The sequence below is a fragment of the Phragmites australis genome, chromosome 22 (genome assembly GCF_958298935.1).
Source record: "Phragmites australis chromosome 22, lpPhrAust1.1, whole genome shotgun sequence".
NCBI lineage: Eukaryota > Viridiplantae > Streptophyta > Magnoliopsida > Poales > Poaceae > Phragmites > Phragmites australis.
In genome coordinates, this window is record NC_084942.1 from 559,759 (window position 1) to 666,004 (window position 106,246).

At 44.4% G+C, this 106,246-nt stretch overlaps 12 protein-coding genes and 2 long non-coding RNA genes across 24 annotated transcripts; 9 read left to right on the forward strand and 5 right to left on the reverse strand.

Moving 5' to 3' along the window:
* The first annotated feature begins 3,067 nt into the window (after positions 1-3,067).
* Positions 3,068-5,693, forward strand: LOC133904224 (xylan O-acetyltransferase 12-like). The gene is made up of 5 exons (XM_062345684.1): positions 3,068-3,800; positions 4,288-4,462; positions 4,547-4,755; positions 4,901-5,059; positions 5,177-5,693. The coding sequence occupies exons 1-5, from the start codon at positions 3,391-3,393 to the stop codon at positions 5,523-5,525; spliced, it is 1,302 nt and encodes a 433-aa protein (XP_062201668.1). The 5' UTR covers positions 3,068-3,390; the 3' UTR covers positions 5,526-5,693.
* Positions 5,694-13,509: 7,816 nt separating this feature from the next.
* On the forward strand, positions 13,510-17,749 carry LOC133904763 (protein NUCLEAR FUSION DEFECTIVE 4-like). Its single transcript, XM_062346291.1, is given in 4 exon segments — positions 13,510-13,942; positions 16,032-16,909; positions 16,996-17,455; positions 17,457-17,749. Coding segments are annotated over 4 exon segments (1,761 nt in total). The 5' UTR covers positions 13,510-13,573; the 3' UTR covers positions 17,511-17,749.
* Positions 17,750-19,880: 2,131 nt separating this feature from the next.
* On the forward strand, positions 19,881-22,117 carry LOC133904764 (uncharacterized). 2 transcript variants are annotated; one of them, XM_062346292.1, is made up of 3 exons: positions 19,881-20,069; positions 21,412-21,612; positions 21,701-21,856. In XM_062346292.1, exons 1-3 carry the CDS (start codon positions 19,959-19,961, stop codon positions 21,752-21,754), a joined length of 366 nt encoding a protein of 121 aa, XP_062202276.1. In that variant the 5' UTR covers positions 19,881-19,958; the 3' UTR covers positions 21,755-21,856. The 2 variants fall into 2 exon arrangements, with proteins under 2 accessions (XP_062202276.1, XP_062202277.1); XM_062346293.1 differs by lacking the exon at positions 21,701-21,856 and adding an exon at positions 21,902-22,117 and having other exon boundaries at positions 19,883-20,069.
* Positions 22,118-24,298: 2,181 nt separating this feature from the next.
* Positions 24,299-28,128, forward strand: LOC133904225 (probable leucine-rich repeat receptor-like protein kinase IMK3). The gene is made up of 2 exons (XM_062345685.1): positions 24,299-26,346; positions 27,252-28,128. The coding sequence occupies exons 1-2, from the start codon at positions 24,609-24,611 to the stop codon at positions 27,872-27,874; spliced, it is 2,361 nt and encodes a 786-aa protein (XP_062201669.1). The 5' UTR covers positions 24,299-24,608; the 3' UTR covers positions 27,875-28,128.
* An 8,790-nt stretch (positions 28,129-36,918) lies between these two features.
* On the forward strand, positions 36,919-43,130 carry LOC133904233 (laccase-23-like). The gene is made up of 4 exons (XM_062345691.1): positions 36,919-37,247; positions 37,333-37,738; positions 41,643-41,771; positions 41,854-43,130. Exons 1-4 carry the CDS (start codon positions 37,116-37,118, stop codon positions 42,915-42,917), a joined length of 1,731 nt encoding a protein of 576 aa, XP_062201675.1. The 5' UTR covers positions 36,919-37,115; the 3' UTR covers positions 42,918-43,130.
* Positions 43,131-43,231: 101 nt separating this feature from the next.
* Positions 43,232-44,876, reverse strand: LOC133904234 (uncharacterized). Its single transcript, XR_009907440.1, has 2 exons — positions 44,744-44,876; positions 43,232-43,737 (listed from the first exon to the last, which is right to left on the reverse strand). It is a non-coding gene; the product is annotated as an uncharacterized LOC133904234 (long non-coding RNA).
* A 999-nt stretch (positions 44,877-45,875) lies between these two features.
* Positions 45,876-49,375, forward strand: LOC133905231 (uncharacterized). Its single transcript, XM_062346966.1, has 3 exons — positions 45,876-46,744; positions 48,109-48,184; positions 48,885-49,375. The coding sequence occupies exons 1-2, from the start codon at positions 45,968-45,970 to the stop codon at positions 48,154-48,156; spliced, it is 825 nt and encodes a 274-aa protein (XP_062202950.1). The 5' UTR covers positions 45,876-45,967; the 3' UTR covers positions 48,157-48,184; positions 48,885-49,375.
* A 487-nt stretch (positions 49,376-49,862) lies between these two features.
* On the reverse strand, positions 49,863-51,611 carry LOC133905232 (uncharacterized). Its single transcript, XR_009907588.1, has 3 exons — positions 51,399-51,611; positions 50,542-50,753; positions 49,863-50,433 (listed from the first exon to the last, which is right to left on the reverse strand). It is a non-coding gene; the product is annotated as an uncharacterized LOC133905232 (long non-coding RNA).
* Positions 51,612-52,988: 1,377 nt separating this feature from the next.
* LOC133905413 (RNA-directed DNA methylation 4-like) lies at positions 52,989-57,693 on the forward strand. 2 transcript variants are annotated; one of them, XM_062347175.1, is made up of 10 exons: positions 53,000-53,433; positions 53,544-53,639; positions 53,966-54,060; positions 54,461-54,532; positions 54,973-55,014; positions 56,074-56,222; positions 56,308-56,426; positions 56,998-57,079; positions 57,164-57,234; positions 57,326-57,693. In XM_062347175.1, the coding sequence occupies exons 1-10, from the start codon at positions 53,319-53,321 to the stop codon at positions 57,469-57,471; spliced, it is 987 nt and encodes a 328-aa protein (XP_062203159.1). In that variant the 5' UTR covers positions 53,000-53,318; the 3' UTR covers positions 57,472-57,693. The 2 variants fall into 2 exon arrangements, with proteins under 2 accessions (XP_062203160.1, XP_062203159.1); XM_062347176.1 differs by lacking the exon at positions 56,998-57,079 and having other exon boundaries at positions 52,989-53,433.
* Positions 57,694-59,244: 1,551 nt separating this feature from the next.
* Positions 59,245-69,384, reverse strand: LOC133904290 (regulatory-associated protein of TOR 1-like). 2 transcript variants are annotated; one of them, XM_062345754.1, is made up of 23 exons: positions 68,842-69,384; positions 67,139-67,241; positions 66,423-66,505; positions 66,181-66,339; positions 65,973-66,089; positions 65,615-65,772; positions 65,352-65,506; positions 65,088-65,232; positions 64,933-65,011; positions 64,712-64,813; positions 64,419-64,502; positions 64,212-64,322; positions 63,770-64,123; positions 63,510-63,690; positions 62,783-63,394; positions 62,344-62,670; positions 62,115-62,235; positions 61,904-62,028; positions 61,689-61,828; positions 61,488-61,589; positions 60,565-60,650; positions 60,345-60,429; positions 59,245-60,204 (listed from the first exon to the last, which is right to left on the reverse strand). In XM_062345754.1, the coding sequence occupies exons 1-23, from the start codon at positions 69,145-69,147 to the stop codon at positions 59,869-59,871; spliced, it is 4,071 nt and encodes a 1,356-aa protein (XP_062201738.1). In that variant the 5' UTR covers positions 69,148-69,384; the 3' UTR covers positions 59,245-59,868. The 2 variants fall into 2 exon arrangements, with proteins under 2 accessions (XP_062201738.1, XP_062201737.1); XM_062345753.1 differs by having other exon boundaries at positions 62,115-62,238.
* A 3,527-nt stretch (positions 69,385-72,911) lies between these two features.
* Positions 72,912-76,581, reverse strand: LOC133904731 (uncharacterized). 8 transcript variants are annotated; one of them, XM_062346238.1, is made up of 9 exons: positions 76,319-76,581; positions 75,708-75,785; positions 75,129-75,267; positions 74,808-75,012; positions 74,381-74,509; positions 74,223-74,272; positions 74,048-74,145; positions 73,684-73,971; positions 72,912-73,598 (listed from the first exon to the last, which is right to left on the reverse strand). In XM_062346238.1, the coding sequence occupies exons 1-9, from the start codon at positions 76,502-76,504 to the stop codon at positions 73,116-73,118; spliced, it is 1,656 nt and encodes a 551-aa protein (XP_062202222.1). In that variant the 5' UTR covers positions 76,505-76,581; the 3' UTR covers positions 72,912-73,115. The 8 variants fall into 8 exon arrangements, with proteins under 8 accessions (XP_062202222.1, XP_062202221.1, XP_062202226.1 ...); XM_062346237.1 differs by having other exon boundaries at positions 75,708-75,788; XM_062346242.1 differs by having other exon boundaries at positions 76,315-76,451.
* A 915-nt stretch (positions 76,582-77,496) lies between these two features.
* On the forward strand, positions 77,497-80,305 carry LOC133905350 (PLASTID TRANSCRIPTIONALLY ACTIVE protein 6, chloroplastic-like). The gene is made up of 6 exons (XM_062347117.1): positions 77,497-78,089; positions 78,302-78,370; positions 78,462-78,566; positions 79,225-79,344; positions 79,757-79,846; positions 79,937-80,305. Exons 1-6 carry the CDS (start codon positions 77,556-77,558, stop codon positions 80,051-80,053), a joined length of 1,035 nt encoding a protein of 344 aa, XP_062203101.1. The 5' UTR covers positions 77,497-77,555; the 3' UTR covers positions 80,054-80,305.
* A 1,957-nt stretch (positions 80,306-82,262) lies between these two features.
* On the forward strand, positions 82,263-84,923 carry LOC133905561 (transcription factor SCREAM2-like). The gene is made up of 3 exons (XM_062347382.1): positions 82,263-82,383; positions 84,092-84,208; positions 84,418-84,923. The coding sequence occupies exons 1-3, from the start codon at positions 82,309-82,311 to the stop codon at positions 84,718-84,720; spliced, it is 495 nt and encodes a 164-aa protein (XP_062203366.1). The 5' UTR covers positions 82,263-82,308; the 3' UTR covers positions 84,721-84,923.
* A 287-nt stretch (positions 84,924-85,210) lies between these two features.
* LOC133905559 (BTB/POZ domain-containing protein At1g01640) lies at positions 85,211-87,253 on the reverse strand. Its single transcript, XM_062347381.1, has 3 exons — positions 86,883-87,253; positions 86,239-86,415; positions 85,211-85,790 (listed from the first exon to the last, which is right to left on the reverse strand). The coding sequence occupies exons 1-3, from the start codon at positions 87,069-87,071 to the stop codon at positions 85,308-85,310; spliced, it is 849 nt and encodes a 282-aa protein (XP_062203365.1). The 5' UTR covers positions 87,072-87,253; the 3' UTR covers positions 85,211-85,307.
* Between the last annotated feature and the right edge of the window lie 18,993 nt (positions 87,254-106,246).

The window sequence follows — 106,246 nt, forward strand, 5'->3', positions numbered from 1 at the left end:
ATGACGGTTGCGCTGCTTCTTCTTGGACTTGTGCAGGAAGCAAGTCTGACCCTTTAGGGAATCATGTGGACCAGCATTAGGTTGCCAACTACTACTACAGATCTTACCATCCTTCTAAGGCTCAATCAGTTGTTGTACAAAACAGTAACACTTGTACCAATCTCCAGTCGAGCAAGCATGTTAAAGGTTTCGGTGACTTTCTACGAGGGAGTGTGAACTAGGATATTTAAAAATTTAATTGGTTCTAAAAATTTCATAAGATAATTTTATATCAAATTTTATCTAAATGTGTTCTAAATTTATCTAATGTGTCTACTCTACCACTCAGAAGGTTTGTAACCTATAGCTAATTCCAGCCAACTACTTAGAAAAATAAATGAGCAAAGATAGATTGCAAGTATGTAAATACAAAAATATAAATAACGTAAAGAGAGTAAACTCGGTATAAGAGATTTTTATCACGTGGTATCGATGATATAAATACCACTCCTAATCCACATTGTAGCTCCACCAAAGATATGCTCACAGACAGCATCCGTCATGGCTCTTGAGCCACCAAGGCCTCAAACCGGATGAGTCACCAAGCCACCAAGATAAAATCTCACCACAAGACTATCTTCCGATCATTTGCCATCGTGATCACTTCAGAGTTTGAGTCACCAAGGCAAGGATCTTCGCGTCTCTATACACGTATCTTGCCACCGCTCCACACAAAGTCAGAGGATCAACAACCTTGAGCAACTCCGATTCAACTTGTTGGCGAGTCACCAAGACTCCAGATGCTAGCGTACTACTTGATACAAGCTAGTATTACTCCTTGATCCACTCTCTAGGTGGCAACAATTAGTACCAACTCTCTCTAGACCTATTAGCACTAATCACTCACTAATCTTATGCTTAATCATCTTTGATGAAAACTTTAATCACTATAGTGGCTTGGATGTCTTCTCAAGTGTCTAATAGTTCCACTGGACTCCAGCACACTCAGGCCATCCCAAATGATCGAGTGGAGGGATATTTATAATTTCAACCTCATGGACTAGCCGTTACTCTAACGGTCACATTTTGTTGTACTCAGCGGATGATCTGACGCGTGCAACATTACAAGCGTCGGACCATCTGACGTGTACTCTAAAAAAACTAGCCGTTAGAACTCCACTTTCTTTTTGTTAACGTTGAAGTATTTTCTTTGTGAACACCTGGTATGCATACGGTGTTAATCGAGCTATTTTGTAACCCCTCTGTAAAAAATAGTCTGGTATAAACTTCTTGTGAACGCCAGAATATCCGACGTGTATTATACCCCATTTAGAAGCTCTCTGAAAAAAACAAACGGCCAAAAACTTCTTGTGAATGTCGGAATATCCGGCATGTTCATTTTTGTGAACGCTGGAGTATTTTATGCTCTCAAATTGTACATGCCTGAATATCCATCGTGTATATTTTTAGCCGACTAATAATTCGTATTTCAGGCATAACTTTCGCTATGAACTCCGATTTTAATGATCTTGGGTCTATGAAAAGATTATGAAGAGATTTACATGATTATATAGAAATCCATTCCATTTGATCACATCAAAATTTATGAAACAAATTCAATTTATTTCTCTCTTTGTACCGGTTTCGGTAACTTCTCTTTTGTTGTATCCATGTGACATACTAAAATATATACTTGATAAACATGTTAATTTTATTGACTATGTTATCATTAATCATCAAAATCACATACTTACTTAAAAGAACCATGTTCGCTACACATGTTTCCCCAGATTTTATTTTTCGGAATGTTGCTGCTACATTGTTCATGCTTTTCACAGCAATACCTAGCAAATTAGTTGTACGAAATTTTAAGAAAATGGCAAAAGAAAACCAGATTGACACCACACATATTATATTACTCAACTGCCAAGCATTTCTCATTAGATCCCACCAGGATAGGATAGGATACGATACGATACCAGATAAAGCAAATGTCACCGCGGAGTTTCACCTAACCCTTCTTTTGGTCTTTGGAGGCACTCATTTTATTCTATGCAAGATAATGCAATCGAGGCTACTATTTTGCACCGAGTAGGGTAATTTTAAGATTCCGCGCGAAACCAAATTAAAGCTAGAACGTGTTGATTTGTGATGTGTCATTTACCCTCTAGGTACTTCATCAAAATGAATGATCCTAATGCCCTAACCAATTGCAATAATTTTCGTCTGACCGTACTTTTTGTCAAAAGTAGATGGAAAGGAAGGCAAATAAAAAGACGAGACGATAATTGATGTTCCCTTTAAAGGATCTGCTTATCATCTGGTGTTTGGAGATCAAATTCAAAACTTTATGTTTCTCAGAAGAAGAAGAAGAAAATTTATGATTCACACACTACCATGCTGAAATGAGATGCATTCCAATACCAGTTATTCAGATTGATGCACTGATAGGACAATTTTATGGTCCCTTGATGCTTGAACACACATTTAGGCCCTAAAATCTGTAACGGTCGACTCACAAGTACCTTACAGTGCACACCTGAATTTTCTCCGATTGATGCAAGCTGGCAGGCCAATTTGATCATACTAAATTCAAATGATTTAGTAGTCTAGTATTGTTCGACGGAATAGACCACTTGATTTAAAGGGAGTGTTTTCTGCTTAAAGCACTGGGAATGCTAAAACCTCTTCAGTTCTCAGGGAAAAAAAGGCACGTGTTTGTTTAGTACAGTGCAATCAGTAATATAAAAGTATGATTGAAATTGTTTATCTCGAACATTAGAGTGATTTGCATTCAGGATCCTTAATGGCTTCAGAATTTAGATCAGCTTATTGTTCATGCCAGGTAAGGAAGAGTGCAAAAGATTCTTTGGTGGTGCCATCACCTTTTGGGTGCTTGAATTGCAAGTATTATGTTTTCAACGTGATATGATCAATGTTTCTATTCTTTGTCTGTTGGTCTCCTCTATAATGTTTGGTGTGATACTGTGCTGGACTGGCAGAGCACTTGTACCTTCTGTCATATTTTGCCTTCTTTTTCTTTTTTGCTTTTGTTAAACAAACTAGTGGCCTATATTAATATGGAACAAGCATGAATGCATGATACTCCTCTTTAGATAATTTTGCTAAACCAGAGGACAGTCGAACAAACAGTACACCTATATATACGAAACTATTCAGTTCTCGTACTGAAAGGGGCAACATACTCATTCTGGGGATTTCAGTTTCACCACTACATTCCTTTTTGTGGTTAGCCCAAAGGTCAGTGTTCAGATTGCTTGAGTAGTGGAGTACTACTTTTCTAGATCCGGGCCAAGTGCAGGTGCAATGCTCCCATTGTATTTGTAGAGAGGTGCACAATAAGAGAGGGGAGCACCACGGTTTCTGAAGAAAGAAAGAAAGAAAGAAAGAATGAAGGCAGAGGCCACTCACAAGGCAACGGCATCAGGCAGCAAGATGGCGGTGCTCCAAGCTCCTGTTGGAGTGAGGAGCATCGTGAGCTCCATGGTGGCCTTCTTCATCGTAGCCAGCTCCATCACCTTCTTGCTCGACCGAGGCCAGGAAGCGCAGGTGCAAATGGCGGTCGGACAAGAACACCACCGAGAAATGCAGGTGAGAGGGACAACCGAGGCGGGGGACGCCGGCGAGGAGGAGTGCAACTGGTCGAGGGGACGGTGGGTGTACGACAACGTGTCCCGGCCATTGTACTCTGGGCTCCAGTGTGCTTTCATCTTCCCCGAGGTGGCTTGCGACAAATATGGCAGGAAGGATGTCATGTACCAGCAATGGAGATGGCAGCCCCATGGATGCGACCTTCCGAGGTATGATGATTGCAGTTGGAGTATCTCTAGCTCAATTTTGCTCTTGTCAACCCGTAAGTTCCAGCAAATTTGAAGGTACAGTTCTAGAACAACAAGCTGTGTCAGTATCAGAGAGTTAAGTATTTTTCAGGGCAAGCTAATTTTTTTTGTTTTATGGAAGCAGGGAAACATCCACTTAATTTGTAACTGAAATAAAAAAGACACAGGATAGTACTGCAGAGAGAGAACAAACAACTGTTACTTGTTAAGATTGCAAAATTGATCTGATTGGGGTGGTTAACCAGAGGCCAAAAAGAAACCAAACATGCAAGCTGCTTGAAAACTTACTTGCAAAGATTGCAAAATTGACGGTGAAAGACCAGCAGCGAGGAAAAAATCCATCTAGTTTTTATTTTATTATCCGTGCCATTTCATAAACCTGGAAGGCTAGAAAGGAGATCATATGGCATAAAATTTAGTCATTCACCAAAGCATAGTGTCGAAACAGATTCAATGCCACCAAGCTGCTTGAAAAGCTGAGGAACAAGAGATTGGTGTTTGTGGGCGATTCAGTCAACAGGAACCAATGGGTTTCCCTGGTGTGCATGGTGGATGCCTCTATACCTGATACCAGGCACAAGATGCGCGTCTTCAATGGCTCGATCATTTCCTTCAAGGCTTTGGTATGTTTCCCTACATAAATCTACAGGTTACAGAAACCAACAATTTCAGTTTGCTGAAATTATTTGAACACACAATTATTTCAGGAATACAATGCGACGATAGACTTCTACTGGTCGCCGCTGCTGCTGGAGTCCAACAGCGACAACCCCATTATCCACCGTGTAGAGTACCGGATCATTAGGGCAGACAGAATCGAGAAGCACGCCGCTGCCTGGAGGGATGCTGACATCATTGTCTTCAATTCTTACCTGTGGTGGAGGAAGCAGAAGGATGACATGAGGATGAAGGTCATGTAAGCACATTTCTTTCCTCCCTACCTCAATAGGTACCGCATTGTCAGTTCGCATATCAGAAAAAGTTTCAGAACTGATGAAAATACATACTAAAACAAAGTTTCCAGATGCAACGAATTGGTTTAACATCATTTGTATGTGCAGGTATGGTTCATTTGAAGATGGTGATGCAAGGTTAGACGAAGTGGAAATGATTGATGGTTTCGAGATAGCTCTCAAGAAACTAACCGAATGGCTCGGAGAGAATATTGACAAGAACAAGACTAGGATCTTTTTCGCAGGATCATCACCTACACATTCCTGGTGAGATAGATACCCTTGCATCATTTAATTTGTCAACACAAATAGTACAGTGTATACCTACATCTCCGTGACATCGATCAGGTGGTCATGCATATGAAAGTGATGCGTATTTTTCAGGGCTAGCAACTGGGGTGGAGAAGACAGCAACAAATGCCTCAATGAAACGGAGCCGATCTACAAAATCGGATACAAAGCCGCAACTACAGATTACAGCTTGATGGCCAAGGCTAAGTCGTATTTTGCAACATTGGAGAGGAAAGGTATACATGTTGAGATACTGAACATCACGGAGCTGTCCGACTACCGCAAGGACGGGCATCCCACGGTGTTCAGAAGACAGTTTGTTCCTCTGACGAAAGAGCAGATTGCGAACCCAGCCAGCTACGCGGATTGCACGCACTGGTGCCTCCCCGGTGTTCCTGACGTCTGGAACGAGTTTTTGTATGGCTACCTCATGTACAAATGAAATGATCGACATACAATGCCAGATTATCTACTCTATATGATGTAAAAATGACATACTACATCTAGGTTAGGCTGCTTTTGTGCAGAGAATGGTTGGCCTCGTTACAATTACATGCATGCAGAGTGATTGGAGAAAAGTGTAATACCCGGAAATTTTGTAAACTTCAGAAATTGACCGTGGGATTACATGCATTTAGAGGAATTTTGTCGGAGGATTAACTCCTGTCGCAGGGATCCCGAGAGACCCTTTTTTAGAGATTCAGCCGGGAGGATGATCCTGAATAAGTTCGTTGGAGAAATAAATGGGAATGAATGCAACGGCCGGTGGTGGGGGATGATGACCTAGCGCAAGAAGAAGTAAATGCACCGGAATTTAGACAGGTTCGGGCCGCAGGGGGCGTAATACCCTACTCCTGTATGGATGCTATAACTGTCCTGAGGAAGTCCCTCAAGGATGCTGCTGGTTACAAGGACGTTGGCCTAACTAAGAGCTTGAAGCTCCTTGTTCTTCGGCTGGAACTGTGTTCTACGAATTTAGACAGGTTCGTAGGAACGAAGGCGTCGGCAGCGAGTCAAGGTTTGGATGAAGAGGGTCCCGGGCCCCCTTGGCAGCCTTCGACCTCGGCCTGAGCTGAGACCAAGGCCAGGTATGACTGCTCGGCACAGGAGACGGCTCCGCCGGAGTCGGCGGTCACGGAGATGGGGCCGGTTGGGCCCGGCATCTTGACCGCGAGATACGCATAGTGCGCAGCCATCATGAACTTAGTAAGCGCTGGACGCCCGAGGATGGCGTTGTAAGGGAGGGGAAGCTCCACGACGTCGAAGAGGACGTTTTCCGTGCGGAAGTTATCCCGACTCCCGAAGGTCACGGGTAGCTCGACCTGCCCGAGGGGCAGGGAGTGCCCGGGTGTCACTCCGCAGAATGGGCGGGGCCCTGGGCCGGTTCGACGGGAGCGGCTTCGCGCCTTCTTCTCTTTTTCTTTTCCCGCCTGTCGGAGAGGGAAGAACTTGGTTGGTCGGCGGCGGGGCGCTCGGGGCGCGGGGCATGCCAAGCCCGCGCCTCCGCTGCCTTGGCGCACTTGTCGGCCAGCGCGAAGAGTTCCGCAGTGGTCTCGATTTCGTGCGTACCTAACTTCTCGAGCATCCGCTCGTCGCGGACGCCCTGCCGGAAGGAGACGATAACAGCGTGGGGGGCTATCCGCGGGATAGTGTTGCGGACCTGGCTGAAACGCTAAATGAAGCGCCGCAGCGTCTCCCCCTCCTGCTGCTTGACGGCGTGGAGGTCGCACTCCAAGCCGGGACGCGTGAAGGTGCCCTGAAAATTAGCTACGAACTGGTGGCAAAGGTCATCCCAGGAGCTAATAGATCCTGGGGGTAAGTTCATAAGCCAAGAATGGGCAGAGCCCCTCAAGGCAACATGGAAATAATTCGCCATCACCTTTTCACTGCCACCGGCCGCCTGGATGGCCGTAGTGTATATTTGAAGGAACTCAACGGAGTCGATGGACCCGTCGTACTTCTCCGGTAGCTCAGGGCGGAACTTGGAGGGCCATTTGACCCGGCGGAGCTCACTAGTGAAGGCACGGCAGCCGGTGCCGTACCCTGTGGCGCGGGTGGCATTCCTTGGCGGCGAACGCCGGTGAGCCGGGGAATCCTAGCGATCGTGGGCCGGCAAAGAGGAAGCCTGGTCCTCAGCCTCGGCCTCCTGCCGGGTCTCCCGCTGGCGCTCGAGAGTGACACGCGCATCTTCAAGGCCCCTCCGCTCGTTGAGACGTAAGCGGAGGTCTTGGGCTCCGGACGCGGCCAGGGGGGTGGCGCTCCGCCTGGAGGCCCCCCGGCCAGCGCGAATGTTGCCCGTAGATGGGCCGGTTCTGGCGGCGCCACGCTGGGTGGTGGCGCGAGAACTCTCGGCCAACACCTGGCGACGAGCTGTGCCGACCAGGGCAGCGACTTCTGGGAGCCAACGGCCTTCCGGGGTTTCCGCCGTCGCCTGGACAGGCGGATGCCTGAGGAGAGCGTGCGTCGCAAGCAGCGCGCTCCTGGGGCTGGCCTCGCCGAAGGCGAGCCTGCGCCGGATAGGCGCCCGGCACTGTCCGGATGCAGACCTGGCGGCCAGAGTCTCGACCACCTGCTGGGGGTCGGATGGTGCACCGGCGGCGGCCCTGCTGGGCCGAGCGCCTTGGTCCCCTTGGGAGGGGAACGCCGCACGTGCAGATCGCGGCTGCTGCTGGGACGCAGCAGCGGCTGGGGCCTCCTGTGCGAGGGGCTGCATTTCCCCGCTGGAACTGGAGCCGGAACTTTGGAGGCGGTGGCCACCGGCCATTTTTTCTGTGGAAGAAAACAAACAAACAGATTCAGGGATGCTTCCCCCCTACCTGGCGCGCCAGATGTCGGAGGATTAACTCCTGTCGCAGGGATCCCGAGAGACCCCTTTTTAGAGATTCGGCCGGGGGGATGATCCTGAATAAGTTCGTCGGAGAAATAAATGGGAATGAATGCAACGGCCGGTGGTGGGGGATGATGACCTAGCGCAAGAAGAAGTAAATGCACCAGAATTTAGACAGGTTCGGGCCGCACGGGGGCGTAATACCCTACTCCTGTATAGATGCTATAACTGTCCTGAGGAAGTCTTTCAAGGATGCTTCTGGTTACAAGGACGTTGGCCTAACTAAGAGCTTGAGGCTCCTTGTTCTTCGGCTGGAACTATGCTCAACCTTGCTCACAGTGTCTCTCGTTCTTCTTTGTTGACGATGTTCTTGTATTTTCGTTGTGCGTCTCTTCAGGATGGCCCTTCTTCTGTGCCGCCGGCTCTTTTAAGTACTCGCCGGCCGCGACATGCTCCGAACGGAAAGGAGGGGGCTCGAGTTTCGAGACGCCATAAATGGAAAGGGTGTCATCATTTCCTCTAGGTGAAGTGACCGGGGGTGGAAAATGCGTCGCACGCCCGGTCGCCCGTCACCATAAATGCCCTGGCAACGGGCGCCGTGGAGAGGGCCCACCAGGCAGCCGCAGAGCAACCCGGCGTGCTCGCCCTGTCTTGTTCTTCTGCCACAGCAGCGCGGCAGACGGAACGCCTTGGTCCTCACGACGTTATCCCGAGACAAGCCGGATGGCACGGGACGGGACCCGTGCAATTAATGACCCCACGCCTCTCTGCCAAAATGTGGCAGGAACTGACGCTGAGCGCGGCGGGAGCACTTGGAGATGTCAGGCCACGCACGCTCATTAAATGCGACCTCGGACCTCTGGCTGGCTGACACCTCATCGGTAGGCCCCTCGGGGGCCCTTCTGAGTTGTCAGGGTACCGAGTGCTCGGGGGTACTGTTCATATCCCCGAGCACTCTCTCCCGAGAATGCCCAGCCTTGTCTTCGAGGTGCCGGGTGCTCAGGGGTACTGTTCACCTCCCCGAGTACTTCTTGCACGGACCTTCGGGGAACCGAGTGCTCGGGGGCCGCCGCTCGCGGCCCCGAGCACTCTCTCCCGGAACTTAGCTCTTCTGATCGTCGGGGGACTAGGTGCTCGGGGGGGGGGGGACCGGGCACCTCCCTAAGCACTTTCTTCCCGGCACTTGGTCTCCGTGGATCATCGGGGAACTGGGGTACTCAGGGGCCACCGACCGTGGCCCCGAGCACCTTCTCCTGGGACTTGATCTTTCCTCATCTCATAAGAGAGACTTCGCGGGATGGCGCCATGTGGCGGATGGCTGGCCTGGCCTCGGGATTCGAGGACCCCTGGTTCCTGATATACCGACAAATTTAAATTTTGATTTTTTTCCCCGTTACTCAGATGGACGATCGGAGACCGTAGATGTGTAGATCTCGTTGATATGATTCCGTTTTGCTATTTAACGTTCTGTTTGGATGCTCAGTGAAGTCATAGCGATCCCAATAAATCTAGATCGTTGGATAAAAAATTAAAAAAAGATAAGGCCGTGGGGATAGGTCACAACCCCGACCCCATCCATTCCGCCCGATGCCACCTGGGCGCCGCTCTTGGCCGCCACTTGTTGGCTGTCGCCCAACCGGAGCACCGTCGGCCGATGAGCGGGGGTAGGGCCGGGAGGAGCAGAGAGGAAGGGCCCGACCGAGCAAAGAAGAAAGAAGGAAGAAAGGAAAAGAAGAGGAAGAAAGAAGAAAATGAAAAAGGAAGAAGAGGAAGGAGGAAGAGGAAAGGTAAGGAGGAGGAAGAAGAAGGGAGAAGAAGGGGGCTTTTCGTGAGTTCGTTAGATTTTGTCGTCGATTTGCGATTCTGCTCCTAAGGTGATCTCTTCGTTGTCCTTAAATGCCTATGGTTAGTGAGGATCGATCGATTCTCGTTGCTGGGTTGGTGTTTAGATGATCTGTTTCTCATGGAGCAATTTAATTTTGAAGTTGAGGCCTAATCATTGTTGAATTCAACCATAAGCCTAAAATTAAGGTAGTAGGTCTTGCCGTTTTCTTTCCGATGGTGTCAGTCTTGTTCGTGTTGGATGAGCGGTTTATGAGTATTGAGAAATAGTGTTGTTGTCCGATGTGTTTTAGCTCGGGCTTTTATTTTGGTTATTCAGTCCTCGACCTATCTAGAGGAGGATCCCGCCCATCGTCGTGCTAGTCAAATGGTAGGTGTTTTTCCGTAACCATCAGATGTCGTGTTTGCTGGGATTCCGGACGTGGGAGCATGCCTCCTTTTGCTTTTGTTGTTGTGGCGTTTGTTGCTAACTTATGCACTTGTTCATGTGTGGTGCCTCTTCGGGATGCAACTAGTTCATGCCTTCGTCGTCGGTGAAGGAAGTAAATGTAACAGATGGCTATGTTTTAACTTGTTATTTGGTTACATTCCTCTTTTAATTGCCACACTTAAATGTGAGTGTGTTACTTACTTTATGCATTCTGAAGATTGGATGTTTTCTTTGGATTCACTACTACAAAAATGATTTAGTATGACACCTTTGTACAGACGCATATTTGGAGCCGTTTGTGCAAAGGGTATCACAGACGGTTCCAAACTAGAACCGTCTAAAAAATAACGAGGAGTAGTTTCCACGAAGTGGGATGCTTTAGTACAAATGGTTCTAATTTAATAATTGTTTGTACTAGTAATACAGACGGCTCCAAAATATAACCGTCTATATAAATGATGTAGTTCAGACGGCTCTTAACTGGAGTGTCCCGCTTTGGAGCGTCCCGCTTTCCTCTCTGACGAGAGCCCAACGAGTGGAGCCACCTGACTGTATATACAAATCCTCCCACGACGTCCTAGATCTAAAGCGCTCCTCAGATCCGGCCCCATCTCCAGCGAGTTAGGGGCAGGCGCTTCGAGTTTCCTTTTCCTTCTTGATTCCATAATTCTGTTATTGATGCAGTTCCTCGACCACACCTATGGCCCCGGTCGTAACTCCCCCATCGGCGCCTCAGCACGGTGTTCTAGTTCCCCTGTCCACAACAACATCGGCACCGGGAGCACTGGTCGTGGCTCCCGTGCCTACGGAGCAGGTCGTGGAGCCCTTTCTAGTATCTGACCTGCTCTCCCTGGTCACCCGCTTCCCAGCCTCTATCCGCAAGCTAATCGAGGACAAGGAAGAGGCGACCAGCCGATGCGCCGAACTGGAGAGGTAGATGGACAAAGAAAAGGAGGTGGGACTCCTACTTCAATAGAAGTATGGTGAGCTCCAGTGGGAAAAGCCGCGCTTGCGCCGCGCTATAGCCCGCTGTTCGCGATTTAAACCATTGATAGGGTCCAACTTATTCATGGTTGGACCCATGGTCTAATTCTGGCCCCACTCTGGTAATTCGTGTGTGAATTTTTCATGGCCTACAGGCTTTCAGTAACTAGTTGATTATTCCTACTTCACACACAAGAGAAAAACGACTTTTACCTAAAGAAAATGTGTTCTATTTTCATCAAACCTAATAAATTGCGATGTTATGAAAAGTTTTTTCGAGACAAACAACTATAATTTTCAAATAATCAACCCAAAAATTTGCAGAGTTAACTTTCTTTTCTCTATGAATTATAAGATGGCAGTTACATATATTTTGATGAGCGTGAACTTGGTCCGGTTGGCTAATACTATTTATTTATTTATTTTCCCTTCAAGGCATGCTCACAAGAGAGGCATCGGCTCAATTATTATTGATATCTGAATTCCAAGGATTTGAAACTCAATCCTTCTTTTCCGAAGAGGTCTACACAACTCTGCTTAATAGAAAAGAAAAGTACTCTAAGACTAACAACAAAATAATTAACTAAAACTAGATGCTAATGAATGATTATAGACAGGACGTATTGTCATACGTATTCCTTTGTCGACATGCATGTTTGTATATTGGTTGCAGAGCATGTGACCCAGAGCATGAAACTATCAGCAAAGATCAACAAATGCAGCAGTTGTTTTCAATCCTAATTAAACTTATAATTTGGACTGGCAAAATTGTACTGTCATTACTCCATCTGATCTGATAGGTAGAGAGAGAGATGTCCCTCGCGCGCTGTTCTTTTGCCATTATTTCATTCCAGTGGACAGACGCACGATGATACTGCATGCTGCATGGCCACCTGGTTTTGGTGATTTGATTATTTGATTGCGCAGCATATGATCACATGTGTATTTGTCGTGTAATCAAACGAATCAGAATATCTAAACTTACGGCCCCATCATCTGATTAACCTTCGGAAATTAGCTAGGAGCCCCAAACACGCAGTACTACTGATCGATCGATTTGATGATGCATATATTAATTTGTTCATGTTCGCCGTGCGTACAACACTACAACTATAGTAGCCATGCATGATATGATCCTGAGAAAACACAGGGACTGGGAGGAACCACGCAGAATCGCAGCGGGGTATCGCTCTCGTATTTATAGTCAGATTTGTCAGATATGCTACCTTTTTTTTTTTTGCAGATTTGAGGGAAACAAAGGTGTTTGGATATGTTCTAGTATTTAATGCAATATATCTTTGGAGGGATAACCGAGTTATTGAATTTGGTGTTAAATTTAAATCAACCTTTCGAAATTCAAGGAGAATGTAATAGATACATTTTGATTTTATTCCTTGGAATTTTAAACTGGGACATAGTTTTCTAATCTAAAACTAAAAATTAACATGGATTTGAAATTTGGAACCAAGTTTCCAAAACTCAAACAACATGTATCCAAATTTCATTAGCTATTAGCTCCGTAGAAAAGAAATGAAAGAATTACTGCACCATTTGTGTGTGTATAGCATAATGCATACATACGTATGACTGTAGCCGGGACTGTCACAGGTACGTCTTCCTTTGTCGACATGCAGAGCATGAGACCCACCGCATGAAAAACTAGCAGCAATTTGAAACATATATATGCAGCAGCTGTTTTCGCTCCAAATTGTACTACTTTGTATTAGTAAACATTTGGGTTTGAACAGCCAAGTTTGTATTGTGATTACTCCATCCGATGGGTTTAATGTGTCTGCAAGCGCTCTGCACTATCAGAGAGAGAGAGAGAGAGAGAGAGAGAGAGAGAGAGAGAGAGAGAGAGAGAGATGGTGGGCGCGCTATGTCTGTCTACGTGTTCCTCCATTGGGCGGCCATGGTTTTGCTTTCCGCGACGCTGATTTTCATTCTATTACGTACACTCGATACTCCCTCCAGCTATTAAAAAAAATGTCGTTTTAAACATCAACATTGCTATCAATCTACTACTCTGATCACTAATTACTATTATAAAATATACGAACAATATTAGTAGCCGCCATGCGGCCCATGCATGCATTATACACATCCATGTTGCCGAGAGCATCTAATCACATGCACGCAGGCACAGTTTAGCCTGGATTGGATTCGCATGCATGTCTAATCAATTGAATTGATTAAGCAATCGATTGACAAGCTCGTGATTACTCCATAGTATTTAGAGAGGGCCGGGAGATGCAATTGATATCATCGTATGCCACAGAGAGACAAACTAAGCGCCTCGATCATTCGTGTGTTCGTGTGTATATATAGGCCGGCTGCGTCAGCGAGCGACTGACCGGTCGCAGCGAATTTATAGCTACCACACCACACCGGTCGCAGCGCCAGCTAGATGATGGAGGTGGTGGACGGGCGGCGGCGGAGGAGCAGCGACCGGGAGGGGGAGGGGAAGGAATGGCGTCGTTGGGCGGTGCTGGTGGCAACGGTGTGGATCCAGGCGCTGACGGGGACCAACTTCGACTTCTCGGCCTACTCGTCGGCGCTCAAGTCGTCGCTGGGCATCTCCCAGGAGGCGCTCAACTACCTGGCCACCGCCTCCGACCTCGGCAAGGCCTTGGGCTGGTCGTCGGGCCTGGCGCTGCTGTGCATGCCCCTCCACGCCGTGCTGCTCCTCTCCGCCGCGCTGGGCCTCGCCGCCTACGCCGCGCAGTACTACTGCCTCCTCTTCCTCAACGGCGCCCTCACCATCCCATACCCACTCGTAAGTACAGTATATATCAATCATCCCATCCATTTCATTTCACAGTGAATTGAAATTACATGAAATCGATCTCTCTTCTTGCTTGAACATTTATATATTAACCATTCGAATTCATAGATATAAACTTACGCCAATTATAATATGATGCATTGCAAAGCAAAGAAAATGAACGAGATCGATCGATGACGAATAAGGCATTACATGACCACACGTACACTAGATATATACAAGTTAATCATATTAATTAGGATGGGAGTTGGAATGAAGAAGAATCACTGAATGGATGGATATTGGAGATGAAAGAAAGGGAGGCGTCCCTCGATCACGCTTCTTTCCTGTGGCTGCCATCCGCCGACCATTCCTGTGGTTGCAGCAGGACAAGTTAATTTTGGTGCTTTCTTTTATTTTTAGCAGTACAACAGCAGTAGCAGCAGCATGACGTTTTATTAGATCGAGAGGTGTGAGGGAACAAGGCAAAATAATAATAATAATAATAATAATAATAATAATAATAATAATAATAATAATAATAATAATAATAGGAATTTGTGTGGTGTGGCGACCAGCACGCACGAACAAGTTACTTCACTTTCACTGCCGCCTTAATGTTCTTTTGTTTTCTTGGATGGACGATCGAGCAGCAGTGGTCCACATGCAATGCAATGCATGCTTCCTTGTGATATTCTTTGTTCACCACCCAGACACCTACCTCTCAAGTCAAGATTCAGTCAGTCGGTCTGTGCGCATGCATTGCATGTGTTACCAACCCTTCTTCTTCTTTGCAAACGCGGTGGGTGCTGCCCATCCACCCGGGTTTGATGTTGGGCGTCGACGGGTGTTGCAGAAGCCTCGTTAAGTTCGCGTGAAGCTATAATGTCAACCTCTATCAAGGACGTGTTCTTCATTTCTATAACTGAGCAGTTTTTTCTCAGTTTTTATAGTTTTTTTAGCCTCAACACTGGTGAATGAGCTGTAGTACCTGAACGGGTACTCTTATTGTAGTTTACAGACGCTCATGAACTATATAAAAAATTTATTTACGGAGACAAACCCAGTAATTTGCCCATCAGCGAAACGACTAACGCTTTCGCAGAGCTCAGCAGTTACATGACTGGCAGATGGATGAGCCAGCAGCTACCCTTCTATACTTCTTAATAACTCATCTACCTCAAAACAGTAACTTTCTCTGTCAAACTAGTAGTAGTAGTAGTAGTAGTAATAATACAAGCTTGCCAACAGTCACCAGACAGCATCAATAATTAAATATCCTGAGCAATCAATCCTTCCTGACGTTTATCGATCGATCGCTTACAATTTTCTTTATTTTTTCTCTGAGGGGCGTCTTCTAAACAAGAATACCAACGCAAAAACAGTGTGTTATACCCTTCTCTGAAACAACTAACACAAGGAAGCTATTAGCCTATAAAAGAGCCGACACACAAAAACATCACAAGCACGTCAGCCAGATACACCAAGATCACCACAACATCACACACGCCTCTCGCCTTGCATTGCATTCTCAGGACAGCATCACCCACCTGCTCTTCATCTCCTTCCTTCAGCACATCATTCATCAGCAGCACCAAAATAAATAAATTAAAAAAAAAACAAAGTAGGCTAGTTCGATGGAATGTTTACCTCCCTGCGACCAGCAAATTTCATCTTTACCTTTTCTTCAGTGTTTGCCTCAGCCATTTCGTCCGATTCATACCACATGTCTGTCTACCCAGAGTCCTTGCAAAACTGATATAAAATGGCCTCTTCCACAAACGTTTTGAACTAGAAGATCATGATTGATCACTTAATCTATAAAAAGGATTATCACTTAGTTGTACAATGCATAGCAGTTTACATAGCATTTCCAAGAATAGAAATTAATCCTCCCGTCTTGCGTAGATAACCAAACATTCGATTTATGAATTTATCATTGGTGCACAAATTACCTGGAGAGGAACTTAATTTTTGCATACACTTCCATCAAATATATTGAAACCAAGATGTAGAGACAACAGATGTTAAATCGTGAATATGCTACCATATGCAACTAGTGAATTGATTGAGTAATTCTAACCCATGCGTTGCACTGCAGGTGTTCTTGGTCTGCCTGATAGCAGGGTGCAGCATCTGCTGGTTCAACACAGTCTGCTTTGTTCTCTGCATACGCTCCTTCTCCGCAAGCAATCGCTCCCTGGCCCTCTCGCTCTCCATAAGCTTCAATGGGCTGAGTGCTGCCTTCTACACTCTCTTTGCAAACGCCCTTTCCCCCTTCTCTCCATCTGTCTACCTCCTCCTCAATGCCATCCTCCCTCTTGCAGTCTCTATTCTTGCACTCCCAGCGATCCTCCTCTGCCAACCTCATGACAGCCACCTCTGCAGCGTGCTCAAGCATGACAGACGTGTCTTCCTCGGCCTCTACATCCTCGCATTCATCACCGGCATATATCTAGTGATCTTTGGATCTTTCACCACAACCAGCTCCACTGCATGGGTCATCCTCACAGGCGCCATGGTCCTCCTCTTCCTACCTCTCATAGTCCCAGCCTCCTCCAGTTGTTCACAACATGTGGATACACATGGTCCTGCCCCTGGATCGCCACTAAACCATGATGATCCACAGAAGCCACTCCTACTCAATAATGACCATCAGATGGAGTCCGATGGCATGATGCAAAAGACAGTGGAACACGAGATGCAGGGCTGTTGCTGTGGAACAATACTGGAGAAGGGCCGTGTGGTGGTGCTTGGTGAAGAGCATAGTGCAAAGAAGCTCATTCGGTGTGTGGACTTCTGGCTCTACTACACAGCATACTTCTGTGGTGCCACCGTTGGGCTGGTGTACAGCAACAACTTGGGGCAGATTGCGCAGTCATTGCACCAGCAATCACGACTCACCATGCTTCTCGCCGTCTACTCCTCCTGCTCCTTCTTCGGCCGCCTACTCTCTGCGCTCCCTGACTTCCTTCACAGGTCTATGACTTACCTTATATACATACATACACTGTAATCATCATCAAATGGCCTCCTAACTAATTAGATGTGCAATTTTTACACAGGACGGTGTCATTTGCTCGGACAGGGTGGCTTACAGCTGCGTTGGTGCCCATGCCAATGGCCTTTTTCCTTATGTGGAAACTGCAAGATGGAAGCACTCTGGTAGCAGGAACGGCACTAATTGGCCTAAGCTCAGGGTTCATCTTCGCAGCAGCAGTGTCAGTGACCTCCGAGCTCTTTGGACCGAATAGCATTGGTGTGAATCACAACATCCTAATCACCAATATCCCTCTGGGCTCACTCCTCTATGGCCAGATTGCTGCCCTGGTATACGACACAAATGGTCGAAGGATGACAATACTGGATAACCGCACTGGCATCATTGACACCATGGTGGTGTGCATGGGGGCGAAGTGCTACTCGACAACATTCTTCGTGTGGGGTTGCATCACATTGCTGGGGTTGGTGTCAAGCATACTTCTATTCTTAAGAACAAGACCAGCTTATGCTACTGCTGCTGGTGGGACCAGTTGTAAGCACCTTCACCAAGTTTCGAGTTGACAGAGGAACACCTTGATCAGTTCCTTATTGCTTTGAAATCACAGTTAACTTGTACAAATTTTGAGTTAGTTCTATGGGTTCGATACAATACGTGAAATGAATAGCATCGTGAGAGTCATCAAGAGGATAGGAAATTATCAGCTTAGCAGCTGGTGCATAAAGTACAGAACCAGTATCCCATTTATAGGGCATGGATACTAACAAGTTGGCCCAAGATTACATGAAATCAGTTTGGACTGTTTGTTGCTGGTTGAATGGAGTTGTGTGCAAAATCCTCCATATTTATCTGACTAGCATGTTACCTTTCTGCCTAAAATCGAAAATCTAATAACTTCTCTTTCAATCTTTGTCAATGCGATACTGATACAGCAAACAAGCAGGGCATTGAGTTGTCCAAATAGCACAAAATGACACAAAATTTTAAATTCTGGGAAAAAAATGGGCTACATGGATTACTCTAATAAGCTGTAATCGAAAAAAAAATATGTACTTCAGTAAGCTCCATGGAGCATTCAAATATCATGCAAAGAAATAGACCTCTACCACCTTTCTAAACCTATAAATTCGCTGTTACATTGTTAAAATAAATAACATATAGCAAGTGAAATCCAGTCTGGCGTGTACAGTTAAGCACTTTTGCCTATAAAAGTCCATCAATTTCAGAGAAGTAGGACAAAGTATTCACCAAATGCAAAAATTCACAATCATATTACCTCATTCAAGGGGCTACAACTGGAGGATGCGAATGGAAATACTTGACATGAGCCTATGACTACTTCCCCTGTTGTTCGTCATGCTTGCGCCACGGATTCAAGGCTTCTCTTGTAGCTTGGGCCTCTGGACTGCTTTCCCAAGCTCGTTTTTCTGACTCCAAGACAGTTACCTTCTCATCTACAGTATAGAACCATAGAGAAAAATATACGAGGCATCCCTATGCTGAGTGGACAAAACAGAAGCCAAAATGAACTAGACAGGATGAATGGTACTTCTACTAGAAATCACATAAAAATTTGATCTGAACTAGTTGTGTGGCCACCTAAAAATCCGATGTTTGGATCGTTGTTGATGGGAAGAAGCACTGAACAGTCCAATTCAGTTAGTTATAGCTACTTGAGGTAACTTTGGGAATCCTGAGATTTATGAAACTTCCCAACGATTTAAACAGCCAATTAGTTTAATGGTAAACCATCTGCTGGTTAATGCTAGATCTAGATACCGGATTTGGATGGGGGCAAAGTGCAAATTCTAATTGGTCCTAGGAGAGCAGCAATACTGCACTGGAAAAATTTACAATCTGACTGGGCGACATCTAAAGCGAGGACAAAAAAAGAAGAAGATTCATTTCAGTCTGTTTATTAGAAAGCTGAAAAGAAGAATTTGCAAGGGAGTGGGCGGGTTGGATGATTCATGATTGGATGGATGATGAGCAGGGAGTGAGGGGAGGGACGTACAGAAGCCGGTGTGGATCATGAAGAGCTCCATGGCGGCGCCTATAGTCGCTCCGACCGCCGCGATCTTGAGGTACCACCCCGCGAACCTCATAATCTCTCTCTCACCCTGAGCCGTCCAACGCAGAGGCGGAACAGTGATGCGGCATACTGTAGCAACACAATTTACTGTTTGCATGTTACTGTAGCAGTAGATCTAGGCTCGTAGCCTCTCTGCATTGGACTCTCAATCCAAATGGTAGGGCGAAAAAAGCCAAACCGGAGTATCCTGGCCCTTGAAGCATAACTAACGCTCCAGATTTGAAAAAAAATCACAAATTAGATAACATAAATGAACGTATTTATCGAAATAGATAATATGTAGTCGTATTTATTAATTTAGTATCAGTATTCGATACATAGGATATCGAAAATCGATATACTGTGTATCAAAAAGTCATATTCGACACACGGTGTGCGAAAATACTTTTTAATGTGCGGTCACATCGCGGTTCATATTTCAGCAGGAAAAGGAGATATTCGGCACACCGTTTACCGAATACGGTTATTCGGCACACCGTGTGTTAAATATGGCTTTTTTGATATACTATGTATTTTCGGTACATAGTATGTGAACTATGGATACTAAATTAATAAATATGACTATATATTACCTATTTTAGTAAATAGGTGTATATATGTGATCTAATTTAAGATTTTTTTTTAAACAACAGCCTCGTAGTCCGTCGAAACGAAAGCGTACATCTACATGGGCCCGGCCTGGCCCGGCCCAGACCAGCACAAAGGTCCAGATCAGCCCAGCCTAGCCCAAAGGTCCGCATCGCATCGCTATCTCAATCTGATCGCATCGTAGATGTTAGACTAGAGAGACCCGGCCCAGCCCGACCCGGACCAGCCCAGCCCAAAGGCCCGCATCGCAAGCTCAATCTGATCGCATCGTAGATAGATTGAGAGGCCGGAAGAGCCGAAGCCAGGAGAGGAAGGAGGAGCAGGAGAGGAAGCGGAAGCGAGCGAGGATGCCTTGCCTGAACCTGTCGACGAACGTGAACCTGGATGGGGTGGACACCTCCTCCATCCTCGCCGAAGCCTCCAAGACCGTCGCCACCGTCATCGGCAAGCCCGAGGCCGTACGGCTCGCATCTCTCTTCCATTCCCCTTTCGGTTCTATCGTTGCTTCTTCCTTCTCCATGTTGTCTCATATACGAGTTCTTGTGGGAGTGCCTCTCCTCTTGCTTATATTCGATTGGTAATCTGGAATCTGGATGTTATGTTTCCGTTTGCTGATTCGCATCTGCGGACTGCTAGGTTTTTGAGCAAGATAAGCTTGCTCCCTTGCTGTGGGCAATCAATCAGTTAACCATGTTTACCAGTGGTGCTTGAATGATAATTGGTGCAAATCTCCCATCTTTGCGCTATAATAGTTGTTAGAGTGGTTACTTTGGCCTCTAGGCTTATTAATATTGACACTCCGATGTTCATATATTGATGGAAGTAGAGTAAATTTCAAAAACCTACAACTATTTTGACACATGTTGCAAAAAACTATAACTTTTAGTGCTCATATGTCAAAATAATTGTAGGTTTTTGAAATTTACTCACAAAAGTATTAACATGACACATCTGAAAGCCCTAGAATGGGGAATCCAATCTCTAGGTTTTCGCTGCCATTCTTGAGCTGAGTGCATATATCACAGAACCAGCGATTTTGACGAATTCAGCATTAGGATGCCAACCTGATTTCTGAAAGTAGCCGAGACAGCATCCCCACTGTCATCCCTAGTATTGATGTAGTGACCGTTGTAATCACTTGGTACTAAGACATATGAAACCGTTTGTCTAGTAATTTCACTGATCTGCTAATCTAGCTAACATGTAGGTGTGCAGTTTGGATTGACTGGGAATAGAAGCGTATTTACAACAAAATGATTTGTGGGAGTCTTTTTTAGATAATGGACTATAAATCCCAGCCTCTGCATCCTGAGATGCACATAGCCTTCTGATGGGAATTTGTGCTAGTTGTTTTCCTGGACTGGATTTGCGGCAGCCCCCAATGTTGACTATCCATCATGCCGGCTTCAGAACTATTCTCATGTGCCGTTAAATTCTGGAACATGTGTTGTTTAATTTCAGCACCTAACTTTTGACGCTGGAGTGGCCATTTTAGAGGTTAGTTGCTCTCATTATCTTTTAGATGTATGATCCTATCAGTGTTATTCATGTAGCTGCTTTGCTACTAATAGACCAGATATCTTGTCCCAAAATGACTTCTCTGAAACTCGGAAGTCTGAATACTTGAGATTCAAATACTTCATTGAGGTGGCCGTGCTAGTCTCATTCTTATATCATTACTCTTTAGTTTTCTTGTGAGTGACATGTGTTGCCAGACTTGAACCAGTGCTTGATTTATCAAATCAAAGCCATTTCTCCTTATCATTAAGACACTAACTAGAATGCTTTGTTCTTTCACAGTACGTGATGGTTGTTCTCAAGGGTTCAGTGCCTATGGCATTTGGAGGCACCCAGGAGCCTGCAGCTTATGGTGAACTGGTTTCCATTGGAGGGCTGAACCCTGATGTCAATAAGAAGCTGAGTGCCGGCATAGCTTCTATCCTGGAGTCAAAGCTGTCCATTCCCAAGTCTCGCTACTACCTCAAGTTCTACGATTCAAAGGCAAGTAGCCATTCTTTCTTATTTACTGCCCATTCATGGGTCTTTGTTACTGTCGTCACGTTCTCATTAACATCTTGCTATTTGTTAGGCCCATCCGGCACAAGAACATGCTCAGTGTTTGCATGCTTTGCATCAAGAATAGATCATGCCAGCAGTCGTTTCATGCCATCTTCTTAATGTTGCGTCTAGTTCCTTTCTGCTTGCTTACATAGATGGCGTTAGGATCATCAAGTTATCTCAGCATCATGCTGATTGTGGGAACTGATACATCCATTATGTGATTATGCAGCGCTCAGACTTCGGTTGGAACGGCTCCACCTTCTAGATTTGAGGTCTGTGACGTCACCGCAGGAAATTCGAGTTATGTAATGCCTATTAAGGACAGTGTCTTAAGATATCAGTTAAGCAGTGAGAAGTGTTATGTGAAACTGGGTTGTTTGAATGCAACTTATTACCATACTTTGTTTTTACTCAATGTTTATTTTGTTGGTTGGTCCTTTGGCTATGCTAAGCTTGAAATGGTTAGAGCCTTTGATGGTGTGATTTGCTGGCGTTTAGGAAGTCATATCAAGGTATGGTGGAACTTTGCTGGATCCAAGCACTTTGGTACCTGTTTTGCTGCCTAACCTGGAAGGCTTGTTTGTTGTTGAATTTCTTCTAGGTCACCTTGCGTCTGTACCTAACCATTGTTTCAGCTCGACAAGCACTTTGCTGCTTTTCTCCGCAACTGTGGAAATCTGAGGGTTGAAATTCCATTCTAAACGTAGGGTGCGTTTGGTTTCTAATTCTTAACATTTCTGTGGATTGGTTTCTAATTCTTGCGATAAACCAAGATGAATATTTCTGTTTTTGTTTTCACTAGAAGGACTCAATTAAAATGATGTTTCTCATTTGAATCATCTCTTCCTCTCACATAAAATCTTCAGGATTTTCAATCTAATGAATTAGCGAAATGATTGCACAAACTGATTCTAAAATTCACCGTCTCAGAGAGAAACCAAATCCGAAGTGTTTGTAGGAGAATCCGAAACCGTGGAAAAGATGCTGTAATGAAGAATATTTTTTTGTTCTAGTTTTGTTATGTATGAGAAAGGTTGGAACAGACATATTGATCTTGATATTGATGTGACATTTCACATCATTCATTGGGAGAAACATGATATTGGTGTTCTCCGTTTTATTTTGAATTCATGATTTGTGGTCATCTTGGATTTCTTCTGCTCTCCATTGTTGGATCGGATCACTGCTTTCCATTGTTGGTGCATTAGGATCAAGACTGCTATGTCATGTACATTCTTCAACATATGTACAAATGCAATACTATGATAACCTCTGTCAATTGATAGATTTCTATATGGGTGCCTGAAACCCAAATAAACTTTCAGTCACCAGCCTATAAACAAACCCAATAAAAAAGCATAGATAGCACCACAGCAGGCTGAGCAGCCTCAAACGGCATAGTTAATTGATAGATTTCTATTTGGGTGCTGAAAATTCTATCGTAAAGAGATTTTTATTTTCTTTAACGTTTTAACGGTTTTTTCTTCACGGTTCCGTCATGAAAGAATTTCTAAGATCATTCTCTTTAAGATGAGATTCTATCTTATTTCCCTTTGCGATTCCTTTCGAAAGGAAGCTGTTGAAGATGAGAGAAAATAAAAGAATAAAAACAGGAGAAGGAATAGGGAAGAGAACGAAATGAAAAGAATATAGTTAGAGATAGCCTTAAAGATGAAAAAGGAAAGAAAAAAAAATTAGCCTGGTAGCCATTCCGAACTTAGTATACAGCTGCAATTTCAAACGGAGCCTACTGAAACTAATGTGTTTCATGCGAAATGAAGCCCCAGGTATATGGCACAATCCAGAAAGGTTTGCGTCACATAAGCAGTCATCATGTTGGTGAACTTCCTGATACTCTAATTCTAGTTAGAAATGCATCATCCGCCTTGAGATTCTTCATCAAGTGTATCTGATTTCGTTCGAGTCCTAGAGGGCTTGCGAAATGTACGCATGAAATTTTTTTATTTTCTAATTTAGCATAAATACGCTATTGTTTTAAAAAATTGCAAAAATAGGCTCTTTTTACCCTTTCAACGGACGCAATTTCAAAATCTTCCACTGAACGGGCAAGAAATGAGGTGACAGTCTACATATCTGTGCAAAGATTATTTCTCTCCCACCAAAGGGAGATAAATGATTGGGTGATAAATATTTCTCTTCATCTCGGAGGATGAGAAATGTTTCTCTCTCTAGTTGGACAAGAAGGATTTTTTTTAATATAAAATTTGCATCACATACATATATAGAGACCATATCATTCACATCATTTCATGTAAAAACAAGTTAAGTGTGTAATTAAATTTTAACTGCACGATGCGAACACGTTGTACTTAAAGCTCTATAAAAATTCTATAAATTTTTTATCAGATTGATCATATCAAGTCGATTCCGATCCATTCAAAATGCCTCTATTTTCCAGCCATGTGAGAGCACGATTTTTCTAAATCTCACCTTCTCAATAGAGATACATTTACCAGATCTATCAGGAGCACAGCTCCCTCCTCTCTCCCATTGATAGGGAGGTCTCCTCGCCCTCTGGATGGTCCAATGAGAGGATAAAAATGGCCTATTTTTGTAAATTTTTTTTGACACGGGTGCATATTTCTATAAAATTAGAAAATTGCAAAAGAATTCGTTTGTCGCCTTTGTTGGGCCCAAGAATACGAGGCCAGGCCTGCCGATGGAGAGGAGCGAGTCCAACCAAGACGCGCTTCAGTGCAGGACCAGAAGTAGCCGTTGGAGAAATAATAATACTCCATCCCCGTGCAGTGCAGTGCGGACAGACGCTTCTTCCTACTAGCCGTTGCGTTGCTCACTCCCACTCGCCACCATTTCTCTCCATGCTTGCAGCCAGCCATCTCTACTGCTGTTTTCTTCTTCTTCTTCTTCACCTTGCTGCCACCTGAGCTTCTCTTGCCTCCAAATTCACAACCACCATGCCGCCGCCAAAACTTCGCCTCCTACATTGCTGCGCTGCTGCAGCAGCCACGCTCCTCCTGCTCGCGCCGCCGCCGGCCGCCGCTCAGACCCACCGTCACCACCACCCCACCGGAGACGGCGTCGTCATCACCCAGGCTGACTACCAGGGCCTGCAGGCCATCAAGCACGACCTCTCCGACCCCTACGCCTTCCTCCGCTCCTGGAACGACTCCGGCCTCACCGCCTGCTCCGGCGCCTGGGCGGGCATCAAGTGCGTCCGCGGCACCGTCGTCGCCATCACGCTCCCCTGGCGCGGTCTCGGGGGCACCCTCTCCCAGCGCGGCATCGGCCAGCTCACCGGCCTCCGCAGGCTCAGCCTCCACGACAACGCGATCGCGGGCCCCATCCCCGCCGCGCTCGGCTTCCTCCCCGACCTCCGCGGCGTCTACCTCTTCAACAACCGCTTCTCCGGCGCCGTGCCGCCGTCCATCGGCCGATGCATCGCGCTCCAGTCCTTTGATGCCAGCAACAACCGCCTCACCGGTACCATCCCGCCCGCCGTCGCCAACTCCACCAAGCTCATCCGCCTCAACCTCAGCCGCAACGACATCTCCGGTGACATCCCCGCCGAGGTCGCCGCCTCCCCGTCCCTCCTCTTCCTCGACCTCTCCCACAACAACCTCTCCGGCCCCATCCCCGATGCCTTCGCCGGCTCCAAGACAGCGCCTTCTTCGTCGTCCTCGCAAAAGGAGGCCATCACCGGGAGCTACCAGCTCGTCTTCCTCAGCCTCGCGCACAACGCGCTCGATGGGCCCATACCCGACTCACTCACAAAGCTCAGCAAGCTGCAGGAGGTGGACCTCGCCGACAACAAGCTCAACGGCACCATCCCTGACCAGCTCGGCTCGCTCGCCGACCTCAAGACGCTCGACCTCTCCGGCAACGCTCTCACCGGGGAGATCCCGGCGATCCTCGCCAACCTCACCGCCACACTCCAGTCCTTCAACGTCTCCTACAACAACCTCTCCGGCGCGGTGCCAGCCTCGCTCGCCCAGAAGTTTGGGGAACCCTCCTTCACCGGGAACATACTGCTCTGCGGCTACTCTGCTTCGACGCCCTGCCCGGCGGCGCCGTCCCCGGCGCCATCCGCACCGGCGTCACCCGCGCAAGAGTCCACCGGGCGGAGCCACCGCAACTTCAGCAAAAAGGAGCTCATACTGATCATCGTGGGGATTGTCGTCGGCGTCCTAATCTTGCTGCTCCTCTGCTGCCTCCTGCTCTGTTTCTTGACAAGGAAGAGGTCTTCCAGCAGTACAGGAACAAGGAGCGGGAAGCAGGTGGCTAAGGAGGCTGGTGATGCGGGCACCGCGGCGGCCGGGCGCGGCGAGAAGCCAGGGTCGGGCGCGGCGGAGGTGGAGTCAGGCGGCGACGTGGGCGGCAAGCTGGTGCACTTCGACGGGCCGCTGGCGTTCACGGCGGACGACCTGCTGTGCGCGACGGCGGAGATCATGGGGAAGAGCACGTACGGGACGGTGTACAAGGCGACGCTGGAGGACGGCAGCCTGGTGGCCGTCAAGCGACTCAGGGAGAAGATCACCAAGGGCCACAAGGAGTTCGAGGCCGAGGCGGTGGTGCTCGGCAAGATCCGGCACCCCAACCTGCTCGCGCTGAGGGCATACTACCTGGGACCGAAGGGGGAGAAGCTGCTCGTCTTCGATTACATGCCCAAGGGGAGCCTCTCCGCATTCTTGCATGGTCAGACTTCTGTTCCGCTCCTTGTTCTTCTGTTCAGCATTGCTAATTTCTGACGATCATCATAGCTCACGCTTTAGCTAATTCTTTTAGCTAATTGGTATGGCATTTCTGCTTTGCTTATGAGAAAGTAGTTAATTTTCATGTGAAAGGCTTGCGAACTGTTTTGTTTTAGCAAATGCTTGTCTGAACATTTACAGGTTCAGACGTTCGAAAGAGTGATACACTGTAGTTGTGTTAGCAGGTAGAACTGAGAATTTACTGAAGTTTGAATTGCAGTGCTTTTGATTAAGAGCTACCAAAATGAATGCCTTATGTTGGTTTAGACCTTAACATCTGGAAGCATTTCGTTGCAGAAAAGTTCAATAGTACGAACAAACTGCTCGTGTTAGGTTCACTGAAAACAAACTAGCACCACGTGTAATTTTGGGCCTAACAAGTGATGAATATTCGTTGTCCATAAAGGGCAGACTGTTGTTTCAACAGTAATACTTTATCAGAATCATTCTACTTTCTTACTTGAAATCTCTTGATAAAATTGTTCCCAACTCGACATTCCTCAGAATTCAGTACCCTTATAACTGAACTGAAATTCTGCACTTGACACTTGTGAAGTGCAATTCTGAAGCTCTACTAACTGACACTTGGTGTTTTCCTGATGGATGGCATTCATTCTTCTTGGATAGTTGTTGTCCAAGTAATGGGCAAACTGTTGTTTCAGCAGCAGTAGCACGTTATCGACATCAATCAAATCCCTAGCTTGAAATTTCTTCTTTACTGATTTGTTCCCGACTGAATTTCAGTACCTTGCTGAACTAAATGAAACACTCTGCAATTGACACTTGTGAAGTGCAACTCTGAAGCTCTACTAACTAACACTCCTGATGGATGGCATTCATTGAATTCAGCTCGCGCTCCCAACACACCGGTGGACTGGGCGACGCGGATGACAATCGCCAAGGGCACCGCCCGTGGGCTGGCCTACCTCCACGACGACATGAGCATCGTCCACGGCAACCTCACCGCCAGCAACGTCCTCCTCGACGAGCAGTCCAACCCCAAGATCGCCGACTTGGGGCTGTCCCGCCTCATGACGGCCGCCGCCAACTCCAACGTGCTCGCGGCGGCGGGCGCCCTGGGCTACCGCGCGCCGGAGCTGTCGAAGCTGAAGAAGGCGAGCGCTAAGACGGACGTGTACAGCCTGGGCGTGATCATCCTGGAGCTCCTGACGGGCAAGTCCCCCGCGGACAGCACCAACGGCATGGACCTGCCGCAGTGGGTGGCGTCCATCGTGAAGGAGGAGTGGACGAGCGAGGTGTTCGACCTGGAGCTAATGCGGGACGCGGCCGGGGACGAGCTCATGGACACGCTCAAGCTGGCACTGCACTGCGTGGACCCGTCGCCGTCGGTGCGGCCCGAGGCCCGGGAGGTGGTGCGGCAGCTGGAGCAGATCAGGCCGGGGACGGAGGGCGGCGCCGGGCCGAGTGAGGAAGGTGGTGCCACGCATGTTGCAGGAGATGATGATGAGTAGCACCACCAGTTGCAGTGCAGCAACCAGCCGGCAAGAATTACAAGAAGAAAAGAAATGAGGATTTAGCTAGAGAATTCTTTGGTTTATATCTACGAATTCTTTGATTTATTTGATTGCGTAGGGGATCGATCGGATCATCCATCCATTTTCTGCCGTTTTAGTAGGTTGTATAGGCAAATATTATTTGCCCTAGAATCGCTGTACGATCAAGGACGAAAAAGAGAAAAAAAAAAACTTGCTATTCATTTGATTTAGTTGTGTTCATGCCGTCCAACAGTTGTTGATTTGTTGTAAAGCTAGCTAGTGTGAGATTAACACTGTAGCTTGCAGCATGACTATCTACAAATGATCAACGTAATCCTATACTAACTACAATGCGGTAATTGATCTCAGGAAGAAGTAGTGAGCAGCAAGAGAACCAAGCCTCGTCTTGATAGTCAGTGGAGTTGGTTGTACTCTTATTTGGGATTAAGTTTTGTATTTGCTTCTTGTTTATCTTATTAAGGTGGATTTTTTTATGATAGGTAATATACCCGTCGATAGCACGTGATTTTTTAAACTCTGGATCTCCAATTGAAGTACATGTAGTGGGATGATTGTGTGAGCAGCAACGAAGAAATAACTTAACCTCCTTGGTCAGTGAAGAGTAGCCGTTCGGGTGGCAGAACGCACCTACTATCTACTAGTCAACAGAACTGAAGATTCAGTCACTTGTCCCGTAAGCTTATTGGTTAGGCAATGCATGTGGCAGACATTTATTTTACTGCAAAAATCTTTTCAACTAACCATGATTAGGCTATCCTGATCCTGCATGGCAGAAAATGACATGACTACCGTACCCGACCAGTGTTTTTCCTGCAATCAGATAGAGACCCAACATCAACAACTCAATTCCTGAAATTCTAACGGTCACTGAAGAGACTTGACACTGCTCCGTGTTTACTAGTATTTTTTTTTTAAAAAAACGAGACTGCTCCGTGTTTATAGCTGAGTTCCTTGTGTCAACATATGTTCACAAAGGGGAATGGTAAAATGTGTAGGGTGGGGGAATGGGGGATTTAAGTGCTAAATTCTACTGACAATCAGACATGGTCATTCCAGTTTCATTAGTACATAACAGCCTGCTTGCATGACTTTGCAAACACCATTTTGTGATTGCACCAATGCAAACAGACCTTCGTTGGTCACAGATGCCATTAATATGATACCAAAAAAAAATTGTGATGTACTTGCCAATTAGGTAACTGCTTCAAGATGAACACCGAGCGTCTTTTGTTTGCTAAAACAACAAGCACGTAGTATGTATGTACACATCATCTCATAGTTGAGCATTTTTCAGTTTGGGCTTTAGGACGTCCCTTTAATTTTACTTATTGTTTTCTAAAGTACTCTATCAGATGCTACGACTTGTTGCCGGCTTGTCGCTGTTTTAAGTAGCCTACCTCCGGAAGCACGCAAACGGAAAAGAGAAACGAAGAAAAACAACGGAGCAGCGAGTTTTCTCACTTTCTGCAGGTGCCGGTGCCGGTGCTCAGGCTGAATTTGACAGACGTACGCTGAGACAGAAAGACACTGATTGCGTCAGTTTTGTCAAAGCGCACATGCTAGGTTGTTGACAGACGTACGCTGAATTTGACAGGTTAGAGCTGTCTTCGTTTGGTAAGGTGTTCAGACTTGAGCTTAATCTCTAGATTCTCACTTGAGCTTAATCTTATTACCCGAACCTTTGTCTTGCGTATGTCAGGATTGAAGTTAGTTGTTCCCTGAAGAGAAAAGTATGACCAGGCCATGTCTAGAAGAGTATAAGACAACTCGACTTAGCAACTTCATTTTTTCCTTTCCATTGAGATATGGACAAATGAATTCACGTAAAAATAATATAGTTAACCCTGTTCGATCTTTAACATCAGGACTTTGAGTCGAAATTTCTCAAGAGATCTATTGGATGTTGCTACTTGAATTCTACATTGTGTTCCCCCACAAGCTATTATTCTGGCTGACCATCTCTTCCTAACCCTAAAGGCAACGCCCCAACTAGCTACTACTGTTGCATTTTGTCATACAGAATCAATCTGAACTCTGGTATCTGCATTGATCAAAAGGGTTTATAACATAGTGTTCCGTATCCTCATGTTAACATTTTTTTTAAAAAAAAAAGAGACCGGAGCACTACCTATTCTTTTTTTAACAGCGCGACTCCATCTGTATGGCCTTCCTTAGAGACCGAGGTTGGATGAAGGACAAGGGATCGAACCTCCACCGACTCAGCTCCCACCTTTATAGCTTTGCCACCAAGCTCCGTGCTTGTCCTATTCATTAAGTAGGGTGAAAAACAGGAAACTCATGTTAACATTTTTTTTGCGGGGATAAACTCATGTTAACATTAACTACTCAATATCCACCAATAAGGATTCTCTGTCAACTATAGTGTCATGGAGATCAGTTTATTACTTCCAAAACGTATAAGAATTGTTCCATAAGTACAAGCTTAAAAGCCATAAGGCTTAGCCAACTGAAAGGCAAATGATGGCATTCAAAACCACATGAAAGTATGCAACGCTGTCAACCAATTCTGACATTCCAATGCAAGTCTGGAGGAAAGATGTCTCATGAAGACTTGCCAGTAGATCACAGGTTCAAATAAGAGGGGGGAATATCATTGCGTCTAACTTTGAGATACAAATTTTGATATCTAAAGGTTTTTTTATGATTCTTTTGCTTCAATTATTTCCAATTAAAAAGGTTAATAAAGGTGCCTTCTACTCTCTCTCTCTCTCTCTCTCTCTCTCTCTCTCTCTCTCTCTCTCTCTCTCTCTCTCTCTCTGTCTGTGTGTGTGTGTGTGTGTGTGTGTGTGTGTGTGTGTCTGAGATCAGGTGCCTTCTGCTTGATTAGTAGGATTCTCATTACTTTGCGCATTGGGGTGGACGCCGATTGGTGAATGGCATTCAGTTACAACCTGCTTGTTGGTTCCACCACTGCAAAATCTCTTTGTCTCCCAACACCATGCTAACCGTGTGACTCATCATCATTAATTTTCAGGTGTTTCAACCAATCAGTAGCATTATTTTCACTGGGTCAGTGGGCATTTGTGCCGACTATATTTTTTTGTATAATTTGAGATTTGTCTCACGTACATGAGATACCTTCATTACATCGCCAACAAAATTCAGATTTAAGCTTGATCAGTCAAGCAATACTCAAATTAAAACATAAGAAATGGTATCTCGATTATTGAGATTTATCAAAAAAAAAAAAGTAACCATCCAATGTCATTAATCAGGTCTGATTTTTTTTACTTAACATTGATGGAAGTTGAAGAAAACTGTGGGTTGTGCTTGCACCAGCATGTGAAACATCTGTTCGGTTTTCAAAGGACAAGTAGTGGAGCATATGAGTTGTTAGAAACCTCCAAATTAGCATCAAGCTACATCTCAGCCTCGGTTTAAAATATTTCTTTTATGCCAAGCACAACTGATTTAGTCTTTTGCCACCAAGCAAATCTCTCCCTTTTATGCCAAATTGAGTCTTCCTTCCTTCTCAAGATTCTTGCTGTTGTTACGATTTGACTTTATACTTGCTTGAAATGCAAGAAATCATCTGAAGCTAAAGGGAATGGATTCTTGACAACTGAAGCTATGAACGCTCGTTTGCAATTGTGGCGGTTAGCACTTAACATCTAGCATGATTCTTGTTGTACTTTTGCCAACCACAGCTCGTGGAAATGAATCATTTGATGGAACAAAGATTTGACCTTCGTACATATTCAAAATCGGTTCAAATAAATATGTTTGAACAAAAACTAGTTTCTTTTCTTGAAGGGCAAAAAACTTTAGCACCATTCAACCGTTAGAATTATACATGATTTTGATTATCAACAAGTGTCATTTTATAGCAAAATTTCTTTGTAGGAAAATAATATTACAGGTATAATCTATGAACAAAATTCACAGCAAATTATTAGGGCAATCATCCCAGCCTTTGATATCCATGTCACATAACCAAGTTTGCCAGTGGAAGTATACTATAAGGACCTGTAATGTCCTAAGGGGATTATGATTTCTAAAAACTATTTAGCTGAATTAATAGAATAAACCTAAATATATTTCTATCTAAATATGATCTAGGTTTATCTGGTACGGCTACTTTATCACAATAAACTAGTCGTTGGGAAGGAATCTGTGAAATTCCATGTCACTGTAACATGCGATGACCTCACCGCATCATATGGTGACCCCCTATCCAACGTTCCAAATTTCGACCGTCAGAACTGTCAGAACCTCATCACACCCACCACATCATGTGGTGGCCTTCTCTTCTAAAGCCTCAAACCTTTGGGGCATAAAGTATGCCGCATTGTCTTATGATCACCGTATCATGTGGTGAATTAACTTTGGATCTCCTCAGCTTGCAAACTCTCCAGAACAGACATACGGTGCATTGTCCCATAGCCCACTATATCATACGGTGCCATCGCATAATGTGTCGACTTCATCTCCGAAGCCTAGAAAACCTTCTGCACTAGCTTCCCACAGTCATCGTATCATATGGTGCCTGACTGCACCATGCAGTGACCTCACCACATCATGTAGTGACTAGGTTTCCAAGAGGACTTCTTAATTCAAACTTACTCAAGTCCAGATCTTTGTGGCTTCTCTTGCTTGATATCTTAGGTCTTCATTCTAATTTATTAGAGCTAACTAAGCCTAGCGTGCATCACCTACTAAGTAACTAATCTAAAGGCACTAGATCGAGGTACTCAAGCTAAATCCCTCTTCATTGTACAACCAAAGAAAACAAACCTATCTACATAAGTGATGCTTTCAATCACTATGATCATTTGTCTAGATAATTGAAAGTGCATCTAACCCCTATATTTGGTTTTGGTAATTAATGACAATACCTATGGATTAACAATGGTGTTGAGTTTGTTAGTAGGTTGTTTCATAGGTGATGCATGGATGAGAGATATGCATGAGCTCTAGTTAAATGGGGAGATTGAAAATACATCAAGATGAATAAGCTCTAGGTGATGCTCGTAAATGCCACGAGTTCAAAGAATTGCATCAAACGTCATTGAGATTTTAGTGATGCTCATAAAAAGAAGAAGAAGCTCAATAAAATTAGCAATAAGTTTGAAGGCTAAGTTACTTGTGGAGATCAAGTAACTAAAGGTATGACTTGTTAATAGAGTTTTATGGACTAACCCGTGTGCTATGTGTTTAAGAATGAGTGGGGTTAGATTCTATATGAAGATTGACAATATGTATGAAGGCTAATAAGTTACTTGTGGAGATCAAGTAACTTAAGGTATAAATGTTGTCATTTAGGTTTTATGGACTAACCCATGTGCTTTGTGCTTGAGAGTGAGTTGGGGTTAGGATCCATAAGAAGGCATAAGTTGAATTGAAATCATATATGCCAAGAGTGAAGAACAAGAGTGGACTCCATATTTGATAAAATGAATTCCTTGAAGATGTTGAATACAAAGTGGTTTTCTATGGTAAGACGGTGAAGGGCAAGCAAGACTCGGCTGCGATGGACCATCCTTGGTGAAAGGCAAGCAAATGGCTTGGCGCCGAAGGACCAAGATGGTGGTGAAGAGCGAGTGAAGGCTTTGCGCCGATGAACCGTGCAAGGCCATTGAAAGCTATGGATGATTCACATCAATCATATGAAGAATCAAGAAGAGATAGAGTGAAGAATATATGAAAGTTGGCAACCCTCAAGGTTTGAAAGAAAGAAGCGGTACTTGAAAGTTTTCAAATGCTCAAAATGGTTCAAACGAGTTTTATCTTTGAATTTGAGTATAGGTATGCCACACTATTAAGAGGGTGCAACGTGAGCTAATTGTCGCGTCTCAGTGCTCAAGAGTTCCCAACCAAACCTAAAGTGAGAGTTTCTTGTTAAGAGTCAAAAGCGGAAAGTGTGAAAGTGTTCAAAATAGGTTTTAGAGTGTTCCTAATTTGATACTATGTGTTTTAGGTCATGAATTCAGTTGGGATGTGTAGCCCTCTGAATAAGCTTTCTATACAGTCCAAAATCATCGAAATCAGACTCCGAGATCAAAAGTTATCGCCGTTTTTCGGAGGTCAGCTGTGCTGTGCTCGGAGACTCCGGTGAAGTCCAGATACTCCGGTACCTGGAGTGTTCGGAGACTCCGGGAAGTCTCTGGGGCTGTTTTCTGTGTTAAGTGCCGACCGGAGACTCCGGTGTAGGCTGGATACTCCGGTAAAGTCCAGAAAAGAGCCTAACGGCTAGTTCTGACACAGTTCTGTGACCGTTCTGACACCGTTTTGGATTTTAGGCTGAAGACTCCGGTGTTCACCGGATACTCCGGGGTAGGTGTGTCAGAACAGTAACGGCTAGTTGTTTGAAGTGGGCTATTTATATCCCACTCATCCCATCCTTTGGGGCTGCTGCAAGGGCACGAAAAGAACACTAGTGCCAAAAGAACTCCTTCCCACTCCAATCTAGTGTGTGATTTGAGAAGAAAAGATAGTTTGGTTGTGATATTGGAAGATTGAGTGTATGTGAGCTAAAATCCAATCTTGAGCACTTGAGTTCTTGATAAGAAATTCTCGAAGTATTTGTTACTCTTGGAGGTGAAGCCTCCTAGCCAGCTAGGTGTCGCCGATGAGCTCCCGTGCTTGTGGTGAGCCGCGGGAAAGTTTGTGAAGGGCTCGATTTCGCCTCCGCAAGGGAAGAAATCAAGAGTGGATCGAGGAAAGCGGTTGAAAGAGACCCAGCTCGTTGGAGCTTCCTCAACGGAGACGTAGGATTCACGGTGGTGAATCCGAACTTCGGGAAATAAATCTTGTGTCTCCTCTCTTGTTTCTTTACTTTTAAGTTCTTGCTCAAATCTTTGTGCATATTGCTCGATCTACTTATTTGTGTGTATTTGAGTGTAGGTTCTCTATGAATCTACTTGGAATCATCTCCGGAAAAATACGACATCACTTGATTTGAGCTAGAACTCTCTATCCATCCCTTTTATTCAGTTTCGAGCTCTGTTCTGTATAGAAACCGGAGAATCTGGACTTCACCGGAGTTTCCGGACCTGTACAACCCGGAGACTCCGATCTTCACGGGATTATCGGATGAACAGTAATTTCAGGTATATGAACAGTGCTCTCAGCCTTTTCCAATTTAAGTTTTATTGCATATCTCTCGCTAGATTAGAGTAATTTTTGTCTCCTTAGGATTGTAATTTTCACACTTATTTAGGGTGATTATTCACTAGTTGAGCCTAGCATATTTAAGTTTTTCACTTGTGAAAAACCCGTTAGTTTATATTCCGCTGCAAGTTTAGGTCAACGGTAAAAGAGATGAATGAATTAGATTTGTTCCATAAATTCTGATTTGATAAAATGGGATGGATTTTTGTACAATCTTGTAGATCTCTTCACAAGCTTTCCATAGATTCTAAAATCATCAAAACCGGATCTCCAAGCGAAAAGTTATACCCAAAATATATATTGTTGTTTCTGCTGAAATTATACACGCCGGATATTCCAGCGCTCACAAAGAAAAAGCTTCGGTGTTCACAAAAATACTCCGGTATTCACAAAGAAAATACTCTGTCGTTCACAAAAAGTTTGCAGCAAAATCTAATACACGCCGAATGTTTTGGCGTTCACAAAAATGAACATGCTAGACTATTTTTTTCAGAGGGGTTGTAAATGGCTCGGTTGGCATCGTATGCATGTAGGATGTTCTGACGTTCAGAGAGGACATCACGCCAGACCTTCTAGCATTCACAAGAAAGAAAGTGGATTTCCAACGGCTAGTTCGTAGAGAGTACAAGCCGGATGATTCAATGCTTGTAATGTTGCACACGCTAGACCTTCCGGTGAGTATAACGAAATGCGACCTTTCGGTGAGTATAACGAAATGCGATGAGATAAGAGAGGGGCTACTGTGGCGAAGAGATAAGGTAGAGAATGAGTGGCTGAGAGAGAAAGAGCCAGACATAAGCCCTCGAGCTAAAACTAGGAGCTATCAAAATTTTAGATCCGTTCAAGATTATTAGTGTCGGCTCATAATACGAACCAAGTATCAGTGTCGGTTTATGATTACGAGCTAGCACTGCTGACCCGGTGCGGATGGTCAGTTATGTTGTAGTGATAGAAATATTTTATGGTGAGACAGTGACTTATACTGCCATGTAAATTTGGCAACTCAAGTTCAAGTACTCGTACCAACGCAAAGACTCAGTTAGTTATGCTGAGGAAGCATATATGGATTCATGCAGCGTTTAATTTAATAGTCAAAACGAAGAAAGGAAGTTGTTAGAGTAAGCATGAACTCCTTGTTGTCACGCACCTTTATATGTGAAAAAGCTCATGCAGGTACAGCATTAGGAATGAAGCCTTTGATTCTAAAGAAAATAAAACAAAAGCTATGGATTTTTCTTGGCAATGAGGAAACATTTGCGGGACTTGTGGCTCCACCGGCTATTATTCCTTAATTCGTGTACAATGACTGCCCTACTGGAAACATGCTCAGCATGATTTGACATAAAGAACCATGTGATGCAAAATGATAATTCTAAGATGCTAGTTGCAGACAGCTTGGATATTTATTTAATTTCTGATGACTTATATTACTTGTGATGGAAGCATGATCACAGAAGTTGTGATGGACGATCCATGAGAAGTAACGGACATATATATTGATTAAGTGAAGTTGTTTTTATCTTGTTCGACCTTTGATCATTGTGTGTCTCATGCACTGGGTTTTTTGCTTTTTAGATTGTGGATATGTTCATCTTAGTTAGTAGATATTAGAGGTAAACTCTTGTTCGCTCCAACGAGAGTTAATAAAGCTCTCTTCTTCAAATAAATAAATAAAGCTAAGCTCGCAGAGAAAGCAAATGCGAGTGAAATATATAGCTAGGGCAGGCATGTAACGTGAGTTTGAAACAGGCCATGCATTCACCAGAAGATGGAATCGATTAAAGACGTACTGTACCTAACCATGCGAACCACAAAACCACCGACCCTTGTCTACCTCCTATATATCTCTGTAGCTGTAGCTGTAGCTGTAGCGAGCAACCATCTTTTTCTTTTGTACGTGATCTTTATCGATTTCATGGATCCTGGACTAGCTGCCCCTGCCCCTATATAACCAAAACCACCCAGCATTGTTTTGTTGCGCACAACTACTATACGGCCTTGCAAGAGTCATCAGTAGAGCTGAGCTCGCTAGCTACTGGGCAATTAATCAGAGTTCCAGCAGAAAATGCAGATCACATTGGGCATGTCAAGCTCGAGCGGCTCTTGGTTCTCCTCCTCCCTGCTCTTCATGATCAGCCTGCTTGCTCTCCTCTGCAGCTCCCTCACCGTTGCCAAGGAGCAGTACCATGAGTTTGCGGTGGTTAACTTATAGATTCCATATGTATATACTGCGGCACTGCATGCAGATTATGTTGATCTGTCTGATGATGGATCATCTGCAGATCCAGGAGGCGCCAGTGAAGAGGCTGTGCAAGATGCAGAACGTGATGACGGTGAACGGGCAGTTCCCGGGGCCGGCGGTGGAGGTGAGCGAAGGCGACTCCCTGGTCGTGAGGGTGATCAACCGGGGCAGCTACAACGTGACGGTGCACTGGCACGGGGTGCGGCAGATGCGGACGGGGTGGTCGGACGGCCCCGAGTACGTGACGCAGTGCCCCATACGGCCGGGGCAGAGCTACAGCTACAGGTTCACCGTCCAGGCGCAGGAGGGCACGCTGTGGTGGCACGCCCACAGCTCCTGGCTCCGGGCCACCGTCTACGGCGCCCTCATCATCCGTCCCCGCGCCGGCGTCCCCTACCCCTTCAACGACGGCAAGCCGCCCGCCAGGGAGATCCCCATCCTGCTCGGTACGTACGTCACCTCGTCGCGCCATCATGCATGCTTCACTCACTTGGATTAATTGTTTTGCCACAAGACACCGCGTTGGACTAGCTAGTAGCGGCATATATATAGAGAGGCACATATTTATATACTAGCTAACAAAATATATACGAATACAGAGAGTGATGTCATAGTTTGATTTCAGATAGAATTGAAAAGAAAAAAAAGATTATCTGCTAATTTTTTTACTAATTATTCATTTATTTTTATTAATAAAACGAGTTTTATATCCGTAGCCGGTAACGAGGCGGGAAGACTGGAGAATGTTAGTGAATGACAAAAGTTGATGAATTATTCGAATTTTATAATTTTTTATTAGATAAAAAAAAAGTAGAGAAAGAAGTGATACGAGAATTAACTTGTGTTTTATATAGTAAAGATAAGTGCTTTGAGGCGCTTACCGATATAACATACGATCAAGCATGTAGTACTACTGGATAGCATACACTCAATCTTATCATACGTACCAAGGATGACATGAGGTGCTGCCTAATTTTTTTGCGGCATTTGCATAACAATACAATGGCTCAGTATATATTATATCTATCTCATCATGATCTGGTAGTTTGGTCATGCTTATACGACAAATACTAGCTAGGTTGCCCGACCAATACAGATGCCGTTAGTATATATATGTATGCTAGCTAGATGCTCGAGATGCTTCGTCCAATCGCATACAGGTCAAAAGGTTTACACAAATTTGTACTCACGCTCCCCTTAATTTCTTCACAAAATTAACAAGCACAGCTTACCTTGTAGAATGGGGCACGACAGAAATTAATGAACTTAGCGAAGCAGTGATTGGCCGGCAGATTTGAAGTGTGGGCCAAAGAGATGATTAGTGTTACTTTTCCCCTTTTCGCGCATGTTAACTCATGTTATCATTGTCCTAGTCATTCTGTTGGTTGGTTAGTTGGTTGGTACCAGCTTTCATTGCTCGGTAGCTTACCCCTACATCTGCATGCATTAGAGTCAAACATGGAATCTTTATTTTTCAATATTTCTAAAAGTACATGATCATTCTAAAATATTGTATATTTATATTACCTTCCTTTGTTAGTTGAGCGACAACAAGATATCGTACAACCGACGATACCTTTTAAAAAATAAAAATAAAATAAAAACATTATGTTCTATTGTTCTCAAAATTCAAAACACTATCAAAATAGTTATGAAAATTTTTAAATAAAATGTATGTCGTAGAGGATACTATGATTTATCTTTAAAAAAAAGTTTAGACAAAAATATGATTTTTACAATGAGAAAAAAGAGATAAATTTCAAATGAAATTTATCTTTTTTTTGTTTCTTATTGTCAAAGTATTGGTTTGATTTGAAATTGTGTACAATGAAATTTGTCTTTTTTTATTTATCATTGTATAAATCATTTTTTCTTTATTTTTTAGAGTTAGATCATAGTATCTGCTACAACATATATTTTTTCATAATTTTTTATGAATATTTTGATAGGTTTTAATATTTTAAGAGAATAGGATGTAGTGTTTTTTATTTTTTTAAAAGTGTTGTTTGTTGAATGGACGACACCTGATTATCACTCAAAAATAGGCAAATGTAGGCTAGATGCATAATATTTTAAAATAGCCATATATTTTTGCAAATACTAAAAAATAAAAATATAAAAAAGAGGGGCCAAGCTGGCCGCCCATGATCGCCGACCACCAGGCAAATTTGCGGAGGGAGCACACCTAAACAAAACAGTATCATACAACGAAGCTTAGAATACACAGCAAGACCAGAGCCCAGCATTCTATTACAAGTGATGTCATGCTTATCACTGACTATGTTCCCCGCGTTGATGGCGTGGTTGCTTTCTTCACCTTCATCATCGCCCTCTTTTACCTCATGCTTCCTCTCCTCCCTCGTGTCCTCCTCGTCCCCGTTCTATGGTTTCTCCCCATAAGATGACAATAAGAACGTAGGTGCCGCATCGACTAGCTTCACCAGCTAGTCGGTGAATGTCAATGATTAGTAAAATTGATTACGAATATTGGTATAAAATAGAAATATATATGATCTCAATGTGCGTATATATCAAAAATAGAGAAATGAGATTTTACGTCACTATCCTAAACTGATGACAAGCGGATCTCTGTAATACATCGCAGCAGTCGGACCATAAGGAAGATCACAAACTAGAGAAAAAACACATGGCTCTTTCTCCCCATCAGACGACAACAAGAACGTCTGATTAGTAAAATTGATCATACAAATACTATTATAAAATAGAAATACATATGATCTCATCGTTTGTATCAAAAATGGAGATATGAGATTTTACGTCCAATAATCGGCGTATGTCAATGATTAGTAAAATTGATCATACAAATACTTGTATAAAATAGAAATACATATGGTCTTATCGTGCGTATCAAAGATGGAGATATGAGATTTTACGTCACTATCCCAAACTGATGACAAGCGGACCCCTGTCATACATCGCAGCAGTCGGACCGTAAGAGAGACCACAAACTAGAGAAAAAACACATGGGTCCTGTAGCGCAAAACTGAGACGCCAAACAAGAAACAGGCGTGACGCAGCCAACAAAAGCAGGCCATCGCGCGCAGCACACGCGAACAGGCAATGCGAACTCACAATGCACACCCCGGCAAACCGCAACAACCACGACCCAACCAACATATGACAAATGGGTCGCCCCAGGTTCTAAAACACTGACAAGAAATGTCTCATCATTTGGGCTAAATCATGGAGACAGAAATTGATCATGCATGATGCATTTCGTGTGATGTGAGATTCTTCTTCTTGAGAATTGCTGGTATGAGTCATGACACCGGCTATTGGGCCCAACACCTCGCGTGCAGCACAGCGTGCTCAGCTCCCTGTATTTTTCTCAGCACAAATAACATCAGCTTTCACATGTCATAAAGTTTATAGTTGGTTCTGAAACATTCCAAAAGACAAACAAAACCTTCAAAAAAAAAAGCCAAACCAAAACATCACCAGAGGGAGAAAACTAGTTTCATAGTTGTCTGTTGTCTTCCTTTGGAGCCAGAATATCTTCAGTTGACTCAAAGAAAATTCCCTCAAAAGATTTCGTACTATATTAATCATTAACCTATAGGGCTTTATTTATTTATAGTGTACGACTTATGAATTTGCATAATCAAAATCGCATCGTTGAATTTAGCCGCTTCTTTGGGCTGTTATCGTGGCCCACAATCCACAATAGGCCTAACGTGCATGCACTGCATGTTTGCTTTACCAACCTAGGTGTTGAATAGATGGACTAGTCCTTTAGAAGAAAAAGTTAAGCACATGCTATTATATTTTTATTTGTCACCTATTTTTAATCAGAATCATGGTTGCTACAATGTTTCAAAGGATGTTGAAGTTACATAAATCCTTACTAAAAAATGGTATAGCAAGTCAGTCGATTGCATCGGAGCTTTGACAAAGAATTCCATGGATATACCATATGAAACAGAGCATATTGCAGTGTATTTTTCTAGTGACTAAGAGTCTCTTTGGAATGTAGGATTAAAAAATGTAGGAATAGAAAAACATAGAATTGGAGTTAGCTGGTACTTGCAATCCTACATGAATCTAAAATGCAAGAAAACTTTCAATGGACCGTTTTGATGCAATACAGGAATGAGAGGAGAGAGATAGAATTAAAAAAAACTATGAGATTGGACCTCATGCTAGAAATCCTCTAATGGAATAAGTCATTTCATACTTCATAGGAATTCAAAGAGGTCCAATCCTTTGTTTCAAAGAGATCCATAGGATTTTTTTCCTATACAATTAAAATCCTTTAAAATTCCTCTATTTTTACTATGTTCAAAAGGGGCCTAAAATTTGTTTGGTATTGGAACAATGTGGTGGGAACAGGGGAGTGGTGGGACATGAACCCCATCGACGTCGTCCGCGCGGCCACCCGCACCGGCGCCGCGCCCAACATCTCCGACGCCATCACCGTCAACGGCCAGCCCGGCGACCTCTACAAGTGCTCCTCCACAGGTAATGATGGAGCGCATCACCATCTGCTTTGCTTGGGTCATAAGCGTGAATGAATGATCGATGTTGGACAACCTGCCTACAGACACGACGACGTTCCCGGTGAAGTCCGGCGAGACCAACCTACTGCGGTTCATCAACGCGGCGCTCAACACGGAGCTCTTCGTCTCCCTCGCCGGCCACACCATGACCGTCGTCGGCGTTGACGCCTCCTACACCAAGCCCTACGCCACCTCCGTCCTCATGATCGCGCCCGGCCAGACCACCGACGTCCTCGTCACCTTCGACCAGCCCCCCGCCCGTTACTACCTCGCCGCCCGCGCCTACGCCAGCGCCCAGGGCGTCCCCTTCGACAACACCACCACCACCGCCATCTTCGACTACGGCGCCACCTCTAGCAGCAGCCCCGCGATGCCGACCCTCCCGGCCTACAACGACACCGCCACGGCCGCCACGTTCACGACCAGCCTGCGCGGCCTCCGCAAGGCGGAGCTCCCCTCGCAAGTCGACGAGAGCCTCTTCTTCACCGTCGGCGTGGGCCTCTTCAACTGCTCCAGGAACCAGAACTGCGGCGGTCCCAACAACACGCGGTTCGCGGCGAGCATCAACAACGTCTCCTTCGTGCTCCCGTCCACCGTCTCCATCCTCCAGGCGCACTACCACGACGCGCCCGGCGTCTTCACCGACGACTTCCCCGCCAACCCGCCGGTGCAGTTCGACTACACGGCGCAGAACGTCAGCCGCGCGCTCTGGCAGCCCGTGCCGGGCACCAAGGTCTACAAGCTCAAGTACGGCTCCGTCGTGCAGCTCGTGCTCCAGGGCACCAACATCTTCGCGGCCGAGAACCACCCCATCCACATCCACGGCTACGACTTCTACATCCTCGCCGAGGGCTCCGGCAACTTCAACGCCACCACTGACACCGCCAAGTTCAACCTCGAAGACCCGCCGATGAGGAACACGGTCGGCGTGCCGGTGAACGGGTGGGCCGTTATCCGGTTCGTCGCCGACAACCCGGGGGTGTGGCTGATGCACTGCCATCTGGACGTGCACATCACCTGGGGTCTTGCAATGGCGTTCCTGGTGGAGGATGGTGTTGGGGAGCTGCAGTCTCTGGAGGCACCTCCACCAGACCTGCCACTCTGCTGAACTCAAAGGATCAAATTAAGCATTAACACTTGCAGTTTTAAGTTTTGGACATTGGCTTACCTTATGCTGATTATTTGGAATATTTTTATGTACCAATTCAAACTTGTTACCACAGCCAGACTAGCTGTCTGCATTTGATTCATCAAGAAACATTCTCTTCGATGTAATTCAGATATATTGAAACAATGAGCAACTTGCGATGTAATTCAGATATACGGAAACAATGAGCAACTTGCAACAGCACTTCCTAAATTCTCAAGCTAACATAAAGATTGAGCGCTACACAGAAGCATTACAAAGTGCAGAAGGAAGTCGAATAACCACTACAAGTGCATTGAAGTATCTAACTGCTGCTCGTCGCATAACACTTCTTAAGCAAAAATAAAAAATGTTTACAAAAGGTCTAACTAATTTGCTAGTACAACAGCTGAGAAACTGGTCTTCTACCTCCTACCTACCTTCTACAGAGTACACAATATTCACAACAAACATGCATATCCTATTGATCAAAGCTCAGATGACATATCATTATGGACCGGAAGTACATTGGATTTAGCTCGTGGATATCAAGAATTGAATCAAGCCACAAATTTCAGGCAGCGAGTATCAATAACTTGACAGCGGCGTGAACAGAACCATGTCCCACACCTCACGCCGTCACGCGTGTGTAGTTTACAGAACATGATTGTGAGCTATCATAGAACCCTTCTATTTGCCTCTTGTAGCACACCCATGAATGATCTTGCTGCCCTCTTCTCCAAAGCTTTCCCTTGCCTCGCCTTGCGTTTCATATTCTTGGACTGCTTCTTTTACATGAGAACTGCAGAAAGGCAAATAAAACACCACATGTCAACGATATTCAACATTTGAAGTGTCAAAATAAGCAGGTGAATGCAATATTTATACAGAATTGACGAATCCAGACAAAAGAAGGTATATAATACTAGAGTGTTGAACTTAAACACAACTAAAATATATCTAATTTGACTGGCTTTGAAGGCGTTATAGAGGCCATACTCTAATCAACTCATGCATAATTTGGGTTCCTGTTCATCTAATAGAGAGGAACATGCTTTTCAAAGGACAGTTGTTCCGAAGATCATTTGAGCCTTACACATCAATCTGCTTTCAAGAAACAGAAATACTGTTGGACTGTAGTCTAGGCCCAAGAGGCACATGTATGTAATATATGTGTGTATCCAAACAGTGTCAGTGAAGTATTCCAGAAATTTCTCCAAACCGATCTCTACATGGGTGTCAGAGCTAGGCTGAGGAGGCGATCTCCGGCGGTTGCGCGGGGTGGTTCGACGACGAGCTGGGTGACGGCGCGCGTGCAGGCCAGGTGCTGCGATTTGTGTTGGTGGTGGTTGAGAGAGAGAGAGAGAGGAGGAGGAGGATTGAGGAGTGAGGGCACCCGATTGGAGCAGGAGCTGGAGGTCTCGTGTGAACACTCCTGCAAGGAGGAGGTACTGCTTCGGCAGGTGACGGGGAACGGCCGGCTGCTAATCAACATAACTTGATACCAAACACAGATACAAATTCACATGGCGAGATATACTACCAGGGTAGGTGGCGCCATCCACATTTGTGAGTGGCCTATCATATCGATCATCGATGAAGCAAATGGATGCAAATTCCGTGAACAAAACGTACGCACGCAAGCAGATCCAACACAAGCAGCAAACAAATTAAGAAGTTGTGCAGGAGAGGAGACACAACGCCGATGCCAAAGCAAGAGAATGAACTGGATGGAGAATAATCTGAGGAAAAAGTGCTATTCCAGTTGTGCAGGAAGAAGCAACTCCTAGTGCAAGGGTGGTCTTAACTGAGAGCTGAGTAGCTCTTCTTCCGGAATCGAAAATCTGTAAAATGCTGGGCTGTTTTTGTTGCCTGGATTGATGGTGCGAAACTGAACGAGATGAGAATTCCGTGGATGGATATTTCTTACTTGGTAGCCCTGTCATGTTTATTTGACTTTTGTCCGTTGGCCTTTGGCCTTTGCCTTTTTATTCTCGGCCGTTTACTGAAGCAGCATCGTGTGTGTGTTTTCTTTGCCCAAGAAACTCGTGATGATTTGTGAGGTGTGAGGCCCATTGTTGATGAGGAAATTGATAATTTGATATTAAAAGGTTGGGCCCGATAAATTATTAGTACTCTAAAATTTGGTTTTGACAAATTACCCCTTAAAAATAAGCCCTATTGATTTTTTGCCATTATGAAAAACTCTACCTATAGTCCTACTCGACACCTTTTTCTCCTCTCCACTTGGCGCGACATCTAAGAACTCGTCAAATTTAGGGGTCAGGAACCGGTTTCCCACATGCATGCACGAAAGGTAGCCCTCGCTCCTCGCTAGATAACTCAGTTGTCATGCCACTGATGCCACCGGGCATGCCATGGTATGAGAATGGCGGCGCATAGTGGGGGTGGTTGCCAGCGGCGGCGATAGTAGCAGCGAGACACGTGAGGTCGTCGGCGTCACCAGCGGTGGAGCCCTAGGGCTGGGAGCAGGAACTGGCGGCGCTGCCCATCATTCTTGCGATGGAAGTTGCGGTGGCAGCCGCAGGCCACACACTTGAGCGTGTCGTCCCCTGCGCCATCACTGGGCAACTCCCCACATCCGTCTACAATGTGCCCACTCAACGCCGTCGCATGATTCCCTGGGGTCGACGAGGCAGCCAGCGTCCTAGGCACGATAGCGTGGAGCTGTTGTCCATCTCATCATCAGAGATGAGAGGAAGAAGCTGACAGATGGGACTAAGTGCAGAATTGTTAAGTGACAATAAATCAAAGGCTTATTTTTACAGTGATAATTTGTCGAAGTGATAATTTATTGAAACCTAGCCTTTTAAATGTCAAATTATCAATTTCCTTCTTATTCTTTCCATACGATGGTCTCAGATGTTATTTGTTTGTTTTTGTTGTCATTACAATAGAACAGAGATGGTAAAAATCTTGATTTTGGTCAGCGCCGCGCTGCATTTCAGTGAAGAAGAAGAAGAGGAGGAAGTGAACAGAACAGATCTTGGCCAGTACCACCACCGAATCCGATGGACGCTCCGGCGGTGGCCAAGATCTCCATCTCCGGCGCCGCCCTCGCCGCGCTCCTACACCGCTGCGCGGCCGCCAACGGCGACTGCGACGGCCTCCTATTTGGCCGCGCCTCCCGCCTCCCCGCGCCGCCCCCCTCTCTCTCCGACTACGACGACCACGCCGCTGCCCCGCCCGCCCCCGCCCTGACCATATCCATCTCCGGCCACTCCTCCGTCTCCCACCCCTCCTTCCTCTCCGACCCCCTCGGCCGCTTCCAGCCCCGCTCCGCCCCCGAACCCGTCGGTTTCTTCTCCTCCCGCCGCCGCACCCCACTCCGCCCCTCCATGCGCGAGCTCGCCCTCGCCCACTCCCTCTCCAAAACCCTAGCCCCCACCCACCCCCTCCTCTTCCTCCTCGTCTCACCCTCCTTCTCCCCCGACCTCTCCACCCACTCCTACGACTACCGCGCCTTCCTCCTCACCGGCTCCCGCCTCGTCCCAGCCTCGCTCCACGTCGTCAACGTCGGCCCCGGCTTCCGGGACCAGTACCACTCCTTCTCCGCGGAGTCTGCCATGCCCTGCCTGCCGCCGCATCAGCCATCGTCGCCGGCGGCTGGAGAACAGAAGGCGCTGGATGAAATGGTGGATGGGTTTGGGATCGGGAGGCTGCAAGGCGTCGTGGGCTCTGCGGCAGGGCAGGCAGCGGAGATGGATGACATGTATGCAGGGATGCTTAGGAGGCTGGAGAAGCTCGCCAGGGAGGTGGAGAAGAGCAATCTCCGTGTGCTCGAACAGGTTGCCTTTTCATTCTGCAATTCATATCTCTCTACTCTTGTTGTTCATACAGTGACACCATGCAGATCCGCGGATATGAGTAATTGGTTTGTTTCTTAAGCTGCCTAGTGGTAGAATTGTTCAAGGTTGAACAGATAGAGTTAGAATCTGTTGTTGTTTAGGGAAGAAGGGTTCTTGGCTTCTTGTATTGTGGTCGATGCGGCCTGCTTATATACGTCTTGCTTAGTTGCTTAGGTCTGTGTTTGAAAATGATCAATTCAGTTTGATTGTAACTATAATCCATGTTTGCAGTTTCCTAAACTGGCAAGTAACGACAGAGGCCGGTGTTGGGTTCCCCTCAGCATTCATGGCAGATTGCTTGAAATCTTCCATGCACTCTTTGAATTTTCAAACTAGTTGCATAAATTAGTATCATAACGGGCTAAATGGGCACTATCTATTGATAACTCTTGGAATTTTGATAACTTACTAAGTCACATCAGATGGGCATTAGGGATCTGTAATTATTTTATTTCGATGGCCTTAATGTGTTGAGATTGTGTTTCACGTGTGAGGGAAGAAAATGCCATCTGCTGGAGTGAAATATTCTTTTCAAAGCAGGCTAATTAGAATTCAAGAGCAGTGCTCGTATTCATCATGCACCAATGTTTGTCACCTAACAATGGCAAAGAAAATGAACAATTAAGAACAAATAAGGGGAAAAGGAAACACGAATCTCAGTTCCAACACCCCAACACAAATTTCCCATAATGCAGTAGCAAGTCATTGCTTGGCTTGGGTATAGAGGTAATGAATAGGGTTGGGCCAGCTCGGGGTCTGCCAATGTTAGTGCCTGGGAAGATGGTTCGTGCGGGTGGCGCCATAAATGTATTGGTGAGGTGGTGGCAATTGGAGTTTTGGCAAACAACACTGGAGAGGCTTCAGGCCTACAGCTTTTTCTTCTTCATGGCAAGCAAAGGCAGTAGATGGTGAGTGGGAGAAAGAGAGATCGGGAAAAGTGATGGTGGGCTTGGTTATTTGGTTTCAGACTCTTACGTGTAGCTATTTGAATGGTTTGTTACATTATCGCTGTGTACATTCAGGTCCCTGTGAAAATTACGCCATAAGCTGGGCTTCGTAGGGTCCCATAAGTTGGCAGGAGTCAAGGCCTAAATTACCGCAAGTGCGTAGTCTCTCTTATAGATTGTTATTGGAATGGCTTTCTCTGAAAAGATTAATCCTCTGTTGCATCAAAAAGTTTAAGCTCTTAACCTCTTATTAGAAATTGTTGTTTGTTTTGTCCCCTTCCTCAGTTACTGCTCACTCTATTCGTCAATTGCTTTCTGAAGTTGATACCAGTATCTTTTGTTCATATTATTTTGCAGGAGAACCGGAACCTGCTGCTGAGGTCCAGATACGCGGGACTGGAATAGGACCAAAGCGTTTTTTGGTCTTAGCAAGGTATGTATCCTGAATAGGGGGTTCGTTTAGTATCTGATTCAGATTTGTAATGACTAGAAATGTTCTTCATTCTTAGGACCAAGTTTTACTCCCATGTTGGTAATTTCATTTTCGCTCAGCCACCTACTGTTTTGTGATTGATTGCTTTTGTTGTTACAGTAATCGAATCATTTCTGAAGCTATCCGTATTTAAAACTGACAAGTTTCTGATCTTGACTCCACTTCCTATCTAACTTTCTTAGTTCAGTTGCACTGTTGTTCCTATCTAACTTCCTTAGTTCAGTTGCACTATTGTTTTACTTGTGCGGAGTTTGTCCTCCTGCAGTTGTAACGTTCCCGTATTCAATATCAATACTTCTAGCAGGTGCTGTCAGTCGTGTTAAGGGTTGATTCAGTAAAGCCATGCAATCCATCATGAGATTCTAGCTCGTTTACTTATGTGCTAGTTGTGCAACTAGCTATCTATTCCATAGGAGAAGCAAAATTGGTCGTAATACACAGACCAAGAGCGTTTGTTTTGAGATACGATGCATTGGAAAACAAAACCCTGTCATGTGCTCTGCAGTCTGGATTCATTGGCGTTAGTAGTAGTACTGGAAAGAAAGCTTTTGTTAACTACTTGATATTTTGTTTGCATCTTGTGTACTCTGTGTATGTTTAGTATCATGTGCGCTGATCATTGTTTTCAAATCATTTGCAGTGGCATTTAGCTGCGCAATATGTCAGAGGGTTTCAAGTTGGGACTTCACTTGAGGTATGCATAGGAAGGGATGGTGAGAGTCAACAAGAGCATGCGTTTGTTTGGAAGAAGGTGCATGGTGTGAGGATTGGATGATAAGAGACGATGAGTGCAACCAACTGTATAGTGTAGGTGCAAGATGAGAGAGACGAGGGTGGTATGGAAGTGCAGCCAGCGGTCGTCGTGTTGTCTGGTATGCGATGGAGCAGGTTGCTTTGCTTTGCGTCATCATTTCATCATCCTTGTTGAACTCGATCAGTCTGTATTGGAAAAGAGCTTGCTACTCTTGTGCTGTTTTTTTTTTGTTTTTTTTTATAATCTCCCTTTGACAGAAGCAAGTTTTAACTTAATTATCCAGAATATGATGATGATGACAATGATGTTTGAGAGGAGGAGAGGAGAGGTGAGGAGTCTAATAATAATAAGTATAATGTGTCCATTGTGATGGTGAAGACTTGGGCATGTAATTTTGATCTTTTGCCTGGTGCGGTGCGTTGCGTACCGAGGTGGGGTGGTACTGGCACTGGTACCTCCCTGGCCAACGGGGACGGGGTGGACTTAGGGGTGAGTTCGGAGCAAAAATTTTAAGGAAGCTTAATCTCTTTTTCTTCTTCTTTTTTCCTCTTCTTTTTTTATCTTTTCTTGTTCAAATAATCAAACACACCCTCTCACAGCCGATTTCCTCCAGGTGGGTAGGGGCGATCTCGTCAACTCCCCTCTCGCCGCTGAACTGCCTACGTAGGTTCACATACTAACATCTATTTTTTGTTTCCAGAATTTTCTCTAATATGAAAGCTAGCTTCTTTGCGTGTCAATACATTATTACCATTCGAAGGCCATTACATTTTTAGTAGACCACCACAATTTATTTAGTGCTCATATATCTCCTGTGAACTTATTTGTCTCCAGCGATGCATGCATCTCCTGAATTTTGGCCATTCTGCTCATAGACAAATTTGCTTTTCTCAGCCATAGGTTCCATGTTCGGTTGCACCAATTCAGCATTGCTAGGTGGCTCCTGCTTTATGGTTCTCGTTTCCTCAGGTTGCGTCATTGCGGTATTGCCTGGTGGCTCCTCCTTTACATTGTAGCTTCCCCATGAGGTTGCAATGCTACAGAGGTGCTCAGTGACTCCTGCACTATGGTCCTAGCTTCCTCTTTCGGCTTCAGAATGTAGTATCTCTAAGAAGCTCATGTCCTACTCTTCTAGCTTCCTCATCAGGTTGTGCGATTATGGTGTGGGTAGATGGCTCCTCTGGTATTATTGCCTGCATTTGGACATCAGGATCATGAGCATCCTCAGCCACTCTAGATCCATCCTTTTCAGCATCAACTGTTTGGTCAGTCTTCCTCATGAATTTCCTTTTGTTCCATTTCTTCTTGTAACCACCTTTCTTGACTTTAAGTGGTTTTGGGGTTTCAATTGGCCTTTTTTCTATCTCCTTAACCTGCCTTTTGCCAGGAACAAAAATGTAATTTGTGGTGCCATTTGTGCAACCCTCTGATTGACCTGCACCAAAGCATTGCCCACCTGTGACCCAACATCCAAGCCAGCGCCGAAAAGGAGGAATAAAATTTGCACAATGAATGCCCCTGGATTGAATAATAAGGAAATTACCCCTGGATTGCAAGAGGAGCAGCTCGGGTAGCTTTTATCTCTGCCTCCTTTGTTCTAGCTGCAGCACCAATGTATTGTATGCTACCAATCTCAACAGTGCATATGAAAGGAGCTACGCCTGAAGCTTGTTTAGTGCAAATATAAGACGGAATGGCGTAATTCATCTTCTGAGCGTACTCCTAAAGAAGATTCTTGCACAGGCCAGTTTCTTGCTGCAAAGCATAGTAAGATGTATCAAAGAAACAAATCAATCAAGAAGAGACACTGCACTGTTACTGTTATGCTAGTTTCATGCTGATTCAAAGAATCTTCAAATTCTCTAAAGAATATCTTTGGACATGGTAATAAAATTGTAAACCATCCTGTGCGATATGTATGCTTCATGGATGGCTCATAAACTGGGCAGAGCAAGTTTGCAAGCATCCTCATTACTAATTCCCTACTATACCCAGATGAGAGCTTAGCGTAATCGGGAGCTTCAACAAATACAAACAAATAATTACAGCAAAGAACAATATTATCGAACTTGGTGAAATGCCATGAAACCAAATATAAGCTTTCGTGATCGTCTTTACACACTGCTAATCTATCACAGATTCATAGTCTAACTAGTTAGCATTACTCAAAAAGCTAATAACAGCAAAGAACGCAGGAACTATCAGCACATTCTCTGGAGGCTTCCCCATGCCAAGCTTATAAAGCAGATCTCTGATATTTTCACATCACTAGCAATAAAAAGAGGTACAGAAAGCACATCTTGTAGTGCTCAGCCCATGTAATTTAAAGAAGCATGTAAATGGTCTATCTCCATGAGCGCAACCTCGGCGGCGGACACAAAAACAAAAGGAGTAACTTACAACTGCTGGGATGCTTCCAGTCGCTGGTGCGAGCGAGGCGAGGGAAGGAGAGGAGTTTCGACAGAGGGGGACGACGAGGCTCTGGCTCTCCACCGGCGCGGCGGCGGCCATGGCAGCTACAGGCTCCTGCCTGTCCTGTGACGACGACGCTCCATTTTAGTCCTGTTGCCCGACTCCTAAAGCACTAACCCAGCTGCAGCCTCCTCCATGTCTTTTTTTTCTCCAACACTTAAGAGAGTTAAATATTATTATATTAATAAACAGAAAAAAATAGAATACAGAACCGAACCAATGGCTACGTTAATTTTTAGTTACATACGCACTACAAACTTAACTTGCGATCGTAACAAAACACTCACTAACAAAGAGCGCAACCCTATCGCTCCCGCCGCTCCCCAACAACTAGCCTCGTCAAAGATGTCACTCAACAGGGATGCCATATCGGGCCGAATGCCATCGAAGACGCAACGGTTGCGATACCTACAAATGTCCCAAGCCACCAAGATGACGAGAGAGTTGAAAACCTTTCGAGCCTCCTTAGGAACTCTAGTTTGCACTTTCCGTCACCATTCCTGGAAGACGGGCTCAAGCCCGTCCGGCGCCAAAGCCTGCAAGCCAACACGCTGGAGAGCCCTAAACCAGACCTCTCTGGCGAACACACAAACTGCAAGTAGGTGTTGGATTGTTTCGTCCGCCTGGTCACAAAGTGGGCAGCAGGGAGGATGCTGAAGGCCTCGGCGTGCAAGGCGATCTGCCATCCAGCATCTGTTGAGCATGGCTAGCCAGATAAAGAACCTAGCCTGCGACGGCGCCTAGGTCTTCCAGATCCTCCTATACGGCTCGAAGGCAATGTCACCTGTGAAGAACCGGCGATACGTCGAACGGGTGGAGAAAGTGCCAGACGGCTAGGGCAACCACAGATGCTGGTCGGGGCGTCCCTCCAACAGGACCGTCCCGTCAAGAGCATCCCAAACCTGCAGGTAGTCGACCAAAGACAGCCCAGAGAGACCACCATGGATGTCTCGAATCCACGCCTGATTCTGTAAAGCCTGAAAGACAGTTCGCATGGTGATAGCACGCTTCGTAATAAACAACAACTAGTGAGGTGTCGTGTCCGAAATGGAGCGACCATGGAGCCAATGATCCCTACCAGAACAACGTGGACCTCCCGTCACCCACCACGGTAGACACGGACACCGCGAACAGGGCACGGGGTGTTGGCATGAATTGATACCCCAAGCGTCACCCATGGCTGATCGGGATATGTTTTCTGCATCCAAAGCCACCTCATCCGAAGCGACCAACCGAACACGCCCAAGTTATGAATAACAAAGCCACCAAGCTTCCGCGATCGACATACCCACTGCCAAGCTACAGCACAGTGACCACCATAGACATTGCAACGTCCCTTCCACAAGAAAGCCCGTCTTCGCTTATCGATTGCTTTAGTCACCCATCTAGGCACACCCAAGATCAGGAGAATATGGAGAGGAATAGACGTGAGCACCGTACCAACCAGAACTGCTCTGCCAGTGGTATTCAATAACCCCGCTTCCCAACCAGGCAACAGATGGTCAATCTTATCTACAATCGGCTGCAAATTAGCCCTGGATAACTTGTGGATCGACAAGGGAACTCTGAGTTACTTGCACGGGAAATCCAAAACCGTGCAAGGCAACTTTGAGCGCACAAGAACGAGGCTTGTCTCAGGGAACCTAACAGGTATCACCAAGCTCTTATGCATATTACTAGACAGACCAGAGGACTCTCCAAAACAATACAAGATTTTGATGATAGATAGATTCTGGGCGGATGGATGAATGAAGAGCACCACGTCATCTGTATAGAGAGAGACTCGATGACCAGAGTCCAGACCCACCAGACCCTTCTCCTCTAGTTAACCCTACCTCACCGCCGGCCATGGCCTCCGAGGCGGCAGCCGGAGAAGCGTCCACCTCGGAGCCCGCGGCAAAGGAGAAGCCTATCGTCGTCCGGGTCAAGCGCAAGCCCTCGCAAACCCGTCCAGACGCGTTCTGTGAGCTCCCCTTCCCTCTTCCTTTCTCATTGCTCTGTCCCCTTCCTCTTCAATTTGTACTTTTGAAAAAAGGAAGCATTTTTGAGATTCTTTTTGTGTGTTTTTATCAGGGCTGGAGATTAATGAGAGGCCGGTGAAGAAGGCGATGCTCGACTTATCCAGCCTTTCCATCTCCGAACCCTCCTCCTCCGCCGCCGGTGCTAAAGGTATGAGCCAAACAGAGTCTGACCTGTGATAGATGGTTCACACACTATCAATAACTTGCATATGCAAAATCATGCCAAAATGTAGTCGTGTCTGCTAATGCGAAAGTTGAAACATACTTATGTCGCAAAATTTTAAAAGAAAGAATTCAACTCAAGCCGGTTACTTGACACCATGATTCTTGGAAATGTGAGTTTATCCTCGTATTTTTTACGTTTACATAATATGATATCAAAATTTCATTATTAAGACAATAGATAGATCGAAAAAATGGGTGCTTCCTTCACCTGCAAAAAGTTTTACTTTCTTGCTTTGCCTGTGCCTACAGCTTCAGAGGAACCACGAGTTAGGAAGATTCTAGTCCAACACATTGAGACAGTACACCATTCCGAAGCTGTTGAAGATGTTTTGCATTCTCTTTTGGTAATATTCCTTTCTGTGCCATTAGCATCCAGATTTGGTAGCCTCGCATGACATAGTCATGTCTTTAGTCTCCTTTTAATTTCAGTTGCTGTGTCACTAGTCTTCAAAGATATCTCCTACTGTATATGACCTCTTGTTAATTTTCTTTTCTGTGGACTTTATAGAGCTCACAATTAATCTTCATCACAACATTTTAATGCCTTTTCGGAGTTAAAATACTGCAACTAAACAGCTTCTTTGGAATAGAAAAAATATTGTACCTAAGTCTTTACTTGCCTGGAAAAGAGGAATCAACTTCTGTTGTTATACGTCCAAATATGGTTACACGATGGATCAAACAGTACTTGTTCTATACAATTGCTTAAGACTTTTTAGAAATCAATTCCATTTGTTTTTGCAGCTTGCTGACTCAAATACCCAAGAGATAAAGAGCAAGAGAAAGGAGTGGAATGACAGAATCAAGCAAGACAAAGTAAGTGAAACTTTCTGATAGTGTTTACTGGATTATTTACAGGGTGTTTGGTTTGAGGAATGGGGCGATGATGGATCATCCGTTCCAGAGGAACCCACTTGTTTGGTTTGAGGAATGGGATGGGTTGATCCATTTCCACCTCGTTCCTCACAAGCACATGATTAGTTTAAAGAACAGGGATGGTGTCATCCCACCAAAACTCATGGGATGATCCCATGATGGATGATCCCATCTAGGATGAGGTATCCCTCAAACCAAACAGCCTATTAGTGTCTTCGCTGATTCCCATGAGGATTATCCAATCATTGAACCTTTTGGTTTTCTCCTTGAACATTGATGGCGATAGCATTTACAATTCGGCAAATAGTGTTTGCCATATCTAGCTGTTGAAATGAATTTAGTGTTCAAATGCTAAAAATATTCTGTTCATGTGCCAACAGAAACAAGACCAGCTACGATCAGCAGCCAGACAACAGCATGAGGTACGCACATCCTATTATTCTGACTGCCGTCAGTTCTATGTGGTCAAGTTTTTACAAGTTCTAACGAGGCAACAAATTTAATGGATGTCGTAGATCATGAAATATGGCATAACTCAAGGGTATAATTAATGATAGGAGCCAAGTGTTCGAGTGATTATTCCGTGCACATTTAATACATCATTCATCATTGTTGACATGCAAAGCATTTCCCTTTTCTACGTTTTGAGGGTCAAATTGCATTTTCTTTTGCAATATTTATGTGTACTTTATTTTGCGTAGTCCAGTGTTAAGATTTGTTGTGCATGCTCTGATCGGTACGTATTTGACTAGTGCAAGAGTGCATCCCAAAATAATGCCACAGTATGTCCTTTAAGTGTTAACTATGCCATTACTACTACTGCATTCTTCTGTGGCTCTTATATGTCACCTCACGCGGGTATATGTGTAATTGGGTTTAGCTTCACAAATACTGTCCCGGTTGAGCCTGATTACTGCATAACTATATGGGAGCAATCAGGTTAACCAATCTAGGATACCAGTAGTGCATGCCAGTTGTTTTTATTGGTTGAAGTTGGACTCTGGGAGCACATCCCCTTGGCACAAGCACATGGCAAGCTTGGTATGCAAATGTACAGCTACAACATATGCAGGCTAAGTTAACGATTCCATGGTGTACATTGCCAATCCCTGGGCACATGTATGTATATTGATGGATGGTTCTGGGTTGTGTTGAGTAATGTGGTGATCAGGTTCTTTGAGAGCACATATCTGACAGTTTTGAGTGGATAGGATTAGTCCAATATGGATTATTTTAGGTTGTGGCTCACTAGTATACAAATGTCAAGAACCCATTCTTACTGAGTAGGGCTAGTCCCCAGGAGTTGTTATACCCTGGGCCTTGGAGTTTTAGATTATGTGTATTTGGATTTCATCAGGGCAGTACTATTATCTAATTTTCATGAGACTAGAAAATTGTGATCAAGTATTTTATTTTCTTAAATGTCATGGTGTTTTTTTTTCACATTGTTATGCATGGCTTTGTTCATTGATCCTATATAGGATCTGGGAAGAAATGCTCGCTTTGCACAAATATGGAGGAGTCGGAAAGGAGAAAAGAACGAAGTTGATGAATCACTGAGAGAAATATGCCATCTTTATGATGCTGCCCAAGTAGACCCTGATGAAGAGAAGCACCCGGCAGAACCACGGCAAGTCTTGCTTTCTCACAATTTACTAGATCTTCTGGAATCAAAAGTTGTATTGTTGCACGTTTTCTTACGATGTTCTCTGCAGGATTATCTCTTTTGAAGAGGGTGCTGTTTTATGCAACTTTCTTCCGCTTATACGGGAGTACTTGCCATCAGCTGCTGAAGAAATTGAATCAGATATTATTTCACTGGCATCGTCAGAAGGTATGTAAGCTTTCTTGCCTTGAGATGCTCTTCAAAATCTCGACTTTTGAATTAACTTCTTTTAAAAAATGTAGTTGCTCTTCTAGCTATTGATTCATAGCTGAACATGTCAAGGCCCAAGTGCCAAGGCTTAGGTTGTTGATTTTTGGATTGGTTGGATTCAGTTCTCTAATGAGAAGGAAGAAAATAGATATTGTGAAACAATTTCTTCCACTGCTGTTCTAACGGTGTGATTGAAGTAGGACATGAATTTTTGCATGGATCAGTGTATCTGATGCAACATGCCAATTTGTGTGATGCCATAGTTCAGGTCAAAGCCTCATGTGGAATGCTTACTCACTGAAGCATAAAGATAAAACTAAGTATGCTGCATTTTTGTGTCCATGTAGGTTGAGATTTTAAATTTTGTTTTTTGAACAAGTTATATGCTTGAGTTAAGATCCTTGGTGCTTTCAATACTATAGAAATATGTGATCATGAGCTCTATTGATGGTACAAGTAGTAATGTTGTAATGGTGACCAGTTCTGCTCCAGCACTAATTTTGATGAATCTAAATTTGCCGAGGAGCAGATTCAGAAGTTTATGACATATATACTGTTAAGGAGGTGGATGATACAAATATGGATGACACATCAGCAGCTTCATTTCCACTGTAATTGTGATTCACATGTGTTCACTCTGCTCCTTGCTTATGTGTGGATGTTTTGATGTTTTCTAAGCGATCTTCTTACATTAGGTTACAAGTGGCTGATGATGAAGATGAATGCTACGATGATGACTATCCATATGATACAGATGATTCAAATGGTAATTGTCAAATAATTCCACTTGTATAATTAATTGGTTAGATCTTTTGCTATTTAAATTAGGTGAATTTTTTTCCATCTTGAACATGCAGCCGAAGATAATCCAGTATTCGATTATCCTGAAGAGCTGTCGGAGAGTGAAGGTGATGGTAGAGACGGTGAGGATTCTTTTGGGGACATGGAAGGTTCTGATTCGGATTACGAGAAGGAAGAAGTAGAGGTGGAAGAAGATGAGTAGTGGCGATAGGAAATTGTGATGAAGCCGCACAGTAGTAAATGAAAGCTGAATGTAATGTTTGACGATGTGATAGGTTCAGCAGCAGATTAATGGATCTTTCTGTTGCTCATGCTGGAAGAGGAATGTACTGCTCAACCTTGTTTGTCAGTTTGTATAGAACGTAAGTGTATGATGAGAGGGAATTGGGAAGTGTCGGCTAGTCGCCCTCGCTGTTTGGCTGGACACTGCTTGTTTTGTTTTTTCTTCTGTTCCCGTGGGCCTGCCAAACATACGGGCATCCGGAAGGCAGGACTGTTTGTAGAATTTTTAGATTTTGACCTTTTTTTTCAAAAAATTCTACGCATAGATTTATGGAAAAACAATGTCAAAATATAAACTTTTTTTTACGGTGTCGTGATATTTGGTATTATGATTGAATAGTATAGCGTCATGATAATTGCACGATGTCGTTAGCACGGGCGCAAAATGTCAAGTTCAAAATAGAAAGAAAATCACTGTGTTAAATATCACGTGGTGTCAAATATCATGACATCATGCAAAATAGTTTATTTTTAGAAATTAATTTTTGTAGGAGTCTATTTGTAGAATATATTTTTTAATAGTTTATTTTTAGAAATTAATTTTTGTAGGAGTCTATTTGTAGAATATATTTTTTAAAAGATCAAAATGTAAAAATTTCACGGACTATTCGTGGCCCGGTTGCAGCGAATTTAGCCGCGACCCATTTTAATGACTAGAGCATTTGAGACATCGACGTCGGAAACGAGGAAGATTTGTACCGCTCTTCTTTTCCAGACTCTAATGCCCCGGGGCGCGCACTGCACATGATCACATGCAATGTGGCTCTACAGTTTCAAAAAACTATGCTCAGTACATTTGATCACATGCTCAGTGATTGTCAGATAACATAACACTGTGCTTATCACTTCTTAGAGAGAAAGAAAAAAAGGGCGACGACTATAATATTGTGCACGGAACAGTAACAAAACAATAGGGGAGAGAAGACCACACAACACAGTATTGCAATTATCAGCAGATGATTCTCAGTACATTTGATCTTGAGCCCACTGCCCAGAAACAACAGATTCCATCCAGGTAGGTCGTAGGTGTGTATACACACACACAATATATCCCTCAATTGAATTGAATTGTTTACACAACACGCAAGCACAACTAAGCTCTGCTCGACCACCTTTCAGCTCCTGTTGATGGCTCCTCCAACATCTGAATGCTCAAGCACATCCAACGACCAAGCGCACGCAGCTTTATTCTCCGTGCAGTGCAGATGCCACTGGGCGAGACTAGCAACAGAGCAGGCAGACAGCAGTCTCATCAGAGCTCGTATTGCAATTATCAACAGATTGGATTCTCAGTACATCTGATCTTCGACCCACTGCCCGGAAACAACAGATCCATATACATCTATCTCCCTCCTCAATTGTTAACACAAGACGCAAGAATTGAACAATAAAGCTCAACCACCTTTCCACGGTTTGGTTTCATCATGGCTCCTCCTGAAGCACATCCTCCAAGCTGTATTGTATAGCTTCAATTCAATCTCCGTGCAGTGATGAATGCCACTGGGGAGAGGGAGATAATCACCCACAGATGCACATCATCCATCAATCCACCTCCAGTGTCAAGACATCATAGCAGGAAAGTAGTTACATAGATACCACAAGACTTAGCCGCTCATGTTTCTTGTTCTTTCTTTCACTTCTGGATGAAAACTACTGAAACATCCTTGCACGCATTACATATTGAGACCAGATAGCTGACAGCTGTACAAACACGATTCATATATACAGGGGTATGGGCAATCTGTCCAATGATTACAATGCGAGATACAAGATGGCATTGATTCATGCAGACCATCTAGTGCTATATTAGCTGGACAAATGCATCTTTCTGTTCAAGAACATCTATAAGTGAGAGACATCATGTGCATGCATTCTACCTGGGCCCATATGCACAACCACTTGTCCAGGCAGCCCCTATCAAACCTGATTTCATGACATGAAGCGTCTGCAATCTGTTTTTACACTTGGCAAAGGACCATCCAAATGAGGTTACTATTTACATTTTGGTTAACCTATGTATCATTATTTGGGGGAAGCCTCCAAAGTTCAATGACAGGACCAGGGTAGGGTTCAACAACCTTCTGCAAGGAGGCTAATGAATCTTGTGCTGTATCTTACAAATTGTACACATCGTCCAACAGGCAATCTCTCATGCACTGAAAGCCATGGCGCCATCACCAGTTCACCACTGTGTCAGTAACCAGGCTTCACATCATCTTGGATCTTGTAGCAGGGCCATGGCGTGGAGCCATCATCTGGCCAAACATAAGGCCTACCGATTGCATGAGGTCGCATGTCCAAAGATGTAGACCTCATCTTACTTGTAATTTTCCTCCGCATAGATAGACACAAGAGCATTATCACCAGCACCAGCGGCCAAGAGTGATTTGTATGGGTGAAAAGAAAGGCAATTTACACTGCCTATTCTTTGGCCCATAAAAGATGGCTGGTAGCGTATTATCGTCAACTGTTCTCCTTCAAGACTGAACACTTTAATCATCTGCTTGGCTGAGCCACTTGCAACAACTGGGGCATACCGATGAACAGCTAATGCTGTAAGTGAACCCCTGTGTGCCTCGATAGTGAGGTAAGGTTCAGCTGCCCTTCTAACATCAAGAAATTGAATGTCCCCAGCTTGAGATGCACTTACAATCTGTGATACCATAATGATAAAAAGGGAGCATTGTAAAGCTGAAACAAGACTACGCATTTGTAAAATGACTTAGCTAGCTTTAACAACTGAAAATTAAAGGCATAACGAACATAACAATACAAAGAAGTTGTAGTATTTACCTTGTATGGATCAAACCCAGGCTGAAACCCTATGCCCACAACCTTTTCTGTTCTTGGGGCATGTGGCCTGGCCATATAGACGAGCCTACGGCATTGAAAAAGAATATTCAGAGTTAAAACATACATTGGTGGGGGGGAGGGGGGGGGGAGGCAGCAGGACATATGCATGGTATTCATCAAATGGCAGAAGGCCAATGGATGTAGATACTACTTGACTTACCTATCAGGGGTGCGAACATCAAATATCCTGACAGAAGCATCAGCAAAACCAGCAGCAAAATGACCAGAGTGGACCTGAGATGCAGACTGAAACAGAAGTAGCAAGAATAGGTCATGCAAAGAACAGAAGAAGCAGACCTGATTAACATAAAACTTGGTACAATAGCTAGAATCATATACATAAAGCAATCAAACAGCTCATTTCACACCTATGGAACGAAATTCATATGTTCTTGAGAAACAAACCTCCAAAACGTTATAAACAGCTTCCATACACCATTAAGAAAAAGGAGAATAACAAGATAAGTTGACAAAACTAGTACAAGGGAATACACTACTTATTTTTTTTAAAAGCATAGTTTATGATACTACAGGAGCAAATCCTTAGGCAAATTCCTATTTACCTCCCCTCCAGCTCACATTGCTCAACCTACTCGAGACAAGTTGACAGTTTTCCTACAGAAAGTAACGCCAAAAACCACATCCACTCATAAAAAATCTTAGCTATTTGAATTGCACATGCTTACTAGGTTGATGCGTGTGCATGATCATTCTTCATGAAGGAATATTATGATTCCATTTCCTCTCTATTAGCAATTCATACATGGGTAAACCTCAACTCTTTTCTGCCACATTTTAATTGTCACAATTTAACATCAAATATAAACCTTGGATTCCATGATATCCAATGACTAGCGGTGAAATACAGTTGCACAGTATATGTTGTAAGTCATTGATTAATTTGAAAAGGGAAGATCATAAAGTATGTAGCATGAACTGCATAACAGAAAAGAAAACACAGAATCACAGATAAATGATGAGTTCCTCAGTGACAAAGTGCAAGATAGCCTAGTCAAAGAACAAAAATAGGTTATTTAATTAATATTTTGATTATTCAAATAGCAGATGCCAACAATAACTCACCAGAGCAGAAATGGCGCTATCAGCAGATGATTGAATGGTGCTGAGAAGTTGTTCCTTGTCAAGATCCCATACCAGGATGGAAGACATGTCACCAGATGCGTACTATTTTACAACAAAAGGAAGCAAGTCCTTGTATTAGAACAACCTACAATGCATAAAACAAAATTACAGAACTAATAGAAAATGACACCAAAATATCACCAGATAACCAGATTGCTGCTGCCAATCGATCACAATACTGCGACCAGCAGCTCGATGACCCTGAACTGATGAGAAAGCAGTTACAAGTTTCTGTCCTCCCTTTTGAGTAAAATTTTTCCATATACGGACATTTCCATCACCTGCAATATGAAAATTAGATAGCACAATGGTACAAGATAAGTACAAAATGGAACACGTAGACAAGAAAGGCATACTTGAGGCAGCTAAAAGCAAGCTCTCATCAAGCTCATTGATAAGCAAAAGCTTAGTTAGCCCTCTGTCAGATAACTTATGGTTTTCAAAAGTGTTCACCGGTAGCGCATCGTCATAGTTCCACACTCTGACATGACACAGAACTTTATCAACTGCAGCAGTGCATATGAAACACTAGGATTTTCAATTTTCATTTTAATAATATTTTTTCACCTTATTTGCTCATTTTCATCAGCTGCAACGACGATCGGAGAAAATGGCATCAATAATGCTGCTTTTGTACCCAACTCAAACCTCGTATCCCAGCTAGCAATTTGGCTAGTCATCTTGCAAGCTGCTCTTCCCACCAACCACCAAAAAACGGAGAACAAAAAAAAAGAATAGATAAATAAGAATACCAACAACAATAATGTAATGCACAATAATGTATCGGTCCACGTACAGGAACGCTGGCATTTAGCAATGCAATCCAGTGCAATTCGTTCTCTCTCTTCTCGTCTAGCATTTGTGCCCTCGTTGTCATCAGAACCAGTTAGAAGTGGCCTAGAGAAGTGACCACAACTCCAGTTGTAAATTGCTGATTGGGGAAGTATACTTAGTTCAGCATTACTGGGAGCTGCAGCAGGGCTTAAAAGGGGATCAGCTAAGCCCTCAGGTGAATTCATAAGATGTGGTCTGAACTCCATAGAACACACTCGGCGTAATCCTGTAAGATAATCATGCTGAGGGGGGCTAACAGGAGGGGTCCTAAATGCCATTGAGAAGTTTCCTGCAAAATATTGGTAGACTCAATTCAACAATTCTTTTCTTCCCCTGAACATCTAGTGCACAGGAGAAAGTGAGGTTCCAAGCACACAGCAAGGAAAGTGATTATAACTTACCAGAATTCATATCAAACCAGGAAGAAGAGCGTGCCATTCCAAAGTTTGATAGAGGTGCAGATGTCTCTCCTTGATGTGCACCACCACTGTTAAATCTAGTATGTTTCATGACCACTTGCTCAACACCAATGAGGGACAGTGCTCTCCGACCAATAGTTGCAATTCTTGGGTATGGATCTTTAGCAACAGAACACATAGTTGATATAAATTGAGAATAAATTCCACTATCAATAGGCTTTGACCTGGTGTAGCTGAGACCACCATTAGTTGCATTCTCTTTCAGTAATATGCCTGAATCAGAGAGTTGGGAAGAATCATCTGACTGGGGTGAGCCATGCATGATGCTATTTGTCGCAATTGGGCTGCTTGTAGAAATTCTTCCATCACGGCCAGTGGCACTGCTATCACTGCCGACCCTTAGCACAGGACCAATATGAGAAGCAAGGCCACTGCTGCCTTGTAGAATGTTGTTGGGGCTATAAACATTGCTTGGATTGCTTACATTAGCCAATGATGGTAGTGACTTCAGCAAAGAATTGGTTTGAGGTTTCCAATACTCAGCAGCAATAGATTTGAGATGTTTGTTGTGACCCAATGCAAAGCGGGTAAGCGCTGGAAAAACATCAGCTCAACTCAAAATGATTCCCAAAAAGCTAAAGAGAATCTACTATGTTCAACACATTAAAAGATGTGTTGTAGGAAGAACATGTTTTTCTAATGCACATACCTATAGCAACCTCAAATCTAACAAGGGGACTACCATCTGAAGAGACCTGCAGAAGGCTTCGAACAACATTTATTTCAGCTTTCACCTTTTCATCATCATCAGAATCATCATCAGCTCCATTTAATGATGAAGATCCCATATCCAGGAGATTCCCAAGTGCAAAAACAGCAGAAGCTCTGACCTGGACAGACCAAATATTTAATATGTATCTTGTGAAGTAGGCAAAAGAAAGAACTGATACAATATGAAGGCCACTGTACCTCAGATTGAGGCTCCGATAATAGACATATAACAATGTCTGGTGCATTTGATTGCAGACCAAGCAACTGAGCCTCAGGGAAATCTTCCCAGAGTTTGCCGAGGCATAAACAAAGCCACTGCAAAAGCAAAGGCTCTGTCTGTGCATCATGTGGATTCTCAGGTTGAAGATGTCTCAGGCAAACATCTATAAGACCTGCATTAATACAAGCCTCTTGACCCCTCTTATGCCCATCCACAATAACTGCTAAAACGAAAGCGGCCATTGCACGCTGCTCTGGGTAAGCATCCAAACTGTCAAGAAACCTGATAAAATATGCATGCCCTCCATCTTTAACCAAGTCAACCTGACATGACTGTCATCGGTGGGGAAGGATACAGGGTAAACACCTGAACCTAGAAGGACAAAAGGAACTTCGAAAGATTCCAAAGTACAGTGCATACCTTATCAAGAGAGAGAATTTTTGTCCATATGAACACAAGAATTTGACGCAACTCCATTGCACTTGTTTGAAGCAGTTTGAGTACATAAGGGAAGATTCCGACAGACAAGGCCTACAACAATGAATTGTCAGAGGTTGAAAATTCTAAAGAGAATAAACAACAAGCATTTCATAAAAAAAAAGCATGCAGAAGAGGTCAGCTACATACCAAATCAACTGCCCATGGTCCCATGTCAAGAAATCTTCCAAGCAGAACAAGTGCTCTGAATCTGTGAGATTGACTAAGCAGGACCTGCACAAAAAACAAGACGTTAGAGGAAAGAAAAGAAATATAATGGATAGGATAACTAAAGGGAATGCATGTAAAACATTTTCCCAAATTAAAACTGTAGCAGCAAAGAGATAGGCAATGAGGTGCTTGAAAAATAGCTAACAAAGTAAGTTAAAACTGGGTTTTACAAATCATATTGACTTACATGTAACTGTAGCAGAAAGTCTTACCTGAAGAACTATAGGTAACTGTTCAGGGTGTTTCTTCTCCTCAGAGCCATGATCAAGCCATATTTCAAAAGCCGTCAATTGTTCCGTAAAAAATGGGCTCGGCTGGTTTGAATAAGGAGACAAATAAATTGGCAATACCAAAACAATTACATTCAAATGGCACAACAATATCAACAAAAAGTGTTGATATTTCTTGAAGTGCTAAATGACAAGTATAAAACCTGAAACTCCACATTTGGATCAGCAATTAATTGAGGAAGCTTGGAAAGGCAGATCTCAGCAGCCATGTCCCATGCATCCCTGACATTTACCAAGTTACGAAAAATGCATGAAAAGTAGCTAATGCAGAAAGAGAAGGACTAGTCAGATTAGTTACCACATATGGTGTTGATGTGTTGGTGGTAACAATGGGAAACAGATTGGAGAACAATTTGCAGATCGCATGATTCTCTCAGCAAGTAAGAAGTTGCGAAAGAGACTAGCAACCAGAAGATCTTGCCTGAAAAGCCTTTGGAATAGATCTGCACAGTGAAACTTGTATCACAAACCCAATACAGCCAGGAATATTCGTTTTGAACTCAAATGACCTTTGATTTTTCTTGTTCCTAAAAATATTCTATCCATCTCCTAGACTACGTACCATGAGGAAGAACATTCCATGCAATAGTATCAGTAATAGCAGTGAAAATCCAGTTCAGCTCCCCAAGAAGAGTTTTACGGTCATTTTGCCTTCCAGGAATTTGGTCGATAAGAGAATGATCCAGAGAACCACGGAGTAATGATCTCTTACAAAACCTGCATAGTTTATAGACATGCCCACAGGTAAGGACAAGTCAAATAGAAAAGGAGAGAGTATGCGATAAGAGACAGTATAAAAGTAAAGCAAGAGAAAGTACTCCATACCAGTGCAATGCCATTTTGATGGGTGTTGTGAGGCAAGCTGTAAACACGTCAGCAGGATATTCTGCACTCTGGGGGAGAGTTTGATGTGCTTCGCAGGCAGCAAGAAGAATGCAATCCTTCAGTGAAGATGCAGAGCTGCTAGAACTCCAGTCTAGGCGCTGAATTAAATGAGAGTCACAATGAATACACCAGGAAAGATGGAAACAGACACAGAACACATATGCTGAATTAAATGAGAGTCACAATGAATACTAAACAATCCAGGAAAGATGGAAACAGACACAGAACACATAGATCATGATGACCTTCAACTTCAAGCATGAGAGAAACATACACTAATTAGAAGCTTATAACATACCTCAAGAAAAGCTTTAACAACAATTCCAGCAGCTGAGCAGTCAAAGACATAAATTGAAGGTGTTTTTAGCCATGAATCAAGATCAGTAATAGGAAGCGGAATATACTGGGTGTAACTCTGCAACAAATTTGAAAAAAAAGACCACTTCATCAAAGGCATCCATGATAAGTACATGCAGCAACCAATGCAGTGTATTAATAAAATTTACCTTGTTAAACACCCAAATCTCACCATTGGCTGTAGGTTTTGGTACACCATGACCGTTATAATGGAAAAGGACTCTCTCTGATCTGGCATATTTGCGGCAAGTATTACAAAGCTTCTTAACTTCCTCCACTGTTGGATCCAGCTGAAGCTTGTAACGAGCCTGCAAGCGCCATTAGGACACGAAGATGTAACTATTGAGTACCAAGATATCACATAAGTTAAACAGGAAAGCAAGTTCTTCACCTTCGGTTGCCATCGTTCGTACTGCGAGTGCAATGTTTTTCCAATACTTTCGAGGGCTTTTGGAGGTGCCATAGAAAATGGATCTGAAAACAAAGGATGAAAAGCTATGAAACAGATATCAAGGCAACTGCATGAATGCAATAACAGTTTTAAAGTACAATCCTATCAACAAACATGAATCACCATGTTGTCTAAAATCTGGCGCACGAAGACACAAACATTAATAAAATAAGTTTATACCTTCAACAACAAAGACATGCAGTATCTGAACCTAGAAAAATCTAATTCCCCTATAATCGAATGCCAGTTATTAACTTAAAATTCAACAGTGGGCCACGTGCATAAAATCATCTAAAAAATTATAGAGCAAAAATAATCTCGTTTTGGGGAGATAAATTTCAACAGTGGTGTTTTAAAACAGTACGGGCCAGACAGTTTCTTTGTTGCAATTACTTCTAATTAACAATATGCCCTCATTTGCAATTACTTCTAATTACTCAGAAATACAAAAGGTGAGAAAAAAATAAACAGATTCACTGAAATGTTGAAAAATGGATCATTATCAGTGTATCCTAACTTCCAAGACAATTTTATGTGGTGATGAGCTGAATTCCACAAACATTAAAGATGAAATAGGACTATCAACTGCAGGTAACTGTATTTTTTCTCAGCTGATTAGAAATTTGGAGAAGATATATACACATCTAAACATTTACCTATCCAGCACTCCATTCTTGCACAAGGGGAAATTTTAATTACATCTGGCGGATCAACACTGATGTTTAAACATAATACAAGTGCAACACATCCAGTCTTCATCTGCACCACCAAATCCATTATTAGTAAATATGTAAAAGATTAGAACTTATAAAGAAAATACCATCCAATGGCCAGACAATAGAAAACAATAAAATAGCTAAAACATCCTAAAAGAATGATCAGTGATGTATAGTAATACAAACCAATAATCCAACCGAAGTAGACAGCCAATTAGAATAGCAAATAGAAGAAATAAACAAAAAAAATCAACTGTGGTCGATTTATACAATATATGTAGACCTCAGTAGATTTATGCAATCTGTACATTGTACAATTCTGCATGCATCTTTTTACAAAGCTAACAGTGGGTCACTAAAATTCAACATGATGCTCAGACAAGCAAGCATAAGCTGGAAACATTCAAGGGATTTTGTTTGAAGGGTGAAAGGACAGCTTAATGTAAATGATATTTTGTTACACCAAGTGCTTCTACAAGATTCTAGACAAAATCTAGGAAAATGGAACATCTGTATATACAGAAGTTGTATTTTCTCTTTGCCCAAAAACATCAGCAATCCCTAAAATTATCCCAGAGATTTCAAGGCTCATAGTCATAATGTTTAGTTGATTTCCACTACAAGTATGGCAACCACATCTTTATCACCAAAACCTCCTTCCCGTCAATAATGTACGTCCGTTGCTGTGAACTGAAACACCCTATTTCCCATCTGGTGGCTCATGCCATTGCATTATGCACAATGTGGCATCCCTGAAACCAATGCATGCTTGCATGCCAGCTTCGTGACAGTGGAATCTCTTAAGCCTCAGTGACACCAATACCTTGGGTAGCGAACTTTGCCTAGGCAGATGACTATGAACCAACTTGATCCAGGTTTTGTGCATGTTTTAACTTATAGCTTCACCAACAGCAACCCGCTGACACTAAGTATTTCTTTTAGCAACATGACGCCAGCCAGTCACTGATAAGTAGTGTCACTAGGAAGGGGAGGAGCCATCCCTTCTGAATGCAATTGCGACTATTGGATCCCAAAAAAGAAAAATTAAGAATTGCATGATTTCAATTTTTTTTTTAAAGAATGCATTCTGCATCCACAGAAATTCGTATATGTAGGTATACATATGCGACGATAATCATTATTATTAAAGCAGCGGACAGTATGATGCAATAAAAGAGTAATTGACATGTTATTTGAGTCCTGCTCTTCAGTCCCCCAAAACTTATTGAACACTTGGGAAGCAGAAGATACCAACTTGTGGCAAACAATAACAGCTAAATTGTGCTGTGGATACCCATTTCATATCATAATTGTCCTGCTTGCAAGACTACAGATCATAGTGGCACTCATTCCATGACTTCCAAAAACTCATTAGTTATTTTTTAAGCACCGCAGTCAAATCATATTTCGTAAACAAAAATGATAAATGATGCTGAATTTGTACTTTGTAGATACTATAACCACTTAACCCGACCGGCAGCCGCCCTAAATTTCCAATTTTTTAGCTAAACCAGCTAAGTGCACTGCTAATTGCAATTCTATGAACCCCCAAAGAACCCAAAGGCACCGAATCTAGCCAACAGTTGAGCAACAGCAGAAGCAGGAGCAATAGAAACAGCAGCTAGATGCGTCACATCCATTACCCGGTCTTTTTGCCGCCACTTGGAGACGAGCCCGCTGGTAGAGGGCCCTGCAGCAGCAGCCGCAGCCTCGTCGAGCCCCTCGAGGCTCTGCTCGCACAGCACCACCACCTGGGGCAGGTGCGCCACCGGCGCTGGCTTCTCCTCATCGGCCTCCAGCCTATTTCTGGGCTCTGGTCCGTTCACGACAGGGAGGTCATCCGTGACGTGGTTGTGGTGGTGATTCGGCAGTGACGCCGAGGGCGCGGCCGGCGACGGCGAGGACGACGAGCGCACGAGCCTGGACGCCATGAGATCTCCCAATGCCATCTACGTTCTCTCTCTCTCTCTCTCTCTCTCTCTCTCTCTCTCTCTCTCTCTCTCCACGTCACCCCGCAGCCACCATGAGGTCGCGGAGCCTGCTCACCTACATCGATCGATTCCGCCCAGCCCAACGAATCCGACGGGGGCAGCCAGGTCACTAAGGGCGGAAAGATTGGGCCGAGGTTGGTGGGGAGGGGTTTAGGGTTAGGGTTTGGATGCGGTTGGGAGGAGAGAGAGAGAGCGGGGGGGGGGGGGGGGGGGGCGGGGAGGGAAGCGGGGGGGGGGGGGGGGAAGGGAAGCGGCGGGCGGAGAAGCAGGCGATGAGAGAGAGAGAGAGATTCCCCGACTTTCAATTGCTAAAAAACACGGGAAAAATATTACTAAAAAATTGGAAATTGGATTCTCTCTTTTACAGTTTTTAACAGTCCCTGGAAAATAAATACACTTCGTTTTGGATAAAACATGCTCTTAATATATAAGTTTGATCACTATTTTTTTATTACAATATATTTATAAAATTCAATAAATTTGTGATATTGTGAAAATACTACCGAGACAAATCTACACATATGATTTTAATGTTTCTAACTAAATACTTTGAAAGTTATTGTTAGTAAAAAAATTAAAGTTTGATCGATTTTTTTCTAAAACGCTATGTATTTATGATCGGATGGGGTACTAGTTTTTGGGTAGTGGTCCAAGCGTATGGGATTGCGTTGGCTACCATTTTTCCTCTGATTTTATTTCTTAGATTTTCATCGGTTCTTTCTTTTAATGGGATTTCCATTAATTCTAGTGATGCATAGCACTTGTGAAACTAAAGTTTGCCAAGCAAGAATAGCTGCATGGATCAGCTTGGCAACCGGATGATTATACGGTGGTTATTCATGATCATAAACCGTGCACCGTGGTGATGTCTACAGAATGTCAAGCTTGCCTGCATTTCCATCGTAGATGTTGCAATTGTGATTTTGTATGGGAAAAGTGCATAACATGAAGTAAACTTGCCTTAGGACAAGTATAGGGGACAAGGCTACCGTGTTCTAATTCGATCCATCGACTAGGGATTTTTTAAATTTAAATCCGGAGGACTTGATCCAACTTCTCACTATGCAAATAAGTTCTAAAAATGAAAAAAATATAACAATTGCTGTTTGTTACAAATCGGATGGGTAGATTGCATATGGGATCGATGGCAATAACACGAGTCAAGTAGATGTAGATCCCAAGAAGCAGATCGATCCCATATGAGATAGCAATTGAATTGATGCTGGGGAGCTGTCTGTCATCGACTAGCTAGGTAAGATGCATGGCAGATGGTGCTCCACTCTACTTCTTAGCTACTGCAACTGTTATTATAGGGTGAATTTGATTGAAGGATAATGCTAGATAGGATATGACAATTTGTGTTTTGTTGTTTTATTGGATAGGATGATCTAATTTTTTATTTAGTAGCACGGATAAAATGATCTAATTTCTTGTTTGGTTAAGGTTAGCTAAAATTCTGTATGATTCACTTGTCATATATTTTATTTTTTATTAAAATATAATCATGTGAGATCTTATTTTGTTGATTTAATTGCAATGAATACAATTGTACAATTGGATCGAAATAAATGGTTTAGCAGATAATACTATTAAAAATATGTTAAAAAATGTATTTACTCTAACCAACCAGAATATACCGCGGGGATAAAACTCATCAAGAATATGAATGGCTCCGTCCAATATTTTTTGGCGTATAAGCTCATCTAAGTATCTCAGAAAAATATTACTCAAATCAACCATCCTATACATCGTCCTCCAACCAAACACCCTCGAAAAATAGATACTCATATCCCATCCAGAAACATCCCATAAAACAAACACACCTACAGCGAACACAGAGTAGGAATTTGTCTTGCTTTCCCTCCACAAATTAAATAGCATTTGACTGCCCACGATCCATTAACCCATAGAGTATGGGCATGTTTGGATTGTATCATGCCCAACCCTGCCAAGAGTTGACGCACCCAAGGATTGGCGACCAATTTCCACGCCGCCGGTTTGCCGACGCATTAGCGAGGAATTAACTTGTAAGGGTTGGGTGACACCAACGACGCGAGCTAAAAGTTGGCACCCATCCAAGCAACGGCCAATTTAAACTGGACGAGCCAATATTTAGCGAGACAAGCATTGGCATGATCCAAACAAGCCCTATATATAACTCTTCTGCATCCATTCATTTATCCACTAAGCTCTCAAATAGTACAGACTGTCTTATTTGCATGTTAATAATGTTATTGTACCCTTGCAAACTCATCTTCTTCATAAAGCGTAGCATCAGCCATCCGGTCGTTCCAATACATCTACTCTCTCTCTCTCTCTCTCTGTCTCCCGTTTGGAATTTGATCGCCTAGGCTGAATCTTCACATGGATTGCATTCTCTTTTCCATAATTTGATAGTATGTCAGTTTCAAAATCTGATTCTTATGCAAACCAGCAGGTCAGATTTCACTAGCAACTCAAAATGTACAAGCAGTACCCGCAAGATGCCGTGTAGTTTGATTGTCAGGTAGTGCACCACATACTATAATGGTTACCTGGGCAATTCACCTCCTTTTATTTTCTGTTTCCCGTCCGAAGAACAGATCCTAACTATTGCAGCAAGAAAATATAAGGCGGCTCATGCATTCAGCCCTGCCCTGCCTTGCTGTGTTGTTTCTGGGGCAATGGTGACCCTTAACTTTTCTTTTGGCCACACCAAAGGGGGCACACGAGTCAGCAGGAAGGGGGGCACACCGGCACAGAGCAACAATAAGATGAGACATGAGACACACCTGCAAAGAACAAGCTATCTGTTCACAGGTAGGCAGGCTCAGAAAGTTTACATATACATATGGATGGAGTGGTGAGATGTGGTCATAGGATTAGCTGATGCCGTACCTTCTGCTCCATGTGCTCCTGCTCTTCTTCTCTCCTCTTTCTTGGTCTCAACTCAACCGTGTTGATCTGTGTGCCAGCATACCTGCAAACTCTGGAGGAAACTGACTGCCCTTTGTGACAGACAACTGGAGGTGAACCTCTTCAATGAACCAGAAAAAATGGGTAATTCTTCTCACAGTAAGAGAAAGCTGCATGCATTTTTCAGGGTCTAATTGCTGTAGTTTTTTTTACAATAAAAATCTGTTAATCAGAGGCACTGATTAAGCCATGTAATGACGCCTTCAAAAGCAACCCCTCTTATAGATGAGATCTTATATAGCATTCGACATTTCCTCAATAAAACTTTCATTTCACCTGTCCTTTATAGCATAAAGGAAGCAACTGAAATTAAATATTTCCATGGTTCATCTTGTTGTACCAAGGTGGAATTGCCATGTGCACAAATATATAGGAGTTGCTAGTGTACATAAAATGAGAGATTACCAGTAGACAAATCAAACGATGATATGATAAGGAGTAATGAGCCAATCTGATGGATTTAGTTAAGATGACGAAGCAGATCACTTCCCTTGATGCGTAGCACAGCACCAAAAATAAGTACACTCTCTGGACGAGTGGACATGCCCTTTCACGAATACCAGATATTTGTCGAAAAGAATATGTATCAACTGGAATAACAAGGGCTTTGCATGCTACTAAATCTCAATAAAACCTGTCTTCCAGCCATCACTCATCTCTAATATATTTTCATTCAAGAATAATCTCAAACAGACCTAGAAGGTAAACAATCTGATCAGGGGAACACCACGCAACATACACACTGAAGCAAACAATACAATGTCTGGAAGTTAGAAGGGGGCAACCACTTCTAACGTTGCCTTTTCCACCTTTAAAATTCACATGATATGCAAGATCATTCATAAGCTTCTGTAAACCAAAGAAAAGCAGGTCCAGAAGCACTTTGAACATTGGTTTGGACACAACACTGTACAGCCAGCAATAACGAAAGTCTACCATTACAGACATATCTCAGGGCAACACTAATACTTTCACTCATCTTTCATGGCTATCTCATGCCTCCTTTTCTGTGCAACCTCCACAAGCAGAGTTAGCAGGGCTTCACATACCTGCGATGTGTCTGCCTGATCCCCAGGCTCGTCTTTCAGCGAGGAATACACCATCCATGCATGGTCTAGATTCCTCTCTGGCCGGACCAACACTGATCCAGGAACCTCAGCATCCTTCCTCGTCACAAGACCATCACTCTTCTCACCATACCTTGCCACCAGCAGTTGTGAGCATGCTGCCATTGCAGCAGAAAGTGGCATTACAACTGGGATTCGGGTGGAATTGCCATCGGCAGCAATCGGGAGCTCCAAATGTGCAACATGAGAGAGAGCCGTGAGCACGCTAGGGGTGATCCTTGCCTCTGTGTGGAATGATACAATTGGAACCTCCTGGGGTAACGGGTGCTGTCGCAGGAATTCTTTCCTCCTTTCATAAGTCAGATCTACTAGAGCCTGCAGATCACCCTGGAGAAAAGACAATGAACATAGTCAAGAACATTGTTGTCCATTGCGCAAGCTGACTAATGCTCGGAATGATCAAGACAAATACCTTAAGGACTTTGGATACCAACATTTCCATGAGTTTACGCAACCTGACGTAGTCACCAAGCTGCCCCTCGCGAAGGATATCTGAAGCAACTGGGCTTCCCCCATATGGACTTTGGGCTAATACCAAACCTGCAACTTTGTCTTTCAGTTGTGGCCAATAGAGGGAGAGGGCTGCAGCCGCATCTACGCCGCCCTTGCTATGACCAAGAAGTAGAATACGTTTCCTTGATCCCCAGTATATTTCTTCTATGTATTCCTTTATCTCTCTCGCGTTTTTACTTACTGAAGACTGCAGGGTGGTTTATAAGTCTTACTTGATGAAAATAAATGTCAAGAGCAAAGTACATGTTAGTATATGGAAGTACCTCACTATGAATTTTGGCGATGTGACAAGCCAGACCCATTTTGGAGAAGTATGATTTTGTCTTGACAAAATAAAGCGGCCCGTGGTTACTAAACAAACCTATAAGCAGCACGAAAACCAATGTCATGGAAAGTTGAGAAATTGACCATTTGTAAAAAGAGTGGCTGCAGACTAACCTGGAACCAACAAATAAACCATCGAATGGGGTAGCTTGTGCTCATTTTTTCTGAAGGAGAATGAAATGACCACATGAGATAAAGCTTGTATTACATCTATTATGAAAAGCCAGTTTGCAAATTGTAAGTATTAATATCCAGTTTGAAATTGGTCTAACCTCACAGAGTCCAGAATCTCCAAGAATCTGGTTGTCCCATCCTCAGTTGTAGGCAAGCCTTGATCCCGCTGGAGCCAGCCGATATCATCTGCTGAACCACGGACAGTTTTCCGAGCACTCTCTACAAGTCTGCACACAAGATATCAAAGACTACTCATCCCCACAAAGGAACATCTTATGAGAGACTATTACATCCACTAAAGTTGAATTTTCTGTCCAAAATTAATCTAAAAAGGGCATCAGAATGGCATCCATTTCCAACTCATATTTTTACTTAATTCTTCAGTATGGACAAAATAGACATACTGCGTGGCAAATTCTACGAAAAGTGCACTACACTTCGAATATATGCATTATTACTGTTAAATGCATATATTAGAATTTGCATGAGAAGAATAAAACATAAAGATGCCAGAGCAACGTGTACCCTTGAAACAATGAGGTTCCATTCTGGAAAACACGTGAAGGTACCATGTGTCCTGAGTTTTCTTGAGAGGAGCTTCCGCTACAATCTGCCTGAGCGAGGGATGAGTTAGTGCCAGCTGACTCTATGGAAGAAGCCTGAACAGATGATCTGCTAGCAGCTGATACTGGTGGCAGTGTTACTAATTCTTGGCCCTCCTCAGATAGACCTGCATTAAGATAGCAAACACAATCGAGCAGTTGAAATGGAATTACCATAAGGGTCCATTTTGCTTATGCAATTTACATAAGGAAAACATTTGCCGAAGTAAGAAAAGGAACTAACCAACGTAACCAGGTACAGGGAGGCACTGGGTGAGATATGAAGCTGTCTGGGCAAGATAAGATGCAGCTTGGTTTAAAGATGGGACGGAGAGGAACAGTTGTGAATCTTCAACCCTGTTGTCTGAATAGCTATCATCAACCTGTATTCGTCAATAGCCGTTAAAGGAAAAGAAATAACTAAGAGCCTAAAGTACAACTATAGAATTTTTGCCTAATTTGGATCTTTACATATAAAATCAAAATGAGATTTCATTATGCTGCTTCCTTACCTAACGTTGGACATGTTTGAAGCACAATATTATAAGACTCGTAGCACCAAAGCCTTTACACTTAAACTCTTAAAATTTCGAATATGAAGAGCAGCAGTGCCAAGGATAATGAGTAGACATGGTCAGTGTACTGTGATCAATTTAAGGTTTAAATTGTGCAGCAATCCAATCCACTTAACAAAAAAGGGTCAGGGTTCATACCGTGATAGAAAAAGGGATATACTAAATACTAATCCATGCAAGAGTTGAAAAAAAGTTAAGGCAATTCATTGCACAGGATAATAACAGGACAAAGCAGAAAATCCACATACCGCTGCAGAAGTAGATGGCTCCCCCTGCGTTGAAGGCGATTCCCTCATGTCCGGTGTGGTTATACATATAAGAGAAATCTGCTAGAAGTGCTCCCATTCGTCAGAATAATCAATGTGCAGACAAGCAATGAATCCGCATAAGCGAGTAGCAGGAAAAGGTGGAGCTGGTGATAAAATAAAAGGCTATGTGATGTATAGAACTGAGAAAGAAGCACAACTGAAGAGCAAGTAATGAGGTCCTTTTAGAGTAAAGGAAGCACAACTACGCAAGTAACAAGCGGTACTCTTATCATCAAGAAGAAAAGGATCAAACGCATCTCCAATCACCAAAGGCAAACAACTTCTCTGCAGGTGCATGGACCTTGCCTCCACATGACATCACACGCGACATTTTCTTTTCTTTCTTGTTAAGATTGAAGCACGCGCAAGCAGGGGCGCGCGGATCTACCACCCCGGCCGCCAGAGGTGGCCGGCGGCGGAGCAACAGCCACCCCCCTCCGGTGGCAGATCTACGACCCCAAGCGAATTAAGCAACCGCGAGGGAGAAAACCATCAGAAACGCAGTCTCCCTCGATCGGCATCAGGGGGATAGAAGGGCAGCGCTGACCTACTGTTCCGACGGGCGACGCGTGCGGAAGGCAGAAACCGAGACCAAGAGTCCCGGCCGGTGGTGAGCGACGCCGACGCGTGCCGCGTGCGGAAGGCGAGACCGAGAGCTCCGGCGGTTGCGTCAGGCAGAAGCCGTGACCGAGATAGATATACTCCGTATTTCTTCTCCCCGCGTTGAGCCACGTCATCTCCACCGTCGTCAGCCGTCAGATCGAAGGACGAGCAAACGTCAGCCGTTGGATTGGACCAGAGTCTCCGATTCTTCTGCTCCCGATGAGAGATGGAGCCCGCCGCCCCTACTCCGGTCATCTCCTCCGCACGAGGCCGTCCTCTCCTCTCCTGGCTGATTTCCCATTCCAATGGTTTAGCAAAATCCATCCCCGCCTTCGCCCGTGCACCGTCTCCACTCATTGTCCGACGTCTTTGCCGCCAGCCAGCAGCAGGAGCAACAGCCATTGTCGTCGCCGCCAAGGTCCTCGCTCCACCACCAGCAGGGCCTGGACCACGCCACCCTGCGGCTCAGCTCAGCTCTGCCTCCACCGGCGGGGACGAGGGTTATTTTCTAAGCAGAATGACACATGCATTTTCATATGAGATATCTATTGGTATTGTATTATGTTTTTCATCCTATATTATCTCTATATTATATAACATATATTACTTTGCGGTTATAGTTATTTAAGATTTTTGAGTATGACGAGTATAACTGTCGTAAAAACGCAATGCATGACGTATAATTTTAGACCGTTGTAATATATGGGTATCTTACTATATTTTGTAACACATGTTACACTGCGGTCATAGTTATTTGAGGAATAATTTTTATGAGCATGATGAACACAATTGTCATAAAAGCGTAATATATAGTGTATAATTTTGGGCCCTTGTAACGTAGGAATACCTTACTATATTATGTAACACATGTTACTCCGCGGTCATAGTTATTTGAGGAATAATTTTTGTGAGTATGATGAACACATCAGTTATAAAAGCATAATACATGACGTATAATTTTGGACCGTTGCAACGCGTGAATACTTAACACATATTGCTCTACGGTCATAAGTTATATGCGAAATAATTTTTATGAGCACGATGAACATAACAGTTATGGAAACACAATATATGTTACTAGTGCTAGAAAAAATAAGGGAAAAACTGACATCAGATTTGGTGCCACGGGCCGGAGAAAGCCCAAAGGCCAAAACCTTCCTCCTCTTCCCCTCCACCCAAACGAAAATGGCGACCGCCCCTCCTCTCCTCCTCCTCTCCTCTCGCCCCTATCCATTACGCTGCCGCCACCGCGGGGCCTCTCCCCGCATCTCCTCCAGTCCCAAGCCCAAGCATAAGCTGCCCCTTCTCATCCTCTCCCTCCGAGCCAACCCGGCGGCGCCCCTCCGGCGCAATGTCTCCGTGGCCTACGGTGACGACGACATGGACGACGACTTCGGCGACTTCGACCCCGAAGACGCTGAAGGAGACGACGACGAACTCGACAACGAGCAGGACTACGACGTCGACTACGACCGCCTCCTTGCCCCCGTCAACGCCAAGCCCCCGCTGCCTTCTTCACTTTCCGGGGGGAACGGCGACGAGGGGGACATCGCCATGGTCGCCGCCGAGAGCTTCGTCTCCACGCAGGACTCAGCCTCCGACACCGTCGTCGACTACTCCGTCGACGAGGATGAGTTCCACAAGATCCGCCTGCTCCACTGCGACTTCCTTATCCGCAAGGTGCCTGACCCCGACGATGACGTCTTCGACTTCAGAGAGGTAGCTATCCTCTCATTCCTACTCCTGGCTAGTAATTGCTTGTGGCATTTCGTAAAACTAGTATATGACGATGCTTTTGGTCACTGTGACATTTCATCAAACATGTGCATAGCATTGCCATCCAAATTGGAAAAAAAAACTGCATTAATTGGGTTAATTCAACTCCATTATGTGGTCCTCATTCTGCTGAACATGGCATTTCTGTGCGACAGATGTATGTCACACCACCCGACACTGACACCTACTCCATTCCGAGAGTTCTTGCCCCCATGCCGCAGAAGGTGCCTATATGTTTCAGTTATTTCGTATGTCACTTCAGGTGAATCTGAATCAGCCTTGAGGTGTAACTGTTGCTTCTCTTGTTGGAATTAGTACGTTAGATGCACGAAGAAAAACTTTGGCTGCTACAACGTAACTGAGCCACCAGTTGAGCATTTGCGTGACCCGCTGTACAAGACTGAAAGGGAGATCAAGAAGGTATGTTGACAATTTGTGTGCTCTATTAGCTGTTTCTGCCACTCTATCCATGTTCGACAAACATTATGATGTTTTTCCCTAGCTTCTTGCTGTACAATTCAAGTAGGAATATCCAGTTGTATTCTGGTGATGAAATGCCCTTGCTGGTTGTATTTGTCACTTACCTACTTGTGAGGTAAAATGCATATTTAATGTTCATGTGTAAGCTGCTATGCATGTGAAGTTGCTTTTGTGAAATTTCTTGCAAATCCCTCTGGTCAGAGGTTTTATTCCTCTTGTAGGCTGTAGCAATTACTTGAATATGTAGCTCACCTTATGGGATGCATGATGTAGTGTTTGTTGTCCTAGATGTCCAACTATTGTATATGCTAAAACAGAAAATAAGTGAGCAAGTAAATTACATAGATTTATGTGTTATCCTGCTTTGCTAATGAGTGATCTTCTATTAGCCTTGTTTTAACCCAATGCCCACCTTCGAATGTGATATGTGACTGTTGTTATTACATAGCATGTGTTTCTGGTTTATCATTATTGTTTATGTACATTATGGTTCGACACTGCTAGATTGCTTCTCCGTATTATGATACGTTAAGCATGTGCGCTTCTGGCTTCAGGATTTTCTTATTAAAAGTATATGCCTCATAAATTTATATTGCAGGTCTTCTTAACCAAACACTACAGAAACAGGCGTTCTGATGACCCAGATTTCTTCCTTGATTTTGAGGAGATTTATGTCATTGACTCAAAAACAAGGTCAATCACAAGAGCGAAAGTTGTGGTAAGATATTCTAAATCTAAATTCGTTTAGACTGTTACAAAATATTTGTTTTGATATATTTGGGTTCCATGAATCGGGCTGTTGGTAATTTTGGAGTAATTGTTGTTGTTTTTCCTGTTCGTTAAATGCTCATTCAGTAGTACCTAGCAAAACTAACAAACCAAATGTACATTCAGTAGTACCTAACAAACCATATGCGCGGTTGCTGGTGGAAATTAATCTTTCTTTGTCAGAGTATTATCTTGATGTCATCTTGATGTATCTGACAACGAAATTTGTGGCCAACCTGTTATCTGTTTAACGATCTTTGAGAAAAATTATTCTGCGTGCCACCTAGTATCACCTAAATAAAAAAAAGACATACTTGTGGTGTACTTAAATAACTGATATCTACCCATCTGTGAGTCGACAGGTTAGTGTTCCTGAAGGAAAGAAAAGAGATAGGGGAAATGACCTGCTACTCATACGCGATGGAGGGGAGTCTTTTAGAATAATTGACAAGGTAGTCTGCTTACTTCAAATATCTAGCCTTTTGTTTTGTTTAAGTGGGCTTAAAAAGTAATTTTGGCTATTGGTATCATCACTATACCAGACTAAAAGGGATGATGCAACCACTGTCATCCAAAGAGAAGAGTGGGCAAAGTCGAGACAAGATGTGGAGAAGCATTTCAGGAAGCTCAGAGACTTTGACTACTCAAATTGGTTCTGAAGGAATGGCTCTTGTATTTCTTGCAGAGAAAAATGACATGCAGAGATTTTGCTGTCTTTGCTGCTGATTAATTGTCGCAAGCAACCGGTTGATCAAGATAGAAATGCCATCTTGAAAGTAGATAGGTTGTGTGTAACATTAGTTGTAGCAAGTAGAATTGTATGCCTGCACAAAAAGTGAAAGATTCTGGTGAATGTGCTACTTTGTTGAGTAGCCAAGCTAATGAATATGTAGAACTTGAGCTTCTTTTTCTGCAGAAATGCAATATTGTATTAAAAAAAAGAACTTAATCGATCACAAGGGAGATGTTTTGAATGCTTGGTGAAAAAAAAAGGAAGGGTGAAAAGGGAAACCTGGGTTCCAGGCTTCCAGCACACTACCACTTGACAACTGCATTTGTGGAACGGGGGTATGTAGCAGCTATGCTGATAAATAATAATTGCAAAACAGAAATGTTCTTGGTTATTTAGAGACTGTTATTGATCATCTACATGTGTTGTCATTGTCACCTTACTTTGCACAGGACACCATATGTACAGCAGCTTGCATTCATCAAATGAGTTGAGAATGCCGACCCACTGGGGGTGAAATGCTTTCTCCTTTTAACGTGATTTAAGATGTGCAAATTTTTAGCATAGCAAAACTACAATTAAGTTTATGGAGCGTACAATTTATACACATGGCATCGATGAATACAAGCAAGATGTGTTGCTTCGTGGGGGAAGGGGAGGGGAGAAGTGGAGAACCCGTGAGAGGCATCTTGGAGGCATGCACAGCTCACTCCCCCACGAGAGCTTGTACACTTGTCCATCCAATCTAGCCGAAACGTACAAGAACAAGCTCATGTATGCATCTTTATTCCTCCCCGATCTCCATCTTGCACTACATAATTGAGCTATATAGTGACCAAGCCAAGAAGCTAGACGCGTTTGCGTTGGATGCGTCACCACGCAAGCATGCATCGATTATCCCAGCTGCGTGCAAACCCCACTGATCGATCTCATCCATTGCTTAATCATCACACATCCTGGATGTGCATGCCAGTCCCTTGTTATTGTACTTTAATCTTGGTTTGTCATGTCGTCCATCCATTGTTTTCTTCGCTATCCATCACTATGATGAATTATTGGTCACTTACTATTAGTAGGTAGTGACTACTGTAACTTTGTACTTGGATTTTTGACCAAAGAGATTACATCGTCGATCGATCATACAAGAATCATCGGATTAATTTGGGTGGCCTGATCTATCTCCACATACAGCATCAGATGATACAAGTATATATATATATATATATCTATATGTTGGCTTTCACTTTCTTGTCTCATAGCAATTAGCAAGTGAAGGTTCATGTTTGATATGCTGTGGCTAGCTATTTATAGAAAACTACCCGTTTGGGCGATTGAAAGCTCCGATCCATGGCTTAGTGTCGGATGATTATGAATCAAACCGTGTTGACGCATGCGTGGTCCACGGGAAAAGAAGGAAAACGACCTAGCTAGTGTAAAATTCTGTGCATATATGCGCTATTTTACTTAAATAAATATAATAATCATATCACCCACATCATTTTAATTTACAAACAAAAAGATCGAGCGAAATAAAAGGTCAAGAGGTTGAAGATTTTCAGATAAATTGTCCCATCGCTAACAATCATCAAGTCATATAGCTAAGTTGCCAATAAGTTTCAATTTAGGTTCGAACCTTACTACTTACCAAAACAATATTATAAATAAATACACCGCCATTGGTGCTCAAATTCTGTAAGAAAGAAATGATGTACCAGACGCTCGCTGTGTATCTTCGTATAGTCACATTTTATCCAATCTCTACACATAAAGAACAAAAATCAGATGACTGAATGCTGAGACCTGTATATATGTGTGTTGTAATAGACTGTAACATTACTCGCCGGGATACGCCAATTGAGAAATTTTGCACCGAGCATTACGAGCAGCAACAAACTACTTATTAACTTGTACAAGACAGATCGAACTAAGGACAGGAAAAATAAAGATAATTAAACTAGACTACAACATTTGTCTTAGGATACTGCAGCAACAACTGTATATCATGTGCACCCCAATGATCACTAATGAATACAGTACTGTCTACTGATCTGCAAGAAAATTATAATAAAAAGGAGTATTGTCTGCTACTTAGTCCATGTATATATATAGCCATGAGATCCCCTTCCTGAAATCTTCACTACAGACTCTGGAAATGTGTGTGGAGAGGAGGAGGGGAAGAGAAAGATGTCAGGAAAGGAGAAGAAAGAGGCCTTAAAAGAGAAACTCCAGCTTCTACGCTCCGTTACAAAGTCAAATGCGGTACATCATATCATGCTTTCTACTAAATCCCATTTGTGGTTTATTCTTAGGGGAAAAAAAGAAAGCCGCATGCAGGGATGTTTCAGTTTCAGATTTGCTGGAAACTCTTTTTTCTTTCTGTACATAGCAGGCCTTCCATGATCTTTACTATCAATAACTTAGATTTTTTATAATCTCTAGCAAAAACCAGCGGGTGTGCAGTTAACTAGCTAGTTGTTTGCACTGCGAAACTGAGCTCAGATCTGCGAATCCTTTTTTTTTTTTTTGAGAGAGAAACTACGGCAGCACAAGGCTGCCTGTACATTTTATTGCATAAGGACAATAGTTACAAAAGTGAATTTACACAGGGAGGGAGACTAAGAACAGCACTAAAGGAAAAAAGAAGGGAGAAACACTATACTATACTAAGAAGCGACTGCTCCATTCAACTAGGCTACCGTGATCGGCTTGCTTATGACATCTATGAGACCATAAAAGTAGGTCATCATGCTAGCGGCGAAGCCGCGAAGGATCTGCTCATTGCTTTCATCTTCTTCATGCCGAAAGACCTTTGTATTCCTACATTTCCATACGTTCCACAGGAAGCAAATCAAGATTGTGCTCCTAACTTTAAGATTAATATGTAGAAGAGCGTTGGGAGGGCGAACACGAAAATTCTACTCACTACGTGAAAAACAGATATAGAAGACATAAAATTAATAATATATCATAAAAAATAGACTGAAAGCGGTTTAAAAAATAGCATGGCTTAGGAAAAAAAATATTTTTTTATCTTTTTTCTAATAAAAAATATGAAAAAAAATATAAATGACATGTCACTGTTATGACTTATCGCTTATGTTTAATCATAAGTGATGGATCACTATTACGATCTGTTACTTATAACCTTTATAATTGATGAGTTAATTTGTGACCTATCAACTATGACTGAATTGGCGATGAATCTTAAGTCGTCACCAATACCGACTCATCAGTGACGCGTTCAGGGTGATAGGTGCGGGATCTGTCACTAATGACAGTTATGACTCATCACCTATAACCTTTTTTCACATAGTGACTAGAAAATATAGACACATAGCTTATTAGGACCGTTTATTTATGTTGAGATTCGTACTAGTGAGGTGGTGAAGAAAGTCATAAGGTACATATGAGAGAATCAATGTATAAATGTTTATTAGGTAAGAAGGATGAAACACCGAGATAAGTCGTAAGTACGCAAAGACATGTAGAGTTGTATTTCCTTGGGTTGTTCTATGCCGCATTCAGTATCGGAAGTACGGATCCTTTTCTTTGAAGAAAGAGGTTAAGGCAACCGACATAGGCACAGACTTTAGGCCGTTATATTTTTCCTCATATCATCTGTATATAGGGTTCTGATGCACTCAAGATTTGAATTAGTTGAAAACATTTCTGCACGATGAAGATTTCATATATAGTTATTACTAACAATATGGTGCGAAAGAAATTAGCGGCCAAAATTTGAGGCTGTGCAAGTCAAACTACTCTCCTATAAAAGTAAAAGATGGATCGAATAGCTAGTTTTTGTCATGGAAAGGAGACTTGTTCCTATATGACCGTTAGGCCTAAAATCCACAGGGACATTTCTGACCAATGCAGGCAAATAAGACGTCATTTCTGACTAATCCACTGGGACATTTCTTCTTAGTCGTTAATGTACATTTATCGTTCATCTCAATGACCGATGCAGGCAAATAAGACGTCAATCCTGGTAGATGCGTCGAAATACATCAAGGAGCTCGAGGACAAGGTTGAAGCAGAATCTGCTGCTGCTTCACAAGCTGACAGCGACGCCATGGCAGCAATGGTACGTCTGTGTACATTGCTACCGAGCCACTAGCTTATCGTTGCAAGCAAAACATACATACATATATATTACTTGATGATAAATCTATGGTAAATATCAATTGATCTGGTAAAACGTTGTATATATAGAGAGAGAGAGGTTTTTTTAAAAGGAGTAAAATTAAACAAGTGACTCTCGATCGATCCATGCATGTTTGGGTACGTATGCAGGTGAGCGTCGCATCGGTGGAACTGGCCGGGGATAGCAGCAGCAGCAGCAGCAGGAGAGGATTCCGGATCAATGTGTCGATGGAGAGGAGCCGGCCTGGGCTGCTGGTGTCGGTGCTGGAGGCCTTCGAGGAGCTCGGCCTGGATGTCCTCGACGCCGACGTCTCCTGCGCCGATGACACCGCCTTCCGCCTCCAAGCGCTTGGATCAGGTCAGGGCCAGCAGGGGGAAAGCGTCGACGAGCAAATGGTTCGGCAAGCGGTGTTGCAGGCCATAAGCAAATGCATCAACGATGGCGATGACTAATTAAGGAAACCAACAAGCAAAGAAAATCACATGCATGCATGCATGCATATATATCATCTGTAATAGTATTTCCTACCAAAAGATGGAAAGAGATCGATAAACGATAAGCAAACGACTGCGAATTTACTAGTTAAGATAAAAGAACAAGTTGTACTATACTATATGGATTTAGTATTAATTGGAACCTACGTTTTCGTCAGCAATGTCGTGACCTCGATCTGTGTTGCAACGTGAAGGAGACGGAAATTATCAAAATGCAACGAATGACATGGGGAAATGCCCTCTTGTGTTCCTTTTTTAAGTGTTGTTGGAAGCAAATGCTATCTATCTGAGCCATCTGAATATCCACCTAGGCCGGATGGACACGTTGTAAACTAAAATTTTTTCTGCTCCTCTCTTAATATGAAACGTACGATGGAACTACTGCCTGATTTCGCAAAAAAAAAAAAAAACATGGTATATATATACCATTGCAGGCAATGCATATGGAAGAGAAATGTAACCTTCGATGCATGCATGCATCGATTACACGTCACTTGCTCAAAACTAAGCAAGAGCTCAGCTCACGTATGATCTTTGCAATATAATTAGCTTCCAATTAGCTCTTCGCATTGGGCTTCAGTTCTCATCGACATCTTGGCCAGCAGCGCCCGAGTGATCTCGACGCACAGGCCGGCGTTCCGGACGGCGAAGTCGTCGTACTCAGGCGAGAACACCACCTGCTCGGCGTGCTCCACCACCGCGCCCATGGCGCGCTCCCTGAGCGCGGCGCTGGAGCTGAGCTCGGCCACCTCCAGCGTCCGGAGCACGTTCCGGGGCCCCACGCGCGCCGTGAGCCGCGCCTCGCAGGCCCTCCGCAGGAACGGGACGTCGTACTTGTCGCCGGCGACGAGGAGCGCGTGCAGCTGGCGCTCCGGCAGGTCCTGGCCGAGGGCGCCGGTGTAGAGGAAGGCAAGGAAGAGGGAGAGTTCCTCGTGGGCGAGCTCCGGGAGGGAGATGGAGTCGCCGGCGGGGGCCTTGCAGTGCTCGTCGGAGGACAGCATGTGACGGAACACCTCCGATCTCACGGCCTGCGCGCGCATGCAGCAAGGATAACATCTTTTTATATTTTGAAAATAAAAAATTACAAAATTGGACGTCTGTTTGAAAAAAATATATATTTTCACCCGTTGTCGCCTATCTAATAAGGGATATGTTATCGCATGTTAAAAAAGTATCACGTTCCATTACTTTAAAATTTAAAACAATATCAGAATGATCATGAAAAATTCTGAAATTTATCTTTTTTACTTCTCATCTTACATATCATATTTTTGGCTTATTTTTTTAAGATAGATTATAGCATCCTTCACAACGTACTTTTTTCAAACGGATGCTTAATTGTGCAAAAAAAATTATTTTCGAATTATAAAAAAACCGCAAGGATAAAATTGGTTGGGCCCAATTCTCTACAATCAGTGTGCCCAGTAACTAGAAAGCCCATAAGCTGAAGTTGGGCCCACGGGCAGAGAGACTAACCAGGATGGCTTTGTGGGCTGGGATTGGGGCCCCAGTGCCAGGTTCGACGAGGATATCGGTGTGGATTCCCTCCTCCCACGCCAGCGCCAAGCCTTGTTGGAGGTAGGCAGCCCTGTGGGTGGTCTCCTCCTCCCTGTCTCTCATCTCCTTCACCCCCTCCCATGCATCTCTCATCCCCTGCATTTGCATTTCATCAGGAAAAGAAAGGGAATTCAGATCTGTTTTCTTTTCCAAATGTGAAATGGCAACATGACAGAGATGGCAATCGAGGAGAATCTACTCTGCATTGTATTGCAGAGGTTTTTGCTTCAAATCAAAGGAAATGCTAACTGTTCTAAGATAACACAAGTATATAATACAGTCTTCAAGGATCCCTTCCATTCGCACCACTTTTACCAAACCTTTCAGTTCAAGCATACAACTTCACGATTGAGACATGCAGCTAACTAGTACCACAAACAATGATATGATATCGAACCCGACGCACCTTGAAACTAACAAAAGGTTGGAAGCATACAATTCAGATATCATGTAATTCTAGCCTTACAAAACCAGTCTAGATTCTCAGTGGAAGCATACAATTGAGATATCATGTAACATCTGAAACCGTAAGAGATTAAACAAACTAAGCGAGCAACTGTTACCTTGGTTGTGCTGTTAGGCTTCATCAATCCGCGGGACCTGACAGAACCATGGCCATCTTCTTCTTCTTCTTGTTCATCGTTGTTCAGGAAGGTGATGATGGCCTTGGCACCTTCATAGCAGGGAGCACAGATGGCGTTCCTTGGAAGCCTGTACTTGGTCGCCATGGGGCTGCAGATGCAGCAATCCATGATTCCTCCTCGCCTTCCTTTGCTTATTCCTTCTTCTCTCTCTGGCTCTGCGATGATGCTAACAAGGAGCTGTTTGACATTGCTTCTGTGTTGGGTGAGGGTATAAAAACGAATGGAAAGAAAGGGTGTGTTGCCATTTCTTTTCTAGAACTATAGTATGTGGTGGTTGCTATATTTTCATAAATATGTAACTCATGGATGCAGTTGGTGCATGGACACCTTTTTTGTTTCAATAGATTGACTAAACTGCCCTCGACCGAGTCTCTTCCATTTCCAAACGGAATGATTAACAAAACAGCAGGTGAGGTACCTGCACACTAATTTGCAGTAGAGCAATTTAACCAATCATGCAAAACGTTATTGAAAGTCCATACCAGAAAGAAAGGAATGCCTTGTCCTTAAAGTAAGAGCAGGCATTGATGTTTGTAGGGCAGAATGTTGAAAAGAGAATGAGTACATGGTAGTGTATGCACCTTCCCTCTGGTTGTAAAATTGTTCTGATTGAGTCTTATTTGAGCTCTATTCCTAATTACACTATAGGGTGTATCTTTTACCTAATGTTGTGCATAAAAAGATGGATTTTTTGAGATCAAATTTCTTCTGGTATGGTCAGGGTTGGAAGAAGAGGTACCATATGATCAAACGGGAGGTGTTAACCAGTCCAAAAGAGTTTGGTGGATTGGGTCTAACTGATACTAGAGTGATGAATGTCTGCCTTCTTTCTAAATGAATTGTGAAATTAGAAAGAGGGGATAGTGATCCAGTTTGTGATCTTTTGAGAAAGAAATATTTAGGAGATAGAGAGTTTTATAGCAGTAGCAAGATTGGAGGTTCCTAGTTATGGAAAGATTTGCATTCTATTAAAAGTTTTACAACTTTGGGTTGATATACATCTTGAGGAATGGGAAGAAATTAGATTCTGGTTATATGTTTGGTTGGATCCTTGTCCTCTAAAGATCAAATTCGAGGAGTTATACAAGATAAGTTTTCAACAAGAAGCAACAGTGCATCAGGTGCTTATACAGTGCTTTCCTAATCTCATTTTTAGAAGATCTTCAGGAGGTGAAAGAGTGGGAAATCATGATTGCAATCACAAATAGTATATGTTTGTTTGATGAGTCAGATTCAGTTGTTTGGGCTTTTGAAAATTCTAGGAAGTTTAGTTTTTCATCTCTTTACAAGCATCTTACTTTCCCAGGGGTTAGAGATGTGAGTATGTTGGAGATCTGGGAATGTAAGCTTCCCTTGAAGATTAGAATTTTTCTACGGTCTTTACACAAAAATAGGATTCCCTTAACTGATCAATTGATTAACAAAGGGTGGAGGGGCAGTGAATGATGCAAACTTTGTGGTCTTAGAGAGACTTCATACAACATTATGTTTTAATGCCCAATTGCAAAAAAATTCATTTCGTGTGTCTGCAGAGATGTTTTCTATTGGCTTTCTGTGCCAAATTCTCTTGGGACTTTTAGAGAGTTGTTTCTTGATTGTAGAAGTTCTAGAGAGAATATGCTTCTTATTTTTCTTTTAGGTGCTGTTTGTTGGACTCTCTGGCTAACGCATAATGATTTTGTTTTTCAAAATAAATTTTGTCCCTCCCCACAGGCGGTCATTTACAGGGCAATTTCGTTCATGATGAGGCGGAAGTTGCTTGTCAAAGCGTCTGATCACGCGAAGATGGAAGATATGGTTTAGAGAATCAAGATGGAGGTGGATATACATCAACAACATCACCTGACTGCGAGGCTACCAGCAGGGATTAGATAATACTGATGCTTCTTAGTCTTATTATCTTTTGGTGATCTTCGGAGGAGAGTTTTGCAGTTTCACCTGTTGACTTTTAGTTCTTGTCTCTTTAGATGTTGCTTAGAGTTGCCTGGTATATGTTTGGGTTAGTTCAAGTTTACTTGATAGATGATACTCTAGTCATACTATGTTGTCACTATACCTATACGTTGGGTCTTCCAACGTGGACTACTGTACTTTGTTGCTTTCTATAAAGTAGGGCCATGCCTTTGGTCTAAGAGCAGGCATTGGCTTTATGGGTTTTGTCTTTGAATGGGAGATTAGGTACAATTGTCTAAAGTTGGCCAAGGCCAACTACTGTACACCAAAAACAGCCTGTTCATGGACTGTAGAGGGTACATTTTACTTAAGCCTTTATGGCATAATTAGTGGAAATACAAATCTTTGCTGGCCCAAGAAAAATATTAGCTAAAAGATTACTGATCTGATGTCATAAATGCTAAATTTCATTATGCTTTAGTGGTTCCTTTGCAGTTCAAGAATCTGGCTGCTTCTCTGAAGAAAAAGGAAGAGAAGCTATACAAACCGAAGTCTAATTATGAAATGCTCTGCCATAAACTTATGTAAAGGCTGGTTTCATAAAAATATGGACCCTGTGTAAATAAAGTTGGAAGGTCAGTACAGTCTTTTCCTCTGAAGATATAATTAAGTAGACATCAGGTTTAAATTCAGACAAAATGATGTTTTCATGATTATATAATGAAGGAAAGAATCATGGACCAGAACGTTGAGAGGGACTTTCTAACCTAAAATGGACTTTTTTGGGGGAACTGAAAGATGTTGGAGACTTGGAGGGTGGCACGGCTTAGGCTATGCTGCCATAACAGGTTACCAACTAGCTTCCCACTCAACCAACACCAGGGCCCTCTTTAATAATACCACTCATTCCAATCACAAATAAGCCGTGATATCCTTGTCCACTCTTTTATCTCAGATTATATTTATAAAGTCTAATAAATTTATAACTTTATGAAAGTATTTTTAAGATAAATCTGTACATATATGTTTTATGTTTCTAAACTAAATATTATAGAAATTATTGATAGTAAGAGTTTCAAAAGTTTAACTACAATCTTGTTCAAAACATCAAGTATTTATGATCGGAGGGAGTAGATGAGAGAATACGGCACTAAGTATACCATAATGGGATTGGGAAAGAAAGATCATTTGAAGACCCTTTATCATGTCATGAAATAAACTGACAACATGACCTGAGCCACATTTCTAAAGCATGCGGCATGATTGTCAGTGTAATCGCTGTCCCACCAAGAAATGGTAAACATAAGGGGAAAATAATGCGAGTAGTTAACAGGAAAATATAATATTATTCCGTTTGATAAAGGGGGCGAGATCCATCCATCCATCCAATGATGAGGTTTTATTGGGTTAGTTGGCACATAACAGTCGTCGTACGTGGCAATTAGCTACAACTACAAACGAAGGGCTCTCTCGGTTGTTTGTTATTTTTTTTTTCTGAGAGAATTTGCGGGTGTCTGATTGGGATGCATCCCTTTGACCTACTATACTATATATCCTTATTGCCATAATAATGCAGTAAGAATGAAGTTTTTTTTTTATCCATTTCAGACAACGGTTTATCAAATTAACACCTTGGTCATGTTAGAATTTTGTCAGAACCGCTCTTGGTTCCTCTATGTGTTTTATTGTTTGATCGTAAGGACCAATAAAAAGTTAAGATTGACCGAATCAGTTTAGAGAAACCAGAAAAGAACTCAGTGCCTACTGTTGAAGTCCTTTTTGGAAGGAGGAGAAACTATTTTTCTTTCTAAATGCATGCAGAATTTGAAGCGTTAATTCATGTGTTTTTGGGCCTATTCCAGTGTCTCTAAATCACCGAGCTTCAAAGAAAAACAAAGAAAAGAAAAAGGAAAGAAAGAGGGCCATATTAGAGCAGGCCATACATTGGCTGTCTCATGGTAGTCAGCCCTATGCACAAACAAATGCACAAGAACGTACTTAAGAAGAAAAGGTCTCTGTAATTAACCTGAATAGCTCAGATGATTTGCTACTTCATGGTGACAATATAATTCAGGGAACCACAGCATATCATCTTCTTCATCATCATCATTATCACTGGATAGATTGTTGCCTCGAACAAAAGAAATGCCACCCTGTTATGACCATGAAAACACTCTACAACTTGCTTTGATAATGTCAGTCACAAGACGATGTTGGTGCAAAGCTGACAAACATTTATGTGACCAATCTTATCTTATATTACTAAAGCGTGTATCAAGCGTGCTTCTTGGTTGAGCCACGTCACCAGAAATACGAGATCCGTCGGATGGCGATCGTTCGGCCATGGGCAGGTCTCAGATGATGGTCCTGGCTCTCGTCAATAGCCGTTCGATCAGGATCGTACGCCTCTCTCGTGCGCTCTCCTTGTGCATGTGATCTGGGAGTGTGGGGAAGAGGCCACCGTCGTCGCCGCTACCTCCACCACCTGGAGCTCGCACTCCTCCTCCCTATCCATGCAGCGCGCGCTCGACCTCTTCAACGCCGCTGCCTTCCAGTGCGTGTTCTCTCCCACACCCTGCTACCTTCTCCGCGCTCCTCTTCCTCCGCCGCGCCGCCTCCGAGCCCTGCAGGTTATAGGAGCCGCAGTTCCTGCCGCCCGTCCGTCTCCTCCCACCCTACCACGCGCTCACTCTCCTTCGCCTCCTCCCCGTGCTACTCCGTCGGAGCTGCATCTCGTAAAATGCCCTCATCGTCTGCCTCGACCGCCTTGTCTCCTCCTGCCGGCTCGATGTTGTCACCGAACAAGTTCCTTCACAGGCCCAACGCATGCGTCTACAACATCCTCATCAAGCACTACGTCAAGAATGGCGAATTGGAGACCGTGTTCAAAGTGCTCGATGAAATGTGTGAGTACACTTGCGTGGATGTGAGGCCAAACTTGGTCACCTATTCAACCTTGATCGATGGGCTCTGTCGTGGGGATAGGATGAAAGAAGCATTTGAACTATTTTAGGAGATGACCGAGAAGGATCGCATCGTGTCAGATCAGCTAACCTACAATGTGATCACCGATGGATTCCGTAGCCTGGTGCATCAGGGGAAGGCACATGCAATCTTTGGATTTATGAGGAGGAAACAGTATTGGGATATTAAGTGGATTACCATCCATATTGATTATGCATAATGTAGTGTCCGTGTAATAGGTAAGGGAATGCCCTATTGGATGGGCCCCATGCTACCAAATATCAGTCAATGGTTGACATCTTTGTGGCCATAGCTTCACCCCACGATCAGGGCGGGGCTCAGTCGACCAACCCCCTGATCGAAGGAGAAGACCCTGCCACCCACCTTCTCACGGGAGGACATCATACTCCTCCACCCCCTTGCCAGGGTCACAAGACCGTCGGCTCTCCCAAGTTGATCGAAGCGGCCCATCGATGAGTGTTTCTGTATTACAGGACAGGATGCAATGCTTTCTCTGCATGGCCGTGGGAGATGCACTGGTCGGACAAGTTTCGATTGGTCCTAGCTAAAAAGTACAACGGCTTGACCAATCCTGAGGAGTTTCTACAGATCTACACCACCATGGTGCAAGCCACGGGTGGTGACAGGAAGGTCATGATGAACTATTTTCCGACCACCCTGACTGGTTTGCTTCAGTCCTGGCTCACGAACCTCCTCCGAAGGTCAATTCATTCTTGGGAAGACTTATGCAGCTAGTTCATCGCTAACTTTCAGAGAACCTATACTTGACCAGGGGTTGAGAATGACATGTACGAGTTCAGGCAGTGGCATAGCAAGTCGATGCAAGATTGCATCTAGCATTTCACCGAATGCTAAAATACCATTCTGAAGATCACAAGTGAGTCCATGATCATTGAGTTCTGAAGGGGGATTAGAGACCAGAAGATGGTCAAAAAGCTGGCCACCAAAGAGGTCCGAAGCACCACTGAGCTCTTCGATCTCGTGGACAAGTGCGCTTAGGCCATCGAGACCCGAGAGCGCTAGATCGATGTTAAGCAGCAACTGACCAGCCTGTCCTTTCCAAAGGGGCCCACCGGAAGGAGAAAAAGAAGAACAAGTGTAAGGCTGGACCACCTGACGTTATGGCGGTCAAGTAGGTCGGCCAACCGTGCCAACGCTTTGAGAAGAAGGACGGCAAAAATGGTAGAGGCTACTACTCGATCCATCGTACCAACGCACACGACCTGACTGAATGCAAGGTCGTGTGAGGCATCATCGACCAAGAGCTTGAAAGCCACAAACCCGGGTGCAACAACGATGGTGAAGACAGGGCTAATCCCAACCAGTCGGCTCTGGGTTTCTAACAGGCCAAGCACATGGTCCACCACATCTTAGGAGGTGTCGTGACGTATTTCTCAAACATGGAGTACAAATCGGTGATCCACGAGGTATGCGTAACCATGTCGGGTCCGAGTCCGTGACTGAAATGGTCGAAGGTTCTCCTCACCTTTAGCCAGGCGGACCACCCCACATGGGTTAAGCGCCCCGAATGTTTCTGCATCATGGTCGAGCCCATATTGCACAATTTCCAGATGTTACCCCATCGTGGTTGAGCCCATAGTGCACAATATCCGAACGGGTCGTGTGCTAGTCGATGGAGAGAGTTCCATCAACCTCCTCTTCGCCGATGTGCTAGATGCCCTGCAGATCTCGAGGAGTGCGTTGAAGCCATCTCCTCCCTTCTTCGGGATCACCCTAGCTCTTCGGCCAAGCCGTTGGGGTAGATCGAGCTGCCCGTCACCTTCAATTCACCGAACAACTTCAGGATCGAGAGGGTCCTGTTCGATGTGACGGACTTCAAGACTATGCACAATGTGATCCTAGGACGACCAGCAATGGCCCAATTCATGGTCATCACCCACTATGCAAACCAGACAATCAAGATCTCTAGTTCCAAGGGAGCCATCACCATTTTAGGCACCAAAAGATGGCCCTGCACTGCAACAAGAGGAGCCTTGACATGGTCGAGCTGACTCCTAGCTCGTAGCCTGAGAACATCAGGCCAAGCAACCATCCAGAGAAGGTCCATGTCATCGCTAATCCCAACGATCGGCTCAAGGCAGTACCCATAGATGACGCCAACCTATCCAAAATGGTCCAGTCTGGACCCGAAATAGGAACCCATGCTCACCATTTTCCTTTGGGCAAACACAAATGTCTTTTCTTGAAGTTCGTTTGATATGTCTAAGTTCTCTAGGGAGGTGATCAAGCACAAGTTGTCAGTGCAACCCGACGTGCGACCTGTAAAGCAAAAGGTGTGCCGGTTCACACCTAACCGAAAGGAAGCACTTCGTGATGAGATTAACAAGCTCCTGGAAGCAGGCTTCATTCGAGAAGTGCGATACCTAGAGTGGATGGCTAACCCTATCATGGCTCGAAAGCCCAATGATAAGTGGAGGATGTGCGTCGACTTCATCGACCTCAATAAAGTGTGTCCAAAAGATCTCTTCCCTTTACCCCGGATCGACTAACTTGTAGACTCAACTGTCGGCAGTAACTTGCTATGCTTCTTAGATGCCCATTCAGGTTACTATCAGATCAGCATGTATGGAGTTGATGAGGAGAAAAGTGCTTTTGTTACGCCCTTCGGGGTCTTTTGCTATGTAAATATGCCATTTGGCTTAAAAAGCGCTGCTGCTGCTTACCAATGATGCATTTAGCTCGTCCTTAGACCATAGCTCGGTAGAAATGTCAAAGCCTATATGATGATAGTCGTAAAAATCAGGACCAAGGATGCCCTGATCGCGGACCTCCAAGAGATGTTCGACAACCTGTGAAGTACCATATGAAGCTGATCTCGGAGAAGTGCACGTTCGGAGTCCCATTAGGGAAGTTGCTCGGTTTACTCGTGTCCAGCCAGGGGATAGAAGCAAATCCTGAAAAGATCAAAGTCATCAACCAGATGAGGTTCCCGACTAGGTTGAAGGAAGTCCAGAAGTTGATAGGATGTATGGCAGTGCTGAGCAGGTTCATCTTGATGATGGAAGAGAAGGGGTTGCTGCTCTTCATGCTCCTGAATAAAAGTGACTGATTCCTGTGGACCCCAAAAGCAGAGGCAGCCTTCTGAGATATCAAAAAGGTACATCTCTTCCCCTCCTGTACTAACCACTCCTCGACAAGACAAGGAGCTCCTGCTCTACGTTGTAGCTCCCCGTAGGTCGTGAGTGCGGTCCTGGTTGTTGAGCGTGAAGGTCTTCAGCGATTAGTCAACTACATCAGTGAAGTCCTACACGACGTGAAGGCTCGGTACCCACAGGCACAGAAGCTATTGTACGTTGTGCTGATGACCTCTCGTAAACTCAGGCATTACTTTCAGGCCCACAAAATCAAGGTAGTCTCCTTGCTCCCGATTAAGAAAATCCTCCACAACAGGGATGCAGTAGGAAGAATAGCGGAGTGGGCAGTGGAGCTAGAGGAGTTTGGTATTCAGTTTGTCCCCCGGATGGCTATCAAGTCTCAGGTGCTGGTTGATTTTGTGGCTGAGTGGTCGTCCTTTGAGACTGTAACACCCTGAGTTGAGCATGTTAATTAGTTATAAAATTCACTCCAAATTAAAACTGTTTATGATTAATTAGGCTAACTATGGGTTAAGAGAATAGGTAAGTGGATGTGTATATACCAGTATATATGTACATTCATGTCTATAGTTGCTTAGGTATTTCAAAGTGCACTAGAATCGAATTCAAAATAGTCTCTGCATTAAGTGGTTCATGCATTAGTTTGAGATTTCTTGGTTCTTATATGGAGGTTTGAAATTGAATGTCTCTCAATTTCAAACCTACTCTTAGATTCTTTCGGCTCCAATTCAAATCAAAGTTCAAATATTCCAATTCAAATCAAAGTTCAAATATTCCAAATTGAGTTAATCTTAATCCCAAGTCAAAATTTAAATTCAAAATTTTCCATTTTGAATTATTCCCAAAATTCCTTCCCCTCTCTCTTTTCCAGCCCACAGATTCGGTCCACTTCTCCCCTCCCCTCTTCTCCCGCGCCTTCAGCCTGTTCATGTGTGCGCCAGCGAAATCGGCCCACGCCACCATGCTACCAGCCCAGCCGCGCGTTCACGCACGCGCTAGCGCGCGCCCGCGCCCCGCCATCGCTGGCCGTCCATGTGTCGCCAATCCATCGGCTCATTTCTCTCCCCCTCTTTCCTTCTCCCTTCCAGCGTGATGACAACTTCGCCGCCGTCGTTCCTCCGGGAAATATCCCGCGCACGCGCCGACTAGCCTTCGCTTCCTCGCTCTCTCTCCTTCGTGCCCTCTCTCCTCCCATGCCCTGCACGCACGACTTTTGCAACCCGCCCATGCTTGGTCGGCGCAGTCGGCCCATGCCCCGGAGAAAAAGGTGGGCGCCAGCCGCCACCTTGCCGCCGACGTCCCCGTGATGCCAGCCCGCGCGCATTGCCTCCGTGCTCCCTCTCCCTCTCTATAAATAGTAGACCACGTCTCTCCCTCTCCCTCTTTCTCCATTCGCCTCGCCACAGCATTGCCACCACCGCCATTTCCGCCGCTGAGACCTCGCCGTTGCCTATTTACCGTCAACGTGCTGCTAGGGGGTACCAGGGGGCCTTTGCAGTCTTTGTGCCGCTGCCTGTTCACCGGAAGCCCGTTCGCGCCAGCGGCTGATCAGCGCTGCCATCACCTCTTCAACGAATCACCGACCACCGTCCTGCTCCTTGACGTCCTTGAGCTCGGTGAGCATTCCAAGCCCCCGATGCCCCTTCATGGATAGCATGTAGACGCCCCCAAGCTTCCTCTTAGCCGGTCACTGTACGCCACCTTAGGTGTGACTTCCGCCGCCGTGCTTTAGCTCACCACTGGTGTGTTAGAACCCGTTCGCGTTGCCGAACGTCGTACCGTGATGTCTAGAAGCCGTAGGACCCTCTCTTCTTTGTTCGTCCTATCTATAAGAGGAGAGCATATGAAAAATGTAACCCATTCTTTCGTTTTTTTAGCTCTACGGAGCGGATTGGTGCCTCCCAGTAAAGGGGAGTGCTGCCCGATTCTTTCCGCGCCGCTGCCCTTACTTTGGCCGTGATCTGGCATTGTTGGCCGCCGTCGGCCGCCGTTGGCGAGCTTTCCTTCGTGTTCCCCGTAGCATGTAGAAGCCTGGCATCAACACGTTGTCGTGAAGCTATGGCGGAAACCCGATGCCGGCGACCTTTCCGGTGATGCCCCGCTGAAATTTCTCGCCGCAGGGGAAAATGACCACGGGCCGTGGCTCCGTCTGGCTCAGCCCAGCCGCCGGCTTTGCCAACCTAGCCGCCAAACGGGCCGTTTGGTAGGCCGGCCTGCCTCCGCGGCCCGTTAGCCAGCTAGCCCAAAACCCAAGCGGGCCTGCATAGTGCAGGCCCAACACTGTGCAGCCGGCCCGTCCAAACCCAAACTCGGCCCATCCAAGCCCAAACTCATCCTAACCTGGGCCCATCCTGGCCCGATAGATTACTGTTCATGTGGGCCCAAGTTACTATTCATGTGGGCCCCACCTATGAACAATATCATTTCATAATTTCTCGATTTAAATTCTGATTAAATCTTTCGGGAGCTGTAACTCCTCCGTTCTAGCTCCGATTTCGGCGATTCTTTCACTAAAATTGATCTAAAATCGAGATCTACTCATCTGTCATGTTGTAGTGTCCATTAGGGCTCATTTGAATTTCCATTTGATGTTTAATTGATTCTTCTTTAGTATCGCCATTATTGATCGTAGTCGCAATTTCAGGGCAACCTGAGTTCTGCGAGTGCTACGCCGGAAGCATCCGGAGTGAGGAGGATCCCGATTACAATCAAGACTTCGAAGAATATTTCGGAGAAGGCAAGTCTTATTTCTTTGATCATATTGAACCTATATTTTCAAACAATATACATGATCAACTAAAACCAGACTTATTATCACATGTGCTATATATTGCCTTTTTTTTCAAATTACTTGTAGTAGTTAATCCCATCAACACTGCAAAGCCTTACATGTCATCATCCAGAATACATATCACCCTAGGAATATCTATTATTAAATATATAAATGATAGATGACGTCTTGATATCTAGCATGCTTAGGATGGAATACGTCTCCTCGGAGACATCGCTTTTAAAAACACTTTTCTTCGGAGGCAAGAGTTACGGTTATCACTAACAACTCATATACCATGCCTCCTTGATGGTTGTGAATTCTATGATGGTCGTGAAATCCTTGATGCCATGTGGGAGATGGATGGTGATGTGTAAAAATGGGTGAAAACTGTTTTGGCGCGGGCAGGTAGAGTGGTCCTCCAGGGTGGATACTCTTGGGGGCTTGAGTTACATGATGGTATTCATTGCCCATGAAGATGCCTGGCCCGGTCTCTTAAGGACAGAGTCATTTCACCGCCATGCCTTAGCGACCTCGTGCAACCATACGTCCTGTATGGGCAGACCTTAACTTTTCCTTCACCGGACTGAGTTGGACGTTATACCAGGAGGCTGAGAGCAATGAGCAGCCAAAGGTCCACCTGTCCCGCTGTTTGGAGGTTTCAGGGACCGGCTTAAGCTTAAAAAGGGAGGCTGGCCTTCGGAACATGCAGCTCTGGGACTTGGCGTGTCTCGTGGAAAAGCCCGGCAGGAAAGGTGTTTGGATAGTCTCGGTATGATTCGCTCCTCCGCTTGCAATGATTGGAGGCTGAGCATATCGCGTGGGTAAAGTTGTACAATCTCTGCAGAGTGTAAATCTATTCGAATAGCCGTGTCCATGGTCATGGATATGCGAAGGCAGAACCTTTTTTACTAGACTTCGGGTGCATGCGTCTTGATGAGTAAGTGTGTGGACTAGATGTTCGTGTGATAAGGTTGCTGGCTCAGTCCGCCAGAAGCTGTGTGGTACTAGAGGTACACCAGATGTGATAAAAGGGACTGTAGAGTGAGGTGTAGCCCCTCCCAGAACCGAGAAACCCCATGTACAGCTCGTCAATGGTATTGAACTACTTAAAATGTCTTGAAGTCGATCATAGTTGATATAATTAGTAATCTGCACAAACTGCTTTACGCTTAAATTTGAACCGTAAAGCCTATTCTTGAATAAACCCTTTTATGCATCTATCAACACCTTGAAGTAGTATAAGGCTTGCTGAGTACCTTCCGTACTCACTCTTGCTATCATTTAGATGAAGAACCCAATGTCGACTCCGCCGGAGGTGAAGTCAGGGATGAAAATTAGTCTCTAAGGTCGCGTTCGCCTCCTCGCTGCTTGTGGCTTGGGCTTTTGCTAACGTTGTGTGTTTTGCTGGCCGCTAGGCCATGTTTGTAATATTCAGTATGGTTTGTAAACCTTTGTACCTGGAACCTTACTATTTACGTACAAAGTTTAACTGTGATATTACAACTGTTATACTGTGCGTATCAGCTACATAATCCAGGGACTGATACAGGTGGCATAGGAGATCCCGGTAATGAGAGTTCTTACAGAGACCGAGCATATACAACAACCAGAGGTGGAGGAGCATTGGACCATGCACTTTGGTACGTAGAGTGGTCTAGAGTGGTCCTGACCTCACCAACCGGCGATACCCTTAGGTACGTAGTTCGATTATGTTTTCCTGCACTAACAATATTGCAGAATATGAGGGCCTCTTGTCCGGAATGAGAGTAGCCTTCGCACTTGGTATAAAATTTTTGCTAGCGAAAGGGGACTCGGTACTGGTCATAAACCAAGTGCAAAAAGAGTTTCAATGCAAGAATCGGATAATGGTGGCATACCTCGCTGAAGTGAGAAAGCTGGAGCGATATTATCGGTTTCGAGGTTAAGCACGTCCTCCGTAGGGACAACTTCCACACCGATGAGCTGGTCCATCAAACTTCTTCTCGCCCACCTGCCCCGGTTGGAGTCTTTGAAGAAAGACTCACACGACCATTCACCATAGTCTCAGACCAAGGTAAAGGGGATGCTACGCTCAGAAACAGAGCACCTCAAGTAACACCTTTGGAGGCAATGCCTCCTTTAGTGCAGTCATCTGGTGGCCATAATGTGGTCATCCAGCTTGATTCGGGTACGACCTGGATGGAACAGATCTTGGCATACCTTTAGAATCGAGCAATCTCTAACGATGATGCACTGGTAGAAAGGGTCACGCGGTAAGCCCGCAGATACTCCCTGGTAGAGGGACACCTCTACCGCAGGGGGAGAAATGACCTTTTTCTAAAATACGTCACCCAGAAAGAGGGGAACACCTTTCTCTCTGATATCAACGGGAGGCATATGTGTTAGCCACACTTCATACTGCACTCTGGTCAAAAAAATGTTCTAGCAAGGATTCTATTGGCCCACGACCCTCCATGATGCTTGCGAACTGGTGAAATGGTGCGAGCCGTGTCAGTATCATATCCGACATACCAACCTACTAGCAAAAGCACTGCAAATCATATCACTCTCTTTTCCTTTCGCTGTTTGGAGGCTTGACGGTTTTGAATTCATGTATGTGGTAATCAACAAATTCAATAAGTGGATCGAGGCCGAGCCGGTCAGGAAGATCACTGCAACGGTAGTGATTAAGTTCATACGGGGGTTGGTAGTGCAGTTTAGCATTTCAAACCGCATAATTAGGGATAACGAGACTTAGTTCATCACTAGCGCTTGTAGAGACTACTGCGAAGAGATCGGGATCAAAGTATGTTACGCGTCGGTGGCACACCCTCAGAACAATGGTCAGGTTGAAATGGCAAATGAGATGATACTATAAGGGGTCAATACCCAAGTCATCAATCGGCTTTAGAGCTATTTGAGATGTTGGGTGGACGAACTCCCCATGATACTCTGGTCGCTGCGAATGACCCCTAACAGAGCCACGGCCAAAACTCTGTTCTTCCTAGTTTTTGGCACTGAAGCAATGCTCCCCTCCGATCGTCCTCCAGTGTCCTAGAGTAACCAGCTACTCAGACGAAGACCAGGTGACTCGATGGGAGGATGACATAAACCTGATTGAAGAGTTCCACGATTGCGCTCTAATTTGAGCAGCCTGATACCAGCAAAGTCTCAGGCATTACCACAATCACAGGGTGCGGGAGTGAACCCAAGTTGTATGTGACCTTGTGCTGAGGAAAATTCAGAATAATGTAAGCCATAACAAGCTCTCCCTCATGTGGGAAGAACCCTACACAGTGGTCATGGATACCCAACCTGGTGTGGTCAAACTAGACATGGAGGATGGCCATGAATTACGCAATTCCCGGAATATAAACCAGTAAGTTCTACGTGTAAGGCTGCTCGAGCGTTAGTCCATTGTTATGTTTTGTAGGATCTCCCGAACAAGAGCGGACCACCCTCGGCTTATTGTTTTGTCTGTTTGCGCATATTGTGAGTACCAAGTCACTTTGGGGTGAAGATAATTGCTGCTCGCGCAATGTTAGGAATGTGGGCGGTTGAAGGAAAATGGTCAAGAGGTCACAAGTCCCAATTCGGGTCGAGCGCTGATCGCCACCGAAGGGCTTGTCGTGCTAAAAGTTGTCATAGGAATGACAAACCTAACTAGCGAGCGGTACAAAAAAACCTTGGCCCTCTCTAAGAGTAACGAGCAATCAAAGCCTACTCACCACATGAGCGCAAAAAAAAAATCTATTTAGGAGAGTCCTTAGGTAACAAAGTGACCACTCGGGTAACGCCCTGGTGCTAGTTCTAACAACCTATTCGTCTGACTAAGGCAATCATAGAAATATGCTTGCTGCTGGTCATTCTCCCTCGTCGTCCGCTCCAAGTCACTTTGCGCCACCAGCAGCTCCTCCCGGCAAGCTAGTCGAAGAAACATGTCACAAAGTAATCAGGAGTCAGCTGATCGAGTCTTACTAGGCTAGACTAAGACTACATGTGGCATAGTCGGTGGCAAGGCCGGCGCACCTCGAAGATCGCTTTGCATGGTCTCTCGCTTGACTGCGAACATAAGTTCACACTTGGCAACAGCTTCCTGACTGCGTTGGTCAATGGTGTCATCGATGGAGGTGGTCGGGGGCGTGGAGCGAACAGGAGGGCTAGTCAACGCAAGAGCTTTACGACCACAATAGCTACACAAGCCCATCAAAGAAATGAAAAACTTCATTCAAATATGATACAAGCCTAAGTTACAGGCATCATTTACTCTTCGGTGGTCACCACCCAAAAGAGAGACCCTACATACTCCACCAGCCTAGGACTAGTAGCCTCACCTCGGCTTCAGGACCAGCAGCCACAACCCCCTCTTGAACAACCTCGAGGTTGAAGTTGGGGTCACGACTGCAATAGCACTAGAGAACGTACTCTACCACAGCTTTCGTCGCCTTCACCATGTCCTTCACGGTCTTCGCCGCTAAGATGCCCAAGAGCTGGGTAAACTTCTCCGCCAAGACCCAGATGATGTAGGCTCAGCCTTGCACGATCTCTTCCTTTGGCCTGGTGACTTCTAGACCGACACTCCGCAGGGACCCCCGCATCGCCAAGAAGGCATCCCTCAGAAAACTATGGGCCGTCCGCTCATCCTCCAACTGCTTGGTGCTTCGAGCAATGAGCGCAACCTTCTCCTGCTGAAGTGCACACCTCGCCTCCTTCTCATCGACCACTGGCTTCTCCAACTCAGTGCATCTGCGGTCTATCACCTCTTTCTCTATGATTAATTTACTGATGGAGGCAGAGAGGCCGGTGACCAAGGAGAGCAGGTCAGAGGCAGGAACAGGCACCATGAGAGATACAGTGGATGGCTCTGTAGCTCCTTCATGGATAGTTTGACCACTAGGTCAGGTATCCTTGACCACTGTGTAGGGTCTTTCTCACTTGGAGGAGAGTTTATTCTGGCTTGCCTTATTCTGGATTTTCCTTAGGACAAGGTCACCCACAACCATGGTTCGCTCCGACACCATACGGTCACGGTAACACCTGAGGCTTTACTTGTATTGGGCTGCTCGAATTAGAGCACGATCGTGAAACTCTTCAATCAAGTTTATGTCATCCTCCCATTGAGCCACCTGGTCTTTGTCTAAGTAGCTAGTTACCCTAGGAGACTGGAAGGCGATTTTGAAGGGGAGCATTGCTTCAGTGCAAAAAACCCAGGAAGAATGGAATTTCGGTCATGGCTCTACTGGGGGTCATTCACAGTGACCTGAGTATCATGGGGAGTATCATCACATTTGCCCTTTTGACCTGACCATTGCTCTAGGGGTGTGCCATCGATGCATAGCATACTTTGATCCCGATCTCTTCGCAGTAGTCTCGGAAAGCGCTACTGATGAACTGAGTCTCGTTGTCCGTAATTATGCAGTTTAGAATATCAAACCGCACTATGAGCCCCCGTTTGAACTTAATCGTTGTCATGGCGGTGATCTTCCTGACCAGCTTGGCCTCAATCCACTTAGTGAATTTGTTAACTGTCATGAACAGGAATTCAAAACCGCCAGGAGCCTTAGGGAATAGGACCACAATATCGAGCCCCCAAATAGCGAGAGGACAAGAGAGTGATATGGTTTACAGTGCTTAGGCTGGTAGGTTGGTCTGTCGACCATGGTACTGACATGGCTGACACTATTTTACCAACTCGCAAGCATGCTAGAGAGCTATGGGCCAATATAATCCTTACCGGAACACTGTTTTGACCAGAGTGTGGTATTAAGTGTGGCTACCACATATACCTATGTGGATATTAGAGAGAAGAGCGCTCCCCTCTTCCTGAGTGATGCATTTTAGTAAAAGACTATTGTTCCCCCTGCGGTAGAGGTGTCCCTCTACCAGGGAGTATCTGCAGGCTTGCCGCTTGACCCTTTTTGCTAACACATCTTCATCAGGGATCTAATCCATCTAGATTGTACCCGATTCAACTTGGGTGACCACATTATGGCCACCCAAGGACTGCACAAAAGGAGGCATTGCCTCCAAAGGTGTTACCTCGGGTGCTCCATTTTCGAGCGGAGCATCTCATTCACTTTGGCCCGAGACTATGGTGGATGGTCGTGTGAATCTTTCTTCAGAGACTCCGACCGGGGCAGGTGCGTGAGAAGAAACTAGACGGGCTAGCTCATCGGCGTAGAAGTTGTCCCTACATAGGACATGCTTAATTTCAAAACTAATAAAATGTTGCTCTAGCTTTCTCACTTCAGCGAGGTACGCCACCATTATCTGGTCTGAGAACTGAAACTCCTTTTGCACTTGGTTTACAACCAGTAGCGAGTCCTCTTTCGCTAGCAAGCGTTTTATACCAAGTGCAGAGTCTACTCTCATTCCAGACAAGAGGTCCTTGTATTTTACAATATTTTTAGTGGCATGAAAACATAATTGAACTATGTACCTGAGGATGTCGTCGGTCGATGTGACTACTCCAACCCCTGCCCCCTTCAGCATGAACGACCCGTCAAAGTGCATGGTCCAGTGCTCTTCCACCTCTGGTTGTTGTACCTACTCAGGCTCAAAGGACGACCACTTAGCCACAAAATCAACCAGGGCCTATGACTTGCTAGCTGTTGGGGGATGAACTGAATATCACACTACCCTAGCTCCACTACCCACTTAATTGTTGTTCCTGTTGCATCCCTGTTGTGCAGGATTTCACTAATCAGGAGCGAGGAGACTATCTTGGTTTTGTGGGCCTAGAAGTAGTGCCTGAGTTTACGAGAGATCATCAGCATGGCATAAAGTAGCTTATGTGCCTGCGGGTACCGAGCCTTCGTGTCGTGTAGGACTTCACTAACGTAGTAGACTGGTTGCTAAAGACCTTCACGCTCAATGACTAGGATCGTGCTCGCAACCAGTGAGGTAGCTGCAGCATAAAGCAGGAGCTCCTCATCTGGTCGAGGAGCGGTTAGTACAGGAGGGGAAGAGAGGTACCTTTTAAGCTCTCAGAAGGCCGCCTCCACTTTTGGAGTCCACAATAATCGATCGCTTTTCTTCAGGAGCATGAAGAGGTCAGCTGCTACTTCGCACTGATCTGGCCCTCTCGAGCCTCGGCGGCATGCACACACTTATCCGAAAGCTCATAGAGCTTGGTGGTGCTATGGACCTCTTTGGTGGCCAGCATTTTGACCATCTTCTGGTCTCTAACCCCCTCCAGAACACAATGATCATGAACTCGCCAATGATCTTCGGAATGATATTCTGGCATTCAGTGAAACATCGGATGTAATCTCACAGTGACTCGCTATGCCGCTGCCTGACTTGGTATAGGTCATCCTCAACCCCTGGTTGGGTATAGGTTCCCTGGAAATTAGCGATGAATTGGTCACATAAGTTTTCCCACGAATGAACCGACTTGTGGGGAAGGTTCATGAGCCTGGACCGAGGCAAACCCGTTAGGGTGGTCGGGAAATAGTTCGACATGACCTTCCCGTCACCATCTACAGCTTGCACCATGGTGGTGTACATCTGCACGAACTCCTTTGGGTTGGTTGATCCATTGTAATTTTCAGTTAGGATTGGTCGAAACTTGTCTGACCAGCTTACCTCCCTCAGCCAGGCAGAGAAAGCATTGCACCTCATCCAGTAACGACGAGACGCTCGCCAATGGGCCGCTTTGCGCAACTTGGGAGAGAGTCGCCGGCCTCGCGGCCCTGGCGAGGGGGTGAAGGAGTCTGATGTACTCTTGCGAGAAGGCGAGTGGCATGGCCATTTGCCTTTTTCTACTCTCACTGAGCGCGGTCCTTCTGTTTTCAGATGGCCCTCTAGCCCTAGATTACGTCATAGAGGTCACGGTGGTGAAGAAAGTCACACAGTCAGTGGGTTGACTGTCTCGACATGGTGGGGGTTTCCGTGTACTCCCTATTACTGATGGAGCATGGGTTCTCTCCTACTGTGGGGTCCACTACGAACCCTATCGACCACGATCTCGACCATTCCTTGTGATGGACGAGGCGATTGCTGCTACAGTCTGGCATCGGGCGATCTCTACCAAAAGGACTAGGTCGCACAGCCATGATGCTACTGGTGAACTCTCTAGTACCACTACCAGTGGGTGGCATCGCGGGAGAGGGGGGGCTCGTGTTCTGCGTACGACGCGAGTCCACGGTGTGGCGTGATGGCATTCAGGCCACCGTCGCCAAGGGCTCAGCCCCGGGCAGGCGCTCCTCAGGTGGCATTGTACTTGCTGGAGCAGTATAGGACCGCCTTCGTGTCTGGCATTGGGCTTGTTTCCCTCTTGGCCAATTGCCTAGGGCTCACCTCCGATTCTCGAGACATGAGTGTCTCTGTTGCCCCCCGTTGCATGGTTCGTCATGCAGACTTCATGTTCGGTCTCTAATTTCTCAGACTCTGTCACGCTCAGAGCACACCGGGCTCGTCTGATTCATACTTCATGACGAAAACCTCACGACGACCAGGGTCCTCAAAACGGTAATTTGCGACCGTCACAGATCTAGACATAGGTAGCCCAGCCATGGTCTCAAAACATGGAGAAA

Excerpts from the sequence above, each read along its gene's own strand:
- LOC133905413 (XM_062347175.1), top strand. The coding sequence starts at position 53,319 with ATGGCCTCCGAGGCGGCAGCCGGAGAAGCGTCCACCTCGGAGCCCGCG. Across the intron at positions 53,640-53,965 it reads CTCCGCCGCCGGTGCTAAAG|CTTCAGAGGAACCACGAGTT; the intron begins GTATGAGCCAAA and ends CTGTGCCTACAG. Across the intron at positions 55,015-56,073 it reads CAGCCAGACAACAGCATGAG|GATCTGGGAAGAAATGCTCG; the intron begins GTACGCACATCC and ends GATCCTATATAG.
- LOC133904224 (XM_062345684.1), top strand. The coding sequence starts at position 3,391 with ATGAAGGCAGAGGCCACTCACAAGGCAACGGCATCAGGCAGCAAGATG. Across the intron at positions 4,463-4,546 it reads TCATTTCCTTCAAGGCTTTG|GAATACAATGCGACGATAGA; the intron begins GTATGTTTCCCT and ends CAATTATTTCAG. Across the intron at positions 5,060-5,176 it reads TCATCACCTACACATTCCTG|GGCTAGCAACTGGGGTGGAG; the intron begins GTGAGATAGATA and ends CGTATTTTTCAG.
- LOC133904290 (XM_062345753.1), bottom strand. The coding sequence starts at position 69,147 with ATGGCATTGGGAGATCTCATGGCGTCCAGGCTCGTGCGCTCGTCGTCC. Across the intron at positions 65,507-65,614 it reads ATCAAAATGGCATTGCACTG|GTTTTGTAAGAGATCATTAC; the intron begins GTATGGAGTACT and ends TAAACTATGCAG. Across the intron at positions 65,233-65,351 it reads ATGGAATGTTCTTCCTCATG|ATCTATTCCAAAGGCTTTTC; the intron begins GTACGTAGTCTA and ends TTCACTGTGCAG.
- LOC133905350 (XM_062347117.1), top strand. The coding sequence starts at position 77,556 with ATGGCGACCGCCCCTCCTCTCCTCCTCCTCTCCTCTCGCCCCTATCCA. Across the intron at positions 78,090-78,301 it reads ACGTCTTCGACTTCAGAGAG|ATGTATGTCACACCACCCGA; the intron begins GTAGCTATCCTC and ends TCTGTGCGACAG. Across the intron at positions 79,847-79,936 it reads CTTTTAGAATAATTGACAAG|ACTAAAAGGGATGATGCAAC; the intron begins GTAGTCTGCTTA and ends TCACTATACCAG.
- LOC133904731 (XM_062346237.1), bottom strand. The coding sequence starts at position 76,504 with ATGACGTGGCTCAACGCGGGGAGAAGAAATACGGAGTATATCTATCTC. Across the intron at positions 75,268-75,707 it reads AGCCATCTACTTCTGCAGCG|GTTGATGATAGCTATTCAGA; the intron begins GTATGTGGATTT and ends TGACGAATACAG. Across the intron at positions 73,599-73,683 it reads TGGTATCCAAAGTCCTTAAG|GGTGATCTGCAGGCTCTAGT; the intron begins GTATTTGTCTTG and ends TCTTTTCTCCAG.
- LOC133904233 (XM_062345691.1), top strand. The coding sequence starts at position 37,116 with ATGCAGATCACATTGGGCATGTCAAGCTCGAGCGGCTCTTGGTTCTCC. Across the intron at positions 37,248-37,332 it reads AGCAGTACCATGAGTTTGCG|ATCCAGGAGGCGCCAGTGAA; the intron begins GTGGTTAACTTA and ends GATCATCTGCAG. Across the intron at positions 41,772-41,853 it reads CTACAAGTGCTCCTCCACAG|ACACGACGACGTTCCCGGTG; the intron begins GTAATGATGGAG and ends ACCTGCCTACAG.
- LOC133904225 (XM_062345685.1), top strand. The coding sequence starts at position 24,609 with ATGCCGCCGCCAAAACTTCGCCTCCTACATTGCTGCGCTGCTGCAGCA. Across the intron at positions 26,347-27,251 it reads CCTCTCCGCATTCTTGCATG|CTCGCGCTCCCAACACACCG; the intron begins GTCAGACTTCTG and ends CATTGAATTCAG.
- LOC133905559 (XM_062347381.1), bottom strand. The coding sequence starts at position 87,071 with ATGGATTGCTGCATCTGCAGCCCCATGGCGACCAAGTACAGGCTTCCA. Across the intron at positions 86,416-86,882 it reads AGCCTAACAGCACAACCAAG|GGGATGAGAGATGCATGGGA; the intron begins GTAACAGTTGCT and ends ATGCAAATGCAG. Across the intron at positions 85,791-86,238 it reads CAGCCCACAAAGCCATCCTG|GCCGTGAGATCGGAGGTGTT; the intron begins GTTAGTCTCTCT and ends ATGCGCGCGCAG.
- LOC133904764 (XM_062346292.1), top strand. The coding sequence starts at position 19,959 with ATGCCTTGCCTGAACCTGTCGACGAACGTGAACCTGGATGGGGTGGAC. Across the intron at positions 20,070-21,411 it reads TCATCGGCAAGCCCGAGGCC|TACGTGATGGTTGTTCTCAA; the intron begins GTACGGCTCGCA and ends GTTCTTTCACAG. Across the intron at positions 21,613-21,700 it reads TCAAGTTCTACGATTCAAAG|GCCCATCCGGCACAAGAACA; the intron begins GCAAGTAGCCAT and ends GCTATTTGTTAG.
- LOC133905561 (XM_062347382.1), top strand. The coding sequence starts at position 82,309 with ATGTCAGGAAAGGAGAAGAAAGAGGCCTTAAAAGAGAAACTCCAGCTT. Across the intron at positions 82,384-84,091 it reads CCGTTACAAAGTCAAATGCG|GCAAATAAGACGTCAATCCT; the intron begins GTACATCATATC and ends TGACCGATGCAG. Across the intron at positions 84,209-84,417 it reads GCGACGCCATGGCAGCAATG|GTGAGCGTCGCATCGGTGGA; the intron begins GTACGTCTGTGT and ends GTACGTATGCAG.
- LOC133905231 (XM_062346966.1), top strand. The coding sequence starts at position 45,968 with ATGGACGCTCCGGCGGTGGCCAAGATCTCCATCTCCGGCGCCGCCCTC. Across the intron at positions 46,745-48,108 it reads ATCTCCGTGTGCTCGAACAG|GAGAACCGGAACCTGCTGCT; the intron begins GTTGCCTTTTCA and ends ATTATTTTGCAG.